The 121,492-nt window shown below is 40.2% G+C and overlaps 5 protein-coding genes across 10 annotated transcripts; 2 read left to right on the top strand and 3 right to left on the bottom strand.

The window, feature by feature from the left end:
• Window positions 1-60,153: 60,153 nt before the first annotated feature.
• On the top strand, window positions 60,154-91,509 carry cdhr1a (cadherin-related family member 1a). 5 transcript variants are annotated; one of them, XM_086093441.1, is made up of 21 exons: window positions 60,154-60,183; window positions 60,269-60,391; window positions 61,755-62,477; window positions 77,127-77,165; window positions 77,473-77,787; window positions 78,799-78,894; window positions 79,278-79,423; window positions 79,509-79,559; window positions 79,911-80,000; window positions 80,808-80,894; window positions 81,487-81,603; window positions 82,407-82,550; window positions 82,641-82,719; window positions 82,816-82,916; window positions 83,121-83,324; window positions 84,176-84,328; window positions 84,871-85,035; window positions 86,075-86,142; window positions 87,204-87,432; window positions 87,723-87,980; window positions 89,167-91,509. In XM_086093441.1, exons 5-21 carry the CDS (start codon window positions 77,727-77,729, stop codon window positions 89,734-89,736), a joined length of 2,619 nt encoding a protein of 872 aa, XP_085949567.1. In that variant the 5' UTR covers window positions 60,154-60,183; window positions 60,269-60,391; window positions 61,755-62,477; window positions 77,127-77,165; window positions 77,473-77,726; the 3' UTR covers window positions 89,737-91,509. The 5 variants fall into 5 exon arrangements, with proteins under 5 accessions (XP_085949567.1, XP_085949565.1, XP_085949569.1 ...); XM_086093439.1 differs by having other exon boundaries at window positions 77,127-77,787; XM_086093443.1 differs by having other exon boundaries at window positions 77,127-77,787; window positions 88,537-89,314.
• On the bottom strand, window positions 63,426-73,320 carry chst3a (carbohydrate (chondroitin 6) sulfotransferase 3a). The gene is made up of 4 exons (XM_086093200.1): window positions 73,000-73,320; window positions 68,201-68,362; window positions 67,601-68,119; window positions 63,426-67,037 (listed from the first exon to the last, which is right to left on the bottom strand). The coding sequence occupies exons 2-4, from the start codon at window positions 68,359-68,361 to the stop codon at window positions 66,344-66,346; spliced, it is 1,374 nt and encodes a 457-aa protein (XP_085949326.1). The 5' UTR covers window position 68,362; window positions 73,000-73,320; the 3' UTR covers window positions 63,426-66,343.
• A 2,491-nt stretch (window positions 91,510-94,000) lies between the features above and the next one.
• lrit2 (leucine-rich repeat, immunoglobulin-like and transmembrane domains 2) lies at window positions 94,001-97,988 on the bottom strand. Of its 2 annotated transcripts, XM_086093760.1 has the most exons (4): window positions 97,782-97,987; window positions 96,770-97,560; window positions 95,509-96,242; window positions 94,001-95,330 (listed from the first exon to the last, which is right to left on the bottom strand). In XM_086093760.1, the coding sequence occupies exons 1-4, from the start codon at window positions 97,898-97,900 to the stop codon at window positions 95,304-95,306; spliced, it is 1,671 nt and encodes a 556-aa protein (XP_085949886.1). In that variant the 5' UTR covers window positions 97,901-97,987; the 3' UTR covers window positions 94,001-95,303. The 2 variants fall into 2 exon arrangements, with proteins under 2 accessions (XP_085949886.1, XP_085949885.1); XM_086093759.1 differs by lacking the exon at window positions 94,001-95,330 and having other exon boundaries at window positions 95,338-96,242; window positions 97,782-97,988.
• Window positions 97,989-98,234: 246 nt separating this feature from the next.
• lrit1a (leucine-rich repeat, immunoglobulin-like and transmembrane domains 1a) lies at window positions 98,235-106,586 on the bottom strand. The gene is made up of 4 exons (XM_086093750.1): window positions 106,280-106,586; window positions 103,489-103,949; window positions 100,693-100,998; window positions 98,235-100,116 (listed from the first exon to the last, which is right to left on the bottom strand). Exons 1-4 carry the CDS (start codon window positions 106,474-106,476, stop codon window positions 99,062-99,064), a joined length of 2,019 nt encoding a protein of 672 aa, XP_085949876.1. The 5' UTR covers window positions 106,477-106,586; the 3' UTR covers window positions 98,235-99,061.
• A 5,591-nt stretch (window positions 106,587-112,177) lies between these two features.
• rgra (retinal G protein coupled receptor a) lies at window positions 112,178-118,707 on the top strand. The gene is made up of 7 exons (XM_086093726.1): window positions 112,178-112,622; window positions 112,872-113,028; window positions 114,703-114,824; window positions 116,145-116,298; window positions 116,367-116,484; window positions 118,313-118,426; window positions 118,536-118,707. Exons 1-7 carry the CDS (start codon window positions 112,544-112,546, stop codon window positions 118,677-118,679), a joined length of 888 nt encoding a protein of 295 aa, XP_085949852.1. The 5' UTR covers window positions 112,178-112,543; the 3' UTR covers window positions 118,680-118,707.
• Window positions 118,708-121,492: the final 2,785 nt, after the last annotated feature.

Genomic DNA, 121,492 nt, shown 5'->3' with positions numbered 1-121,492 from the left:
GAAGCACTTTTTTATTAAAACAAGCTATTTTCTTTACTTGGAGCCATCATTGTGTTTTAATCCACTAAGGGACGGATTTGACTCGAATTGAATAAGTTCATAAGCCTCGTGATTTGATCTGAGGCTTCCTTTTCCTCTGATGCATGTCTGAATAAATATATTCCGCAAACATAACCCAAAAGGATTCATACCCTCACCAAATTATTTGAAGAATGGGCTGGAAATGATACAAGAAATGAAAAAATATGATCTTATCATTTTGTATATTTTGAAGGCGCTGATATTACAATAGAGCATTCAGAAGGATCCAGGCATAATCTAGAAATGTCTAAAACATTCTTAAAACATGCTTCATATTTAATATTATTGCATCATCGTAACATTATCAGTCTGACCATCAACACTGGCGTGTATATCCTGCAGCTGAGTTAGATGTGAAACTCTTCTTCATGTGCATCGCCAAATATGTATTATGCTGCCCCCAGGTGGCCAAGGTATGCGCACCAGGAGCACCGCAATGTCCAACGAATAAAAAACAAAACAAAACACACACACATCAAGAAAAACTGTTTATTTCTTTGGGAGGAGGCTAGAACACATTAATGGCATTTTTATTTTATTTATTTATTATTATTATTATTTTATTTTTATTTTGTTATTATTAATTTAGTTATTCATCCACCCATCCAAGTTCCGCAAAAAAAGCAACGCCTCTAACAACTCCCTTGACTAATTATTGGCTTTATTTCAAAAGTTCATTATTATATGCAAATTCGCAACCACCCTGAAAAATGCTAACTCAGCATATAGCGTATGCGCTATTTTATTCGAACGCTCGTCTCCCCGCAGACAGATCATGCGATACCTCCCCGTCCCCCCCCCCCCCCCCCCTTCTCCGAGGCCCTCCTCCGCCTCGCCAGAGTTCTCGAGTTCCCCCCGCTGTCGGAGCTCTCTCACCGTGTTTGCATGACTGTCACATCGGCCCCGGCGTTAATGGAGAAATTAATTACCGCCGGTGTCATCTCTGGTGACACGGGAGTCAATTTGATCATGTTAACCAAATGAAAGGACCACTTGATATACCCGTCCTTTGTAATCATGCTTCCATGCAGAGGGGGCTTGAAATGCATTTAAGCTGTTTAACAGTATTCATTAGATACGACTGCCACGGTGCGAAATGAACTATTCATTTAGCCAAGAGGTCGCACTCGCACTCTTTAACCTTGATGGACCAAATGAGATGTTGCATACATGAAATTTAATAGGAATGCCTAAATCAGTGCAAGAGGAACCTTTTTTCGACCATGGGCCGTTGATACAGCTAATAAATAAATATTGTTAGCCTAATAGCAAGTCTTTTTTTTAAACATACTTACTACATTAATCAAAAATATGAACTGGCTAAAAAAAATATTCTTGTTTATAAACATCATAAATATCATCACCACGTCACAGCTTTTAGAATTCACTTGCTCTTCCAAAAAAGCTTTGAATATTTAATTTTCTTCACAGGATTTTTTTATTTTTTATTATTATTTACAGCGCCAAATTTGCCTTAATTCAAGTTATTTTATAAAGACATAAAAATATCATCGTATCAGTGCTATTGGACAATTTTTGAATTTGCACATTCCTATTTTATATTTTGTTGACATTTACGCTTTGTTTAAAAAATATGTCAGAAATTACTCACCAGTTACTCAGTACTTGAGGTTTTTTTTTCTTTTCTTTTTTTGCTCAGTGCTTCCTTACTCATGTAATTGGAGGACTGATATTTCTCAAAAATAACAGTCCTCTTACGTGAGTCCAATTTCTGGCTACTCTACCCACCTGTGCTCACCATTGTGATTTCCTAGGAATGTTACAGAAGTGATGAAATGAAAATGTAAACACTTGCAGAGAATAGTGTTTCTTGTTAAATCATTATGTTTTTGTGAGTACTCTAGCACATGATCAGTGTTCTTCATATAGATTCATATAATTCCTTACTAATAATATAGAAATAAACATCATTTAAGCAAATTATTTCAGAAGTGCATCTCAAAGTGGTAGCCTTCGCATTAATCAGTACCCAAGAAGTAGCTCTGCGTGACCTCTGTTCTCGCCTTCTCCAAAATGTGTCACATTGAAATCTTTAGTTGGTGTCATCTTGTAACTTCTCGTAAATGGGCCTCCCCTGCCCTCCACTTGAAAACACACAGCGGATCTGTCAAAGAACGTCTTTGTTGGCCTCGTTATTCATTTGGTTTTCTCTCCAAATGTTCCGCCGCTAAGCCTACCCTGGCCTTTCCCCCTTTTACGAGCGCCGCGTGAATGTGGCTTTGTCGCTCCTCGCAGGTTCCTCATAGAGCTCAGGCCAAGCTTAACTAATCACTCATAAATGTTGCTGAGTGGACAGACACCGCACACAGCAAAACAAATCACTCGCCGTGAACGCTCCTAATTGGCTTGGAGGTCAGCGGCCAGCAAGAGACGCATGCAGGGACAATGCACCTGTCATTGGAGGGGAAAACCGCATCTTTCTTGGAATACAGTCAACCCTTATTTATCGCGGGAGATATGTTCCATACTGTGTAAAATTATTATTATTATTTTATTAAATATATCTATATACCTCCGACACACTTTGAAAACATTTAAATTGAGCAAAATATATATTTTTTAAAGAATTTTAAAGCCATCTTAATTTAATTAGCTTACTTCAAACATTAGGTTTCGAAAAGATGTACAGCTAAAATGAACCAAATCAATAAACAGACAAACAAACAAATCAATAGACATAGGCTACAGTGAGGATGTAAAATAATAAGTAAAAAAAAAAAAAAAAACATTTAACAGTGATTCCAGTTGTAAAAAAGAGGCTTCAAGCTCATTAATGTAATAAATTTAAGTAACCAAACATAAAATAAAGGATTTCACGTTGTATATTTATATCAACCACATTAACTTGCCTTAAAGTGTGCTAGCCTAATACTAACATATGGGAAATATTATTGAGGGGCTAACTATTAGCATCTACGTGGCAGTGTTTCAATGCTTTAAGCAACGGATATTTGAACACAAATGTTTTACAACTTAAAATGTATGCTAATTTACGCTACCGCATCTATGACGTTTCACACATGTTAGTATTTAACCTAAAATAATTTCTATTTTTATTTTAGGTAAAATGCTAACATACTGTAGGTGACGGAAATTAATATGAATGTCAAGGAAATTGTAACACCACCACATTCTAATACTGTAGTTAGCCCCTCCTACAATCTTCAATGTGTTAGCATTAAGCTAGTGGTCTATAAGGCAAAGTTATTTGGGTGATATAAATATAAAACACATAATGCTTCATTTTATGTTTGGTTTCATAGTAAACTTCAACTTGGAGTAGCATTAATCAGCTTGAAGCCTCTTTTATTTTAGGTAAAATGCTAACAGTCATTCTTTACTGTCAAGTCATTCAAACATTCTGTATGAGATGGAAAAGAGCATGAATGTCAAGGTCATTGTAAACTATTTGTGTTCAAATATCTGTTGCTGAAAACATTATAACAAAACACACAGATGCTAATGTAGTTAGCCCCTCAATAGTATTTCCCATGTGTTAGCTTTACGATAGCAGATTTTAAGACAAATTTCTGTGGCTGTTTTATAATATTCAATGTGTAATTCTTTGTTTTAGGCCTCGGATTGAGTCAACTTAAACCGTTTAAAAAAAAAATTACTCGCAAAATAACAAACCCGTGAACGATGAACCGCGATATAGTGAGGGCTTCACCATACAGCTCGCTTGTGTACGCCCCACACTGGCCCCAAGGCGGTCTCCCCTCCACCTTAGCGAATTGTTAAGGAGTAACAAAGCTGTTTTTTTGTGGCCGCCAGATACAAGGCAACAGCGAGGTCGGGCCACTCTATATAAATATGTTGGCTCTTCGTATTACAAGCTGTGTCCGTGACAAAAGGACAAACAGCTGGGGAGAGAGAAATGCTACATGGCAGCAGCGGACAAGGGCCATTTTCAGCCTGGCTGGTCAGACGGCGGACCCTGAGCTGTCCCCACCGAGGCTGTTTACTTGACCCGCAGGAGAGAGACACACACAGCTAAGCCCTCCGCTCACTTTACCCTCTTCGTCTTCCTCCATTCCCTCTCTCTCTCTCTCTCTCTCTCTCTCTCTCTTCCTCTCTCTGATGACAAAGATTAAGCCTCACAACAACATCCCCAATGAGGAGGAAGGGTCATCAATTACCCCGCTGATACTCTTCATTACCTTCCACCTGTTCCACCCACCACCACCTCCCCCTCCCCAATGACACCACGTCACGCTTCACGGGTCGATCTACATACCTTGCTATTTGTCAACTGTACATAAACAGGATCGCTTTTGTATTGGGGGGCGAATTAGGCAGTGCCCCACCAAATCCTGCAGATGGCAGTGTGGTGAAAAACGCTTGTTTTGTTTGATATAGCAATAATGTTGTCCATTGTGAGTCTTGCTGATCTCCAATGCAGAGGAAGGGTCATCAGTTACCTTGCCAATACTTATCACGATGATTTACACTCGCCATTTTTAGTCAATTTAGCTAGTTTAAGCTATTTCGCTAGTCAATCTAGCTAGCTAGCTACGAGCTTCCGAGCAGGTAAACGAGCACCATGGGAGCTAGCTAGGGAGCTAGCTAACTGAGGCTAAAGCCAAACTGTGGCAGGGTTTTTACTTTCTGGACCTGGATTTGCCACCTCTGTCAATTAATTGTACATAAACATGCTCACTTTAGCATGAGGGGCAAACTTGGCAGTGCCCCACCAGTTGGGCAGATGGCACTGTGGTGGCGGGGGTGGGGGGGGGGGTGGGGGGGGTACAAAGCCATCTCGTAATCTTGGTTTGCTGTTTTTGGAGTCATTTCTTCAACTTTGTTCGTGTCTACTCTCGTTGTACTTGTGCTGCTAAGTGGGGCAGCAGAGCGCTCTGCCCCGTGTCGCAGAGAAAGCACTGTAGTGACCCTGACCGTTGCATGTCATTTTTTGGGCCCGGGCATTCTGCGACGCAACAAGTGACCAATATGAGCGATTCTGTCAACTCCGTCTACTTGCAGAGAATAGGCACCAAGTGGCCGCGTGAATATAAAAAAAATTGTGTACAATTGTTGGCCATTTAAATGCAGTTGGGGAAAAATGTATGCACCCCCAAAATTATTTTGTCTTCGTATCATTTTTGGGATTGGATATACATTATCTTTATTTATATTTATTTTAGTTTTAGATATAACACAATGGGCATTTTTTGTTCCAGGCTGTGAAAAAAGATGGAAATCAGGGTCCCATTATTAGTTCTTAATGTATTTTACACAGGGAATCACATATAATTTAGTTCTTTAACATCCGTCATCTTTATACATTTTGTTATTTTTATTATTATATGTATACAATGACACACATATATATATATATATACATAAATATATATGTGTGTTATTTTTCTCTTGTTATCAACTTGAAGGTTTGTAAAAAGTAAACAAATGAGTGACTGTGAGCTACATGTTGAAATGCGAAGACTTTTTAGGATCATGAGAGGACTGATTTGAAAAGAAAAAAAACAGAGTAGCACTTTTCGCACTTTCCTTCTTTAACAGCTTGCCGTCGCAGATAACTCTGTTTTACAACTTTGTTAATTAACACCCAAGCAAATGTCATGTTTGGCCAGTTCATTACCTCCTGCTATTCATCTCACATACTTTGATTGCCCAAATCTGGAGGATCAGCTTGAACGAAAGTTATATTTTTTCCTTCCTTTTTTTTTTACATTTTTTTTTTTTTATCCCTTTTAATATCTGTACTTATCCTGATGGGCTTTTTAATTAAGTCTTACTACCGACAGACGTCGTCCACATAAAAACCATCTAGCAGCACCAAAGCGATGCATCTTCGCTTTTAATGGCGTGGTATTAAATGGCTGCTAATTACAGACAGTAGCATAAACATCCGAGAGTGTTTTTGGGGGTAAAACACTGCTAAAATAGATTCCGTTTGTCGTGTTGAAGGACCGCTTGCTCCTGTTATTTATGTATGTAAACAAGATTCTTTATCTGGCAAAGAGGCTGTGTGCTCGCTGCGTGTCAGACGGAGAATTTGTTAGTTCAGTCGGTTCTGGTTGCCGTGCTTCTCATTTTGTGCTTTGTGCTCTTTGGGGAATTGCGCTGCTGCGGACGCTGCTCCTCCTCTCTCAGCATAATTAATATTTAGAAGATGTTTGCTACCTTTAAATATTCAACACATGTTAATTAATTGCTCAGTTAGGGCTCGGGAGTGATTGTGGTTTGTTTTCATAATGTTTTCTTCGGGTTTGGATTGCAATGATTGCATTTGGATTGGAAAAGACGCTTAGCTGTATGTTTTCAATGAGTTCAAATTGTTTTGCAGTCTTTTAATGATAGTTTCTCTCATTGCTCGTTTCGAAAGCGCCAATGAATAAAGGCAACCTAATTCCTAAGGGAGGAGGATTTGTCGAGGTGTATTTAAGAAGCAGGGCTTGTAATTCATCAGCTCCTTACTTTTTTTTCCCCCCTTAGTAATTAAATACCACCTGAATATTTAACATCATTGTCGGGCAATGTCTGCGGCGAAATGGGAGCATTGTCGTTTGGCCTATCAAGTAACTATTGTCTTACAAAATGAGATATGAACTGAATTGAAACCCATCCACTGTCGCATTTGATCATTTATTTGCATAATTAGGTCTTAATTTTAATTCACTATGCAAATATATGCCCCCACCCATGTAATCCCCCCGTTTGAAATTGCATTTAAATCTGAACCAGCTCTACTGTCAGGGCTTAATATGACTGCATTTAATTGTACTATCTGGAAAGTGTGAACAATTGTTCGAGGCGAAATAAGGGGCAACTGCAGAGTTAAATATTTGAAATTAAAAAGGGTAAGAAAAACAGCAACAAATCCTGCAGTCTATTATAATTTAAACTTCCTTTAAAAAAAATTCTAGTAAAATTACAAGGTACTTGGACTTGTTTCTGATTCATGACAAGTGATGGTAAAGTAATCATGGTCCCAAAAACATATTTATACGTTTTTTATGTTGTTTTGGCTTTGATGCATCCTCTGACTTGAAGAGATCGTTTAAATAATGGTAGTTATTACAAAAATGGCCAGCAGGTGGCAGCAGAGTATAAGAGATCAATCAGGGCCATGTTGCAAAAAAGCTCTTTTCCTCAGTGTTTTCAAAAGGTTTGTGAATAATGATGAAATGTAGCTATATTCTAATGCTAATTGCTGCAAAGCGGAAACAGATACAAATATCGTTTTTTTTCCTGATGAAAGAAGAGACTCTAATCTTTCTTTTGGTAGGTTCCATATTTTGTAGAAATAGAACACAATATTCTGTGGACCTGGCAAAATCACTCAAAATCCAGTAAAACACCCGGGAGCGAAGGGGGTTGCTTCAGTGAAAATGGCTGGGAGTGAATGAGTTAATAATAGTGATTTTAATATTGATTTAAATAATCTTGATTGTTATTTTGACCATAACAATGGACTTCCCCCTTTGTATCAAATTAGCTCAACTGAATAATTATACAAACAAATGGGGTTACGTTCTAAGTGGATCAAATGTTCACTGAGGGTTAAAATACCATAAAATTAGTTTATTAGTTTAGATCCTATTTCTAAGGTAGGACTTTTTGTGTTAGCATTGGTTGCTCTGAGTCACACATCTGCCCCACTGTCAAAAGGTGTTCCACAGGGTTCAATTATGGGTCCCCTGCTGTTTTCATTGTATTTTCTCCCCCTGGGTTCCATCTTAAGAAAGCATGGTATTTCTTTTCACTGCTATGCGGATGACAGTCAGATCTATGTCCTGCTAAGCAAAAAGGCCACTTTCTCCTTAAGGCCACTTTCATCATGTCTGGAGGAAACCAAAGCCTGGATGGCGCTAAACTTACAGAGCTCCAACGGAAAGAAAATGTAAATTATTGTGTTTTCTGCCAGTGGCCTTTGTCTCTTCTCACCCTGTTGACTTGGGCCCTTTGGTGGCTTATCAAAAGTAAATTTGGGTTTTAAATGGAACATACCGGTAATTAAGCCTTCAAGGACTCAAAGCAGCATCTTAAATTTCCTGAGCACAGATCAAAATAATGACAATATTTTCATAGCATCGCATTGCAAATTTGTGTTGAAACCAGAATGAACGAGCTGGTGTCCCTTTCTATTTGGATGTCCCCGCGTCTGAGGGGAGTGTTGTCTCTCGTTTCACGTTTTCAAGAGGATTTGTGTGTTGAGGAGGCATGTTTTGTACATCTATTATTGTGTGAATCAAACACCAGGGGCAGGCTGAGAGAGGAGAGTCGGCCTCCGGTGCGGTCCAATGGTGGCCTTTGTGGGCCAAGATGGGACAAAGTCAGAGGAAATTGACCTGCTTGATCCTTTTCCCCGGGTGGGAGGCATCTTCTCTATCCTTTCATCTTCTCCCAAAGGGCCACGCTTAACAAACAAAATACTGTCCGCTAGTAACTCAGGTTGTCTTGGCGAGCGGGGATGGTGGGCTGCTAAGGAGGAGGTGGGTGGGGGGGGGCAACCCGAGACTGACAAGACCGTGGGTGAGGAAGTAGCCAAAAGGGACAAATTAGCTTTAGACAATAGGGGACCTTCTCCACCATGGGGATAATTAAACGTTTCTTCATCAAAGCCAAGACAGTTTGCAAGCTGCTCATTTTGTAATTCTATCATGTTTGCCCCCGAGATGTCTTTTCTGTATGGATTCGGACCACCCCCACCACTCGGAGGCCTTCCTTAATACACCGCCATTGCCATTAATTTAGATTCTGTTTGATTACCCTCTTAGGGGTGTTAATTATACAGAGTTAGCGCTGGGCTAATTGAGCTCAGTGGAAACAGAGGGTCTATTGGGGTGATGGCTTCTATATGCGCCCCAGTAGACAGCACAAAGGCCTTTGTTTTATTGCAAACACTTGCTCAATGTGAAAATCATTTTAGTGCAAATACTCATCGTGATGTAGGAGGACATTTGAAAGACTACAGTGGAACCTTTAAAGTCGAATACAACTTCAAGACACGACTGCGTCCATTTGTTTGCTTTTTTAAATTGTTCCCATAAGAAATAATGTACAGTGAACTCATGTTTATTGCAGGAAAATGCATTCCAGTTGGTGAAATTCGTAATATTAGACCATATATTAAACAGTTTTGTCAGCTTACTAGCATAGATGTGAGTAAGTAGAGTGTTCATCTACGCCATACAATTTCATCTTACGAACATCAGCTAGCTTGATACTAGCTGACGAAAATTAGCATACGCTGAGTGGACAACACTGAATGAATGTGTGTGGCTCTAAATTCTGACGTGAATGTAAAAAAAAACTGTGTTTGTATATTCGAAATGTTTCTAAGGTGAATGAATGTTCATAGTACAGTGTCTTGAGATACAAGTCCCTTGGCTTGTGATCGACGTGGCAAATGTCTATACTGTGTTATGTGTAAAAAAAAAAAAAATTATATGAAAAAGCAAGTGTTGGTGATTTTGGCCAGAGTGGAACGGATTAATGGTATTATCATTCATTTCAATGGCGAAAGATGATTCGAGTTTTAATAGATGGATAGATAGACAAATAGATGGATGGATAGCTAGCTGGCTAGCTACAGCAGAAGACGCTAACCCTCAAATAAGTGGCAAATTCCAAGCATTGAACTTCTCCTGGTTCCAGTGTAATAGGAAAAAAAACTGACTTTTGTGAAAACCAATCAATAATGCTGATGAAAAGTTGCCCAAATAGACGCCACATGCCCCATGAATGCACGTATGGATAAAAGTCATTGTGAGACGGCTCTTTCTCCCTGGCCACTGAGCTGTGGGACCACAAGGTTTGTTGTGTGCCGCGGATCACACGAAGGAAGCTGAATGATGTTGGCCCAGCTCTCTGAAGCAAGGCCACGCTTGGCCGGCCCCACAACAGCCTTAACAGGATATCACACAAGAACCGGTGGCTTTTGTGCCCGCTCTTCCCTCACCAAAAACTGTGTCAAAAGGGAGCGGGGCAGGGTGTTTTTCTTTTCGCAGCAGATGTTAGGACAGTGTGCCGCGGGGCTCTGTGAAGCCCGTACCCAACAATGGCGCCTATCTAAAACTTGTGACATCGTCCGGGATCGCACAGTGTGGCGCTAGCCGCTCGCAGTGTCGGATTTGAGACGTTTATAAAAAGCAGCGACGTGTCTCTCAAGGCGTCGGTGAGCATCGCTGAGCTCCAGTGAAGCCACGCTGGAGAGTTTCCTAATACACTGCTGCGACAAGGTAACGCGAGTCAGAGTTTACCTTTTCGTTCACTCCCAAAAGGATGTCGATGCTGTCGTTTGCCAGTACGGAGTCCCCCGGCTTGATCGTGTTTTTATGCGGTTTTACCAGTGGCGTGCAGTCAGGGCCTTCAAGGCCTTCTCTGCTGGCTCAAACACTACAATAAACAAAAACAAAATTATTGTCGAAGATTTATTTTTATTTTTTTTATTTTATGTGCTAAATCCAAATGTCACATTGGTTTTGCTCAAGCAGGTCAGTTTTTTTTTTTTACGTTTTCATTTACATGAGCAGGTTTTCACATTATCGTACTTGTATATTTTTACTTTTACTTTATTTATTATATTTAATGAAGCTGCTTATGTCACTTCAACAAGCTCTCTTCTACTCACTTTAACGTTGTTCCATGGCATCTATACGAACATGAATTGCACTTTATAAAACGAATCTATTTCTTTACATTCTGTTTTATTATATTTCAACAATGGTTTTTTTCCACATATGTTTTTAAAACGTAATGAAAAAAACTGAAGCTGAGCTGAAATGGATTAATGCCATTTAAATTCATTTCAATTGGAAAAACTGATTTGTCATAGGCCTCAAACTAAACGGAGTTAAGCTAAGCTAGTTCGTGAATAAATTAAATTTGTCAAGGTATCACAGTTTAAAAAAAAAAAGAAGAAGAGACTTTCCATGTATAACCAAGTCTAAAATGTAACAAAATGGCTTCCCCAGTGTGACTTCAAATGTAATTTCTCAAGTAGTCAGTCATTATGTGCCTTTGTGTGGCACAGACAATACAGTATGACACTCATTCACATAGGGAGCATTAGCATGTTGTTGTCAGCTTCTATCCATGCTGCGAGCAGCACATCGCTGTGAAAGCCGCAGCCTCGGGGCTATAAACAGACCCCTGGGAGCCGGCAGCACTCAAGGGCCTATTTGTTCAACACAATGTGTTATTCTATCATAGCCAGCCTGTCACAGCGGCAATCATTCAAACAGACATCCGTTTCTCCCAGGAACGCCGAGACCTGTTTGTTTAGGTTTGGAGCGCTTTAGTTCCTTGATTGTCTCTGATTGTCGGCACATGGAGAGTATTTTGGTTTCCTAAGCTTTCCTCAGCCAACGTACAAATGTTGTATGCTAGCAGTGAACTCAACTCACTTTACAACAAACAGCAGTTTGGCAAAAAATAATTAGCAAGCAACTATTTAAAAAAAAAAAAAAGAGCTTCAATAATGTTTCAGTGGAAGTTTACTAAACATAAAATTAAGAGAATTAAAGGTGTGATTTTCAAACTAACACATAACTTAGCCTTTAGGTGTGCTAGCTACGTGCTAATGCTAACACATGATGGGAAACGCTACAGGCTAACAAATAGCTTCTATGTGGCAGTGGTTTTTTGTTTGTTTTTTTACCACTCCCAGTTGAGGTTTACTAAATATAAAATCAAGAGAATTACATGGTGTGTATTTCAAACTAACACATAGCTTAGCCTTTAGGTCTGCGAGCTCAGTACTAATGCTAACACATAATGGGAAACACTACAGGCTAACAAATAGCCTCTATGTGGCAGTGTTTTTATTTATTTATTATTATTTTTTTACCACTCACAGTTGAAGTTTACGCAACATAAAATCAAGAGAATGTCATGGTGCGTATTTCAAATTAACTCATACCTTAATGCTAATGGCAAACTCTACAGGCTAACAAATAGCCTCTATGTGGCAGTGTTTTTTTTAACCACTCCCAGTTCAAGTTTACTAAACATAAAATCAAGAGAATGACATGGTGTGTATTTGAAAATAACTCATAGCTTAGTGTTAATGCTAACACATAATGGCAAACGCTACAGGCTAACAAATTGTAATATAACCTTTAATGACAGATATTTGAAAACAAACATAGAAACAGATTATAAAACAATAGTGTTATTTTCCTTCATTAAAATACACATAAGTAAAAAAAAAAATGTTTTGAGAGGGCTAGAACCGATTAATGACATTACCATTTATTTCAATGGGGAACAACGGTTTGCTAACAGCTAAACAGCAATCCGCTGTAGCCGAACATATATATATTTTAATCATTTATAGCCTGCTGCCATTTCAAATCCGCCTTCACCCCCAGCTCATGAATGCGTCTGCTCATTGAAAGCAATATCTTAGCGCACACCGGTCAGTGCCCTGTGAAGACGGGCCGCCACAATAGACCTGTCAGGCTTGATGGATTTCCAACACAGCTGGGATATGGCTCCCCAGACCGGAGCGGAGGAGAGCGGGGCTACGTAAAACAGCGGCTCAGGGTCGTCCGTCCTCACACACAAACAAACCCACGTGTGTGAAAGTGAGCCTGATCAATAGCATATTCTGCTGAAGAAGAGGGAGAGCAGGCTGAAATATACGAGCATGATTAGAATGAGTGATAATGCGGAGAAGTGAAGGGGGCAGTGCTGATAGTTTCTCATAATCCGATTTTTTTTTTTTTTAAGTTAAATCAATGAGAACGCCTATTTGGGCTTGGCTGCTTGATGATAGCCAGTCATTACAGATTAACCCCAGTTACTAATGAGAGCCATAGAGGAATGGTTCTCAAACTGGGGTCCACAAGCCGTAGCTTGGTCGTACGCTAAATAATTTGTAATTAATTATGTTAAAGAAGTTCATATGAGGACTGGAAGGTTAAAAAAAAAAAAGAAATGTACCCTAACCCCAGAAACACATTAAACCACTTCAGAATCACACTTGAATGCGGATGTGTATCCCCCGTTGCTTAATACATACATTCCCCCCCCCCCCCATTCCCACCCGCCCCGCCGTTGTGAATATTTCAGTCTTAATCTGCAGATGACTTTACACCACTTGAGAAACAAAACAAGGCACCCCTCCGATGCCAATTAATTAGGAGCTTATGAATATTTCAGTGTGCTACGATACAGTGGTGGCTTGCTCGCATGCTACGGTTACATACTACAACAGCTCCTGATGGATTATTAATAATGTAGTCACTTGATGTTGTTGTCGTTGTTTTTTCAGTGAGTGTGTACATGTGGTGGAGGGTTCACACACTGGTCACACTCCTGTATGTATGTTTGATCGATTAGATGCTTTATGTATGCTTCATTCCGATTGTTCTTCAATAATTGAATGTGTAGTTGGCCACACTGACTTGTCAATCATTTTTGCTGTTGTAAAAAAAAAAGAAAAAAAGAAGCTTAAATCTACCATAACGTTTTCAAATAAATATCAGAATTTGATGAATTTGTAATTAGCCTGCAATCGGGACGAACATGTTGAGAGCAGGGTTATAATAATGTTTTTTCTATTTATTTTTTTATTATAGTTAATTAGATTTTCACTTTTCATTTTAATTCAGTTAGTTTTAATTAGTTTTTAGTAGGCTTTATATGATCAGGATTTTCCGGCAGATCACCGATCAGCTATTGATTTATATTATTGTACAGTCGTGTAAATGACGCCAATTGAAAAGTTTTTTTGTTTTTTTTAATTGTTAGAAAAAGACTGATAAACATTAAATGTAACATGTAATATCTTATTTTGCGGAGCCCGTTAATAACGTAATTGATCAATCAGACAAATATTTTAGAGAAACGATCACCAATTTGGCATAAAATATGAAATATCGTCCGATCCAGCCGATCAGATCGAAGTTGTTCATTTGTATTTTTCATTTTTTTTTTTATGCTTCGTTTTGGCTCACTTTTTTAGTTTCAGTTTTAGTTTGTTTTATTTTTCGTTTTAATATGGATTACTTTTGGAGTGGAAGAAAAATATGTTTGTGTTCAAATATCAGCTGCATAAAGGGATAAAACCACTAAATAGATGCAAATCATTGGTGATGTTAGCATTAGCCTCAAGCTAACGGACTAAAAGCTCAACTATGCCGTTGTTTGAAAGACACAATGTTTGTTTTATGTTTAGTTTGGGAGTACATTTAAATATATTGAATATGGCTTGTAAATTATGAAGCATTTTAAAAATGTTTATTTTAAAAAGACGAAACAGCAAAGCAAGCAGAACATTTTTAACAAATAGAGTATTTTTCAGAGGAAATTGCAAACGCCCCTTTACCAAGTCTTTATCTCTTTAAAGAATCATAACCGCATGATTAATAAGGTCTTTATCTTTATGATCCCCCTCACGCATACAAACTGTGGCCCACTCTTAATAGAGAGAAAAAGAAACTGCAGCTATTCAAAATCCACGTGTGACCTGCACGCCAAGAATATGCAATATTCACATTAGTTTCCCATTTGCCAAATAATTCCCTCATGTAGCTCTGCATCGTTTTCTTAATACCAACTAAGATTTGCATAAAGGTGATCACATTTACCACCAGGGAAATAAACGGGACACACACACACACACACGCACACACACGCGCGGGCACACATTTCCGTGCCAACAAAACATTTTGAAGCTGTTGTTTTACATTTTGGATGTAATTATTTTCCTATATTCATGCCAAAGCCGTAATTATTTGCACATTAACACCTGCTGCATCTCCCGCGAGTGTGTACGTTTGTTTTAATCTGATTAATCTTCCTCGTTTTGCCGCGCACTCGTGTCTGTTAGCTTGTTGGACAGCCCGAGTGAGCAGCGGGAAGATTTTGCAGGTGCAAGTTTTTTTTTTTTTTTTTTTTTCACTCTCGGGCTAAAGGAGCTGACGTTATTCATGGGGCACGTTCATTTCCTGCAGCAGCTCCAGCACGCTTCAATAGTGAAGCTGTAAAACAGTTTCGGCTAGCCATAAACACATTTTATGAAAACAAATTAGAAAGCAGAAATATAACTGACGGAAAACATAACAGCCGGCAATGGAATCACATTAGGGCCGCCGCAAATAAATGTACGATTAATAAATGGATAAATACAACACATAAAGCCCGCCGTTGCCAAAAGTCATTCGTCATTTAAATGTCGCCCTCTTTTTTCTCCATTAAAGCTCTTATTAAAACACCTTTCAAATAAATGGGAGGCTTTAACAACCTGACAGTTGGCAGTAACCTGTTGACACGCGTGTCCTAAAACATCGCTTTGGGGGGGACCTCCACGCCTTTCACATGAAATCACTAATGGTTATAATCCTTTGACAACACGATATGAAATTCTGCCTGATTTGTTGCCGCCATGCAGGACTATTCGTGTTAATGAATTTTTAATATCCTTAATGACAGGAGAGGAACGATGTAATTAAAAGAGCAAGTTAAGAAAAACGCTGAGTCCAACTCTTTATGGCGACCGTTTTAATGTTAGTTTAATTGGAACTAACACATTATCTTAATGAGCAGATTGCCTTCAAGGAGACCATTTCCTCTTCCCCTGCAGCCCACTCAATGTCGCTGCTATATGCATACAAATATATTTTGTCGGAAATCGGCCAAATATAGTGGAAACTCAAAAGATAGGACACATTCAGATCAAACATTCAAAAGTTTAGATCTGGAAACAAAATAACAATGGCGACACAATGTTTTAGCAAAACAAAATTCTATCTTTGTTAAGTTTACGATTATATTTTCTTGGATTTTTTTTTAATGTGTGTTATTGACGCTAATGTGCTGAAAGTCAAGTCAATTAATCGATTAATCAATGATGTCATGGGCATTGTTTCATGTAAAGACATATTTTGATGGGACCAGTATAGTTTTGTAATAATTCTAGAGTTCTAGGTCATCTTTGAAAAACTACTGGAAATGGCAAAAGTTATCACTTAAGAATTGGTTATTCTACCAATTATATTATTATGAATTAATCAGGAAAAAAAAAAGAAATTTTGCATTATTAGACTACAAAATGTGCATAAAATCAAGTCCAGGGTCGCCGTTTTAATGCTTCACACAATAATGTGCAATTTTGTGTCTGTGTGACTTTAAAAGGCGGGGCCTGACTTGGTGAGTGACATGTGCGAGATCAGAGTTGGCTGTTGTTGACTCAGATTAGCTCCTGGCAGCTAACTGGCTAACTGTTAGCCAGTCTGTGTGTTAATGCTGCATTCGAAGAAGGTCGGAAGTCTTTTCCCAGTTCCGACCTGAAATGGTTCGAGGCTCCTCTAGTTGTGTCTGGCAACAGCAAGCAAAGTGGCTTCCTAATTAGAGCTAGCTTACCGTTCGTCAGAATATAAGATATGCTAACTGCTAGCTTGCCAGCTAACTATATTGTGGTTCCAAACTCTTGTCCTTTTTTTACTGCGGTGACTTGTGAGACATGTTATTGAAACAACACAACTAGCGAGCAAAGTGGCTCCTTATTTAGAGCTAGCTTAGCGTTTTATGTCACAATCACGAAATCACATGAGGATTTGCCATCGTAAATATTGAATAGGTTTAACATTTACAATCGTCATCCCTACTGTTCACTTGTACTACACCACCTGATAATCAGGCCTTTGCTGACTTTGATAGCAAAGTGAGGAATAATGCTCAAATTTGACCCGATTATCGGTACGCGTGTTCCCGGCTTACAATGTTGAAGCACGCCGACTATTTTCAAAGCTGTTGGAGTGCCACCCACGTTCTCCCATTTTTCATTTACCTGCCAGAAAATCAGATGCGACAGTTAAATTGTGACAGCGGCGCAAATCTACTCGTTGCCATTAGAGCTAATGTCATGTTTCTGCGCTAATCCCTCATCATTTTAGGGCCTCATTGCCTATTTTTCTCCATGATATTAAGTATTCAAAGCTCATTTACATTCTTATTTTTCAATTTGCTGCTGCAGTAGTTTAATTTATTCCATATAATTTCTTTTTCTGAGAGGGACATTAATCATTGGCTCTGCATTTTAGCGCCTCTGGGACTTTTTTTTTTTTTAATCAATAAAATGAAGGGATAGCGCTTTAGCAAAGGCTCGCGTTACAAAGCGACTGGATCTGTGTGTGGTAATTGAATTATCTTATTCATTTGGACTTGTTTGTGGATGTGTTTCATTTCCCGTCACTTTTTATACGCAGAACTTTCTGAAACTTATTCCTGTTTGTCATGGGTGTTGTTAACAAAAGCACGTGGGGGGGAATAACAGTCCTATCAATGAGGGGCTCCCTGTAATGCTTCTGCTTGTTCTATGTTTCCGCTCTGTTGGGCTGGAGGCCTAACCACTTCCATCCGCTTTCTTCCTCGCTTTTCTTGTTGTTTCTTCATCCTTTCACATTCATTTTATGCTTGGCTATTCCGTAGGCTATCAGTGTATTAATGCGCCGGCTTAAGCCAAACACCCTCGGCTTCGAGATAAGCCCGCAGGGTCGTCACGAGGCAACGCTTTCCCTCCCTTTTCCAAATTATGTTTTTTTTTTTTTTTTTTTGGGTGCCTACATTCGTACTTTTTTGAATTGTAAATTTTCTCCTGGCAAACTTTGCCGAGGCATCACACGTCTTCATTAGCTATCTACTCGTCTGAGAGGCTTGACCTTCCGAAGGTGTGACCGAGGGCGGGGGCGTGATGGTTGCTTGATGGAGAGGGGTCTGCGGAGATAAAGTGGGGGGGGGGCTTTTAACTCTGATACATAATGCTGTGGGCTATAATACTTTGCGCATGGCCGCTCGCAGGCCTACTAATCACGAGGAAAAAGACCCCACTGTCTCACTCCATAAACTCGGGCCCCGGCTAGGAAGACGGCCACGGGTGCGCGATGTCACTTGTAAATCCCAAATTAAACTCAACTGCCCAAAGCTGGCCGGCGTAAAAAACACCCTCAACTTAATCCCGCCTCCCCGCGTCTTGCCGTCAGCCGCGCAGGCGGGAACGAGCGGGCGCGGTGTCGACAGGCGGCCGCGTGTCAGCCGTGTCAAGGTTGCGTAGTGGTCAATTTACGCGCTTGTTGGTCACGTTGGGCTTTATGCATGCATTTGGCCCCCGTTGTGGTGAAACGGTAATCCTTTGCTTCGTGAAACAGATCAGGCCAAAAATACGGTGTTACCTTGATTTTTGTTCCGTGACTGTGTATATCAAATAAATTGAACGCATTTAAATAAATTTAGATTGTGTTTCTTGTATTCCAGATGACATGGGATTTTTTTTCTCAGGTTAATTTTCACTCAACAAAAAAAAAACACTTAAGAGGTTAAAACTAGAAATAGACAGATATGTTTTTTCCAAGGCCGATTAGTAGTGAAGGAGGCCGATGACTGATATTTGGAGCCGATATTCATTTTCAGTAAAAGGTAAGCAAATATTGGCATGACATTTTTTTTTAATACAAATGCCAGTTTTTAACTTTTCAGATTTGCAAAATGTTAATTTTTTTTTATTCTTTAATTTCAAAATACACGTATTTGTTTTAAAATTCTAACAAAAAGTTCTGGGAGTTCGTAGGATCATCAGCACATCTTTAAAAACTTAAATGAAAACTGAAATAAATAGCTCTGTATTAATTTCTCCAGGAAATAAAGTTTTCAAAAATATTTAAATATCTGAAATGTAAATTTTGTACTTATCTTTGTTATAATTTCAAACAAAAAGTGCAAAGCACTCCCACGGACTGAAAACTGAAAATTTAGCACAGTTTTAAATAGATCTTTTATCGGACGTCAATTTTTAAAAAAAAAGCTGATATCGATATTTGTCAAAATGCTGAATATCGGCACCGATAGTCGGTTCTGTCTCTCGATAAAACTGTCAGCCTGTTTGGAGGTCCGCTCTCTACTAAGTGCCATTCTACAGGGAGGGTAAGCATTCAAAATTGGTTATGGAATTTTTTAGGAATGGCGGAGTACCAAAACCAGGTATCGGTATCAGGACAATATCAGTCCTAGCTTAAGCTATCGGGTACTGCACTGAAAAAATGGGGAGTGATATTTATTTGAAAAAGCCGAGTAAAGGTTGATGCACTCAGAAATTCTAAGTACATATTGCAAGGCGTTTAACTCGAATTTCTGATGTGAAAAAACTTTACAATTTTTTTCAAGTAATTATGGTGGAGGCTGCCGATACCAGCAACAGATACGTAAGGCAAGAAAAAAAAGACATAGAGTAAGTCTTCCTCGGCATTACAAGGTTTCAAACAGGAAGTGGCCACCGAGCTTAGAGCAGGGGTGTCCAGACTTTTCCTTTTTCTTCTTTGCATACAGAAAAATATAATTTTTTGGAATTCTTCACCTTTAATTTACTAAAAATGGTAAGACAAGTCTTCCCAAGCATTTTCATATTGTTTATAAATTGTAGTTATTAATATCGTTGATAGACGCTGTTTAACTTTTTGATTTCCTGAAAATGTAATTTTGGAGATGTGCGTAGTCAGACGATGACATTATCTAGCTTGTTGTTGCGCTGTGTGTTGTTTTTTTTTTCGCTGTTTCGTAAGGTTGGACTATCAAATACATGAATAAAAAAATATATGCACATTTAAAATATAACCAAGTTTTGACAAGTTTAGTCCTCCTAAAGCAACAGAGGTGATCGTATATATGACATGAGGGGCGTCACATACAATGGATGGCAGTAGCTGTTTTAACAAAAACATTGTCTGCAAATGTTTTCCTAGCAATGCTCGCTTCCCCAGCAGCTCCCTCCCCGTTATCCTGCAGCACAAGATGGAAAGTGTGAGCTGCATCGAGCGGGGTTCTCTCACTCGGAACCTTTAATTATAACTTCCCAGTATCAGTTACAGCAAGCCTGCACAGATGCTAAAACCCTCGGAGGCTTGGCTACTCTACCTTGCTTAATCTGAGGCGGGAGGCGTCCCATCAACCAATTCAATCTGCGCCGACGAGGCCCCCCTAACCCCCGCCCCCCGCCGCCCCATCCGGCCAATCCAGGCGCGAGTTACCATCACGTGACCTCACGGCTTCTTAGCATCCTTCATCAACACTTGTTTTCGCACCCGCGTTGTTATTTACCTCCTCCTGGACGCCTCACGCGGGCGCTCTGCTTGCGGAGGATATAGTGAGGTCTGCGCGTGCACGGCTAAAGACGCTATAAAAATTGCTGAGGTATAAAATCGAAAGTGCTCAAGCTGTCTGCGGACGGAATTGCTGGCTGGCTAGCTGGCTGGCTGGGGCCTGTTGGAGGTGGTGAAGGATCCCCCAGCCAAGTCCACCTGCTCGCCTTGTAAATCAGAAGGGGGAAGAAAAAAAAAAAGTTTGGGCTTGTTTGTTTACATATTACTGGCTTTACAGTGGCTCTGCTGCGGTACACAAGGAGCTGTGCTTGGCTCAGGCTTGATGCATGGCCCATAAAACTAAAGCACCCGCGCCCCGTTCCCATTGGAATTGACTGGCCTGCTGTTGAGGACAGAAACTTGTGGGGAAACGCAGTATTTATAAAAATAACAGATGGGCCAATTATTTCTCACGAAGGTTAGACATATGAGAAATTAATTTCAATAAATGTATTTAATTTAATTTAAATTAATTAAAATAATTGTATTTAACTTGTATTTATCAGAAAATATGTATGTGTATTAACAGATGCTAACAACCCAAAACATTTCAAATCTCAAATCATCTTTCCTCATTAAAATGAATGGAAATGACATTAATCCGCTGCAGCCCCACCCCAAAAAAAAATCCAATTTTTTTTTGTAATAGCTCTCTACAATATTGTACTCCATAAAAACAGTAATAATAGCAAAGAAGCATTTAGAGAATTCCAGTGAACCTTCGCTATAAAAAAAAAATCCCCCCAAATTCTTTTAAAAATATATACATTTAGAAATAAATAAATACTACCATATGCATTTTCCATGAAAAATGGGGGTTGCCCCCACCACCACCATCAAAATAAAATAAAAACATTTTGAAGAAGAGTTTCACTTGACTATTAATTGTTTTATCACATGGGATAAACAATAAATGTCATTTAGTATTATTAAACTGTCTGTCTACATTTTTGTTCAAAAATCCATTCCTTAAACCAGTGGTTCTCAACCCTGATCCTCGAGTTCCCCTATACAGCCTTTTTTCCATGTCTCCCACAAGCAACACATGTGTTTCAAACGATCGGCTAATCAGCAAGCTCTGGATGAAGCCTGATAACGATCTTCGGCTGTGTTGGCTGGGGAGACATTGAAAAGAAGCTGGACACGGGTACTCGAGCATACTGCTACAAAGATGCTATTCATTAGCGTATGTATGACATTTCCCATTATGTGGGAGCATTAAGCTAGCGGATTCAAAGGCAAAGTCATATCGATTTGAAATGCACAATGTGCCATTTCTCTTTGTTTTGTGTTTAGTTTGACAGTAACTGCTACTCGTGTTGAGTTCAATGCCACCATGTAACGTTCAAATCTCATTCAAAAAACTCAGTAATCTCTATGGCTGGTGTAAATACGGTACACTCTACAGTTTCGAGAGTACTTTGTGGTGTAATCCTTAGCTGCTGCTGATATGTATACTTTTTAAAGAGAATTTTGCGAACACCCACAGGGGTGTTACCGCCTCTTCGCAGGCGAACTGGGAGTCAAAACACTTTATCCCGAAGAGAGATCAAGCCTGCACGCTGTATCTTATCTGCGCTTACAGTGTTGCACTTGTACACACTCACTTGTGCGCCCTCCTCCTACTCCCTCGACGTACACTCGCTATAATCCACACCAGTGGCGCTCTCTTTCTCTGTGCGCGTGCAAGAGAGGTAAAAGCGGAGGAAGGGAAGCCAAGCAAGTTTTCCCGCATGTGTCACCAGCGGTGGTCCGTTTGAGTGTGGTCATGTGGTCACAGCTGACTTTGCCTTAGCGATAAGGAGAGATTTGGATTCCCGAGCATCACAGAGGCCAAAAAGGACCCAATGAGGGGGCATCGTTGTTGCGTAGCAGCCCGCTACAGTGGAATCTCCCAAGTCGAACTCCCCCGAAGTGGTACTATTTGGAATTTGACAAATAGGCCTCTGAGATCAAAAGCATTGTACAGTGAATTGTGAGGTAGCGATACCATATAGGCCTACGTATAAGAAAATATTTAGTTTTACTAATTCCACTTATTAAAACTCATCCAACCTTATTAAAACTCACTGTTTCAAGTGTTTATTGGCGCCTGTTCTCACTCTCTCACTTGTACAGTTCTCCAAATAAGAAGAAAAGTGTACTTGCTTTACGCTGTTTGTCACTCCAAGCTGAAGGTTATTGTAAAACTGACACAAAACAACAAGTTGACCATCAGAGGTGGCAAATCCAGGTCCAGAAAGTAAAAATCCTGCCACAGTTTGGCTTGAGCCTCAGTTGCTAGCTAGCTAGCTTGGTCCGTAGCTAGCTCCCATGATGCTTGTTTACCTGCTAGGACGCTATCTAGCTAGCTAGCACCAGGGGCTAAAGCCAAACTGTGGCAGGGTATTTACTTTCTGGACCTGGATTTGCCACCTCTGTTGACCATTGTATATCTAAATACCAAAATGTTTAATAAATTTAATTTAATCTAACAAAAGACTATCTTAATGCTAACATATAGTGTAAAACACCATAGACTGGCTAACTGGAATTAGCTTTGATGTTAAGGTAGTTATGAATCTTTAAATAACATGACAATTATGGACGTATAAAAATATATGTTGTTGTCAATAAAAGGGGAATTAGCCGTTTTAAAACACAAAACACTTTTTTGTCATATATTGTCTGCATAACCAGTGGATTATTATCTCATGCCTCTAATTTTATGTTAAACATTACCTGCTTTGTGGCTTGACAGTGTTAGCCTATTATAAACTATAGACACAGAAAGTGTGACGGAGGCGTGATGTCAAGCCTTTGATTGACACATGCGAGCATCCGCCACAGCCTCGCTGACATGAATGCGTCACGCTAGCTACGTAGCAGCCATGGCTAAGAGTCATGCTAGCTATGTAGCAGCCGCTTGCTGATGACTGAAAATGACATCACAGTACCAATCACGGCTCACCTGTTTACTGGGTTTGCTCGTGATGTTTGCTTCTTCTTTTTTTTTATATATAACACCAAGTGTTTTATTCTTTTAACATTTCATTAATAGCAATGCTTAAATGGTGGTTCAAAAATTAGGACGACCTGAGTCTTAACCTGGAACAAAATTGTTTCCAAAATCCCCCCCCCAAAAAAACACTCCAAAGATGTTGCTTGAGGCCCCAAGTTGTGTCTCAATTTCGGTGAATCTTCTCTTTCCCCCACTAGTGTGTTTTACAAGTGAACAACCTTCACCACTCGCTATACCCAACATGACAAAGGGGGGAAGGTTTAAAAAAAAAAAAAAACTATGAAGGATGGCAGGAGGTGACAGGTAAACAAATTTCGTGTCATATCCTCCCGCTGTCTCCACTCTTGCCACTTGGCATTTTAATGGAAGGGAATGCGATGTAACATATAGTGGTAAGTACAGCGGCAGCCTCGTAGCAAAAGGGGGAGAAAACTTAACTCCTCAGACCTATGCATTAAACATATTGTAGAATAGAGTGTAACATTTATCACTGTCATTCCTGGAGAGTTTGTGTAAATTTAAATGCGCTCAAGCGTGCTGAGCGCACCCCCGCCACTCCCCCCCTCCAGCCAACCCCCCCTCAACAATGTATGCGCACAATGCCACCCCAAAGCCCATTTTCCTGGAATCCTTCTCATTGTTCTGCACGAGCTTACCACCAAACAGCTATTCATCTTTGGGGAATATGCTGTACAGAAATGTCTTTGTATGTGAGGCCTGTTTCATATCGCTTCGTGACTATCAGCCTATTTTTCATACTTTCCAATAGTCAGGGGGGGAAAAAAACACACATAAGGTCATATATAGTCGGCAATATTGCATATTTATTTTCATCCTGATTTCAGCATGTATGAATATATAAAATGGCTTTCCAGCATTCGCTTTTATTTAAAAAAAATATTACAATAATCAATTACAGGTTCCCACACAAATGGCTCTAAAGCGGAGAAGACGATTAAATAAAGTCTTTGTGGATTATTCATGACAAGCACTTTTCCGCGGGGGGCGAATTGGAACAATCGCGCCTTTAAACGTGGACCATGTCGGCAATCGCCGCTGACACATTAAACATTAGAATAAATTACCTAACCTTTACAACTTGCAGTGCCAATAACAGGATAAATGACAGATCATGGCTTATTATTCACTCCTACATCCTGAACATAATAATGATGTCATCAATAATGGCCGCTATGTTACAGTTTAAAAAACACTCAAGGCAGTTAATTTCGTCCTTCTTTCTTTCTTTTTTTTTCTTTTTTTTTAAATCAACCATCTGGAAAGAAGGACTGAAAATATTGTGCGGGACACAAAGAAAATGTGCTGCGTTATGTTCCTTTTAGCAAACTGCACTTACGAGTCAATTTGCCAAACAATGTGAGGCCAACTTGAGTGAGGAGGCACATCAGTGGCGCTGACACGGAAGCTTGTCAGTGACCAGCCGACAACAAATGGATCTCATCTGACAAATATCCTGCAGGGCTAAACCCCCCCCCCCCCCCCTTCTTTTTACGCCCGTTGCTGGTCTTTCATTTTAGCCGAAGCTGCCGCGTCGTCTGCGGTCCTCAAGTAGAAGTCATCTTGATGGACACCCGCACATTAAGCTGGTAAGTGCGTATGTACGGCACACATGGTGTCTTAATGCTTGTCACACTCCACTGTCCTTGTCTTTGCCGAGGGAAAGGCTGCCGAGTTGCACACTAGTGAGGAAAACGGGCACATTTTGCACAGTCAATGGGCTTTTCAAAGAGTTTGCGCTTGATTGGGGGCGCGTGCACATATGTGATCTGTTTATCTTTACTTTCCAAATGGTACCGCGTCCTTCTTGTCACATTGCAAGATTTGCTCCGATTCGACATTGGAAACTTTTGAACGGAAGTTCACACGGGATGGAATACATTTTTTTCCCCAAATTTTGGTGGTTCCAACTTTACATATATATATACAGTATATCCTTTAAAGAAAATGTATGGGTCAGCTTTCCAATGTTAAGCCCGTATCATATTGAGGGGAGAATGTTTGTGAGTGTTGGTGAATAATACGAGCTCCTGTGAGGGTTCGTTCAAGTTTGCAAACATTGCGACGGGAAAAAACATAAACTAACTTGCTCCCAAAAACGTATAAATACGTTTTATTTTAAATATTTTTAGTGTCCCAAAGACACATTTATACGTGTTTTATGTTTTTTTATGCTAGCTCTCAACTGCAACAAAATGGTTGAAGCAATTGTAGTTATTACAAAAACGGCCAATAGGTGGCAGCAGAGTATCAATCAGGGCTATGTTGCAACAAGCGGTTTTCCCTACAGTTTCAAACAGATTTGTAAATAATAAAGAAACTAAGCAATATTTTAATGCTAATTGCTAATTGCATAAACTTGGGTCAAATTCACCCATAAATTGAATCGGTCCATTATTGGGTTACTTTTGACCCAACTATTTTTACAGTGTGGGAAAAGGGAAGCAATCCAGGGACCTTCTTGCTCAATACCCCAACTCAGGATAGTTCGTTTTTGTGCGGGTTGTACTTCCTGGTCTGACAATAATGACCTCAGGAAGCTTTTTATTTGCGTTTTTTTTGTGTTAGTAATAACAAGAAAAAAAGGCATAACAAAAAATTCGACCAAATTAAAGAATCTTTTCACCTGGGAAAAAATGTTTCATTCTACCTTTTTCAAGTGATTTAAAAGACGCTCCCTCACCCATCCCTGCTTAAAAAAAAAAACTTCATTGACAAATACATTTGTCAATGGCAGTGAATGTTAAGCAGACTGATCAATCAGTTTTGATCAATCTCAAAGTGCTACCATTTTGTCCCGTACTGCCCTCTGCTGGGGACTGAAATTGACGTCAAAGTGCCCTCGGGCTCGCATGGTGAATGTCATGTTTGCAATGCGAGCCCGAGGGTACTTTGACAGCAGCGGGCATGTACGTAAAAATATGTGACAAACTTTTCTTTCTTTTTTTATTAATGGTCTGGAACTGATTAATGGCATTTTAATTCATTTCAATGTGGAAAATTGATTCAATATCCAAGAGTTGACAAGGTTGGGAACGGTAACAAATGTAAATGGTAAGGCAAGGTACGCATGTTGCGGCTGCTCTCCGCTTGTTTCTCATTGTTTCCGGAGATCATTTGCAATGCGCAATAGATGCTGAACACCAGACGCGGCTCCTCACTTTGAGATGATAGCTCGTGATTGATGCCGTCTGTTCCCGCTGATCGTCCATTATGGGACACGTCGCATGTGGCGCGTGGCATTGAGGGTCATTTCCAGACAGCCTCGGCTGAAAATCTTAAATAAATTTAATTGCCTGCATCCGCCATCAGAAATGACTTTATGGATTTTGCTTCATAATTAAGAGCTTCCACATCCATAAACTTAAATCACTGCGCACAGATGTTGAGGTGTAATTAAAGCATTAAAATGTGCGAACAATCAACTGCCGCTAAAAAACATCAACAGTAACAGCCACGGCGACGTCGCCAGCACTTTTGTTCAAAAGAAAGGACCTCCAGTGTTTCTCCCTTTGCTCTGTTTTCCAACGCCCGGGAAGTCATTGCCATAAATCTCGCCGCCTCGCTTCGCCATTCGTAGCTCAAGTGATGCTAACACCATTAGCTGATGATTTAATGACGTGCTTTTTTTTTCCCCTCTCATTCCCCTCCTGCTGTCTGCGGATGGCGGGAACGTGTGTGTTTTTGAGGACGAGGCGGCTGCAGACGCTCATATGTCATCCACCTCCATTATGCCAAGGTCACTCCATTGCTTTTCTTAATGTGATCAGGCAAAGTGTCACTTTTGCACTTTGTAGCAGTAAATAAGAAGTGGCTCTAATTTGAATGTAGCGCACCAAAGGCCCTTTATGGGTTGTTAATTTAGTGTTTAAATACATTTAACAGTTGAGAGGGGGTACTGATTAGGCAGTGAGGGCTGTTTTTTCCCCCCCCTCCCCCATTACTTGACTACACTGACAGTATTTGTAAATGTGTGTGCATCTTATGTGATCGTAGTATTTAAGTTCAAAATGTCTCTTTAATCGTAGCTTGAAGGTTGGACAATTTAATTGTGACATTATTTTCTTTAACCCTTTAAATACTACTATTATAGCAGTCCGCCTATTTTTGTTTGGTTTTCTCTCAACGTAAAGCTCTTCTCTTTCAGAATCCGTTGGAATTACATTGCTAGCGCTAAGGGTGCTAGCGCTAATTGTTTTCGGAGTTACGGTGACTTGAAAAACTCTACCACTATTCCACTGAGCTTGTCGTAAAATGTCTTTAATATGCCTTGCAGCTGTACAAAAATTTGATTTTTGTCCAAAAAAAAGTCAAATAACAAAAAACAGGATCAAATAGAACAAAACTAATGAGATATTTGGATTCTACATCAGAAACTGCCCTAGAAAATGTTGTAGGCTACTTTTTTTAATGCATTTTTTTTTTTAATATTCGGACTAGTGTAGTCTCAGAAAAACTGACATTTGCAAACATCTGCTTTTACTCTGGAAAACTGACAGTCCTCCAATAAATATGACCACATAGCTCGTTTTAAAAAGGAGTGATACGTATTTTAGTTTAGTGACCTCTATCGGCCATGGTAAATAGTTAGACCCGGGTTCGAGTCTCACTTTTGGATTTAACATGGCCGATAGAGGTCGCTAAACTACAATATGTAACACTTGGTCGCATTTATATGGTCGTCATTATTGGAGGACTTGTTGGAGGGGTAAAACTACGATCACCATTTTTGATCAATTTTCTGACAGTTTACAGACCAAACCTGCAATCAAATCATGCTTAAATGAGCTTTTTTGCATTTTGTAGAATGTATAGCTTGCATAAGAAAAAAAAATATTGATGATATCTTGTAGTCATCTATGACCAAACATTTCTCGTAAGTGAGTAAGTAAACAAGCAAATAAATGCATTTATTGTATTTATTCTGGACTCACAGAGAGGGCTCACAAAATGTTTCACAATTGTAGAATAATCATACTGTACATATATATATATATATATATATATATATTATTTATTTATTTAAATCATTCAAGAATTTCAGTGCATTCCATAATTTGGGGGCAATAGACTACAGAATGGAGGGACGTTATTGATGAATGTGCTTTGTGAAGAATAACAAAATCCATATCTGGTACCATCTTGTGCCTTTAGTTTTATTGACCCCAGGACAAGCAACCAATCAGAGATTTGCAAATGTACTACTGTCAGATTATAGCAAAAGTCAAAAAGTAACTTTCTTGAAAATGGTTAGCAAATTGCAGTGGCTTATCCTAAAATGCCACCAAGTAGGCCTGTATATGATCCTAACCACTGAGGGCTGTGAGAAAAAAAGAAAAAGAACGAATCCCCAGCCTACCTTGGCGTATTATTGCTCTTTAAGCCAACTCTTCCAGCCACTTCCTCACGCAAGCTGCGAGCGGAAAGTGGCTGGTGAAAAGCCAATAGCAGCTCCCGACACTGCAGATTCCTCCTGACATCTAATGCCGCTTATGAAATTGGGGGATAAGTTAATGTGTCACAGTAACATTGATTTTTCATTTGCCTCCCTCTGCCCCGCGTCCCGCGGCCGGCCGGGTCCTTTCCTTCAGGCGTCAGGATGGATTACTGGGGACCGCTGTTGAGACCGAGCATCACGCTGTGACCGGGAGGAGCAAGAAGAGGGGGCGGGAGATGATGCGGGGTCTGCGTGAGAGCTGCCACACCTGATTACAGGTGACGTCATCGCCAGTGTCAGGTAAGGTCTTACATGGATTTGTTCAATCTGATACTGAAACTGTAAAGATTTTTAAGTGGTGGATTTGAAGGGTTTTTACAATATGCACGGCAGGCGTGAATCATGCCACAACACGAACTAACGAAAAGAAAAGGCAGAGAAGGTCCCCAACTGAGCTCCAGTAATAGTCGCCGTTCCCATAGAGCAAAGCAATATGTCTCTTGAGTAGTGTTGCATTCTCCGTATGTGTTAAAATAGCCTTTGTTTGAAGGTTTTATAATTACCCTAAGATCTATGCCAGTTTCCATTAGCCTGTTTTCACAGTATGTTAGCATCTAACTAGCAGTAGCTTGGTTGATCATTTCTGCGTTTAAATATACAAATTTTAATTTGTGTTTGTTTTAAGTGTTATTTTGAGATGAAAAGCACTTCTGAAAGTGTGATATAATGTGTTTATATGTTATAAATTCAGAGATGAACATGAAAAAAATGTCTTCACTATTTCAATTTAATATGCAATTATTCTTCCAAGCTCAAACACAACTAACATGTATTACACCATCCCAAAAAATAAATGATTTATTATACATAAAGATAAAAGTTATTTATTTATCTACTTCAGTTGGAATTATTTAATTTGTAAAAAATTTGACCTGCAGTCTTTTAAGGTTTCACTAAATTCACAAAATTCTATCAAACAACTGTATCAATAAACATAAGTATTATACATATATATATATATAATTTAATTATTTAATTATTTATTTATTTCATTATTTTACAAAAGAATGAAATAAATGATCAAAATGGGAAAAAAAGAAATATGACATTTATTTTGTTCCACTTTAAAATAAGATAACAACAATGATGAATCAAAAAATTATCATCTTCTGTCAAATTCAACCAATGTTCATTCAATGCAGCCAAAACCGCATCAAAAAATAAATAAATAAAAAAGAACAGCATGAAATGTCCCTGAAATCTCATAAGACTTCACATGAGAGCACTCTGTATAATATTCATTAACAATTTGAACATTTTCTTCCTGCTTTGCAACTGACAATTAGCAATTGGGCCTAAAACGAGAAGGTTATGAAATCTACCTGCTTCCAGTGAGAGAGAGAGAGAGAGAGAGAGAGAGAGAGAGAGAGAGAGAGAGAGAGAGAGAGAGAGAGAGAGAGAGAGAGAGAGAGAGAGAGAGAGAGAGAGAGAGAGAGAGAGAGAGAGAGAGAGAGAGAGAGAGAGAGAGAGAGAAGGCGGGGAAAGCGCTCCCGTAACAACTACGCGCTGCTCAATGAGCTATGTCGTCAGTTCCATATGAGATTGGTTAATACAAAAGCTTGCCGGTGAAAAACATTGTCCTGCTGCCAGTGACAAAGACAAAGTGCCTGCGTTTGGCGTACGCGCGAGTCAAAGGGACAGGTGACGACAGGGAGGGAGAGCAGGGGAGCCAATTTGAATTTCACATCTTGGAGGAGGCAGCGTGTCATTAAAAAAGCCTAATTTCAGTGTCAGGTAGGCTTACGGGTGATCCATCATCTTGTCACAAGAATTTTATTTTATTTTCAAAGGAGTTCAAAGCCAGCCTTCCTGACTTTTGCGCTTCACTTTCGATTAGATTTAAAGGCAATTAAGGGGAAAAGTCTTCGCCTGTCCTCTCATGCACATCTTGGGGGGAGGTAAAAATTTTTTCGTAAAACCAAACATTCTGTAGCTTCTAAATCACGATTATTCAACTCAAGAGTGACCCAACTTACGAGTTTCAAAATAAGAACTGTCACTTGAGCGCTAAAGCATACAGCAGATAGTGATCAAGTGATTACTTCTTATAATAAAACGAAACAAGAAAAAACTGTATTAAACCAAACTAGATAACGGTGACGAAAGTCCACTAGCTTAATGCTAACACATGTGCTAACTAAACTACAGTAGCCTCAATATTGCGGTGGTTATAAACTTTTAAATAACGTTTCTTTGAACACAAACTTAAACAACATATACAGAGTATTCAACAATAAAGAAATATATATGTGAAGAATGAATTACGTCTTCTTCTGTGTTTCATCACCAAATCTACATGTAGTAGATCTGTAATATACGCAGACCAGAAGGGGCACAATGTCAGCGGGCATTAAAGCATGAAAATGATGATACACAAATTTAAATTCTTCATATTATACATATTATACAAATTTTCTTATTAAAAACCCATAAAAAAATTACACTGGTCAACTTTTTTTTTTTTATTCTGAGATGCACGTAAACTTTTCTAGATAATTTTTTTTAAATGTAGCACATCAGTTTTTCATAATAATAATAATAATAATATGTAAGATAGTAAGATACCATGAATTCAGAGTCATACGTATAAATTACGCATGGTAAAATCCGTACATTAAAATATCTAAAAAATTTGAATTGCAAGAAAAAAAACAAAAGTCTTTTTTTATTATTATTATTAGTGTCAAGAATACATTTAGTGACTTATAAAGTTATCTCTGATTTAAAAAATTTAGTTGATCAGTGTTTTGTTGATATCCTTTTAGGATGCTGGAACGGATTCATGGCATTTCCATTCATTTGAATGGAGAACGATGATTTGAGATACATCCAAGGCACCGCTGTACTGTGTTGCACACATTTGCTCGTCAGATCACCCCAGCAAAGTGCACATCAGCACCCAGAGAATGCCATTTATTGCTACATTTCTGAACCTAAACGCCTGTCAGCTCCAATCTGTCCACAGGAAGGCGTCCTGGTAATAAAATACATCTGAGGGAGGCGCTGGATGGTGGGGTGAAGGTGCGGGGGGGGGGGGGGTGGATTGGACACGCGTTTTCCCAGATAGGCTGTGACAAAACAACATTACCATGTCCGCTTCACATAGCGACACGTACAGGACAGATGGTTGTCTCCGCCGTCTACCCGAGTCTCAGACACATGCATGCAGGGAAATCTCTCAACAACAGACTGTGGGGATTTTTGACTGAGAAATTGTGAGGTTTATTTTTTATTTAACAAAAAAAGTTTCTCCTTTCGCTCCTGGCTGTTTTACTGGATTTTGACTAATTCTGCAAGGCCCACAGAATATTGTGTTCTGTTAGGGATGTAACGATAACGGCAATATCGCGATATTAAAACTGCCACAATATCATCGCCGTCATGTCACAATATTAAAAGCAGCACATCTGTTAAAAAAATCTATTTGTGCAGTTCTACCATCCTATGGTGGCCAAGTTTTTAGTGCAGTTAATTTTCATAAGGGATGTTTTGGCCCTTCTATGTTTAAAATCCACGCTAATGGTCAGATGAAGGGGAACGTAATAAGCTTGTGAACCGAGTCAATATGTGTAGAAACTCAATGTATATTAGCAAGTAAGTGCCTCTATATTAAATGTTATTAGAGATTGTAGGTGGTTTATATATATTGCTGTTATTTACAAAACAAAATATTGTGCTTTTTTTGGTATGAGCTAATTTTTTTACAATATTAAGACCTTTTTTTTAATAACACCAACCTCCCCACAATATCGTGATAATTATCGTAATGTGAGCTTCATATCGTGATAATATCGTATCGTGATGTTTGGATATCGTTACATTCCTTTGTTCTATTGCTATAAAAACATGGAACCCACCAAAAGAGAAAGATCAGTTTCTTCTTTCATCAGGAAAAAATATATATTTCTCTCGTTTTGCAGCAATTAGCATTAGAATATAGCTAAGTTTCTTCATTATTCACAAATCAGTTTTAAATAGTGAGGGAAGAACTTTTTGCAACATGGCCATGGTTGATCTCTTATACTCTGCTGCCACCTGCTGGCCGTTTTGTAATAACTACCATTGCTTCAGGCATTCTCTTCAGTTCAGAGGCTACAGCAAAGCCTTCTGTATGGTCTAGCATTAAAAAAAAAACATTAAAATGTATACATACGTTTTTGGGACACTGGTAATATTTAGAATAGAACGAGTTTATACGTTTTTGAGAGCAGCAGTCTCAATGGGTACCCAATATCTTAAATTAAGGCTGCATCGGTACTCGCCCAAGGACTTTACTTAACAAATAGTATTAGTAGTATTATACTGAACTGAAAAAAACAGTTTATGCCAATTGGAACATTTACTGTCATTCAGTTATTCTTGTTTGTACTACTAGTGATATGCATATCCCATTTTGAAAAACACAAAAATTTATAATCATCAATGCTTTGGAAAGGATTAGAAGCTGTACATGATTTCTTTTTTTTTTTTTTATTAAACAAGACAAAAATGTCCAAAACACTCAAAATGTTCAAGTTATGTTGGGCTGAATTTCTTCTGCCGCAAATTTGCAATTGTGTCAAGTATACGGTATTTTGACTCCATTAAATTCATCACTTGCATTGTTCAAGCATCCAAAGTTCCTCGTGACTTTGCTCACTCAAAGAGAAGCGAGAGAGGGGGGGGGGGGGGGTGTCCATACGTGCAGGGAGCGCATACGAGCACGATGTTGGCAGAGCTCCGAGGGACGCGGCGTCGTTACATGGACATGTGCGCACCGTCGTCGGACGCATCACGCCGCCTAAGTGGACAAAAACGCCAGGGCAGCAAAAAGTGGCGAGCGAACGCGCGGATTCATTAGGCGAGCCCTTCCCGGCATGCTTTGCAATGACAAATGATTGACTTGGAACAATATCTAAAGTGATCAGGATAAAGTAGCAGCCATTTCAAGGCTCAGCAAAATTCAAATTCTAATTAGACCTTGCACCACATTCCAAATAAAAACGGCTCCCTGGGTGCTTTAGCCTATCAGGTGTCTCTCCCAGGCCACTGGAACAAAACGAATAAAGAAAATGATTAAAGCGATAACAAAGGCATAAAATTCAAATTATAGTGGCATCACATCTGGGATCTGTATGTCACCGCACTGCCGTTTCTGCCAACCACACACACACACACACACACACATGCTCAATTTGCGCGTGAGGACAAGAAAGTGAGAAGGAAAGATGTGAAAAAGAGGAGAATTAAAAGGTGGAGAGCGAGAAGGCAAATAGGCTCTCAGCTTTAAGGTTATTAATGACTCCTCCAAAAATGTGCGAGCTTTCCAATCTCTGCGAGAAGCGCTTGAAGGAGCCGGCAGATGAAGCTGACCTTCACAATGTTCTTTGGTCTTTAGTTAAGAAATTCACTCACCATTATGGCATCATTAGGGAAACAAGGATAAAATTACTCCATGCTTAATGACCTATAGGATCTCCACCAAAATTTGTTTCAGATCTAATAAAAGTGAGCCTAACACACTCCAATGAATTATGAGGACTGCTACGCCGGGTATTAAAATGTGCGGGAAATAGATTTTCTCAAGCTAGGAGGACTGGACTTTTCAAATCAGATAGTAGAATGGAATTTTATGGGCAATAAATTCCACCATGTCTCAATTTCATTTTTTTTTTTCTTGCCCTCACAGAATTTTTCAGCCTGTGATGGAATCTGTGAGTGGGATGGCCTCTAAAAATTCATTGCCAATTGCCGTCTCCTCCTCTTTCCCCTTAAGGTAGATAGATTGATGGATGAATGGCTAAATGGGCGAATAAGTGCAGAAAAAGTAGGAGCCAAGGAAAACTCCATGTATGATGGAAATAAATGATTAGATACACATATGGCTACTTCAGGGGGGGGAAATGTCCCAGAAGGGGCCTTAAGGAGTAAAAGATTTCTAAAATAGACAACACATATATGTGTGGTATAATTCTCTTACAAATTTAGGCTCCTTTGAACTAAAAAGCATGTTAGGCTGCATTTCAGAGACTTATGTGAGTAAGTCACATCACAACAGTATGATTAATGCTAAATGCAGCCTCTCAACTGCAGAGAAGGTTGAATCAATTGTAGTTATTACAAAAAACGGCCAGCAGGTGGCAGCAGAGTATAAGAGATCAACCATGGCCGTGTTGCAACAAGCTCTTTTTGCCAGTGTTTTCAACAGGTTTACGAATAATGATGAAACTTAGCTATATTCTGATGCTAATTGCTGCAAAACGGAAACAAATAGAAATAAACTTTTTGTTTCTGGTAAAAATTTAACATTGTATATATAAACACCAAAATGTCATTTCGTCTAACAAAAATCTGCTAGCTAAATGCTAACATATAGTGTAAAATATCATAGATGGGCTAATGGAAATTAGAATAGATGTTGCAAACCTTCAAACACACACAAACAATAACATACAATAATACTCAAAGGCTTAGCGAGCAGGGGTGAGAAAAATGAATGCTTATCTTATCGTCGTATTCAGCAAATTTACATATCTGAACATGATTAAAACCTGAACCATGAAATATATGAGAGAAAATTTTGATTATTTGTATATATAGTATTTATTGGTCCTTTTAAACAAACAGAATATATTTTTTTTAAATCAACTTCCACATATGACGTTTGATTTGTGTCATATTTGATACATCCGGTCACAATGCTTTACATTTGTACATTTATAACTGTCAAAAATATCATAATAAACAGACATATCAAACATTAGTATTTCCAAAAATCAGAAAGAATATTTCCCACGATTAATAACTATTGGTGTCTCTCCTTTCTCAATTGGGGCGATCTTGCAAGTTCGGGGGTAAAGCCATCAGTTAGGTGATACTGCCCTCTAATGGATTATCCGTGCAATGCATGTGTCAGATCATATACGTCAGGGTTTTAATGGGGGGGGGGGGGGGGTGACTACACATAAAATAGAGGGCGCAAATTGTCTTGTAATTAATATGATACTTATGGTTTTATAGGGTTAAAAACAAAGACAACTCAACAAATAGTCACAAAAACATCATGTTAGCGCGTAGCTACCAAGCCATTAGCATATCGCATGGTAGTAGAGGACGCCCAAAAAGTCAGAATCTAAACCACCTCTGTGGAATTTGAAGAAAACGGTCGTCATTTTTTAAGCGCCACTTTAAAAGCTGGTTGGATTATGGCTGCCGGGATGCAGCCCCCCCAAGAAGGAGCTTGCGAGCTAATGGCATTTGCTCTCTTTAAACTTTAATCTTTCCTATTAATTCCCTGCAACTGGAGAATGTGCGAGAGTTAATGTTCCATGAACGTGTTTCTCACTCTGCACTCTCCTCAAGCTAATTACCCTCAGGTGCTAAATGGGGGGAAATTGCAATCCATTTGGAAGGGAGAAATTTCACCTCCCCTTCATCCCACCCTCCCACACCCACCGCCCCCTTGTGTGCGGCGGGTGCAGTGAAAAAGAGAAAATCAAACATTGAGTATGTTGAATCCAAAATGGACAATCAGCGCTAATGTGTGATGGGCTCGCCCTTCTCCAAGGTGGCTTCGGCGAGCGTAAACGGCTCGCCCCCGTTTCCCCGCCTCACCGCTTATCGCGCGGGTCACGCCGAGGTCAGCCGGCGCAGCCATGAACGACCCGATGCCGAACAGATGTTTGATTGACGTGAATGCCGCAGATTGGCCATCAAAGTTTGGGGGGGGGGGGGGGTTGACGGCGAAGGAGAGGCGGCGTCGAGGGCGAACGGCGAGGAGGAGACACCCGAGGAAGTCAAAATCCAAATTAAAAGCGGCTTACGCGGCAACTGACGGATTGGCGGTTGCCGTCACGGGACATTAAACGGCGGAGAGTGACGGCGTATCCGTCAATGACAGAATCGAGTTGCCACTATACAAATGCTTCCCGAGTCCATCGCTAATCAGTAACGCGGGATCAACGGCTGTCGTTGCAGACAAATAGCTTTGATAAGTTTTCACTTTTAAAGGGAGGACAGGAAGGAAAGGGAAATGAAGTCTGGTTGGGTGGGGCAGCTCGGGGGGGGGGGGGTTCTGCTCTCTCCTCTGAGGAGTGTCACTTTGTCCTCCGTTTGATCTTTGTCTTCACACGGCACGACAGGAAATTAAAGATGAGAGGAGGTGCTGACTACCGTCTCATAAACACCGAGGCCTCCTTTCCAGTCACGCACAGGACAGCAAAAGTCACCGTCAGATTTGTTCTCTTAGCAATAGCAAAGATACAGAGATACATTCGATACAGTGGTGCCTTGAGACACAAGTGACCCGACTTACAAGTTTTTCAAGCTAACACTTGATACGCAAACTTGAGATATGTATGGCCACTGAACTCACTTCACAACGAGCAGCAAGTTAGCAAGAGGCTGCAAGCTATTTATTGACGCTCTCAGCTGAAGGTTACCGTCAAAACTAAACATGAAAGACAATTATACTCCATGTATTTAAAACAATCACATAGCCTGTGCTAGCTTAATGCTAGCATACAATGGAAAACTGCATAGCATAGCAACATGAGCTAACAGGATTGTCCCCCTTTAAGCAATGGAAATCTGAACTGAAAGGGTGGAGCAACAAATGCAGAAATGTATAGGACTACGCACAGACCTATTCTTTATCCTCTGTGAAGAACGACTGATTTTACTGCCATACTGAGAAGCGGAGAGAGGAGTTGTGTCAAATGGAAGTGCATTAACGACTGTGGCTGTCCTTGCCCAGAAGTAAAATGGAGAGAGAGAGAGAGAGAGAGAGAGAGAGAGAGAGAGAGAGAGAGAGAGAGAGAGAGAGAGAAGAGAGAGAGAGAGAGAGAGAGAGAGAGAGAGAGAGAGAGAGAGAGAGAGAGAGAGAGAGAGAGAGAGATCCCCATTTATTCCCAGTGACACATTCATCATAACAGATTCACATCATTCCCATTCGAAATTCCAAATGTTCAACTCATCCAATTCACATATAGGAAGAATTTTCAACTTTCCTGAAATTCCCACATTTTTCACCAAGAAATTACAGACTTTTCACATCATTCAATTTCTATCAATATCATTCCCTGTCATTCCACATCTTTCATTTTCATTCTATATTTCCCATCAACATATTGCACTTTTTTTTTTACCAGTATCATTCCATATTAGTCCACCTCCTTCCCCATCATTTTTTTTCATTCCATATCATTCCACATCATTCCATATTTTTTCTTTCGTCATTCCAGCATCCACATGCAATCTCCCCAATAAGTGCATTTTCTAATTAGAAAACGTTTGATTTTGAGGTTTATTATTCATTTTGTATTTTAATTATTGTATTTATTTATTGTTTTGCACATTTGCAACATTTGTGGTTGTTAAACTACTCTGGAAATAAAGTTGAGTTTAAGTGAGAACCCAAAAAGTTAATAAATACCGTCCATTTTGCTGACCGTAGAACAGCCTAAAAAGTCCAAATTCCATCACTTTTAAATTAAAAGGAAAGAAAGGACAAACGAACAACAGACATTTCCGCCCCAGCATATTTCTTGTGTGCAATAATAAATGAATTAGTGGCAGGGAGTAGTGAAAACAGACCCGTATCTTGGACAAACAATCATAGTACCAGCCCTGTGCTCCCACTGTGCGGAGGAATCACTCCCTTCCATTTATCTCCATGGCAAAGAGCAACCACACATCAAAAGACCAGATAAGTCGAGTTCCTTGAGGGAGGGGGAAGAAGAAGAAAAAAAAACTTCCACACCGGTAACTAAAACCCAAAAAAGACAGATAAGTTACTCCATTTCACCCTCATTTCGTACCATTTGCTTGAAGGCATAAGTAAACTCCGAATGTCTGTTGATACCCCCCCTCCTCCCCCCCAACCCCACCTCCCCGAATCTCATCCTGTAAAATGTCAAAGCTATTTGGTTAAATCATTAGAGGCGTGTGGCGTCTCTGCGAAAGGTTATTTTCTTCATGAACACTTGAGGGTCCGCTGAGCCCCTCGTAAGCGTCTGTTGGAAAATGCATTGACATTTTACATGAATGGGGAAAAGACCCGTCCTCAATAGACTCTCTGTCACCGCTCTCCACATTTCAGGTCATTATAAGAGCAATGGAGGACCACTCAACCCATGTTGCCATTACCTTGGAGGAAAGCCCGATACTACTTGGAGGGCTACGTTATGAAAGTGAGAAGCGTTAACCTTTGACCTCAACATGTTTTACATGACTGTGTCACTCTTGTTTACATTTTTAAACCGTTATATATATTTTTATAGGGCTTCAAAATAGCCCAAAAAATTATCAACTATTTTATTTTTATTTATTTTTTGTAATGTTAGCGAAAAATTCTGCAACTCAAAAAAATACTTGACTCTCAAAGTAGTGACCAACTTTAAAATACAGTAACTCATTCAAACCCAAAAAACGTATAAATATGTTTTTTAATACTTTGTCCTTCAATCCAAAACATATTTATATGTTTCTAATAGCCATAGAACAAAATATTCTGTGGACCAAATCAGTCAAATCCAGTAAAACAGCCGAGAGCGAAGAGGGCTGCTTCAGTGAAAATGGCTGGGAGTGAATGATAATAGGCCTATGTGTTATTAAATATTTTATCGAGATAAATATTTGAAAACAACCAGTTCTAAAAATATATATATATATATATATATATATATATATTTTTTTTTTAATGCAAGTGTAACTGTATAAACTACAACTGAACTGTACTTCATGTGCTTACTGGATAATTAAAAAAAATGTGTGTTTTTTTCCAGTGTCACTTACTACCAGTAGTTTGATGCCACCAACCCGACACTGAGTCAAATTCAAGCTGATGTTGGCAATACGTGTTGGTGTATGTTCGTGTGTCGGCGTCTGTGTGTGTGCGTGTTGAGAGGAGGTGTCCGGGCTGTCCAGTCAGGCTGAGTCGCATGTGGCTGATAACGTAGGTAATGGCGTTTCTGGAAGAGTGAGGCCAGATGAAAGCAGCACATGGACAGATACCGCAAGCGTACTGGCCTCTTCTGTCGGAAAATTCCATTTTTGCCGGCAGGGAGGCATGAATGCCGAGGCTGAATCCAAATCCGGTTTTCCGCACTTTATCAGCATGTGGCCCACCAAGTGGTGAGATTGTGTGGAGGGGTGGGGGGGAGTCTGTGGGGTTGACGGTGCGGAGGTTGGCAGGGCGGGTGTACGGGGAGGGGGGGGTGAGCCACTCATGCGAAACCCTCCACTTTAATCCAATTTACAGCCTCCCCCAGCAAAAGATAATTACAAGCCTTAAACCAGCTTGGAAAAGGGTAGGAAGAAAAGACCTCACTCGAACCCAAACGGTGCATCTGGACCCCCGAAGTCTCCAAGTAGACAACAAGGGGTAGGGGGGGACGGAGGGGGTTGTTAGCAGGACTCATGCTAAGGCTTTGTGACCAACTTTGAGTGTGCGTGATTTTCCCCTCTCAACTTCTCCGCTGAATTAGGCTTGTATCTGTGTCATGAAGTCACTTTGACCAACTTACATTTATTGCTACATTAATTTAAAAAAAAGTTTTTAATAAAGAAAAATAGGTTATTTTATAAAAACAGAGTGATACAATTTAAAGAAATAAACTAGTATATGAAGCATAATTGCCGTACATATTGTAGTATTAGGGTGTTGGAACTTAATATTTTATGAACAAAAAAAACTCCCTTTTGCCTTAAAAATGGTTTCATCCACAAATTCAATTTCGTAAATTCTACCACTCAATATCAACACATTGTCATTATTACCAGGCCTAATTTTTGTGACTGTTTATATTGTTAGGTAGGAGTTAGCTGACATTTGTTTTCTGGCTAGGAACGATACAGCTAGCCAATATTAATTTTCAATATTAAAAAAAAAGAAAATAAATATTGCTGTAAAAAAAATTCAAACTCCAACTCTTAACTGTGTTGAAATGCCTTTAATCATATTGTAATTGAGCATTTCAGATTTGTAAACTGTTAAAGACTTTTTTTAATAGACTATAGACTTTGTTTGAAAAAAAAAAAAAGCGTCATCATCATTTCCTAAAAAAAATGTATGAAAACCGTAAATAAAGTTTTTCAAATTTTCAAAATAACTGAAATGTTAAACTTCCTCTTACTGTATCCATTTCAAACAAAAACAAAAAGTGCAGAGAGTTCCCAGTGTCAGCAGAAAAAGTTAACAAAAATTTTCAACAAAGAGTTCCCTGAACACATTTTTAAATTGATCTGCCAATATTCGTCAAAATGTCAAAATATCTGCGTCAATAATTGGCCTATGTTGTGCTCATAAAATCATAAAACCTGGCAGAATGTATCAAATATTGTCATCTCTTTTTTTTTTTTAAATATGGCTGATGACTGAACAAAGACCATCTCATTATTTGCATTATTGTCTTGTTTTGTTTATTTATTGTAATCTAATGAAAGTTAGCTACTTTAATGCTAACATAGAATACAAAACACCATTAACTCATTTACTGCCATTGACGGCGATAGACGTCAAAAATTCATTTGAACTATTTCTTAGTTTAACATTTTTTTCCACTTTTGTTAACAAGAGTATGAAAATCTAGATTTTTTTTTATTTTACATTTAAAACAGATACAAAATAAATAAATAATCGTGAGTTAACTATTGAAGTCATGCGATTAATTACAATAAAAAAAATGTAATCGCCTGTCGCCCCTAATTATTAATAATCTTTTATTTTTATGAATTGATGGCAGTGAATGAGTTTTAATGGAAATTAGCATCAATGTTACGGTCATGATAAATCTTCAACTTCTACTTAAACACACACCGAGCAGCAACGCAGCCAAACACAGCATACACCAAATCTGCAGGACGGCGCCGCAGTGAATGATGAGCCTTGATATCAAAATACATCAAATAGGGTAAGAACCGACCAAATGAGACTTTGGCTGTTTTCCTCCTTTAATACACCTTCCACTCACAAAACGTCGTCCCAAATATGCCGACACATTGGAGGTTTCCTTTCGAGGGGGGGTGGGGGGGGGGGGGGCATTTGCTGCGAGTCTTTGATGTGAGCGCGGAGAAACGGGGGTTAATGCTGGCAAAAGAATGCGAGGAAATAATGAAGGGCGACTCGTAGGGGAGCGGAAAGGCCGGCCGCTCGCTCCTAATTAATAGAAGGAGAGACACTCCCAATTTCTCCCATTCACAAGCTCACAATGAGCTCCAGCAAGCAGAACCTGGAATGGACCAAGGGAGTGCTGAATGGGGGGAGGGGGGGGGGGGGCGGCGTAAGTTTTTCGTTGTGTTTAATAGCTTCATGTATTCAATGAAAATGTCTTGTAAGGGATGGTCAATTCAGGCAGTCCGCCGCCTTCTTTTTCGGGACCTTTCCGCTCTAACACTGACCAGGGTCAAGAGCATCCAGCCCCTACGCGGTGGGGGCATCAAGGGGACTTATTTTGCCACAAGTCAAAAAGCAAGGGTGGGGGAGGGGGGGGGGACAATAATAGGAGAATTTTGGGCCCACCTGCCACTGATTATCCCCCACACACAAGTTAGTCGCTTTAGTCTTGACCTTCGAACTTCAGAGCAGCCCCACACCACTAATCTGTTAATTAACTGAGCAATCGCCTGCAAAAACTTTGAAAAATCCATTGTGTACATAAGAGAGCAAGAGAGTGTGTACATGTGTGCAAGCAAGTGTTTAAGGGGAAGTGACAACAAGAGCAACAGAGTGAGAGAGGATAGTCATTGTTGTTCTGTTCATGGCTTGAACCACGAAATCCCCCAGCAGGGTTTGAATTTTTCAATATAGGTTGTTATTATTAGTTTTTAAAAATTCGTTTATGGTTTTTATTTTTTCAAATATGCTTCGTTTTAGTTGAACTTTTAGTCATTTTAGTACTAGATGTATTTTTTTTATATTTAACTCATTCACTCCCAGCCATTTTCACTGAAGCAACACCCTTCGCTCCCGGCTGTTTTATTGGATTTTGACTGATGTTGCAAGGCCCACAGAATATTGTAAAAAAACATGGAACCTACCAAAAAGATTAGAAAGATTAGAGTCTCTTCTTTCATCAGGAAAAATAAGTATATTTCTATCTGTTTCCGTTCTGCAGCAATTAGCATTAGAATATAGCTAAGTTTCATCATTTGAAAACACTAGGAAAAATAGATTTTTTTGCAACCTGGCCCTAGTTGATCTCTTATACTCTGTTGCCACCTGCTGGCCGTTTTTGTAATAACTATCATTGCTTCAAGCATTCTCTTCAGTTCAGATGTTCGGGATGTTACGACATCCAAACATCACGATACAATAATTATCACGATATTATGGGTGGGTTGGCGATACAAAAAATACAATCGCAATATTGTGCTTTTGTACATTAGCAATGAAAAATATTATAAACTGTATATATAAATATAATATATATATTGAGGCACACATTGAGTTTCTACACATATTGACTCTGTTCACAAGCATATTGCGTTCCCCTTCATTTGACCATTAGCGGGGATTTTAAACATAGAAGGGCCAAAACATGCCTTGTGAAAATTAAACTGCACTAAAAAACTAGCCATCAGAGGGTCCTAGAACTGTACAAATTGAAATCAACCTGACTTTTTTAAGGGATGCGCTGCTTTTAATATCATGACACGACGACGACGATATGTTGTGGCAGTTTTAATATCACGATATTGCCGTTATCGTTACATCCCTAATAAATATGACTTTGGGAGCATGGTTGGTAATATTTAAAATAGAACGTATTGATACGTTTTTGGAAGCAAATAAGTTAAGTGCAGTCATCTTCTGTGCAGTTATACTGAAATAAATGCATTTAAAATACGGAGGACATTTTTGCTAAAATGAGTTAGTTTTATAAACGTAAGATATACAAACCCAGTTCCAATGAAGTTGGGATGTTTTTTTTATTAAATTTACATCCCAATTACTAAAGTAACTCAAGGTTGTTAAACATACATAAAAACTGAATACAATCATTTGCTAGGATTATTCAAAAATATGCATCTGAGTTTCCTACAAAAACATGAGTCAAAAATGAGAAAGATCCCTCGTGAAAGGGCACGTCTTCTGAATGTCGTCTCGGGTTCCGCCCCCCGCAAGAGCGAAATAACGAGCTCCACTTGGAGATGAGGCTCACCTTGCCGTAAACAAACATCTCGCCGCCTGCGCTGCCTGCTGAGGCGGCTGATAAGTGGGGCACCAAAGTCAATTAGTTGTGTGATTATTAGTATGTGACAGGCGCTGGGGTCCCGCAGATTAACTCGCAAGCCTTGAAGGGATGGGACAACAATAATGGTGAAACATGTCCGTCCGAGCAGAAAAGTAAAGGTAGCAAAAAAAGAACAACAGCCTGTTCAATTAATTATGTTGAATTAATGAAGTTCTGCTTGATTAAATGGCCACGCCGTTGAAAACGCTTGCTTTTTCCTGCCATAATGGCCACTTTTACATAAATTACGCAAGCATTTAATGTTACAGAAAGCAGCGCGTTATCTCGCGTTGTCACACTTGCTTTGGGAAAAGTAGTGATTACTTGATATTAAAAGTATTGTCGTTACTTTACTGATTACTTGATATGAAATTCAATTACTTTACTGGTTACTTGATATTGCAAGTAATTTAGTTACTTTATTGATTAGTTTATTTAAAATTAATTTATTATTTTGTTTTTTTATACATAGTTATTTTACTGATTGCTTGATATTAAAAGTAATTCGGTTTGATTACTTGATATTAAAAGTCATTCAGTTCGATTACAAGTTACAGGCTCAACATATGAGAAAATGCGCGGTAAAAAAAAATTATGTTTGTAGTCTATATCTTTACATCTTGTTTCTAGTGATTGTCTTTCATTATTTTTGCATTTGTTTAGTTTTTACTCATTCGTCAATTCAAACCCAAAAAAAGTGCCACTAACATTGAAATGCAGGAGCGTAATTACCCGAAATGTTTATCAAATACCCGACAGAGATTTTATTCCCAAAATGGTAATATTATAAAATATATATATATATATATATAATTTTCCAAAAATAATGTCCAAATTTTACTTGAAAACGTCAAAACATACATTAAGTAAGAATTTTAGAAAAGAGCGAAACAAACAAATTATAGGACAAATTTATGATATTACGGTGAAAGCAACAGGAATACAGATGAAATTTTCAGAGAAAAAGAAAAAACAAAAAAATAAATGTAAAAAAATAAATGTAAAAAAATAAACAAATTAAACAACAGCAAATGTTTGATGTATTACTTGAAAAAAAAGTGTCACAATATATATATATATATATATATATATATATATATATATTTATTTATTTATTGTCGCATGATTAGCTTGTGAGTCTTACGGGGGGTGAACCATTTTACATTATTGCAAGGGAGATCTGTATAGTATCCATTTGAATTTGATTAATTTTCACAGAAGAATCTGTTTCATATAAACATTTATGACATTAGTTTTTAAAACTGTCATATTTATATAAAAGGAAAATATCTTCAAAACTTAACAAAAGGCCACAAGGTGGAAAAAGAAAACATGTGATTATATTTTGACTTAAGAATATTACATAAATAGTAACATTAATCTAATTACTGGAAATAGTACTTAGATTACTAGTAACCAAAAAAGTCATCATTTTGTAGTAACACGTTACTTGGCGTCGCTGGTTTTTAAATCATGTATCCCCTTGAACTTTCAATCAATTAATTAAGGCTATTGGCCTCCATTAACCAATCAGCTCTCACGCAGTGTGACCTCCAGCCTTCACCCTTGCCTTGACGGACCCGTATTGATTGAAGGCAATGTTTTATTTTCAGCCGCAGCCTGTAAAAGGACTAGCTGATGAAGTGTCTTCTGATGGGCCCCAGAGAGCCGTAACTATTGTTTCTGTACACTTCAGCGTGAGCGAGTGCCTCACATGGCGCTATTGTGACCATTTAGACGGCTATTATATGAAATAATTGTCGCGCAGGATCGATAATACATGTCCTCTGAAAGTCACCCATGCAAAAAGTTACCATTTCACACACAATAATGCGTCTTTTTTTTTTTTTTTTTTTTATATCACGTGTAGCAAATGAATTATTTCTCGCAAACGATTCGGTGTCATTGACAGAATTGTTAGTTTCCACCTCGGTCATTAATCAGAAATGCGTTTCTTCTTCTCTGTAATGATGGAACGTCTTCCACTCTTTTGTGACAAATTACACATGCAATGTTTGCACTTGCAATTACAACTTAACAGCTGTTTGGGTAAATAAACAATGCATCAACGCACGTGCGGCAGCCAAGGCTTCACGCCGTTTTGACCTGAAGTTGTTTACGTAAAAAAAAACACAATAATGTTGTGGAACAAAATAAAAAGATGTATAAAAATAATTTGGGGAATGCTGAAGCTGAAACTATTTTTGTAGTTTGTAACTATTTTGTCATTTGTTAATTTATTTTGGGAGTAATTTCAATGTTGAGCACTAGATGACAGCGCACAATTATTACAATTAAAAGAAGAATAAAAACCGTAAGTATTTCAGCTCAGCCTAATTTTTGCTCACGACTGTTCAATGTGAAATCCTCTTTAATCCTGCTTTTTACGCTTACAGAAAGCGACAGCTTTAGGTTCAATTTATATTGCACATCCTTGCCCATGATTATTGATCAATTAAGTTTATTAGTTTGTAAAAACAAAAAGAGAACTGCACATTGTGTATTTCACCAAAACACATCCATTTCCCCAAAAGTCTGCTAGTTTAATTTTAACACATAATGGAAAAGGCCGTCGATGGTAGAAATGCATGTAGACAATCTAACAATACTCACAGGCATACCGTACATTATTTATCATCTGCAAAGAGCTAATGTCTATCGAAGGCACACACATGAGAATGAGTTAACTCTTTGTGTTTGTGATGTAGGAACACACCTCAGTCACCTTTATCAGCCATTTACAGGTACACTATACAGTTCTGCACCATTAAAAAGAGTTAATTTCACACATCTGATAGTGTCAACACAAACAGAGCGTTTTGTAATGACAGAATTGTTGTATTGGTCTTTGCCTGACACTTAAAAAAAAAGCTCTCTGTGTGAATGCATCCCCTCCCCCACAGTGCCATCCGTCCTTGTCATCGCCAAGGCATCCGACTGTACACTTCATTAAGAGTTTGCTAATATTTAAACAGGCAAAGGAAAGCAACGCAGCTCCAATCTGACCTCCGAATGGACGCTTTGGGTTAACGGTTAACAAAAGGGCACGTTAGTCTTTGATACTCGCTGAAAGATCGTTAAGTGTGATCTTTCATGGGTTTCAATGCCGTTAGCAGGAAATGGCACATATGCTGCACATGCTTACTTGTTTGGCATTGGTGGGAAGTACAAAAGCGCAAATACTGTACTTCATGACTTCATTTTTTTTATGTAGCTTTACCTGAATTTAATATGTATTTATTTATTTGACTTCTTACTTTTTTTGTGGGGATAGGAATGTGAATATGTGAAATGTGTTTGTAATTTTGTATGGATGCCACAAGATGCCGACAAAGCACTTAAAACATTCATGCCATGCATCTGGACACGATCATGAAGCCACGTTACCGCCTTATTTGTATTGTATATGCGTATGAGCTAGCATACTAGCATGTAGGCTAATTGTAACAAGTAAACTAAACTGGCTTTTTTTTTTTTTTGTCGCTGCATTGGGAGAGAAGCGGAAAAAAAGTAAACACAAAGTGAAAAAACATACATAAATAATGTGGGGGTGGCGGTCAATCACTGTGGTGAGCTAGTTTAGCATTGTTTTGTGATGTATTGAATGGTTAGCGTCAAGCTGCATTGCTTTACCTGTTTAAATATTAGCAAACTCTTAATGAAGTGTACCGTCGGATGCCTCGGTGATGACGAGGTCGGATGTCATTGTGGGTGCGAGGGTATGCTAATCGAGATAAAGTAAGCGCTATTTTTTTTTATCAGTTTAGTCCTGATTATGCTTTTTGTCCATAGATTTTTTTTCTTCTTTCCAGTATGATTTGTTTTCATATACTGTACTGCCTAATAAAATGATTTAAAAAATGCATTATATATATATATTTTTTTTAAGTCATATGACTGAACTGTACCGGAAAAAAAGTACTGTGGTTGAGTATACTTTTTTTTTTAATTACTTTTTTCACTTTTAATTTAGTGCTTCCTTCACATACCACTAGAGGGAGTCTGCGTGCCACTGGTGGTTCTCATACCACACTTTGAAAAACCATTGCATTCGAAGATTCGACAACATTGCCCAGAGAAATGCAAAATCAACTCCACCCACGCCGTTTAGTGCTCATTCATGACTTTTAAATCTGCGGAACAAGCGTTACATTGGGGTTTTGTTTCCCACCTGTTGCATAAATGAGCCGGTCCCGCTGAGAAGGACAGAGCTTTAATGAGTAGGGTTTAAGCCTCTCTCTCCTTTGACTCCTGCAGCCTCAGCTTGGTCTCCTAATGAGCCATCATCATGCAAAACTGCCAGCTTGATACACATTAATTGGATTTTCACTTTTTCACCAATTAATTGAGCAGCATTGTCATGTTGGCAACCCCCTCCTTTCTTCCTTCTTTTTTTTTTTTTTTTTTTTGTACTCATTGGCTCAAATAGCCACTGTCTGGACAGGGGAAGCTTTTTATTCCCGCTCTTTTCTTCTCCGGTACAGATCAGCTATCTCATTAAAGGCTTATGACATTTGGTGGAGCCAATCCCTTTGTGGAGAGAAAACAGTTTGTGTGCTGCTCAGTTGAAGCCTTTACATTGTGTTGAGCTTCCTCCCCCAGCACCCGGCGGGATGGAGCGGAGGGGCTGGGGAGTCGGACCACTTGCACCCTGGAGGAGAGACCACAGGGTGAGGGAGAGCAATCCCACGCCGCCCTTGTCCGACAAGCACCCAAACAGCGACATGTTGACACACACGACACGGACTGTAATGTGGGACTGTTTCCAATTATGCTTGTGGCGTTTGGAACCTGTGAAAAATGACACTGGATCGGAGCTGGCAAAAGGTACAGATACTTAGTACAGCGACTTGTGTACAAAAAGACACTCTGGGAAATGTAGTACAGATTCAAGTACTTGACGCGAAAAAGTGGAAATAGATATCTTGTGAATGTGTCACACCAACGGGAAGAGGGTTAACAGCAATGCCAAATTGTAATGATTAAAAGCAAAAATCGGCAAGAATATAAAATGAGGCTTCAAAATCATGAAAAATCCAGTGAATGCACTGAAACCACTGGCCGCTCAACTGACAATCAAAATTCAGAAAAATGAATTTAACTCAGTCTAGCATCTTTCTTATGCCTACACATTACACATTTGAGCCGGGAAAATGTAATCAGCTCCGGTTGGCTGCAATATATCCCACCACGTCGTTACAACGAGGCGCTCTAATGCAGCCACAACAGTTTGAAACCTTTGTCCAAGAATTGGCAGTTAAGTCAGGTTTTGTTTTTATTTTTCCCCTTGCTCTTCCACCTTTTCTCCATGACATGCAAGCACTCATGGCTGACTACGAGGCACTGTACAGTGGCCACACCAACCCAAAGCCTTGATCTACACACTGGCTGTCAAATTAGATTTTTTTTTCTTTTTTAATGTTCTTCCATCTTTTTGTTCCATCTTTCTCTGCATGCTTTTCCACACCATGACAACGAGGCACTCTAAATTGGCCATGCCAGCTTGAAATGCCACACACAGGTGGTCAATTCAAACTCTCTTTTTAATTCCCCCCCCCCCCCCTCACTCTTCCCCTTTATATGATGTGCACACACTTACGGCTGACAACAAGCCACTCTAAAGCAGCCATGCGAGCCCAAAGCGCTGATCCACACACTGGCTGTCAAATTGGATGCAAAAAAAATTACAACGTTTTTCCTTCTTACTCTTCCGTCTTTCTCTTTATGCTTTTCCATACCGTGACAACGAGGCGCTCTAAAGCAGCTTCGCCAACTTGAAATCCTCTCCAGTCAAGTCAGGCTTTTGTTTTATTTTTGCCCTTGCCCTTTTCTCGATGACATACATACACTTATGGCTGACAACGAGGCGTTCAAAAGCCACCAAGCCAGCTGGAAACCATGGCTCCCCATTTGTTTTTATTTTTCACTCACTCTCTTTGACATCTGTGCACTCGCAGCCAACAATGAGGCACTCTATTGGTACTTTTTTAAAGTGTAACCATTTGGAATTAGATCGTGCTTGTGTATCTAACTTTTAATACTTCCATTTCTTCAAACAAGTCAAAATGGCTGCATGTAAAGGCATTTTCCACCAAGAGATGATTGCACTCTCACGTCCACTAGTTAACTCCAGCAGTGACAAAATAAAAAATGTGCAGCCGGCTCGTTGTTTGTCTGGCCTCCGCCTCTGTGATGTCTAAGATTAATACTCTTGCCACACTCTCATAGAATAATGTCACTTTAATCTTGTTTGGGGCAAAAATCCGAGGTGGAGTGTGTCTACTTGTTTCCCGAGATGACTTCATCTTTCTTTCGGCGCTGGCGTGTGACTCTGCCGCCTGCTGTCCCCTGGCGCTGGATGTCCCATTACCCTTCACACGCCGCAACTTTCTGCTGTTTGCACAAACGCTGGCCACAGGAGCCGAAAGCGCCCGTGCTGCTATTGATGTGTTTTGGGTATTGTTGAGCTCGTTCTGGGCTTCTATCAAGGAGGATTGGCCGAGGGGGGGGTGCCATGCGAGTATCTGCGCATGTCGACGTGTTTCGTCTCGTTCGATTAAGATAAAAGACTTACAAAATACGCATTAATTACATCATAGAATATAAATAAGTAAAGTTCCAATGGACATTTTGCTGCTGATTCTGGTGTGTACGCTTTGCATTCATATTATTCGTTCTTCGCAGAGGATAAATAATATATGTCTGTGCGTATTGTTGTATTCTTAAAGGCTTTACACTACAACATCAATGCCATTCATTAGCCTCTCAATGGAATTTTCCATTATGTGTTAGCATTACGCTCACACATTTGAAGGAAAAATCGACCATTTCATGCTTGCAAGTTGCTGTTTTTGTGAGTTTAAAAAGTTCCGAATGTGTTTAAAAATGTAATATGTGTGTGAGAGGGAGGGAAAAAAATATATTGTTGTGGTCTCTCTATATCATGGATTTTTACATATTGCAAGTGGCCCTAGAACGTATCCCTGCCATGGCTAAATTTTTTGTTTGTAGATTTGACAAAAAAAAAAGTAACATTTTCAAATTTGAGTTTTTACGTTTTGCTAACACAATACAACCAACTGGGGGAAAATGCCCAAAATATTAGACTTGTGAAACTTCACCTCAGGATCATGTTAGTGTTTATCTTCTCTTTGGCTTTTTGTAACAGTGAAGAGGAACATTTCACGTTAACCGAAAAAATAAAAAATGTACAGTTGTAAAGCACTTTAATTTACTGTAAAACCGACAAATATATTTCTATAAGCTGTTCTCCATCAAGATTAAACACTGATATAATGACCAAAATGTTCAAAAGTCCCCTAGCTTCTTGCTAACATACAGCTAACAGAAATTAGCATAGAGGTTAGAGTAATTTTAAACCTTCAAACAACTGCTTTTTTAAAACACAAGACGCAGCAACGCATACAACAATACCCATGGGGACATATATCAAGTTAAAAATGTTAAATATACAAGCAAATGAGCAAATACTAGTAGCTAATAAATCTTTTTTTTTTACCCATCAAACAACAACACGCGCGTTATATGAGCCCTTTGGGCGGCTTATATTTGTTTTGTCTGTCACCGGGTCGTTGACAGCGCCGCGTTAGCGCCTCTTTTCCACCATGTTGACCTCATGAACGCGCCGCAGCGAGCAAGCGAGCAGTAAATCTCTAATGAAGCTTGATGTAAATACCACATCGCACAAAACCGCATCAATTCCCCCTGTATAACAACTCATCATGTGCACCTCGCACACAAGAAGGGGGGAAAAAAAAGCAACTCGACCTTGCGCTCAATAGCCACAACTCACTCCTTTTCGTTAGTGCTCATTGTCCTTTTTTTTAATTGCATTGTAAATTATTGAACTTGACTAGCATGTGGAGCTACGCTGATTTGGCTAATTGTATTGTTTATCGCGCTTGTTAGCGGAGATGATTTACTTTTTATGGCCACTGATGTCGACTTGTGCAGCTTCTTTAATGTATTTTGTGGTAAGACTAATAAACATAAAACATACCTACTAAACATTTTGAAACCCTTTGTACTAACTCATTAATAATGCTAATGTTTAGAGCGGAGGTTAGCGCGGGTAAACAACCACGAACAACATTTGAAAAACGTTCGTACGATTTATTAAAAGTTCTGGTATTGGACATCTTTTACAAAACGTGTGTACCTACTGAATGACTTTTACAAAGTACATTAAGAAAAGAAGTGATTATTTTTATATTGCTTCTGTATGGCTATATACTGTATCATGATGCGTATGTGCATATGCATTCATACCGTATATTAGTTACCGTAGATTTTGCTTAGGTTTATTTAAATTTTATTTGATTTGATTATGGATACATTTTTATTTTGACCATGCATAATAATTATTATAATAATAATAATAATAATGAAAATAAAAATGTTGAAGCCAAAACTTGTAAGCAAAATAAATAAATAAAATTGTTGTTGCTGTAAAATTAGTGTGTTGTGGTTACACTGTAAATAATTTGTGCAATTTAAACCAATAATATATTGTTTGAAAATGTAATAAATGTGTGTATCCCTAAGTATCACAGAAATTTAAACGCTGCTTATTTTTCAGGAAAAAAATAAGTCGTAAAAAAAGTTGCGCTGTTATGAAAATAAAGTTGTATTTTAGTTGCACTATTTAGAAAAGATGTATACTGTTGAGGTAAAATTGTCTTTTTTTTCCCACGGCAAGGTCATACAAAATTCAATTTAATGCAAAATTCAATTTAACGAAGGAAGAAAGTCACTTTTAACCAAGTAAATTTTAACAAAATGTATCCATGTAAGGTGTAAATAAATAAATACATAAATAAATAAATAATAACACCCTTGTTCTAGCATGGACATAAAGTGTTTTGTTTTTAATTTGTAAAACAAAAAAACAAAAAAGACACCTGTCATAAAACATAATATTTTTTGTCAAATGTATAATAGTGTGTTGTAATTACGAGACAGCAATGCTAAAGTCAATTTAAATCAACTGTAGCTATCTTAAAGACTATCCTCAGAATTTTGTTTACCTTTAAAATACAAATTTTATTCTCATAAATTTTTAATTTACTTACTGAATTTGCTCATTATCGCATAAAAAAAATGGAATGATAATTAGTTCATTACAAAATGTGAACTGGGAAGTAAAAAAAATAATAATAATAATCTTTGGATACTAAGTGATATTTTACCCACTTCCATAGATTGTCATCACAGTAGCAAAAGGCAGCCACAATGTTTCACCCTCAAGAATGCCTTGTAAGAAGGAAATCATAATCAAGTCTGAGCAGTTCAAGCCAAGAAATGGAAGAACACATGCAGGGCAGGAGACATGTTGGTGTGTGTGTGTGGGGGGTGTCTGTTGACTGTGCCAGTGTCGGTGCTTTGGGTGGGGAGTCCGGAGGGGGAGAGGAGGAAGTGAAGTTCAGTTGAAATAAACAGCCTCATTAATGCGCTGTCACAGCCTTCATTGGACTCCCCCAACAAGTGACTGCAATATGAATCACAACTAAAGAAGCATAATGGTAAAAGACTTGAAAGTCTACTAATAGACATGTTAAGGGGGAATGAACTGTTGTGGGTTTTACTGTAAAGTGACGGCGAACAAGTTAGCGAGGTTAAAATTCGTAACATTTTACAAGTGTGACTGTCGCGGGAGAATTTTGCAAACCACATTTAATATATTTATGGAATCACTTGATATAACTTTTGGAGTTTCTCATACTAGAGGCTTATTCTCTGTTTCTTGCATTTTGAAAGCCTTTGCATCTTTTACCTTACGCTGGGTAAATACTTAATGCTGGAAACATTTGTCAATGTATGCAGCTGGCTGAACAGAATAGATTATTAGGAAGTGGAGGGTGCGTGTTGTGGGCTGCACAAACACTCATACACGCACACACAAGCACATGGATTCCCTTTCCAGCGGTTCTCAAACTGAAGTCCGGGGTACCGCCAGAGGTCCACAAGTTCAAAGTTCATACTTAAATATGATGACCAGTGTAAATATATATATATTTTTTTTATATAGTGGAACTACATACTGTATTACCCTTTGTAGCTATAATGGTTCTGAATAGTTCATTAAAAAACGGTTCCTAATATACAGCCATAGGGTTGTGGGGGGGATAAATAAAAGTAATGTTTAATTGTGTCCGAGCTCCTTCCCAATTACCTGAAGTATGACTCAGGAATAAAAGAATGTGTTGTGGGGATTAATGGATAACTCCAGTGAGAGACGTCTCTCTGTTCTTGGCAAAATGTCCACAGGCAGCCCAGGAATGCGACGAGCGTTAACACTGGTAGCCCGTTCCCATACATATATTGTTATGGCCACGGCGGCCGTGATTGAATTTCTGACCTTTTGCCGGAATGAGAACACGAAGGGGTGGGATGGAGGGAGGGAGGGAGGGATGGAGGGTGCGTTTCCATTTTTTTTTTTGTTGTGTCATTGACGTCCTCAAATAACTACAGGCGAGGAAAGATCACGGCTGCGTTCAATTACTCTGCTTTGTAAAGGCTAAAGATGACTTGTTTTGGGACAAGGGACCTACAACGATGGACGTCGCTTCTTGTATAATAAGTTCGAGCAAGCAAAAGAGGCCAGCGCAAAACATTTGGACGACAGTGTTGTGTTTAAAATAAATAAATAAATAAATGAATACAAGTTACATGAATTAACACGAGCTTCCAAGATCAAGCCGCACCGCAATGAAGTCATAGCTCGCAGTCACATTACAAATCACATTAAAAAGTGCTGACAGCCGAAGGGGAGCGTTCCCGCTTTCATGTGGTTCTTCAAACTCTCCCTCACTGTCGCTATTCTTTATTAGTCACATTTGAATCCCGCAGTCTGGCCCCCAGACCAGACAGAACCGCCCCCCCCCCCCACCCCGCTTCCCTCCTCCATTTTCTTTTATTTCTTAATTTGACTCCCTATCTATATGAAAGAACACTTCACTGGGAAGCCTTGAAGCGATATGGACTAAGCAGCCCACCCAGTAACACTGGCTCCACTGATAACACATTTGTGTGCGAGTGCAAATCTCAATATATTACTATTGAGCTCATCAACAGGAGGGCTTTTTATTTATTTATTTATTTATTTATTTATTTATATCTTATATTTTCTTTATCATAATTATAGCAAATGTAACGGATCCATTTGAAGTTGTCTGTTGAACTTTGATGCTTTTGTTCCCAACAGACTTCACTTTTGCTTTCTATTGTGGACCTCTGCTGCCCCTTAGAGGTCAAATACTAGAATTGGAAGATCAGCGCTACAGGAAATAAGGTGGTAAGTTACTACTACTACAATAAAAGTGATGATAGTAAAATATATTTTTGCTATGTTGTAAATAGTGTTGTGTTTGTACTTTTATTTTTTGAATGAAAAAATGAAAACTTCTAAACAATTATAAAAGAAACCCCCTGCAAACTGTAGTATACTAGTAGACAGAAAAATAATAAACAAATCAAAACAATCTAGTCTGCCTTAAGTGTGTCTTCCAATCCCTTTAGTTCTGCTGCTGATTGAGAGCAGTTGTGTCTCAAACCTTCTTTGCATATTGATTTTTTTTTTTTAACTAAACTGAATGCTACCGTCCGTTGTTCATCAAACCTGCCGTATATGAAATCTTGTTTTTTTGCAAACATGACTATAGTTCAGGACTATGGTTCCACCTTTTATCTAAAAGCCTCTTATGCGACAATTATTTGACTTCTGTAATTAGTCCTGGAAGAAGCAGATTTGCCAATTACAGGAAATATTATAAGAATATGTTGTTCATGCCATCATGATAAGTAATTGAGCTCCAGGTCATATTCATGCAATGCTGCCCTCTAGTGATTAGAGGTTGTCTTACAATACATATTGTATTGATGAAATATATCCTTATTATATATCCTTTAAATATATATATATATATATATATATATATATATATATATATATATATATATATATATATATATAAAGCCAATAATCATAAGGCCAATTAACCTGTGAAGAAAAAATAATAATATTGTACATTGGCAAATCTAATTTGCGATCAATGTTAGATGTATTTTGTAGTAAAATATGTCATAGGAAACACTATATATACGGCATTATAAAGAAATTAGACTCGCAAAAATTTGAATTCATGTTTCATGATGGGAAATCATGCAAAAACCTTTTGTGTTCTTAGATTAGTTATGGTTGCGTCTGTACTTGAATTGCCACGTATATTATATACTGAGAGATGGGCGAGTACCAATACCAGGTATCACCATCGGGTTGATATCGGCCTTATTTTAAGGTATTGGGTACTTATGGAGTCTGACGATAACAGCCACCGATACTTAAGGCAAAAAAAAACTGAAATAGATGAAGTCCTTCTCGGCAGTAGTTGACGCTGTACTGCACCAGTTTGACACATTGGCAAATTTACCTTTGTTAAATATAAATTTATATATCAAAAGTACTGTCGGTATTGGTAGAGAGTGAATACTCGGATGATATTACTACAGAGAATGGAAAGATATATAGACACAACAGTACAAACCTTTAAAAGCAGACATGGTGCTAACCATAAATTAAAATTAACTATCATTTCATTACGCATACTAGTTGTTCGGTGATACAATTCTGGGAAGCTTTGGATGCGTCCTGGTGACACGTTGCCAAGACTTGTTACTTTTCTTTCAAGTTGGAAATCCCACGGTGTCGTTTGAGACGAGGCGAGTGGTGGGCAGGTGGTGTGGGTTCAAGTATCCTGGGGCATAATTTATGAGAGAGGTTAAAAGTCAAATGAAGACAATGCCCAGCAATTAGATGTTGGTGAATACTGCAGTGTGTGACATGAGCCGGCGCTCATTTCTCTCAAGGCTGGTTTACCTCCTTTCTTTCTCACTGTTTAACTCGTTCAGATTCCTCGCGCAAGAACTTTGGTCTTCTGTATGTGATTTTGAGCATTTGATCGTGATGTAAGATAGGAAGTGCATTTTCAGATCGCAAATTCACATGTCCATTTTGAGGGCATCTATCCACCATTATTGGCTGAAAAATACACTTAGTCACATTTATGTGCTCAAATGCAAATGAGGGCTTTGCTGACATCTTGTGGAATCTATATGCAAATATACACATTTTTCAATTAAGATAGATCGATAAGATATGATTATAGTAATCTCCTTTCCATCGCGGATTGTGTCCCAATGTTTTGTGGATGTTTTGTACAGTTAGTAACTATTTTGCTCTGCCACCTGTTTATTAAGTGTATAGTTCCATTGTTGACCACTAGTTGACAGCACTGTTTTGTTTTACACTGTAAATAATAAAGAAGAAGAAAATAATACAGGAAGTAGTTCAGCTCAGCTCAGGTGTTGCCAACTTGGTGACTTTCCAAAGCCTCTTGGCAAGTATTTTTTATTTTTTTGTCAAAAGCGACTAGCAACAAATCTAGCGACTTTTTCTGGTACAAAATCAAAAAAATCATGAAGTTATTTTGAGGACTGATGGCCTATTTCAATGTAAAAAAGAAAAAAGAAAAAAAACATAAGCATGTTAATTTGTAGGTCTAAACATATTTAAGGTGTTTTTTTACTCACTTTTTCCCTCTCTCGTGACAATATTCCTCTCTTCTGCAGCATCCATTACAAATTACATGCAAATTGTCAATTATGCAAATTAGGCAATAGCTACTTCACTTTCCGAGGAGTTGGCAACACTCGCTCATCTTAGTTTTTGCTGAAGACTATTCAGCCTCAACTCAAACCTTTTCAAACCTGCTTTTTACGCCTACAGATCGACGGCCGCAGGTTCATTTTATAATGATCATGATTATCGACTTCTGGTTAGAATTCATATACAGAAACATCCAAACAACACATTTCAAGAAACTTAACTTTGGCCCTTTCAAGGGAAGTCCAAATAAAGTGCCCGAGAGGAAGTGTATGGAATATCATCATATCCTGAGGTGTTAAGTTGCTTTTTGTGAGTATTAGTACATGCACTTAACCTTCAGTCCCCGGCTGCAGCACACCCTTGGGCTTGTTAGCTCAGAAATACATCTGCCCTTTTCTCTCCTCTGCCCAGGTCCCTTCTGAAACACGTCAAGGAAACAATGTAGAAGGAAGTGAGAGATAAAGTTGCTAGGGTCCTGTGTTTATTTGCTGTGTCAACGATTGAGAGATGACACTGTTTCTATGCGGTAGAGGTGGAGGAATCTGGCCTCGCGTTACCTCGGGCCAAACACTTGAAGAGGCCGAGGAGGATTACTGACACTTGCGTTAAGGGCTGAATATCCCGACTTGACGTTCATTTACTGAGAGCGGAGTCGTCGTTATTTATTTATTTTAAATGGGACAAAGCATATTATTTGTCACATTCAAAGTTGTTTTTAAAACGTCTTCAGTTTAGCCTCTTTCAACCTGCCCATCTGAAGAGGAGGTGTTTGTTCGTCAAAAAGACTTTCCAAGACTTAACATTTCATTACTAAAGTGTGGAGGGAAAATGTAAACTATTTTTGGACAACAATGATTTGAAACACAATGTCTGTTACAATAGAGGCCTCTATTTGAGTAAATGGAGTATAGAAAAATCCCAATCATTCCAATCAAACCTCTTCTTGCTCATCCTTTAATCCCTACTCTCAGTTTGCGGCAGTAACTCTAACCTGCAAGCTGTCGGCAACGTGATTGATCACCCGCAGATAAACATCAGATAGAACAGGACAGACATTGATCCCCAAGAGGAAGAGAGGACTTGTCACACACACACACACACACACACACACACGGCGACATTAACACAAACCTCATCTGTCAAAATAGCACAACACCGAACTGTATATGTGTGACTAACGTGCAGACAGCTGTCAGCTCTTTGGGATGCTGCTTGATGAACACGGGGTCGTTCCTACTGCTTAGCTTAAAATTATATGGAAAAATTAATTTACCGTCTTTGCTTTTTTTTAATATATATATATATATGTACAAGCTTTGCCTTGTATTGTATATGATTTTGATTGAAACTGGAAATCATTGTGATATTACCATAGCCTAATATTGCAATATCATACAATTATTTATTATATGTTTTATCTTCCATCCATCCCCGAGGCCAACCCTGTCATGTGACCAAGCAAACTTCTCCAATAACAAACCTTGTCATGTCTCGGCAGCGTAACGCAATGTGAACAAAAGCTTTGGCGGGCCCATGGGATCTCTGCTCTGTATCTTTGTCATATTTGCTCTCTGGACCTGATCCCCCTGCCCTGATGACCTACAATCAACTCCTCATCTATTCTAAAGCAACCACTGTAGTCTAATTAAAAATGCAACTTTATTATTTTTTCGAGCCTCAGGGTTTTGTTTGGGGCAGGCTCGGGAGTTACCTCTCGGGTTCTCTCTGAAGGGGAAAGTCTTCAAAAGAATAAGCGGACACTTGAATTATGCAAAGCAAGATTCATAATGGGAGAAATTGCCGGCCGTAGCAACTTGAGAAGGTCGTATTTGCGGCCTGATTGACAGAGGGTGCCCCGGGAGGACGGCTGGAGGTTAGATGACGCACACTAGAACTTTCTATGTGTTTGCATTAATGAAAGTATCCCTAAAAATAAATTAAATCCCACTTTTGTCTCAAATAATCTCATTAAAATGAATAGAAAAGCCATAAATCTGTTCCAGTCTCCTCCCCCAAAAATCAATTGTGTATTTTAATGATGAAAACCATACAGTAAATATTACTTAGCGCTATAGCATTAAGCTAGCGGACTGAACAGCTAAACTATGTGGTTGTTTTATATACAATCATTTTTCTTTTTTCTTTCTTTTATTTAAAGTTTTTTTTTCTTTTTTTTTGTGAAAAGCATCCCGTAACAATTATTATAATTTCTCAGTCGCAATGAGTCACGTTAACAAAGGTCATTTTAGGGTTTATTATACAAGGCTTTGGCGCCATCTTGTGGATTCTAAGGACTATTGGCCACAGTTTAGGCAGCATTTTAGGGCATTTCACAAAACCCAAAAGCAGAGAACAGGTGATATTGAATAGAAATAGTGTGAATTGGTAAGACTCGCACCTTAAGGCGTCACTCTACTTAGTTTATTTATGGTGTCTTTGTCTTTTATTGCTACTCTCCAGTCTCTCTGTCACAATGACAGAATGAGAATGTTGCAGGTGCTGTTATGTCCAGCCCCCTCCATTGTATTGAACCAACACAGGAAGTAGTGAGGACACAAATGATACAGGTGAGTGTGGAAGAATTTACCCTGGGGCAGCTGCTGCCCACCTGACAGCTAACAATGCTTATGCCTGTGTTCGTGTGACCGTCAGGCTCGGCCCGGGAGGTGTGATGACCCCCCCTGGTGGTCAGTGATGCAAACAGGCCAAAGTGGGAGCTACTTTTTTTGTAGCAAAGTTGCACTCTGAAGCAGATGTGATTAGCATGAAGCACTGGTAAGTCCTGAACCCATGCACACACTGATCTGTGTTATGCTATGCTAAGCTTGGGGTTAGCAAGTCTTCTTCGCACGATTCAGAGTTGAGATTTGCGTGGGTTTTCTCAAAAATACTCCAGCTTCTTCCCATATTCCAAAAACATGCATGTTAGGTTCATTGACTAAATTGTCTATACGCGTCCCGCGTTGAACCCAGCCTGGCTGTCATTATTTGCGGATTAGTGCTACTAGCCTGCACCCGCTTCGATTTGGACATCTTTGCCACTTCCGTCCCATTGAGCTCTGGAGGAAGCAGAAACGCATCGTGCTGTTAATTAAGCCTGCACATGTGTGCAGTCACCCAAAGACGTCGCAAACACGTGGTAGCATAAAAAACACATCATGTACAGACATTTCTGCACTGAACACACATTGATATGTGAACATTTGAGCAGGCCCAAAAAAATAAGATAACACACCTGCTGAGGGCCCCCTGCATCTTTTCCAAACAATAACTTTTCTGCCAAATACATGTCAATTTACAGATAGAATGTTTCTTATGGCTTATTCAGAGTCGTGCATTTCTTAGTCATTCAAGTTCACACCCCTTACTGACAATCTTTTGCCCCTCGGGGGGGGGGGGGGGGCAAATTTTGCTTATGGCCCCATGGAGGCTTGTGACGGCTCTGCATCAATCCACGTGTTGACAAAGCGAAAGCAAATCAGTACAAGAGGGGAAACTGAAAAATAGCATTTATCGTCATGCTGTGGTGTCTGCTTCCCTCTGCAGGACCAACAAGCACGAGCAAGTCAGCATTAACTATCGTCAGTCACTTTATCACAGAACTGTATACATAGACTCTGCTTTTTATGACTATTGTTGTATTTTCCCCCAAAACGCATTTTACAGATTTACTGGTTGAGAAACAAACAAACATAAAAGACATTGAAGTTTTCAACCTATTTTAGGGGAAATGTTTCCTTAAAAGGAAGCTGGGATAATACATTTCAGCCCGACCACAGGTTATAATTCTATTCAAATGAAAAATTAAGTGAAACCAAAATGAAATCAAGTTTAATCTCACAACCAAAATAAAGTTAGACAATAGAGAAAGTCAACAATGGGGGTAAAAATCCTTTAAGGCCCAGATGTAAGCAAAGCCGGCTTCGTTTTACAAACAAATTTCGTGCACACAGAAGCATTTTAAGACTTGCCTGTGTCCAAAATAAGACGCTTAGGACGTTTAACGGCTGTAATGTATATGCCAAGTTTGGAGTGGCGCTGTAGCGCAGCCACAGGGAGTTAACAGAAAGCGTAGAAGAAGAAGAAGAAGCGAAGAAGACGAACACTTTTTTTTTTCTAACTTTATTGCAATCTACAGAACAAACATGGCTCTGCATGTATCGAAACAACATGAAAAAGACAAACACAGGAGAAGTGACAATGGCGGGTGATTCAAGTACAACACCGCTTGTTGTGGCGATAAAGAAGCAAAATATTGAGGCTGCTTATGTACGACAATGCGTCGTCATCGAGCTGCAACCATTACGTCATCACTGGAGGAGTATCCTGCAAATGTTGTCCAGACGGAAGCGTACGGGGCTCGTTTTGAAATCTTTCCACCCTGGAGCCCGGTTTCAAAAGTGATCGGTTTCAAACTCCGAAAACCGCGCCATCGTGTGGACAAACGGCGTAAACGGTAAGAAACGTGAGAATACATTGAAACTGGCTTTCGTGTGGACGGGGGTCTTACACAGCAAGTCAAATTGTCAACAGGTGTGTGGGTTGGACCCAGGTGCACTCAATATCTCCTGATTAGCTGGCTACACAAGCTAGCACGCAAAAAAAAAGGAAGAATTATAGTATTAACATGTTTCTTTTCGCAAAGGACCTTTGTCACCTTGAATTAATAATTGATGATTTACTCATTTCTGTTTCAACCCCCCCCCAAAAAAAATCTGGATGGAGCCAAATACAAGGCCTCTGTCAGCCAGGGCCAGCTGGGGAAGCATGTGAGGCCACTCAGTGTTCCTGCTCAACCTCAGCATTTATTTACCTTGCAAGTGGGGGCGGCCAAGATGATGGAGTATACGCTCAAAGGAAGGTAGGCCTACAGTGTGTATGTGTGTGTTTGCCAGAGGTGGAGAACTGAACACGGGTTGTCCGGTCCCTATGTGACACCGAAAATATATGCTCCTCACAAAAAGTGAGGGATACAGTACTCAACTTGAATGAATGGATCGTCGCCTTTACAAGTCAACTTAATTTGATTGGAAGGTTATGTAGAGAGCAGCACTTAAAGCCTCTTGGGGCTGAAATATAGCCCACCTCCAGAGGTGCTAGCCAACAGCTAGCTTGCAAGATAAAAGGCTTGCGAGACTTTTATCAACCATCAGACTGGCGGCGGGCTCGTCCACAGCACCACCTCCTTGCTGAGGAATTTAAATTTAAACACCAAGCAGTTCTGTAAATTGTGGCATAAATGGAAGTTATAGTTGGAGGTAAAGCTAGCTAGCTAGCTAGCTAACTGCATGATGTAGTTGTAGAAATGGGCCTTGTGATAAAACTGGCTGAATAACAACGGAATTATCTTCAAACATTTATGATGTATAAAGAATCAAATCCCTGCTTCACTTAGCAGGGTGTTAAATGACTTGAGAAGATTTGTGTGGTGTTTAGGAGACATGGAATATAGATGGGACTCAGATGAGGCCTATTTGTGAGTTGGGAGCCACTGCATCCTGTTTCCTTTGCCGCTCTCCCTTCCCGTCAATTGCACAAGTCCGCTCATTGAATGTGCAAGTGCATAAAAAGAACACTGTGTCTATCTGTTGGTACAGTGAAGGTATTTTCGTTTTAGTGTCTCCTCCTGAGTAAGCAGGGCCAAAACAAACACTAATCTCAATCCGCATGTTATTTTGGCAAAAATAACAAATCAAAAATAGTCAAACATAGGTTTCACCATCTTAATCACAACCTTCACATTGAAGCAGGCATAGCACAATTTTATTATGAAGGATGTAAAATATGCAATACAAAAATACATAATAAACTATGCTAAAAAAAAAAAAAAGAATTAAGATTTGGGTTTGTAAATTATGAATTTACATTGGAAGTCTATTTTCAAGTATTTCGTTCACTTTTTTTTTTTTTTGTTGTATCCTTCCACAAAAACTCAAATATCGTATGCATATAGGCAGGCACAGATCACATATAAATGATATAAATATCTACCATATTATGTCTACATCATTACTTTAGCAATATTATATTTGATTATTGTTGTTTGGTCATTTCTACAGTTTCACTGAAAATGTTTGATGTCGTTTTAACCAGTAGCATCGTATCTGTGAGACTTTTGTACACAATTCCCATAACTCCAAAATTAGTTGTACGACTGTATTTTTCAATTCAAAGCAAGCGTGACATTCATACGCTTATTGACATTTATTATTTATTTATTTTTTTTAATCATTATGCATTCAAACCAAGACTTGTTTCCCCTCTTCGACACGATGGACACATCTGCTGCTTGGCTGGGTGATTCTTCAACCTTTAGAGTGATTATCTAAGCGGCGTGGGGGTGGGATAAGGGGGCATCTTGATCAACAGCTGTGGGTTCGAAAGTGCTTTCACTCCACTGGGCAATTGGACAGGCAGAAAGTATGCAGACTTGAATGAGCTCCCTGTTTCCCTCTGGTGATCCGCCCCGCTGCCTTTTTTGGGGATCCATGGCAATTCCTGTGCATTCGGTGAAGTCTTTTCCATGCACATATTTTGCCAATGTCAAAAATAAAAGTCCTAGCCTACATGAAGAGAGGGTTAGTCAAGCCTTTGAGTCACACTTGACCTTTTAAGGCTTGAACAACAAGCTCACTCATACTTAAAACGTAATAGCCAAACTTAAATGAGTCGACTGACTGTATGACTTGTTTCCGGCTCCCTTGTGACTTCACTGTACCCGTTTTTGTCTTTCAATGCTTCCACACCAGCTGCGATGCTTTCATGTTCCCATTTTAAATCAAGGAAAGCTTAGGCTCTCGCATATAGGCACGTCCGACGCATGTGCCTTTTCACTCGCGTAAAAAAAGAGCAATTTCAGCAGAGTCGGAGGGAACACAATGCGCCCATTGACGTTGAGTCACAGTGGATACCTTCATACACCGGCAAAAAAGGGACAGTTAACGGAAACAGCACCTGGGTTTCCCTTAAAGACGTATAGGCCACGTTTGTACACTCAAATCGTCTCCTAAAGCTATCCAGAAATGTGCAGCTCATAAAAGCAGAAAGCTAATTATCAGACTGATTAGCTTTCAAGTGAAAATAAAAGTCTTAGCCACGTGTTTAAGGCACTAAAATATAACTAATTAAAGCCTTCGGTGGCTGGGATATATTGAAACCGCCCCACGCACTCCCCCCACACTTGCTAGTCAGCGTTTTTCTCTGGCTATCTTAGCTAGCTAGTTAACTGCACACGCCGGGCAGCCGCTAATGTGAATGAAGTCGCTCACGTTTGTATATAGTGGGGTAGATGCCCTGTTTTAGCCACAAACAAAACATTCTGGCAAACTGAAATGATGAAAAAAAAAGTTATATATTCCGCAGCTTAATATTACATAGGTATAACTATACCTACATGCATGTTTTCAGCAGTTATCTTCAAACATCTATAGCATATTTACTAATCTACGAATTCACTTTGCAAGGTCTTAAAACTTTCCAGGTCTTAACGTAATTACAAAACCCATTTGTATCCACATTGTGGACAGACAGCAGTTTATTAGTAGGAATGCTACAACAGCGAAAAGATACTTTGTAGGAGGTAGAAACACTAAACTGTTTTGCTACCGGAATGACTCCAACTTTCTACACACAATTTAATCCCTTTACAATTATAAAGCGGTACTTTGAAAATATTCATATTCCGTCGCACATAGACTGTATATCACATGAGAATTTCTCATTTTGGTTGAGTTCAGCTCTCACTTTACCTGAGTCAAAAAAAAATTAAAGCACATTTTGTTTTCTTGGCCACCACATCTATCACAGCATTATTATAAATTTTCAACACACAACACACATCCCTGAACGTCTAGATATAATCCATATAAATCACACAAAAAATACACTTTTTGTTCATGCACTAGCTTCCGAGTGGGCACAGTACGCATAATATTTCTCTTTGCCATACAGCTCTTTAACGTTGCACAGAACCAAATGTGGGCAAATACATTTTGGTCTGTGAAATACAATACTCCTGCATTTTTACTTTTGATGCCACAAGAAGCCAACACCATTGATAAATTCCTCCCATTTTTTTTTTTTTTCCGCATTTCGCAGCAGTGTTCAGTACCAAGCCCCCACAAGTAGCGGGAATAACAGTAAGGCACGGGGTGTCCAAAATACAGCCCGGGGTTATTTGGGGTCTGTCGTCCATTTTTAGCGGCCCATATCAACTTACTTTCTACACTACATGGCAAGGAAGCAGAAGAGAAGGGGAAAAAAATCATTCTCATCTCTCACCAAACACACAATACTAAAACTGTAACAACATTTCTATTCATGCTCAGTGTTGAGGTGAATTTAGTACAGACTGCTCGTTTTTGTTTTGAATGTGCCTATTACAGAGGCGGTACAATTCTGGTTTACCACCCAAAAACTCCAGGAAAACACATCAAATCACCAGACTGCTTATAAATAAATATATTTCTATCTAAATATACAGTTGCCTCAATTCAACCTCTGCGGATTACCATGATTTGGATTAATGACAATTCCCACAAAATAAAGTAGAATGTGATTTTTAAACAAGCACATATTACATTGGTGTTTCGTTATTAAGTTAAAAAATGACTTTGGCAGTTATGCTATTAAGCTAACGGTAGCTTTACCTACGCTGACGCATTAGTTGTAGCGTGTCAAATAGATTTGAGGTTTCTTTACGGCTCTTGGGAGAGAGAGTGAACAAATTTAACGAAACGTCCTGTCCTCACTCAAGCTGATGGACTTATTGACGAGCATCTCTGCGTTGTCCACAAACTTGTAACCAAACAACTTCATGTTCTGTCCGCACAGTCGCTGCACCGCCTGAGCCAGTGGGAAAGGAATACTGTATCTCCATTTCTCCGCCTGCTCCGACGAGTTCTTTCGCGTGGAGTAGACGTCATTGGCGCCCTGCGCGGTTTGGGTGTTCGTCAGTATCCACTCGCGGGCTTGAGGGCTAAACGGGATCCCCGTGAACTTGTACATTTCCTCGGCTTTCTGCATTGGGTTGCGAGCGACGTCCTCGTAGCGCACCAACATGTAGCGTCCCCTCAGCCAGCGAGGTTGTCTCAGGCCCAATTCTGCGAGCCACCTTATGTGGTCACAGTTTCTCTGCAGCCTCTTCCCCTCCTCGTCATTCTCAGGCAACTGACCGTCCCACGTCAAGGAGTTCCACGTTTGGTAGCGTGAGAAGGCCACCATGCGTGACGCTACTATGGCACGTGGATCTCGGACTAGTTGGATTATTTTGATGTTCAGGCGAGGGTCCTCCACCAGAGGCTGCAGGGTTTCCCAATGATCTACGCGGACCGTCTTCATGACTTGGTATCGTTTCGAAAGGCACGACTGCGAAGCGAGGGTCAGGTTGAGTGGACCACACTTCCGGTTCTTACAGTGGTACCTAAAGCAAGAGCACAAATTTTAGACCATTTTTAAAGAGAGCTCTTTTCCAAAAAGCTGTAAACGATTGCTCTTGCCATGTCATTCGGGTTAGAAGCACTGACCTATAGATAGTATGGACCAAGTGTCTAAGTGGGGAAAAAAGAGATTTCCTACATCAAGAGCAAACGGTTTTCTAGTTCCTAGTTTTAGGCCCAATCCCAATACCCCTCGTCTCATTCCTCCCCCCCCCCCCCCTTAAGAATGCTCGTTCACACGGACAAAGGAGTTTCCCAATTGTACGTAAACTGTTGGGGTAGCATTACAGACAAGGGCAGCAGGTCCCTTTTCACGAAGATAAGACGCCCTTACTACGGTCACGCTCCCTCTGCAACACAGGCGGGCACAATGGCAAAAGTACTGTAATGGCGGAAGTACTGTAATGGCAACACCAGGAAATTAAAAAAAAAGCAGGAAACCCCAAAAGAAGTAGAAAAGAGAGAGGAGAGATTAACGTGACAAAGGGTGCAGGGTGAAGAGGAAGTAATGGGATGGGCCTTTATAATTTTACAAAATCAACAATACCTCTCAAAATCCTCCTTGACGACGGGGGAACAGACGCGCTCTTCACACAGCGACAAACTGGAATATCTGCGGAACAGCCACGAGGCCACGTGGTCCTGGGGCGGGGGAGAGAGGAACTTCTCCAGAGGGGCGAAGTCGCACAGAAAGAGACTCTGGAGTACATCCCGATAAATTCCCTGCAACAAAGTGCTGTCCTTTGTCTTATTGGGCATTTGCTCGACGTGCCACAGTGGCTCAAAGAGGTAGAACATGTCCTCTCCGTGCTGGTTGAACATTTCACCCAAGAACGAAGAACCTGTTCTCGTGGCGGCCATGAGCAATATGTTCTTACGACCATTTGGAAGTTCTTGCTGTTGTTCCTGCTCCTCCGTTTGATTGGTGCGACGCTCTTCTGTAGAATTGACTTTGGAGAGCAGCATGTTGAGCGCGGTCGGGTTGTTTTGTGTTGTGTTGCTGTAATCCAGTGAAGACTGCGTTGTCTGCTGCGGAGTTTGCCTCTGCATCATTTTATCCGACACCCTGATGAGAAACCAAACAATTAGCAAGCAAGTGTTAAGAGGCGTAAAAAGTTTGAGATGCAAAATTGCACGTAAATCTTACCTTGATATGATATTACTTTCCTTTTCAATGATGACCAACGCCACGATAAAGATGAAGACAACAGCATATTTGATCTTCATTTTTTTTTGAAAGTCCTGGTGTGCCAACTCTGATTCTCGAGAGTCGATGTGGGGCTTCACATGCACGGGTTGCAGGTTCATTCTGCACCCAAAAAAAAAAACGAAACAAGAATAGTATGATAAACATTTATTATTAGCTAACGTCCATCCATCTTGTATAGCATCGACATTGCACCGTCAAAAGCTGGCTGTGATTTCAACACAATTATCCCCATATTTGGATGTGCGCGCATTAATTAATTAAAAGTGGTTGCGCTGCATGATGATATTATATGTGAGTTAGTATTTTTTGCATCAGCAATTTTAAGTTGCATTGTCCACCCCCCCCCCCCCCCCCCCAATTGAACTTTTTCTTTTTGAGCATCTGATAGACTATATTCCCATATCCCATCATGCGATTTGGACCCGTCACGAGAATGATTAATTTTCGCATTTCAAGTATATAATTAAACAAAAATTTCAGGCCCTTGTTGGGCGCTTGTGTGCTCTGTAAGTAAACATCACCCAATTATCTCAGTTTTAATACGTCACGACCGTCAAAGACTGAGGCACTGGAGCTTGCGCACTTTTACATATTCAGGAGTTGCTGGAGCGTTTGGCAACTCGGACTATTTGCTCAAGCAGAAACACACATCAGTCTGTTTATCATCTCGCTACAAATTGCATTAATGGCTGCCTTCACAAGTGGAAATACTGAGAGGTGAATTCCCACTAGAGGCTTGGCTGTTTTGTTTTTTTCTGGGATGGTACCGTAAATCAACTGTCACTGGATAAACAAGAAATTCATTCAAATTAATTGAAGCTGCAAGCACTGATTAATTGGCCCCCGCGTGTGTGCTGAAAGAGGACTCGAAGTGATTTTGATTTGATGATTGATAAGTTGAGTGCCCTTTTATACTCATATTTAGTGTTCAAAAAGGTTTTCATTTGTAGTTTAAACTAACTTTCTTTAACCTCCAGCATCCCTTGAGATACCTTGGTCAACAGCAGAACGCGGGGTGTATTTTTTTTGTTATTGTTTGTTTGTTGGCTCCTATCTTAAATCCATCCAGTTGTGTTGTACTAGCATCGTTCAAGCTAGCTAGAACTAAGCTAACCTGCTTTCGGTCCAAACTCCCTTTGTATGCGACTTTTATGACATTTGACCAGACTGGGCGTAATTGGTGGCCTGCATAACAGTTTGATGCTCATTGGCTGTCCAAATATTCGCTTCTGAGCGTTGTGCTCGAACGTAGCATTTGCATGCATGTACACCACTCGCTTCAGTGGGTGTGAACGCCACGCGAACCGGCTCGACAGTGACGTCATTGATCGGGCGTGTTCTCCGATTAGAATTTGATTAAAGTGTGCTTGACTCATTTAGCCATTTTCAGCAATAAAAAGTTAATATTTTGTCTAGAAGTACTTTGATAACTTCATTAGTTTCCACGTATCATTAAAAACACATTTTGCCACTCCCTGTCGACTGAAAATGGCATCCCAGGTGCTCGGGAACCAGGTAATGACCAATCACGGCTCACCCGTCTGAGCTTGGTCATGGGACGTTCGCAAGCTCAGCCACGATTGGTCGTTACCCTGACTTATGCTTGTTAACCTTTAAACAAAAAAAGAAATATAGATGACCTCACGACGGAGAATAACATTTGTTTTAGTCTCTCTGCACCTTTCTTTTCATCAATGGTAAATATTTCCCATGTAGGTTTGTTTGGACTCAGGAACCCTGGTCCTCGAGAGCCACTGTCCAGCTTGTTTTCCATGTCTCTTTACTCCAACACAGCTGACTCAAATGATCAGCGAAGCCTGATAACGATCTTGTTCATGAATCAGGTGTGTTGGTGGAGGGAGACGTGGAAAACAGGCAGGACGGTGGCTCTCGAGGACCAGGGTTCCCTACCACTGCTCTCGTGTTCTCAACCCCGGTCCTGGGGTACCCCTATCCAGCCTGTTTTCCATGTCTCCCACAGCCAACGCAGCTGAGGATCGTTATCAAGCTTCATGCAGAGCTTGCCAATTAGCTGAGCGTTTGAAACACCTGTGTTGGCTGTGGGAGACATGGAAAACAGGCTGGATAGAAGTACTCCAAGACCGGGGTTGAGAACCACTGCTCTAGTGGAACGCAACACTTTCCAATTCACTGATCTGAATGTATGACTGGAGAGCCGATAGCCCATACACGCCTGTGCAAGCCGTTGAAGCCACAGGGCGGCCATCTTGCTCCTCCCATCTCGTGAGCAGACTACTGTATAAACTATACGGTATACGTACAGATTAGACAGATACAGGTCTTAGTGTAGGGCTGGGGGAGGGCTGGTCTTTTTTTTTTTTTTTAACAAGTGGACGGTATGTGCTGCTTTGAAGAGCCCCTTTTTATTTTATTGCTGTCATTCGACCCCAATATTAGATTTGGCAGAATCATCTTTTGTTGAAATACAGGTATAATTCTTTAATTTAAAAATAAAAATAATTCCTCCTGTAAACATCATTAAGCATATAATTTATACATGTATTTAAGGCAAGTGTCTTAAAATGTCTGAAGTCCTCTTGCTTAACAAATTGAAGACATGAAATGATGCCTTTTCTACTAAGTACGGTCTCAAATGTTCTCCAATGGGCTAGATGCCACGGACTTCTGACTTCCGGGTTTTACACGTCGTCAGCGCCGTTTCCGGCGCTCCCGCTCGTCTCGGCTATCTCAAATGCTTCGGGCACTGAGACGGACACTACACACTCGCAGCCTCGCACCCGTCGACGGGAACGCGCAATTGCGGGGCACAAGGCCCACACGTCACAAACCGGAAACAAAGTTGATAGGTGAAAACCCGGAAGTCCCGCCTCCTCCGTGGCATATAGCCCATTTGGATACTGTAAACTTATAGGACGGTATGCCGCTAAAACGTTTCTCGGGAGGAGCAATGGCGGCCTGTCGGCTATCCAGTCATATGTTCAAATCAGTAACAACACCGTTAGCTACTTTTTGCTAAAATAGGGATTTTTTTAATAGGTTTTTGGTGAACTAACGAATACACGCACGCACGCACACGCACATACACATACTCACCCACATACAAAAAAAATTACAAAATTAAAAAAAAGAGAGCAATGATGATGACATTACCGAATGAACAATACTGAGCTCTTCAAAAAACAACAACAACAACAAAAAACATGACCATGACTAGCGATTGAATTTGTTATAAAGACTTAGCCATACAATCCAGCCACATTTGAGGAACGTGAGTTTGAAGCTCCACAAGTAACAGTATCGTAGCCTATGAGGTTTATCCGAGGCGCGATTATTGCTAGTTGAAACGGATCGTCCAGCTCTTCGGGCCACAAGCTCGGCTACTGACCCAAGTTGTTGCCAGCAGGTCTCCAGTGTGAGGCCAAAGTGAAATCAAGTGTGCTAAACACGATTCCATTCATTTGCAACATTGGCATGACTCTCCCCAAAATATTCCCAGTGAAACATTACTCCGATCAGATTACACATTGCTGGATTTTGGGCCTGGTGCTTAATCTGTTGGGTGAATAGCTCGGCGGACTTGCGTTGTGCCTGTGCTGCTGCACAGTCCACTTCACTCTATTTTCAAACGATGCTTGTAGCAGACGTGTGTGTGACGTCAAAACTGTTGAAAGGACGTCTATATTTTTTGGGTTTGTTGGTTCTATTTTTGTTTTATGTTATACTGTATGTTCTATAAGACTGCGGCTTTTTGGAAGCGCTATATAACTAAAGATGACTTGATTTGACTTCTGTGAGCCACAATACTTGGACAGTAAACAGCTAACGCCATACCTCGAATAAAGGCTTGAAAACGGATTAAAGCAGTGTTGTTGTTTTTTTTAGAACGTGAGTATGCCGTATGTGTTAACATACAGTAGCAGTTGTTGGAAGGTTCATAATTGTTGTAGCATTTATGCTAATATTCTATTGATGGCATTTGACATTATGGATTAGCATTAGCATTAAGCTAGCAGACATTTTTTGGACAAAATTCTCTGGTAGGAAAATGGCTGCCTCATTCAGCTCTATAGAATGTCTCACAGACAAGGCCACATATGGGACAGCATTGAGTCTGTATGGAAATGTGACAGCTGAAGCAACGGGGAGCTCATTCAGATGCAGATGCTTTTGTCACATTTTGCTGCTTAATTCATATTTTACAAAGGCAATATTAATCAGAATGCCGTGTTTAGACTGGTGGGGGCGCATGTAGCATATTTGAGTAAATTTGGGGGATCTTGTGGCTTCCCCTTTAAATATACATGCAAATGATGGTGACAACATGGTGGGGGAGCATGAGTGTGGTACTGGTACCCATTTCATTCAAGCATATAGGGGGAGGGGGTACTTACTGAATAGAAGCATTTCACACATTTCCACACATGCAGTGAATGCACACTCATGAATATTGCTGAATGCCATAAAGTGTACAGCAGCAAATGTAAAAAAAAACAAAAAAACATGAGTTACATTACACACCTGTCAACGAGATGAAGAAACATCGTTCTGATGAGCATGCGCTATACCTCCACATTTTCACGACTGTCACACCCTCGTTACATTTTACCACTGTACGTATATTGTGAATAAGGTGACAATTATGGTTAATGTTATGGTACCTTTTCGTACGTTTTAAAAGGGCCCGTTCGATCGGCCTATACAGCGTGTTAATGGCGTACGCATTTCGGTTATGTTTATAATTGATATTAACCGACCTTTACGTTGTTCTTCTGTCTGTGGTCGAGGGAGAACCTTCATCCACGCAGCATCTTGCTGCATTGTCCCCGGCAAGGACGCACACTGCCTCATTGTATCCACGAGCCACACACGAGCAAACCCCAGAAATATCCACGGGTCCGGAGAAAACAATTATTAGTTAAAAAATAACAAATACAATTTAAAAACTCCAATTGTGACCAAGACTCACGAAATGTTATCCTAAAAGTCCCCTAGTCAAAAAGAAAGAAACTTAGCTATCTCCGGTCCTTCGAACTTTTTTCTTCTGTCACGCATCTCTTTCTGTGTATTGAATGGAGCGCGTGAGAATCGTGAAATGTCCCGTTGGCCAAAGTCACGTGACACGCCCCAAAACTTTCCACGCGCAGACACATAAACAGGTTGGGTTTAACAACATATACTGTACAGTACAGTCGACCACATAGCCCATTAATTTTTTTCCTTCAATTAAATATATATATATATATATATATATATATATATATATATATATTTTGTGGGTGGGTTGTTGTTGATGTTGTTTTCATTTATCGTGGAAAAGGTCCACATTACAACGGTCCTGAAATCTAAACCAAATGACGACGTATCAATATTCAAGAACTTTTAGTTCTATATGACATTTGCAGACCACTCAGGTTGGCGAATAAATATAATATTTTCCTTTTTAACGATTTGTTTTTATTCTGGAATTTGACAATGGAATGTAATTTGCCCTGTTATTTTTTGTTTCATATTTAAAATTTTCTTGCTGATATTTTTAGCATTTCATCCTGTTTTTTTCCCCCCGTGATTTCTTTGCCTCTGTAAAATACAGTAGCATATGGATTTGCCTGATATGTGTGAAATACAAATAAAGCTGCCTTGCCTTTACTTTCTACTTTATTATTACTACAATTATACTCGTAATTGATTGTGGACCTGTTGCATTGAAGTCAAACCCAATTTTGAAGTTAATTCAATACAGTATCTAAACGCAAAAGATACGGTAACCATTTCTAACCACTAGGGAGCAGCAGTGTACAAGAATTTGAGTCAAGAGCATAGTCAGCAAATTGTGCTTTTCTTGTCAACATTGAATTAGAAAAAAAACATTTTGCTTATGTATTAACGTTTTGTTGCATTAAGTTTGAATGTCACATAACAGCATTAAATATTTCTGTATGAACATTTTGGTTATTAGGTTTTTAATACAGCATTTGTCCTCCAACTTGTCCATATTATTTTTCGTGCTTGAATCTTTTTATTTGTCCCATCGTTGACTACATTTGCAGTGTGGCCTCCCTCACGGTTGAGATGCAATCTGATCACATACATATTCATAACAATAACATACATTTAGCCCTCATCACTTGAGTTTCTAACTTTTACTGCAGTGTTTCATATATTTTGGGCTTATGAGTTATGATGACTGTGTGTAGTCACTGTGCACACACACTCTCTGCGGTTTATTAAATGAAGGGGGGGTCTGTGTGACCCCACAGTCCACTCTGCATGGACAGATTAAAGGAGTGACCTAGTTTTATTGGAGTGGACCGGGACTAAAAGCAAACCTCTGCCCTTGGCCAACCACACTGGAGATTATGAATAATAATCCAAAATGGGCAAAGCTGAATTGGGTATCTTGACGACAGGTGCTCGGGCAGACAGTGTGATCCTGTGCTCACACAAGTGAGGTAAAAACTTTGACCGAGTAGTGTAATTTTTACTTCTTAAAATGGACCTGTCAAAAAGTAGTGCTTTGCCGCCATCTTGCAAGCATTTTTGTTCCTAGGAACAATGTTGAAGTGGGTTGAAGAGCTTTATTTAGACAAAAGCAGTGCTTTGCCACCATTTTGGTGCTAAGGAACTATGTTGACGTGAGTTGAGGTGCTTCATTTGGACAACAGTAGTGATTTGCTGCCACATTGTTGGCATCTCCGTACCAAGGAACTATATTCAAGTGAGTGGAGGAGCTTCATTATCATAAATGTAGTGCTTTGCTGCCATCTTGTGGCATCATGACGCCAAGGAACTATGTTGAAGTGAGTTGAGTAACTTCATTTGGACAAATGAGGCTTTTTTCTTTCGTCCTCCCTTGCCCTTGATGTCATCAACTTCGAGTACCAGTAATATGTTGATATTATTACATTAAAAAATCTGTATTTTTACTGAGTATGGTGTATTTAATTAACTTTTTTTTTTTTAATATTTTTGTCATGTCATTAGATAGATTTTGATTCTCATTTGCTCCCCATGAAGTATATGACACAGCGTTACACATTTTTGTATCGTATTGACGGTTTGTATCATTTCAATGTGATAGTGGTGGAATTAAAAGATGGATTAAATCCCCAATGGAGGCCCAGGTAGCAAATAGACGGTCCGCCACTGTGTACATTTGGTGCACTTTGGATTTCAGTAATCTGAAATGTTCCTGGCATGTGTTCTCTGCGCGCTACATGTTCTCCCGACACTTTTACGCTGCATTCCAGTCGTGCAGCCGAACCAAGAGCCAAACTCATTCTCTGTCGACATCGCTTCTTGACCGCGGGCCAAAAAACATGCGTGATGACACGCTCGCCTCAACATGTTTTCTCATGTAATACCGCCATGTCGTAAAATGTTTCATTTTGATCAACTGATTTACAAAATCCGGTTGCAATATACGTAGTTTGCTTTCCTCTTCTTAGTTAACAAGTGAACTGCTTCATTAATAGTGACCATAGTCCGGACTTTGACTAGGTCACTCCAAAACCTTCATTCTGTTTTTGTTTTGTTTTGTTTACGAGGTTTTCTGATAAAGTCGTCCAGGCCCTGAAATGGCAAAGCAGCCCCAGAGTATCACACGACCACCACCGTGTTTGACTGTTGGTATGATGTTGTTTTTTCAGAAATGCTGTTAAATCATTTGAACAGAGATGTGCAGACTTTTTATATCAAAATTATCAAAATGGTCGTGTTTATTGATGATGACGAGCAATCCACATCAGAAGATGGCTACGCTTGCAGCGACGGGCTCAAGTCATAAGCGCGTGGCAGAATTTCCCAGCATGCACCTCGGTCAGCTATTTTCTTATTTTTAAAAAACAAATACAAATTTTGGTTATGGTTTTCTTCGATGTGCGTCGTGTAAAGTAGAGATTTTCATCAAACACGCACACAAATCACAAACACGAAACATGCTTGTAAACATGAACTCTTATTGACCATTTGCATGATCCGCATTGTCGGCGGCCATTGTGATTTACAGTGAAGTCCGACGTCTGCACAGACAGAGGCTGTGCATTACAAGATGAGGCTGGATTAGACCGCAGTGGGTTGGTTAATCTTTTCGGCCTGCCATCTGCCAGCGCCATGAGAATTAAACCTCAAGCCGTAGCCTTCGCCATACATCCAATGCACAAGGTAGCCCATCTTTTCCGATTCACTTCAATGACAGATGATCCTGCTGGAAAATGGCCCAACACGCCTATTGCTGCCTTTGTTCTTGTGTGTTTGCATCTTTAAGCCGCGTGTACTTGTATGTAAAGTACTTAACTACGTGTTCTCTGCAACAAAGCAGCAAGCGGCTGCTGAGCTCATGTTGTTTACATTCATCCGCCGCTACTCAGATTAGAAAGTCGATTGTACTTCAGCACGAGAATGGACAGTGAAAGGTTTAGTCATGCTTCTTAATCCTTTGGCGTGCAATGAGTTTTAATAAGTATGAAGTGAACAATATGTGGCCTCTTTTTGTTTGGATGCAAGTTAGATTTTTATGTTATTTATATATATATATATATATATATATATATATATATATATATATATATATATATATACGTACATACACACACACACTCATGCAGCTTCTGCATAAGTGTGGCTCTCCTTTCCCAAATGTGAGGGCATTGCAGTAAATATACTGGGGAAAAAAGTATTTAAAAAATATATTGGGGGGTCATTAGTATTGGCCCCCATTTTAGAATTGACATAGTGGAGGTCACTGTCTCTGCCACAACACTCCAACCAGAGCGATGTAATCCCATCAGATCATTCGCTGCTTTCATCTGCATCATCCTCTGTTTTATGATTCGACTAATTGGAGCAAATAGTGACTTTTTTTTTTCTTTTCTTCGTCCAACAGATGGTTGTGGAGTGCACAGCAGATGGTGCACAACATCAAGTAACCTCTGGCACAGAATAGATGCTGCCTGCTTTTTAAATCCCTCTTTTGTCCACTGCAGTGGACCAAGCATTTCACTTTAATTTCACTTGTCAATTGTTAGGTTTGAAGACTTATTAATCATTACGCAGGATATGTTAGGAATGTCATTCATTTAAGTATGCATTAGGGCTGAACTACTTTAGAAAATTGTCTTATTGCAATTTTACCTCCTCAATATTGCGATTGTGATTTAATATATGATAATTTTTTGAAGGTCCTCTTTCATTGCATTGTACACCTTTTTATTTATTTTTTGCTGTTATAGGCTAGGCTTACGCTAAAATCAAATCAAATGAACCGTGAACGTATATGAAAGCAAGACGAACGATCTCCAGGCCGAGTCTGCGATGTTTTGCGAAGAAGCCCATTTGGACTTGAGCAGCACCAGGAGGGACTCTTAAGAAGTGTCATTGGATTAGCCGGGGAGCATCTGCCTTCAGTCGGATAGCAAACACCTTGAAAGGTGCACCTCATGCGCTCGCCTTCATGGTGCCACTTCATCGCTTTATGTTTTAAAGGATGAAGCATGTGAAGATTACACATTTGCCACTACTCTTTGCTTTTTTGCGAGTCTGCTTGGGTAAGTTTATTGTGATTTATAAGTGTGTGTGTACTGTTGGTTCAGGAAGGGAGGATCTGCGGTTAAAATATATTTATGTGGTTGATATATGGATTCAGGCTCATGTTGTGAAATTGCAATCTGAAGATATTAATACACACCAAAAAAAGCATTAGCGTCAGAGATCTATATAAAGAAAAGGTTTGTAGGGAGGCTGACGTAACTCACTTTTAATCCAGAAGGGACCAAGAAAGGGAATGTTTGCACCATCCTATCTTGTATTGATGATAAGTGATAGGGTAATAAAAGTACAGTTTTGCTAGCCCTTGTAGAATACTACTTTAAAAATGTTTAAAAGTATTTGGCTTTTCTGTACTTGACTTTCTTACAATAAAGCATTATAATAAGGGGGGAAACACACACACACACACACAAAAAGGCTTCAGATATATTTTCAATTTAAATTAATTAAGTTTACTTCAGCAGTGTGGTTGAAGATCTCCATTTTGGCTAATGATTGAAGTTAGCTAACACATGCTAGCTTGGCCTTCATGTTAGCCTTAAGGCTAAACAAGCTCATGATACTTAAAAGAACCTTGACATTTTGGCTTCACTTGAATTAATATAAATTATTTTAACTTGCCTCAGTGTACTTCTTCAGGGTGGAAGGGGAGTTTTTTGGATGTCAATATTTCTGTTTTCGTTAGGTTTTCATAAGAGGAATGTAGTCTTTAACTCAAAACTTTGAAAAATGATTATTGAGAGGACATGACTATACTACTAACTACTACACTACTATACTATACTCCAAGTTTCAAGAGTCAACAAGCGTTTATTTCGTAAATGTAGTGGAGTCAAAAGTGAAAGTGAAGTACATGGCCTATGATACGTAAAACTGAAAAGTAGTACAGTAAGTATTTGTACTCCATTATTACATTAAAAGACTGGCACCATGTTGACAACCTTCTTCATATTACCATTGGCTTATCAGTGACTAATCCATCATATCCTTTTTCCTTTTATGTCCTTCAGCTCAAGCAGACTTTGCCCCGCATTTCTTTGACAATGGACCGTACAGCCGCAACGGCAACATGGGTCTGTTCAGCCTCTCGGAGGACACGCCCGTTGGTGAGCTTGTTCTCGTGACCACCAGCGTGCTATGATGCTCATGTGTCAATGTCAAACGCACAGCAGCTGTTGTGTTGTGTGACATGTGTAGAGTACATGCTCATGCCATGACACTTTCCATCTGCTGGTTGGTGGGCAACCTGTTTAATTGAGGGGTCTCCCCGTCATACCTTTAGTTGCGCGAAACAAAAGAGGTGGGGACTCGATTGTCACATGACTTGACTATAGTCCGACTTAAGTCGCCCCTATAAACCCACAAAGGCGTGTAAGCAACATTAAGTTACAGCGTTGGTTATGTATTAATATAATGAGACAATAACCTGTTTTGTTGAGAAAGTAATTTTGTTTAACACAGGATTTAAAATGATTGCATTTCTTTTTAGGTACACAGATTTACTGTCTTAATGGCACTGACCCTGAGGGCCAGGAGGTGAGCTACGGCCTTTCGTTTGATCCAGGTTCCAAGCAGTACTTTAGGGTCAACCCCAAAACTGGAAATATTACCTTAGTGCAAAGTCTGGACCGAGAGGTGAACATTAAGGACGCTAAAATTTAAGAGTTTATAAATACAACGTATTTGAAGAAATATAAACTTGTGTTCTTTCTCTGCTCAGAAACAAGATTCATTCGATGTTATGGTCAGCATTTCAGATGGCAAAAGCAAGGTAACACTCTTCTGATTGCTATCAGTACTCACTGTAGAGTAAGCCTAAGGCCACCGTGTTGTTTTAGCAGAAAAAAAATTGAACTCTACCAAGGCCGAACTGTTAACAAAAATGGCACAAAAAAAGGCAGAATGTGAAATGGTTGATGGCTAAGGTTATCTGCTAGTGCCTAGCTTGCAATTAGCTTGCCAGAAATTAGCAGGTTGCTACTGTCATTTGTTACCTAAGGAAGGATAGCTTATTGGTTTCACATTTTACAGCAATGTGTTGTATGATGTTACGCATGCCAGACTAAATATACAATATAGCAAAAGTTGTTGTTTTTTAATCAGTGGGGTTCTTCCTTTTCAGGTTGTAGAAAGAGTGACAATATTTGTGATGGACACAAATGACGAGAAACCCGAATTCCAAAACATGCCTGCCATCATTGACGTCCTTGAAGTATGTGGGTTTTACAAACCAACCTCATAGCTAGCTAGCAGCTACCTAGCTAGGTAGGTAGGTAGGTAGCTTATAGATAGATAGTGTTGGATTATTAACATTGTTTTTCTGTTTCAATATATATTCTTCAAAGTGTTTTTGATTTTAGTTAGATAAATACAACTGTTCCCCATATGTTAGTTTATCTGTGGTCTTGGTTCTCTTCCCTGTCAATAGTGAGGTGTCTGATTTAATCTAAACAACCAGAGGTGTTGGAACAAAAGGTCGGTCCATAAACAACCCTGGAGCCAGGACGTGGTGGGGGCCGGGTGTTTTACCCACGTCCTTTGAGTTGATCAAGACACCTCCTGAAGGGGGATAAAACTGGGGGATGTGTAGACTTTAAGACACTTGTTTTGACAGGATGTGCCACATGGGTTGGGCTATGCCTGGAAGGGCAAAATGTACTTCTTATCAATAAAGGGGGTGGGAACTGTTAGGTATATATGGGTGAGTGTTGTTTGAGAGTGTTACACTTCTGGGACCAGGGCTATTTGAGCCGGGTTCTAGAGATGCCTTTCAGACTCTGAAATAAAGCTAGCAAAACTTCTCCACGAGACTTCAACTTTGAATTTTATTTGAACACGCAGAAATCAGAGGAATGATTTCCAACAATAGATATATGGATAGATAGATAGCACCATTAGTTAGCGCGCTATTAGCAAGCAGATAGATAGATAGATAGATAGATAGATAGATAGATAGATAGACCCTTCACATTCCTGCAAACATCACATTTTATATCCTGTATGTGTGTGCTCATTGTAGACCACAGAGTCCGGATACAGCATCTTCAAAGCACAGGCGGTGGACAAAGACACGGGTTCGGGGGGATCGGTCAACTACTACCTACTGGTAATTGGCAGCAATGCACCCACCCCACACACAAACACACAGACGCACATTTTGATAACCCCACTACACGTTTACACCCTCGTTTAATTATTTTCTACCATCAAATGATGCATGTGACAACCGGTCCAGATGCAGTGACAATGATTTGCTCCGTTTCATAGTGAGCGTTCATGCATTAGTCGTGAGGATTAACATAACAATTTCATTTGCGCACGTGCGGCTGATTTGGCGACGGAATGGCCATCAACGTTAGTGTGCACTTTGGGGCTTTTAAGAGCATCTGGCCCGTGGTGGCGAGGACCAGCGAGACGGCGCACATCTGGACAGGGGCAGCTTTCACCTGCATATATGGAGCATATGGGCTCCTTACATCCAGATGGACAAAGAGAAATGCACTACGTGGCCTAGTTCAAGCGGCCCCTTAGTGTTTTCATGCATGTTTCCATCTGAGCACTCTGGGTGCTCGCTCACGTGACAGCTCGTAATGGAGGTTCAACTGATGGGCTTTCACTCATGTGACCTTGTTTGAGTCAATTTGCTCTTTTCATTTATTTATTTTTTAATCCTGCTTTTATTGTGCTCTCCGTTGCAGAATGCGCAGTCCAGTTTGTTTGCCATTGACAGACATAGCGGAGTCATTCGCGTCAAGGTTGAGGAAACGCTGGACTATGAGAAAACAAAAACACATTTTGTCGTTGTCATTGCAAAGGTATGCAGTAGATCACAGCACATTTTAATGTTCAGAGATAAAGTTGCGTAAATTTCCTCCAGGTAGGGGCTATGTATACATATATATTAGGGGTGTAATTAAAACCGATTTGAATTGTAAAATTGTTTATGATTAGACCAAATTGAATCAATATGTTTTAAAAGGTTTCTTTGAATCGTATCGCACCTCATTTATTGACATTTTTTATCAAATTGTGTTTTGTGAAAAACCCATGCCTCATATAAATGTATTTGAATTTAATTAACTTGAATAGTTTGTGCTTTCGAGAGCTTTTACATGATGCCAATTCATAAAGTGATAAAGTCAACCCCAAACATTTGCTTTGACAATAACATTTCTATGCAGCCCCATTAGTCTAAAAATGGTATTCTGGTTAATATTGCGTTAGTGGAATATGAATTAAGCAGCAACATCTAGCCGTTTTTATCCATCTCACGGACGACGGCCATTTTGTCACTTGCTGTTGACTGAAGATGACATCAATGTTGCACAGGTCTCAGTAACAACCAATCACAGCGCAGCTTCAGAAAACAGGTGAACTGTGATTCGGCATTGCCTGAGCCCTGAGCAATATTGATGTCATCTTCAGTCAACAGCAAGTGACAAAATGGCCGCCCCCTGAGATGGTTGGATTTTGCCGCATAACTGGATTTCCACAAATGTAATATTAATCAGAATGTCATGTTTAGACTAGTGAGGTGACATATAACATGTTATTGTCAAGATATGTTTAAGGTTGACTTCCACTTTAATAAACCTGATTTTCCATGACTTTTTTGCAGGATGGTGGAGGCACTTTCAATGACAAAGAGCAATTTTTGTCATCCTCGGCAACCTTGACAATTAACGTGATAGATGCGCAAGACACGCCGCCTACTTTTCTCGGGACGCCATACTTTGGCTACGTTTATGAAGTGTCCCTGCCTGTGAGTATATACTTTGAATTGCTTGCCATTTACAGCTTGTGTTCGTATTTTAATTTAAATAACTGTGATATTCTGTGTTTCGTTTCCCAGGGATCTGAAATTTTCACTATTGTGGCCAAAGATGGGGACGTGGGAAATCCAAATCCAATTCGTTATTCTTTTGAAGAAGGTAAGTTCAGAAAGTAATTATTGTGAAATATACCCTCAAAAAAATGTGTCACACGTATGCTGCCACTCTGGTCGACATATGTTTATTTGTTTATAGGTGATGATGGCGTTTTCAGCATCAATGAGACCACTGGCCGGATCACCTTGCTAAAAAGTCCCATGTTTCTAAAGAGAGAAATCTTTAACATTAAAGTCAAAGTAAGTACTCAGAAATGTGTGCTTTGATATATTTGTGATGAAATTGATCATATTTAGACGTATAAGGTTTAGACGATTTGCACTTATATTAGGAATCAGTTAAGATATCATGTCTGACTTAAACCAAATCTTTTCTTAGGATACATACATACACAATTTCGAAAATCTTTTCATATGGGCCTAATTTGGACCCCCCCATTCCAGGCATCTGAAATAAGTCCCACGGGTCGTCTACTAGACTACGGCGAGACCACGGTGGTGATCCGCGTGGTTGACTTGAACAACAACCCGCCGACTTTCTATGGCGAAAACGGCACCCAAAGCACTTTTGAGCTGACCATGTACGAGCATCCCCCAGAAGGGGAGATACTACGGGGGCTTAAAATCACAGTCAACGACTCTGATCAGGTGAGCACACCAAAGCGAAGGAACACTGGTGTTGCGTAACATTCCACACGTTCGCATTTCACCATTTAACTAATGAGAAGTGGTTTGAACCGACGTGGTGACCTTTGTGGCTATGAGACGCCTTTGAGCCGCCGTTATCGCTCGCAATCCTGTTCAAGGGCGCAAATTAAAAGCTAAATGTGGCATTTGTCAGCTTACGCAAGGCTCGTTTTGATTCCAGGTATAAAAATGTGATTGTGATGACTGCTATTGATTGTTTCTTGGAATGCCATTCATAGTTCTATACAATTATTTTCGTGTGATTGAAATAGCTGGTTGCTGCATGGATTATGTTGTCTATATAGCACAGTGCAAAGAGTGGATAGGGCTATATAGAATAGTACGAGGTGTGTCTGGAAAGTTCCAGGACTGGTGTCACAAAGTGATGCCGTTAAACCGCCATTTTGAAGTCCTACATGTCTTCAAAATGGGTCCCCTTGATTACCCCTTCAAGTCAGAAAACTGGCAGGGGGCCAGGTCATGTGAGTAGGGGACAAGGAACTGACTAAAAGTGTGGTATGAATATAGTATTGTAACACAAACAAAATTATTACTGGTATCGATTATCCGACTCAACTATATTGATAGGCAGCGGCAAAATCTTTTAATTCATTTGTGGTAACCCGCCACAGGTAAATGAGTAGCAGCTGTAATGTTTTATTTTGCTGAGCCAACCAGTCAGTCATTGATGATCGACAAATTACAGACGTCACAGCCAGTCATAAAAATTAGCATAAAATGCAAAATATTGGCCGATCCGATCCAGCTGATCAGATTTGTGTACACTAGCATGCAATGTTGTGTACTTTTAGGGCGCCAATGCAAAATTCAACCTGAGGCTCATTGGACCTGGAAGAATGCTACGGGTGGTCCCACAGACGGTACTGAACGAGGCCCAAGTCACAATCCTGGTGGAAGACTCGGCAGCCATGGATTATGAGAAGTATCACTTCCTCACGTACAAGGTGTGTGCGTTGTTAAGGGAAAACCATAATTTTCATAGTTTTTTTTGGGGGGGGGGGTTGTCTGCGTGTGTGTGAGTTTGTGCTCTTTAATTTACCTGAAACCTGTTATAAGTCCAAGACCCTTCACCTTAACCGGATAGTCCAGAGTCCCAAAGTTATCAGGTGGTCAGAGGAAGGATCAAAGGAAGCAAAGATGAAGCAAAGTGAAATCCAACACCAACACTCCACCCACAGAGTTACAAATCCAGAATCTTTCACCAACCCCAGATATATCTGAATTCCAACAGGATTAGGGCGGCATCAAGAGACCAGAGGAAAGACTATAGGAAGGAAGGAAGGATAGATGAAGCAGTGTGAGATCCACAAACGCCAACCTCCACTGATTCAGCGACCAGTGGGAGAAGCAAATTATTTTCGAGTTTCAGTAGATGCTGGTGTGGTGGATCTGGCATGCCTGAAAAGCTCCACCAAAGAGGGGAGCCGTCGACCTCGGCCCGACAAAGCAAGCATCATTTTCATTTTAAGAAATTTGTCTCTTTCAGCTACTCGCTGTCGAGATCGACACACCCGAGAGGTTCAGCTCCACGGCCGACATCATCATCCATCTGCTGGACACCAACGACAACGCGCCTAAATTCTCCTCGGACTACTACATCGCCAGAATCCCGGAGAATTCACCTGGCGGCTCCAATGTTGTGTCCGTCCTGGTGAGCCAGTCGCCCATCATCCCGTCTAAAAATACACCCGCATCAGCGTACGTCACTGAATGCTCGATTTGAACAAAATGCCAGAAAGAGGCTTTAATTCTCTAAATGTAGACTTTTGGTGCTGAGGTAGGGATAATATGTGAAAACATGTAGATAAAAGCTAGGCGAGGGAAGCTGCCAGATGGCTATCACTTTCATTTTGTTGTGTAACACCAAATTCCCAGTTTTTCCTCTCTCTTTTTTTTTAAGCTGGACAAAATATGTGCAGACATACTGTGTTCTGAACAATTTGAAGGTCAAGTTAGTTATTTGGGAATGTTACTGAAACACTGCCCGGCTGATTGATCCAAGCCGCAGAAAAGAACCCATTTTTGTACTTTGGTCATCCAGTCGTCCTTCACATGAGCGCCGCTTGAGTTCAGAGGTGGCACAGGGGGCGCCCTGCCTGGTAAATCCTCCCGTTGCGTGAACACCAGCAAAGGCTCGCTGCCTTGATCCCAGGCAATTTCAATCAGATAAAAGAACAGCCGACAAGTGACCTTGCACACGCGGCGACAGCGAACAGGCCTCACTGATGCAACAGATTAGCTGATGACATTATGATGTGATGATGACATCAAACAAGCGTTCTTGTTTATAACCGCAACATCGTGCTTCATTTTCCGATCATTCTGCAGAAACAAAATACAGCAGCGCCTTGACTTTAATTCGTTCCGTGACCAAACTCAAGTTATTTGTTTATCAAACTATTTCCCCCTATTAAAATGAAATAAAATGCCTTTAATCAGTTCCATCCCCATAAAAATACGACAATTTTCGCTCTCTTCTATGAGGTCGGCTTGTCGGGCTTATTTGGAGTTGAAAGGCCGAAGCATCATATATAGAGACCACTATAGCAAGTGATCCCATGCCACCATGATAATGACAGCAACACCATTTTCTTGATTCTAAACCAGTGTAGCACTAAAATGTTTATTTTAAGATAAAACCATTACATATTATTTTCAACGTTTTTTGTTTTTTTTTCTCTGTTGTAAAGGCAATAGACCCAGACTCAGGACCATGGGGTGATGTGAAGTACTCTATCTATGGATCTGGGGCTGACTTGTGAGTATTTTAAGACATCTTGGAATGAGTGTAAATAAAACGTTTTACTTTGTAAAGCTTACAGTTAATATTGTATATTTGTTATCTGCCAATGATCGCTGCAGATTTGTTTTAATATCAGAACTCATCTCTGTGAAGATTTCCTGGTATTGTCCCTCGTCTCAACTTTTATGAATAGATTTCCTGCACACACAAATATATATAATTCCAGAGAATCCAGGCTCAGGTGGGGTCACTTTTCCTTCTGGTTGCCAGAGTGTTATCCCAGCTTCTCGTACCTTAATCTCGCAGAGACAATAACAATATTTGAAATGTTTACTTTAACGGCATTTCAATGTTACTACTAAGTCATGCCACGAGAAAGAATGCACTACAATCAAAAAACAGTCAGAGCTTTACTGTAAATGTCTTGTGGTAGACTTGAGCATTGAAGAGATCATGAAATCTTTGCTACCCTGTCGCTTGCCCCTTGTTAATCCTATAATGGGATAGGGGGTGAAAATAGACTGTTGTTTACTTCTAACCACCGCACATTCTGCCAAAGTCACCCGAGAGAAACGTACACATCCATCTCAATCAAAATCAGGAGGGTTACTGATCCATGTCAAGATTAGGAAGTTTTTGAAAAACAAGATCAATCAACTCCTGGTGCAATGTAATCTTGTAATTAAAATGTGAAATAAGACAATGTGAAGGATGATGTAAGATGTTTCATTTTCTATTCTAGGGGAGCAGGAATGATTTCATCACAACTCAAATAGCAAAAAGAGAAAATAGAAGCGTCATATTTGTGAGTTAGCAAGCTAGCTTTGTGTTCATTGGGGCTAATGGACTGGACAGTATCTATCTATCGCGCTATCTCGCTATCTAGCTCTCTAGCTAGCTAGCTGTTTAGCTGCTAGCTAGCTAGTTTAATAACCAGGTAACTAGCTATATAGTTGATAAGATATCGTTAACTAACTAACTATCTAGCTAGTTAGATATCTATCTAAACCAGATAGCCATAAATTAGATAGATAGCTAATTAGCTAGCTAGCTATGGTAACATGGTCCATTTTCAGATTCTTGATCCAGCCTTCCACTGGGATTATCTACACGCAGCCGTGGGCCAGCCTGGATGCGGAGGTGAGGTCCAAGTACAACTTCTACGTCAAGGCGGAGGACTCGGAGGGCAAGTACAGCCTGGCTGAGGTGTTCGTCACTGTATTGGACCTGAACGACCACTCGCCTGCTTTCAATAATAACTTCCTGGAGAAGACCATGGTGATTGGAGCACCAGTCAAAATTGAGGTGATGCTTGCATCATATCTGTCAGTGCCAACAACAGGGGTGTCCAAAGTCTAAAAGGTGGGACAGTGTGAAACCAAACCAAGTTGGACTGCTGATTCCTAAAAACTGAACCAAAAAGTATATTCTTCCTTTTTGAAATGGCTGGCTGTCTATTTTAGTGGGATATCCTGAATATATCCAAAATTATTTGCCTCGTTACTTCCTCTCAGGAAAAACAAATTTGGACACCCTTAACCTAAAAGCTGCCTTTAGATGTTATATTATAACTTCTGAAGCCGTTCTGATTCCAGGCTGTGGACGACGATGCCGAGATTCCCAACAACGTGATCGAGTACGCCATCATGAAAGCCGAGCCGGACAACAACATCTTTGACATCGACGCCGACACTGGCGAGATCAACCTCAAGTCGTACATCAAGTCCATGGCCATCATTCACAACATCACCAAGCAGAGGGACTTGACCTGGTCGCTGGTGGTGCAGGCCCGCGACCTGGGCCAGCCGTCCTTCAGCACCACCGCCGTGGTCAAGATCGACATCACCGAAGCGGTGAGTCGCCGCATTTTCTACAGTCGTGTTGGAAATGCCAATGCGAACATAGAGAGGTGCAAAAAGGTTGGAAACATTCTATCACAATGGTTCTTAAACGACAAAGTCTCTAAATATCCACCATTAACAGTGACATTAAAATACGTAGTGCGTTAGGACAGAATACCAAAAATGAGTTGAATTAAATGAAGTTCCTTTCATACTAGTCTCATCATCAAGCAACCAAATCTGCCTGTCCGGTTTTTCCCTGAATGCAGTTTATTTGTGTGGGTGATTCCTTTTTGTGGCAGCATGTTTGTCTGGTTGGAAATGCATGTTGAGAGCCACAAGAAAGCGCCTAAATGAGCAGTTTGCAGTCATTTTTTTCACTGCACATCATCTCCATCTATAATCAACATGTAATTTACAGAGCATAGAGCATTTTAACTGCTTTTCCACCAAGTTAATTTAAGATTTCAAGACTTGAATTTCACGTTTGGATTTAACCGCGTCCACCAGACCAATTTGATTGCGGCGGTGTCTTACAAGATCTCTTGTGTCCACGTCATGTTTTCAGGTCAAATCCAGATTTGTGTCGTACTTCCTGGGACTAAGGAAACGGCCGGGGGCCGTGTTTGGGATTTTTATGACCGCTGTCACCTTCGCCATTTCCCTCACAATCGTCATTTCCACTCTCATATACTGGAACTCTGTGAAAAAGTCCCGTGTCAAACCTCAGGGCAAGATCAGAAAGATTATCAGGAGGCCATGAGTGACGCTTGCCTTGAGATCATCAGCACAAACGTAAAAAGCTTTCGGAGCTATTTTGTTGTTTGGTTCCTTCTGGAGTGAGCTGTGTCTGTAAAGGAGTAAAGGAGCACAATATGACTCATTATGTTCCCTTTTTGAAAGTAGGCCACCCGAATTATGTTAAATGTCATCGTGAATTGCTGATTGGTCTCAGCAATGGTTTCCTGGACAACCTCTCTGATCTTGTCTTGAAATACCAAAACAAATATCATTATAATATAGCGTGTTTTTATTTCAAGTGTATGCAGTATATTTTTATACCTACGCTACTATGGCAGCTTATTTAGTTCCTAGATGTTTTAAACACCTTTGCCAAAATAGTACGTGCAAATAGAGGGAACACTAAAACATTACACGTGTGACAATGGATGCCCGTTCTCCTTGTGCTCTTTTACAGACCAAACTCAAAGAGGGGACTTTGGAATCATTTTTAACGCACAATAAAAACAAGCCCTTCCAAATCGTAGGCGTACTCGCGGGCGTCATTAGCTTAATGGTGACGGTCACGGTCATCATCTCCACTGTCACCTTTGTACGCAACAAAAAGTCCAACCGGGTGGTGCCCAACCGCCGTGTCAGGAGGCGGCCCCGCAACCAGCACACGTGGACCTTCAAGAACCTTTTCAGGAAAGCGGAGAACCCCGACGCGAAGTTCCAGGTCGAGGAGGAGGAGGAGGAGGAGCAGGACGCTGCGAATGTGGCGGAAAACGTCAACCACAACAATAACGTGGGCAACGTGGTCAGGCACTGGCCTCCGCCGCCGCCGCCGCCGCCCCGCGCCCCCTTGCTTCCGCCTCCCCCGCTGCCCAACCTCCCCGGGGAGAGGAAGTGGGCGGTGCCCACCGTCTCGGCCACCGTGGCGGCACGGCCCAAGAAGAAGTCGTTAGCGCAGAACGCGGTCAACAAGGCGCTGGTGTCAGAACTGAAAATGAGACTGGAGCAGAAGAGGATGCTCAATCATTTATAGTGCTCTGTGTGTGTGTGTGTGTGTGTGTGTGTGCGTGGATGTTTGTGAGTGGCTGTGTGAATGTAAAAGTGCAAAAGTCTTAGGCCACCACAAGCTTTGGATACTATGGATAAAACCAGTTCCGAGGTCTCATGTTTCAAGCAAAGGAAGTCAAGTCCTACTACACATTTCATTAGAACGCTATTAAAATAAAATATTATACAGTTCTGGCATCATTCAAGCAGACGTGAGCCCATCAGCATTTGACGACCTTGACTTTGCAGCGCCTGCTAAGAAGGTTTTCGGTCTCAGGCTGCAGTTCAGTGCTACTTTGAGAAGCTCGTCACACTGATCTAATTGACGTCCGACATACGCAAGTTTGTTGAAACAGGATCTATTTTTTTGTCAAACCATGCAGCGGAAGGCGTGCTACTATCACAACACAGAACTCCTAGAGCAGGTGTTTCTGCAAAGACAATGTAGACTCTATATTAGGGTTCACGCATTCTGGTCCTCAAGGTCCGGATTCCTGCAGATTTTAGATCTTTCCGCCCGCTAGCATACCTGATTCATATAATCAGCTCATCAGCATGCTTGATAACGATCCTGATCTTCAGTATCGGGTGTGTTGGTAGGCGGAAACATCTCAAACCTGCAGGACTAAGGACCTTGCGGACCAGAATTGGTGAACCCTGCTCTAGATCCTCTCTGCCTTTCTTTGCCGCAGATTAGAGACTCTTCCTCTTCCATTCAGTGACTCCTTCAGAGAGTGATTAAGTGTACCAAATTTAGGTTGATGAGTGTCATAGTCTTTCACGTGAACACAGCTTTTGTTGATCATGAGTTCTAGTGCAGCCCTTTGGGTAGACTTTCCGTGACGAATGCCAATTCCAGAAGTTTAATGTTGTCATCTGTGACGGCTTTCCATTGCGTATTTGGTCAAAAACAGATCCTCAATAGAGAAATTTGCCATGGATAGCATCAATTCTACCAAGCCCTGGAGCTGTGTGATGACCATAAAACTTCTCAAACTAGCTTTGAACTGCAGTCAAGGGCAGAAAAACTTCTCACCAGGTCAATTGGCAAAACCACGAGCAAGGGAATAAGATGTCAATTGCTAATATCCTCGTGTCTGTCAGTATGATACTGAAACAAAATAGACAAAGATGAAGCCTTTGAGTAGTAAAGTACAAATTAGTCTTCTGTTAATCTAACATTGCAGGTTTTTGTAATTAAACCAATGCAAACATGATGATGAGTTGCTGCAAACTCTGAATCTTTAAATCCCGAACTCCAGAACCGTGAGTACCTTTTATATCTATTTCTCTACACAACCGTGAAATCGACAACTCTTAGTAGCCTAATGGGCTAAGACTTTGCACGGTTTGCCCTGTTGCCCTTTTTTTTTTTTACGTAGCAAGCATGTTATTCTGCCTCCAGCCTCAAAACATTTGCTGCTTGTACATTTTGTGTGTAAAAGTCTCTTGTCAAGGATTGAAGGCACTTTGAGATAAGTCTGTATATTTGGTTTCCAAGCAATCTCCTTACGGGGAGATTTCACTGACACTGGCGCTGGCTAAAGGGATCAGCCTGAGCTGGTCCAAAGGAAGGAAACCACAGTGATCCGGTTAAGACCGCTTTTAATCCCAACTGCTCACAGGTGCACAACACCGTCCTGAAAACGGTCTGTTTCTCCTCATGTAAACAATATGTTCAAAATTTACAGTATTGGCTGTGTTGTATCTGTTTTTTTTGGTTGTATTTTTGCAAATAAAGTTGTCCTTTAAAAGTCCAGTCTGTGTTTATTTCATCATTTCCAATGAATTATGTTTCAACACTTGGTACACCATCTTAACACTTACGCTAATTAGTTTGTTTATCAGCTCTAGCGCCGCCTTCTGGAAGTATAGAAGAAATTTCAGTTTGCAAAACCTGAAACCAGACAAATGGAAGAGGTGGGCCCATGTTAATTTGTGTTTGGGAAACATCCTAAAACTAGTTCAAGATGGGTTAGCGTTAGCATGTGCTAAGTTGCTAACTGGTTTAAACCTATTCAAAGATGACAGTATTACTATGACATTTATTTTTGTATAACATCTTGTAACATTCAAATTTACTCTATACTTTAAAATAAAATAAAAAATTCTAGCAAACCAGCAAAAAAATTAGATAAATTAATTGCATCCATTTGCCTGGTCAAAAAAAGTAAACAAGGGGAGGATTTTATCAGGACAATAGAAATCAGTTGGCGGTGAAGTTATGCAACAGTATTTGATGATGTCTTTTTTTTGTGTGTGCAAAAATCTGAGCAGATGTTCTGCAAATAAGTCACATTTGACTCCCAATGTGTACAATCCCCAGCGTGAGCACTACCAATTACCAAGTTACACTCAAAGCGCCCTTTGAGCATTTTGGAGCCAAACATGCAGCAGCAGCGTATTTTCAAAATTACATAAAACACGGAATGTGCAGATTACCCTCGCTAATCCAAGGGCCAAGTTGTTCATCTTTCAGCAATATTGCACCGTTGGCTGCAAACCAAAAGGTGCATAGGACCTCATCTGAAGTGAGTAATCAACTTTTTGGTGCGTTTTAAAACCAGCGCTGACAATAAATACAAGGCAAAATCAAATCCTTCCATGAATTATTATTTTTTTAAACAAGAGGAATCCGTGACACACTTTCAATGGCTATTAAAAGAGAAATGGACAGGGAATAATACGCGAAGCAGCCCAAATGACCGTGCATTATGCCATGTAAGAGGCAGCCAGGATTACTGCTGCACAGAGGATTACACAGTGGGAAGTTGCAAAAAGCACTGATGCTGGACGGACATAAACTATGGGCTACTACATCGTGTTTTCAGAATGGGGCCTTGAGATACTGATGACCCAGCCTCGAGAGTTATTTTTTTCTTAGGATATTTTTGCATTGACTTGAAATGCATGCCCTTTTCTGTGGCAGTAAACTCATTTCAACTCACTTGACGATACGCAGCGTTTTGGCAAGTAATGAATAATTCATCAAAAAAAGAGTCTGAATTACACATTGTTTAAAAGAACCACATAGCTTTGGCTAAACAGCCCCTACAATCTTCATGCTAACCTATAAATGAAAGTGTCAGTGACATGCTAATGGTTAGCATTGATTTTTATTAAATTTTTTACATCCCTTTTGAGCAATAGATATTTGAATGGAATGGTGAAACAACACGTGGACAGATAACATAAAATTATATGACATTACTCACAGACATATATTCGAAAACTAACTAATATTTCAGCAACCTACTGATTCACAATCATAGATATAAACACAAGATGTGTCGTCCACGCTTTTAGCCAATTGGAAGAAATGCTCTTCTAGTATTAAAAAAATAATAATAAAAAGAAGACACATGTTTAAGGTGTGGAAATATAGTCGCTGGAATATATACAGCCGCGACAAGATGCGTTAGCCTCCAGCTAGCTGGCAAGCTAACAGGCTCCGGGGCTTCTCTTGACCGGCGGGCGGATGGCAGGCTCATCTGTGGTGTCACTTTCTCACTCAGAAATTTAAAGAACAACACTGAGCTGTTGTGTAAATTGTGGGCATCCACGTAAGATACATTTTCAAGGTGTGAGGCATAGCTAGCTACGAAATGGTGAAAAACAATTTAACGCTATGTCTCCACAAATGAGTACTACGACATATGTCTCAGTTTTTCACATATTTTATCAATTATCATCACACATAAATAATGTATTTAGAAACACATCTCTGAATTTCACAGAGTTCTTAACGACAAAGTATTTCTACCACTGGTACATGTGTACCTAATGAAGTGTCCATGCAAAGGATTACAAAGCCTTCCCTTGTCATCTTGGCGAGGAGATGTGATGCAAGTGTGAAAACAACTGGAAATCTTAGCGAATCACAAAGTCAGAACAGAAGAAATGATGTGAATGTGCTGGTTTTGGGGCTCTAACGTCAAATGAACAATGGCCGAGGACGGCCGCGTACATATGCCGCGTGCCATCTGTCTGACTTTCCTCGGCACAGATCATGTCCGGCGCATGCCCGCGGCTGCTGTGCTTTGTTTGTTTGCAGAAATCCGACCCGTGACGTATTATAGGAGTGCAGTGACGCAGGCAGGGATTAAAGATCAACTGATGAAACTTTGGAGCGCACACACACTGTCCAGTTTGGTCACTTAGGACATAAATGTGATTATCTCACAAAGCGCAGTAAATGGACGTTGTAGCATTTCCTTCAGCGATTATGTAAAAAATAAAAATCACACACATACAGGCAGTACTTTTTATTCATACATCTCTCTAAATAATGATTTTTACAAGTTATTTTTGTAAGAATTAAATATGGGAAAAATGTGTACTACGCATTTTTCCCATATCACAAGATTTTAGCCATGCTTGTGGCAAGACACATCATTTTTGGGTGATTTATGAATATTATACAATGGTGCCTTGAGATATTAATATAAATTTGCATCCACAATGAGCATGCTATCCCAAATCATCTGTACCCATTGAAATGAGTAGAAACACTACTAATCTGTTCCAAAAAAACAACAAAAATTGTTGTGATGCGTATTTCAATGTGGGAAAACAGCACTTCAAATGCTGTATAAAACATACATTAAAGAGAGTTAAATAGAATTGAACAGAACAGTTTTTTACTTACTCAAAGTAAAAAAAATAAAAATCTTCCAAACATGTGTCTTGAAAAGCTTGCAAGTCGAGTTCCTGTACATGAGTTCCTGGGAAAGCAAGTCTTGTATGCACCGTGTGAGGGAAAAAATAACTAAAATTAAGTAATTATCGATGACAATTATTGCAAAATAACACTGAATTGGCAAAGTGCCAGTTACGAATAATTCTGGTTTAAGACATTTTTCACGTTTGAATTCGATATCATGTGACGTTCATATAATATAATGGGGGGGAAATTAATTGTATGGTTTCTTTTAACTTTTAGATATAAATGAAAAAACGGAAGATTTGTAAATGTTTTTTGTTGTTGCGCAACAAATATATACAGAGAAGTAAAATAAAATAAAAATTGCCTATACAAAGTTGAATGACGTTTTTTGCAGTTGCATAAGTTAAAAAAAATCCCCGTGATAAATAAGGATTCCCTGTACCTTTAAAGTGCTAACACAAATTTGTGTACACTAACTCAGTCCATGGCCCGGTACCGGTCCACGGGCTATTTGGTACAAAGCCGCATAGATATATTAACGGGAAAAAAAAAAAATTCTGCTGGTGCATATACATCCCAATCAGGAATGTACGTTATCACTCCCACATAGTTATTACATCCATTCTAACTGTGCATGTACGTCAGCCCACACCCTCTGACATGACCTACCGTGAACCGGTTCCTGGCGTAGAAAAGGTTGTGAACAGTCAACTGCACTAACCATTGTAGAAACCGCAAATATGCCATCAAGCCCAATTCAGTCACAAAGGCAGCAGAGTAATAAACATACTGAATAATAACAGAATGAATTCAGAAAGAGAGAGATTGAAAAATAACGAAGTACATCTCTACACTGGTGCAATCCCTTGAATAACAATCTTGACCAATCACACCTTCTCAACAAACCTCCCGCCCTAGAACAGAGGAGAGAGTAGAGAGTATCAGCAGGATATCACACGACGTCATCACACTCACAAACTGCTTCAATGTGATTGCTTGCAAAGTGTTTGGTGCTGTTTAGTATAGTTCTGCAGTGATTCTGCTGTGGTCGGCCTTGCTCTTAAGCGGCCTGTCATCTGACCTCCGCCTCACCTTCCTGTCCTCACTGGACTCTTTCCGGACCAGGCCCTCGTCGCTGGCCGCCTGCAGGCTGTCGAAGGTGCCTTGCCTCTCGCGCTCCAACCCGGCCGATCCCCTCTCGCTGCGCCGCTTCTTCCAAAACGCCATCAGGCCCTCCAGGCAGGTGAACTTGGTGTCAGTGGTGCAGGCGTACATGCCGATGGGCACGGCAAGCACCATGGCGAGGACGATCACCACGATGTGAATCAGCTTCTCCCGCTGCTCCATTTCGGTGATGTCGCTTCCCGTGACGAACACTATGCATTGGCCGGGCCGCGGCGTCTGGTTTTTGAGCGTCACACAGATTTCGTATTTGGTGGCAGGCATCAGGTCAGAGACGGAGTAGGAACGGATGCCAGGACCGATGTAGATAGTCTCTTTCTTATCAGCGTTGGCTCGGCCCAAATGGATGGTGAACCACGTCTGACGCGGCTGGTCCAAGACTGCGAACCACTCAATGGAGATACCACGCACTGTCTGTTTGGCGATACGGATGTCGATGTAGACGTTCTCGTCCTCCGCAGGGAAGCCGGGAAGAGACGGCGACTGGGAGCCGTCAGGAGAGAGGACGTCCAGCTGGATGTTTGCCGAGGAGTTTCCGATGAAGTTGACGGCACTGCATGTGTAGACGCCGCGGTCGGCCATGTGGAGCGAAGGGATCACCAAGAGGGATCTGATGGTGTCTTCCTCCACTCTCTCCTGAGACTCTGAGAGGAAGATAATAAGATTATCAAATATGATTTCAGTACTAAAGAACCAGAATCAAGAAATGAGAAGCACATTATCAGTGTACAGTGAGCCCCCGCTCTAATGCAGTTCATCGTTCGCGCCACCGCTCTATGGCAGAGTTTTTACTGTAGAAAGGCAATTCAGAATTTAGTGTTGCAAGCTTTTCGGGTGCTATCTCAAAATGCCGGGCCACATTGAAAAGTTTGCGTATACCATTGTACGCTGAGGATTCTTACACTTAATTGCAATTTCCCTGCAAAATGTTGAAATGCAAGCAGGTTTAGTCGTGTGGTCTCAATAGGGCTGCTAACACCGGCCGTCCAAGCCTATGCGGCACACGATAATCTGCAACACCGATGGTGTGCAGCTTCATCCAGATTGACTCCTCTTAAAGGAAGCTTTATAGAAGTCTGTGATTAAAATGTGTGCATAAGTATCTAATTTAGCACAAGATATCAGGCGATCCGCCTGCCTGAACGTCACACTGCGGATGTCACACTCTTACCATGAAATCCTCTGATTATCTTCAGACCATATGTCCACCACACCGCAGGGTCCGGCCTGGCCTTGGCGAGGCAGCGCAGAGTGACGTTGGCGCCCAGCGGTAAGCTAACGTTGGTTGACGGGGTGGTGACCACGGGCTTTACGCAGGTCTGCAGCTCGACCTCGTGGAAGAACTTGCCCGCCCTAAAGTCCGGCCCGGAGCAGGTCAAATAGGAGTTCATCAGAATAATCGGAGGGCTGAGGGAGCGGATGAACTCCACGAATCCCTTGAGGCGGCAGTCGCACAGCCAGGCGTTGTCGTGGAGCGCCAGGACAACGTTCGACCCGGAGGAGCTCGCCTCCTGCTCCTCTGTGCTCTGCAGTTTTTGGTATAGAGGCCAGTTTTGGAAGACCTCCTTGGATATGACTGTAAGCCGATTGAAGGATAAGTCTAAGTAAGTCAGGTCGGGCAAATGTTTTAACGCATGCTCCGGCAGCACATCCAGCTGGTTGTGCTTCAGGTCCAGGATCTTTAGACCCGTTGTGTCCTCGAACGCCGTCCATGGCACGGAGCGCAGCTTGTTCCCTTGCAGGCGGAGCTCGGTCAGGTTGCGCAAACCTTCCAGAGCCTTCGAGTTGATCAGGGTAATGTCGTTGAAGTTCAACCACAGGTTCTCCAAGGCAGGCGTTCTGGAGAATGCCCCGCGCTTGATTTCGGTGAAGTGGGATTTTTCTATTCGGATTTTGGTCATATCATGGGGAATATTCTCTGGTATGGCCCCAAACGCGTTCTCCTCCATGCATATGAGAGACCTATGAGTTAATTCAAACATTAATTCAGATCTAGATTCACCACAGCATTAAAAAAAATGCCAAAATACCATTGAAGGGTCTGTGTTTTTGGGGGGTTGTTTAATTTTTTGCATAGCTGTGTAAGGACATCAACTAAAGATTATAACGTGGGCTAAACTCTATGTTTTCATTGCCTCACTGACACAGAAACAAAATCGACCTCGGTGGAGATTAAATCTTACCTTCCATGACGGTCTTCTATACAGCTGCACCCTCGCAAACACTGAGAAAAACTTTCATACCCTCGGACGTGAAACAAAACTATAACTAGCAGGTAACCAATCCTGTCCATAGTCTGCATACAATTGCCCAAAAGGCGGATGGCATTCGTGCTCAAGACATGTCGAGTGAGGCAGACGAGGGAAGCTGATTAGGACTAATCCTCGAGTGCACAACACCTAATTCTTGACCGAGTCAGCAGGTCTGACCCACTATTCGTTTAAGTAGGTGACGCCCACTGATAAGAAACCTTTTAGTAAGGGATTGAAAGGTACTGCTGGATGATGACGTGACCTGATCTGCTGTTTTGGCCTTGATGTTAGGCAGGTACTGAACTACTAAAATGTAAACTCCAACCAAAAGCAGATTATTATCTCACACAGTCACGTAGTATAAGAACAGACACATAGCACATATTTGCATATTGATATAGAAAAGTTTATTTAACCCTATTTAAATCCTCAGTGGAATCAATAAATACAGTTACTGGGGTAGTGGTGCCTCTAAGTGGCGCAAAAACGAATACATGGAGAAAGTGCTGGGGAATAGAAATAGTTCCACGTCTTATTTACACGGCGTCATAGTTCAGTCCTTTCTGCACTTGTCTCCAGCTCCAGCTTGTCTGCGTTCATCCATGCCTGCGTATGTATGTAAAGATACAGTATATATCTCCTCTGTGAACATATGACAGATATATACAGAGGCACAGACTTGACCGTATATGTAAGTGTACACTGTCCATAAAAGTATTTACAAATCATACACATACATATTGACAATGGAGTGTTTAATGTTGTTTTTCCCTTTGGGTTGGATCAGACTGTTTCTTCACTGCGCCATGCAAGGTGATATAAACCATGGCATTCTTTGGAAATATCCAGAAGAGAATAAGTTGAGTGATAAATATCCGCTATACGGATATTTCCATGATGGTGCAGCGTGCAAAGGTCCTTTGATAGAAATTGGCTCGGGGTGGAGGCGGAGTCGGAGGCGTGACCCAGCGAGGAGGAACAGTAGGGGGGGAATCCCAGGGCGTGTGTGGAGGGTGGTCCGCGAGGGGGCTCACTTCAGGATGTGGTCGGGCGTGAGGATACGGGCGGTGCTGGGGATAAGGATGTGGGTGGAAGTGAGGATGCGGGTGAGGATGAAAGTGGTGATTAGGACTGGAAGGTGGTGGAGGAGGAGGAAGAGGGTAAGCGCGAGGAAGGTGACGCGGCGGAGGAGCCGGAGCTGGAGCATGACGTCAGCAGAAGTACTCATTAGGCTGTCCTTCGATTTTAGCCGTGGCCTCGGAGTCCAGGCTGGAACGGGCCGACAGCAGCCTGTTGGACTCTTCTGGGTTTAGTCTGTTCAAGTATTCCCCTTCCAGTCCTTTGGCTTTGGTCCCGGGTGACAATGTCTCAAAGGTCACATAGGAATCTTGGATGTCCTTGGACTTTTTCCCCCAGTACTTCTGGATGCGTCTCTTCAAGGCCCCGCAACACACGATGACGGTGAGGGGCACGGCGATGATGCAGGCCACCGTGATCACGATCACGTTAATCAGCTTCTGTGTGCCGGTCGCGCTGGCAGCCTCATCCGTGGAGAAGATGACGCATTGTTCCTTCTTGGGGATGAGGCCCCTCACGCATACGCAGGCGATGTACTTGGTCCTGGGCACCAGGCCTTCGATGGTCACTCTGTTCTGACCCGCCCCCACGTTGATCTTCCTCATGTCTCTCTCCCCGAACACGGCATACAACACGCTGAAGGCTGTCGTGTTCTTGGCCTTGGGAGCTCGCCAGTTGAGGGAGATCGTATTGTCCGTGTCCCCCACTACCTTAACTGAGCGGACCACCCGGTCCGGGTCCTGCTGCAGAGATGAGGTGTTTGCAGCCAGGTTGCTGAGGTTGGTCTTCTCCAGATCCAGAAGTGTGTCCGCGTTGGACGATGCGGCCGGGTCGGGGGAAGAACTGGAACTGTCCGAACCGGGGTCAGGAATTTCAGGTGGAAGGCCAGGATCCATGACAGATGGTAAGGATGCAGGGGTGGAGGTTGGCACCACGTATCGGGCCACCAGTTTCTCCTGGTAGGCTGCTTTTCCAACCGGGTTGGATTTTTTTACTTTGGCCTTTTTCTCGTTGCTGGTTTGATTGCCTTCCGGTTTTGGAGAATTAGATACCACTAAGGAAATGACAGCTTCGGCATTCCCAGCGTAGTTTGTTGCCTTGCACATGTATTTCCCAGAATCGCGATAGGACACGGCTGGGACACTGAGGATGGACCAGGTGATTCCATCTTTGGACGTTTCTTGCTGGACTGTGAAAAATAAATGAGAAGATCTGACATTAGTTTAGGACCTGTTGTGGCAAAATGTTCTTCTTTGCACTAATGCACACAAGACAGCATGGTGGATTAGTGGTTAGCACATATGCTTCACAGTCTTGAGGATTAGATGTCCGTGTGAATTTTCTACTCCGGCTTCCTCCCACCTTCTACACACAGTCCCCAACCTCTGGTCTGCAGCTTGGTTCTCGTCCACAGATCATTTCTTTGTCACGTGCCCCAAAAATGGTTGGACCTTACTGCCTTTATTTGCCACAAGATAAAGGTAAAGGACTATGTTTGTCTAAACAAAGCTCCTCAACTCATTTCAACGGTTCATTGACACCCAGCTGCCACCAGATGGCGCCAGTGAAAAACAGAAGATAGATTTTAGGTGGGGGGCAATCACCAAACTGGTGAATGCCCACCCCAAAGACGTGGAGGTTCAATGCACTTGGAACAAGGTGCGCAAGATAACTTTTGTTGAAGAGCCACATGGTGCTTCATCGTGTCTTTATCTAATCTGATGACACTCGTTAGCTTATGTAATCGAAAGATCCGCAGACTCACCCGTTCCATTCAGGACTCGCTTATCCGCCCTCCGCCACGTCAGGTCTGGAATGGGCACCCCGATCGTCCCACACCTGAGCAGCACGTTATTCCCAACGGCGCTTCGGACCCGCGCCACGGCCGTGTGGATTCGCGGGGGCTGGCAGCGGCGTAGCTCGGCGTCGCTAAACAGAACGCCCGACACGCTCTCGGGGGCCGAGCAGCGCAGCCTGGTGTCGATGAACGCCACGGCCAAAGTGGGAGACTTTTGAAACTGGACCAAGTCGTACAGGCGACAGTCGCACGCCCATGGGTTGTCATGGAGACCTGAGAGGGGGTGGAGAGGTTCACAGGTGAGGAAGGTCGTCGCGACGGTGGCGCGGCCTGCAGATGGCCAATGTGGAGGATATTAATCTTGTAAGAGGATTATTGTTTAATTCATAAACTACATCATGAGCATGACTACGGCAATGATGATGATGATGATTATGAGGATTGTGATCAAGGTCAGGTTCAAACTCGTGCCCTTGACCACCGGCTTTTACACGGGAAACGCAAACAGCTGTTCTGGGTATTGAGTTCAATTTGATCATTGTACTTTAACATGCTACACATGAAACATAAAACTTTACATGCAAGCCCAGTCTGCGTTTTTCGGCTCTACGTAGCATTCAGTTACTAATATGTTTTATAAGACCTTATGGTAATAGTTCTGAATGGGTATAACTTAGTTTTTTGGACAGCCCTGCGGACCACTTGAGTAGCCTTGCAGGCCTGTTCTAAAAAAAAAAAAGCTCACCAGTGACCAGTTTTTTTTTTACTATTCTAAAAAATAAAATACAAAATCGCCACTTGCCAGTAAGCTGCATCAAATCTTGCTATTCGTTTTAAGTCACACAAACACACAAAAATATTAAAGGTCAAAGGTCGACGTTGTAGCATGTGACCAAATCATAGTATTAGTGGAGAAAAGCTCCCGAGCAAAACAACAATGAGAAGATGATTTCCCCTCAAAGAATTTGAGCAAATTTGTTAACTTAAGAAGTGCGTATCAAACTGGTAGACATGAATCACTTTTGCTTGTGATTTGATGCATACTTGAGGTTCGGATTCACCTATTAGTGTATTTTTTTGCTGTTTAAAAAAAAAAAGTTAGTTTTTTTGGTGGGGCACCTCCAGTTTTTCATGGAAAATGCTTATTTTCAGGATTTTTCTTTAAGTAAATGTAAATAAAATGTATGTTTATAATGGCCATCCATTATATGCAGATTTTCACTATTCGCGGACTAGACCAATCCCTAACCACCCTTGAATAGTGTCAGTCCACCGTATGTTCCTTTTGGCAGGAATTTATCAAATGACATTTAATTTATGTGAAAAAGATGGTTTGTTTACTGCAAATAATGTATCTTTGTTCATCTATCTATGCCAGTGATGTATAGTGACGGGCAGAACAATTAAGTACGCTTTCACTAGATGTCACAATATGTACAATACATCATTAATTTTTGGTGGCATTTTTGTTGTCTATCTTTGTTTGGTGTTTTGGTGGTTTATAATTGACAGCAGAAAATTAAAATGTTCCTCCACTAGATGGCAGATTGTACAATAAAGCAGTGTTTCCACCTGTTGCCATTCAGAAAATTGAATAAAATAGCTTGGTGCTATAAACGGGTCCAGATTTTACACAAAGTAGGTCAAGTTTTGTGAGTACATTCAGACAATGTCGTCATTCTTTCAGGAGCGCCTTTAGAGCAGTGAAATTCACAACAATAGGCAACTATCAGTTTACATGGTTACCTGACAGTGAAAGTATAAGCATCTATTGTACTTTGTGCTTATTCTTTGTGTGGGAAATTTTATTTTTTTACATAGGAAGGTGAATGCTAACAAAAATTGGTAAAATAAAAAAATAGATAAAAAATATGAGCAATTGTGATGAAAAAAGCAACCCAAAAAAACGAAAAACTTGGGTTATGTTTAGTGCTGTCAAAGTAAAAGCGTTAACTGATTAATTAATCACAAAAAATGATCGCATAAATCATGAATTAACGCAGATTAATCGCACTATTAATTTAGATTATCCTTTAGCGTGACAGCGGATGCTACGTTTAAGGTAGCACAGGTTGTGTTTGAGGAATAAACATAATTAAATGTATTAACGTAAAGCATTTAATAAATGTTTGCGTATCACATTTACAATATTTGTTCATGTCGAAATGTTGGGGTAATTTTTTTCCATTTTAAATTATGCAAGTAATGAACTGATGGTTGAGCGTGTGCAGTGGATGAAAAAATGTTGAAGACGTCCTTAAATGTCAAAAGAATTAACACATAACCTGGTGCTCTTCAAATTTGGCGGGATTTTTATTTATTTATAAAAAACTTTTTTTTATTAAGCGATTAATCATGATTAATCAAAATTCTAAAATGTGATTAATCTGATTTAAAAAATTCATCATTTGACAGCTGTAGTTATGTCCAATTAATGGGTTGTTTGGGTTGGGTTAAATGTCTTGGTAATTGTTCTGAGAGCAACCAAATTGTTGGGTCAAATTAATGGCCAACATGGTAACCTACTTCCTGTGTTGTTTGTGTTGGGTAAAACTTGGGGGTCAAATTGAGCGAGTAATTGAGATAAAATTGGGTTATTTTTTTTACCCAACTGTTTTTAGAATCTAAATTGAGTGAAAGTTACAGTACATTGTTAGATGAATAATATCTTCTTTTTTTTTTCATTCTTCTTTTTCAGCTATTGCATTGAAGTGGTGCCATCAAGAAGAAGAGCTGCTGCAAGGTTGTGTATGCCACCCTTACCCAGGATCATTTTGGAGCTCTCGGGTCCTTGGCCGGGTTTGGCCGCCAGCCAGTTTGTCAGCACGGCGCCGGGCAGCGTGAGCAAACTGTTGCTGGACAGGTCCAGGTAGGTGAGATTCCTGATGTGCGCGGTGGCCTCCGCGGGAAGCGAGGTGAGCTGGTTGTTGTGCAAGTCCAGAAGTCTCAGACTGGGCATGTCGCTGAGCGACTCCCAGGGGAAGGCGGCCAGCGCGTTGCCGTCCAGGCGCAACTCCTCCAGGCTGAGCAGCCCGCGGAAGCTGCCGGCGGCCAGCGCGGACAGCGCGTTGAAGGACATCCACAGGAACTCCAGACCCGAAAGGTAGTTGAAGGCTTCGCTCGGTATCCGCTGGATGGCCGTCTTCTCGATGCGCAGCTTGGACGTGTCCGCGGGGAACCCCACAGGCACCAGCGAGATCTCGGGGTCGTTGCAAATCACACTCCTGAGCAAGATAAAAACACATCATACGCAATGATTTGATATCGGCCTAATACGATAAGGGACAGTTATATACGGTATGCTGGAATATGATTATATAAGAGGAGAGGCGATACATTGAGATGGAATTAGATATGATGAGATTTCTATACGGTAAGACACGATATGCTATGATACGATATGCTACGCTACGCCATACGATATAAGATACGATACACTGAAATATGATTAAATATGATGAGATGCGATACAATATGCTAAGATACAATATGATACCAGATAGCATATGCTAAGATATAATTATACACTATAACCTATGGTACAATACCATAAAAAAAATGATATGTATATGATTAGGGGCGGAGCTACATGGTGGCCATGGCCACCCCTTGTCACTCTCGGGCCACCTCCATACCAAAGGTAAAATGTTGGTAACCGTGATTTTTTTTTCATATGATTCATTATTATTACTCATCATCATTATTATTATTAGTTTTAATGTCATAGTTGTTTATATTTTTATTGTATATTATATATTATATTTATTTTATTTATTTATTATAAAATCGTCCTGGCCACCCCACTGAAAATGTTCTGACTACGCTCCTGTATATGACAGGAGTCAGCCAGATAAAATACGATGCAATACGACAACGCTATGCATATTGTTATACACTGTGACTTTTAGAACAGTGCGTATACAAATAACTATTTTTTTGTTGTTGTCATTTTAAAGTGCAGAAGTGACAAGAGAAAATGTATAACTTTCAGACAAATAGTGGTCTTAATCAAGGTTAAAATTCATTTAAAATTTAAAATATAGAGAGCAGTCCAAAATGGCTGTTGTACTAGATTGACTTATTAAAAAAAAGTATATTTTTGCTAGACACTGTTAAAGAGATACAATAGTAATTTAATATTGTGATAATATGGTTCTCATTCCAGTTTTATGGATTAATACTTGCTCTACATGGGCTATTTATTTTTAAATAATCCAATTAAATTCAAGAGGATATGACGCAATGTATTTTTTTGTCGTCAAGAACTTATCACTTTTAAAAAATGTGGAATTTTCTTCTAAGATATATCTCGGCAATAAAAAATGATTCGATACGTATCTCGATGTTTTTCAAAATGGATTTTGCAGCTCAAATTGTTTTTGTTGCACCTCGAGTATAGCCTATTTGTTTTCTTATATGGCGGAAAATCAGAAATTGCAATTTTGCTTCACTTTTTACGGGTAAGACTTGAATATACTTTTAACCAAATCATCTTAACATAAATTAAGCAAACCTTAAATATATAAACAAATATATAAATGCATCCATAATTATCCATGATTTGTGATTTAATTTTTTTTTTTTTTTTTACCATATCCACTTCCAGGCAAAAGTTTTAGAGAACCACAATCTCCATTAGAAAAAAAATATATCTTTCCAAACACATTCTACAGGTGCCACCTTATGCAGACCTAACGGCTCTACACTCTCGTGGCTTTCTTTCTTAGAGTGGAAATCGAATCAGAAAGTTAGCACATCCTCACAGTTCAGAGGTTAAAGGTTCAAATCTGGGCTTTGGCTATTCTATGTATGTTCCAACTTCATGGGGTTGAAAAAGTCTGAAGACTTTTCCTTTTTTGTATATTTCTGAAATGGACATTATTTTCAGTTTTGGGTCAACTTTACCTGTTTTTTTGTTTTTGTTTTATTCTGGCAGTTCACCACTTAACTTAGTTGTTGCCATTTCAGGCTGTTTATTGAACTTGTACTTTCTAAATTCCCATTAAAAAAAAAAGTTGTTTTTTATTTTAAAAAAAAAAGGCAAATCAAGGCGTTCTAAAAAAAAATTGACCAGTAGTGTGTTTAACAAGCAATTTAAGAGGCAATTGTTTCTTTGTAACGGTAAGAAGGGGTGACTTGACATTTATATGTTTTTTCCTCTCTTTTTTAATGGAAAATAAGGAAAGGTATTTCGAAATTTTGTGTTATAGTCTCCTCCTCCCAAAAAAAAAAAACATTTCTTGTTGCTGAAGTCCCTTATTTGTGGTGATGCTTTCCAAGACTGCGTGCTGGAAAGTTGAGGGAGAAAAACAAGCAAAGTGAGCTAAAACTCACTGATGAAAGATAATCCTGCATTAAATAAAATTGGACCAACATGCACTCACTGATTTATCTTTGGCGCACATGTCGACCTCATGCAAACCTTAAATGTCACACACACACACACACACACACACCAAAAAAAAAAAAAAAAAAAAAAGACTTGTGCATGTGCGTAAAAGCGCACAGAATGACCTCGGAACTCGAAAGTCCATTATGCGACGCTCGCCCTTACCTGGCCTTGGAGCCGTCACTCAGGTTGTGGTAAAAACAGCTGCACTGCGACGGGCAGCTGCTCACCGGGGAGAAAAGTCCACCCGTGGCCGCGTAGAGCCCCACGACCAGGACGAGGAACATTTTGGGCCCACTTTTACGCAGCGCGCCGAACATGCATGTGCACACTTTGCATCCAACTTTTTGCCCCCCGCTCATCTACGGGAATATCATCTGCATGGCTTCTCTCCACCACTCCGCTGTCCCATAAGTGATCAGACTGCCCATGAGTCCCCAGATAAAAAGGATAGACAAGGATTAGCGCGGGGGACTGGCGTTCTTTTCATTTGGATGCGTATACTGCATCCCGGGAATCCGATAGGCTGCGCAGAGACGTCCCCTGTTTATTATCACATCACAGAGGGGGGAGAAACACACACACACACACACGCACACTTCCGAGATGGTCATAATCCTCTGTGATGTTTGGATGATTTTTTTTTCCCCCTTCTTCTTTTCCTCTCAAATGTAGTTTGTTCATTTGAGCCGTGCCGTGACTGTTAAGCCTGCAAGTGGACGTCGCCGTGTTTGACCACAAGGTGGCCCCTGCACGGCGACATTTCACAGACCAGTGGAACCCGTGCAGATGTTCAGTTTCACTGTGCATTTTTTTTTATCAAGGTGCCCTTCATCTGCCGTTGGGGACCGTGGAAGCCCGTTTCTGAGTTTAAATAAATAAATAAATAAATAAAACAGTCATAATAATGAGTTTCTAAATCATAATTACAAGGTACTAAGTCATACTTATGAGATACTAATGTGATACCAAAAAGTCTTAATTGTGAGATAAACTGGGGGGGGGGGAGAGGAAAATTTAGATAAAATTGAATCCATGTAAATTAATTTCTGAAAGTGAAGCAAACCAATTTTTTTTAAGTGGACCTCATTTTGAAGTATTAATGAAATAAACCTTCAAACTACTAAACTATACAAACACATTTTCAAAATTCATCTCAAATAAAAATTCAAAGTGGTCATAATTTCATCATAAATTAGAACATTTTAATTCACGCTAAATAAGAAAACTTAATTATGACGTCAAAGCTTTGTGTTGGACCAATTTCTGCTGTATGACATGAGAGAAGCGGGAAAAGCCGCCAGTGGGTGAAAGGCAACTTTGGCTATCAACTCAATAACCTATTTGGCGACCGTCCCGGGCTACTTGTGCAAAGAAATTCCGACTATAAAGCTTTTCTTTCATTCTGAGAACTTTGTGTATTTGTAGCACCCGGCCGGACTTTGTACTCCTAAGACCTCCAAGATCATGAATCAATGCTCTGAAAAGTGTGCCTGCTCTAAAACCGTCTATGACCAAATAAATGGTCAAAGGTGGGAAGGCCCGAGTAGGTCTCGAATAGGGTAGGCAAAGTCTAGCATTGGAAAGGATGGGCTCAATTAGACTCGGAATGTATACTTTAGGACAGGAAAGTCTGAGAGTAAGGCTGGGATATTGTTAAATACATTAGATTTGACTTGAGCTGACCTTTTTATGTGCTAAGACCTTGAATTTGCTATTGATTCATTGTACACCGGTTAAAACCAGTTAAGACCAAATTTGGTTCACATACTGAGATTTGTATCCACTATGTCATCCTATGTGCGGATGTGACGAAAACAGCATATGAACAGGGAATCATTTTGTACATGCTAGACCTTCTTCCGGATCTATGTGGTGGATAAAGCTCCACAGCCGTGTACTCGAGCTTCCTGGCAACAGTCTTTACTAAAAACATGCAGTTAATGTTAGTATCGGGAGCATTAAAGACAAAGAAGCAGCTGTAGTGAGGAACTTTTCAGTATGTTGGGCTAAGATTAGGCTAGGCTAAAATGGGATAGGATAGGACAGGACAGGTCTATGATCAGATAGATGGGGTAGGTTAGGTAAGGACAAGAAGGCACAGGATAGGATAAGATCTGATATGCAAAAAAAAAGGATTATGCTACATGGTTATTGGATTGGGCAGGACAGAATAGGATAGGTAAAGACCAAGATCATATGGAATACTGAGAGATTGAGAGTCAAACATGACAACCTGAGGATCAGAATCATGCTGAGATTGAACAAGATGGGACAGGTAAACAATAAAATGGATTAAGATAAGCAAAGGATCCGAAGAATGTGGCAGGACAGGATAGGCACACACACAAAAAAAAGGTATTGGGGCTTGGGTAGAATACGCTAGGCTAGATAGGATCAAATGGGACACGCTAATGCTGAGATAGAATATGATAAGATCATTAGGCTCAGGATCAGATGGACTAAAATAGGATATTGTAGGACAGGCTAGGTCAGGAAAGGGTGCTATATGATAGCTCAGGACAGCATATGATAGGCAAAGGGTATAATATGACGAGTTATAGATTAGATTAAAAAAAACAGGTCCGTATAGGGTAGATTAAGATAGATCAGGACAGGATTGAATAGGAATATAATAGAAAAGGATTTGGATGTGATAGGTTTGGTTAGGACAGGTCAGCACACGATAAGAAAACATAAAATAGGATATCAGGACAGGATGGAACAAAATAGGCAAAGGATAAGGTGGGCGTGGATAGGATAGGCTATAATACAGGTCAGAGTTTGACAAAAAAAAATTGAACAGGACAAGATAGATTGAAAGGATAGGGTTGAACAATCAACATTGAATTAAACTGAGAGATCTCCACATCGTGTCACACTCAAAAAACGTAACATTCTCATGTTGCAGAATCATATTAATGCATAATCTACATTTGGATTAAAGTTTTATTTCACCTTTTTTTGTATGGTAAATCCCTGTGAGTAAGTATGCGTAGTGATTGCGAAGGCCTGCAGTGAGCCTCTTAAACTCTTGGCCAATCGATTGTTGAAAGAAACTCAAACATTCCATATAGCGCAAGACCGTAATCTCTTAGCGGGATTGTAGTAGATTTCATTCTTACGGTGGGGGTGGGGGGGGGGGGGATTTTGCTATCGTAGTTTTTAAAAATAATATAAAATTGAATAAATGGCTTTGGGTTGGTTGTGCCACAATTTCTCTCATTGCAATGTGAGTGTCCCTGTTGGGCTACCAGTGGATGGAACAACATAAAAAAAAAAAAACTTTAACAACTCTTTTACTGCCAAGAACGTTTAATGACGTTTACTAAAATCCCAAATGAATTCCGCCAAAAACGTTAATTGACGTTTACTATGTTTTTGTTTTGTTTTTCTCAATGGGCAGTGCAACGTCTTGTGCAGCGCTCCTTTTGTGAATCGGTGTAAAAATCATAAAACAGCAACTAACTATGGCCAGCAGATGGCAGCATTGTATCTCTTTTCAATGTTCTGCCGGTGTATGCAATTGTAGTGAAACATGGCGGATCTAAGGAAGTAGAACGTTTTCAAGGATGACGTGAATGATCAAAGCCTTTGTCACATTACATTTAATTCACAGAGCGTCACTAAACAAAAAATATTAGTCTCAAAGTATCTTTTCACAAAAAGCTTCTTTTCAATTTTCAATTTTCAATTTTCGCTCAATGTCACTCAAATTACCTATTTTCAAATGGTGATTACTAAAGAACGGAATAAGGTAGAAACATACTCTTTTTTTTCTAATGAAGGAATGGAACGCGTAGTCAAAGTACACAATATTCTGTTTGCCTTGAAAGATTAATTAAAATGCTCGAAATCGGCTGGCACTGTCGAGGTTGTTTTTGGGATAATGTGTGGCAGTAAATTTTTCAAGTATTCAAAAAAGCTATACAGTCATACTAAAAAGAATGAGTTTCTTTTGGAGGAGGGTGACTATAGCTTGGGGAAGAATGCATCGCAGTGTTATAGGATGAATGATAAAACATTGCTGTAAATCAATGTCAGGTAGCACAAGGTTTTATGTAAAAATGTAGTGTTTATTTATGAGTTCTTTCCAAGTTTAGTGGGAACTCATGGGGGAAAAAAACTCAGAACTGAATGTTCCACTAATATATTGACATACCGCAGAGGACAATCATTCATCTGGTAAGTGCATTTTGAGTACAAACATTTTGAGCGGTTAATGAAGTAAAGTTGACAAATGTAAACAAAAATTGAGGATGTGTTAAAAGTGGCCTTTCACACGATTAGGCACTTTCTCACCTACATTTCACAACATTTCTGATCTTATAATCCCAAAACCGAACACACACAATGTCAGGTTTGTTCACCCCGCAAGCGCGGGGCACCAAAAGCTGCGAATGATGACGTTGTCGTTACACCAACCATGACAAATCCACACTGAAGGTCTGGATTGGATGGCAGTTTTTGCACATTTGGCGTGATCATCTTAACGTTCATTAGGATGAACGTTTGACCTTGGAATCGACTCCGCAGACTAGTAAATACTAACACGTGTTCACGTATGTGCATGGTTCATTTTGTTGAGGGCAGAGCGTTTGTTTTACACCTACAGCAGGGTTATAAAGGGTTTTGGATTCTTCATTATAGTTAGTTTTTATTTGGTTTTGACTTTTTTTTTATTCCGTTAGTTTTAATTCGTTCTTATAGAGGATTTTTTTTATAGCGACTTTAAAAAAAAAATCATTGTTTCTTTTTTATTTGTTTTAGTGTAAGTTTTAGTTTTGTTGTTGTTGTTTTCTGTATATGCACTATTTGTCAAGAACAATATTTTTTAATAAAAAGGCATTGTAAAAGTATTGTGTAATAAACCACAATTCCCAAACAACGACCTTCCTTGCGTCTATAGAGCTGTAAAATAATCCCCAAAATAAATATTTAAAATAAATCCCCAAATCTCATGTACAAAATTAATTGCCAAAGACAAAAAAAATAATAAATAAATGGACGTTCTCATTCATTAGTTAGTTTTGTAAATGTAAAATGTAGTTTCGGTTACTTGTTTTTTTCTTTTTAATACACTCTTGTTTTGATTTGATTATGTTAATGAAAATGTTTTTTGTTTGGTTAATTTTGAGTTATTTTGTTCTTGTTCTCTCAGTTTTGTAGTAAACTTAGGAAAAAAATTATTGTACATTTAGAACAGATATAAAATTTATGATTAATCGTGAGTTAACTAGTGAAGTCATGCGATTCATTCCGGAAAAAAAAATTAATCGCCTGACGCTTCTAATTCTTAATAATGTTTTCTTCTTTCTTTTTTTAAATTTTTTAACAATCTTTTTTTTTTTTTAAAGATTATAAAAAATTAGGGGCATCAGGCAATATTTTTTTTAATCATAATTAATCGCATGACTTTTCATACTCTTGTTAACAAAAGTTAAAAAAATGTTCAACTAATAGAAATAGTTCAAATGAATTTTTGACGTCTATAGCCATCAATGGCAGTGAATGAGTTAATAGGCGCCTTTAAAAACACTTAAATGAAGTAAAGAAAAGTAGGTTTCTAAAATTACTAAAACTTAAAAATTATTATTAAAAAAAAACAACTTAATGGTATTTGAACATTTAAACGTGGATTTAAAAGCACTTACACTCGGGGCTGACATCACTTCTGTTGGTAGCTTATTCCATTTGTGTGCAGCGTACCAGCTAAATGCTGCTTCACCGTGTTTGCTTTGAACTCTTTAGAACTAGTCACGACTCGACTAGCTAGTATATTAGTAACTTTTACTTGATGAAGGGAAAGAGTGTCATCCATTTGTGCCTTCAAAAATATTGTCAAGCCCCATCTGGAATGCATGACTCCTGAACGGGGAGGGCGGGGAAGATTTATTGGCTATACTGATGTTGCTGGCGGATGAGAGGAAAATTCTCGACATCTTGCCGCCTTTCTCACTGTTTTTTTTATAGCTAAATATACGGGAATGCCTGCCTGCTTGCGGACACCTGTTGTGTGCATGACGATTTAGAGGGCTCGCCGTTTGACATCATCATCATCCTCCGCATCCTCTCCGCCACACACATGCGCACGCACGCACGCATGCACGCACGCACGTCCACAAAAGGCTCGTTGTGTAACTAATTGAGGGGGCTTTGCCGTGCACGGCAGAGGGCAAATACGCTTTAGCCGTGAGGGTTGCGCGGTTTTAAGACATTCCTGCGCGGATTGGGGCGACACAACGCGACGTGGGTGGTGGCTTTACATAATGAGCGGCGTGCTTTTCACGTGAAATGGCCCTTTAAAAAGCCAGCGCCCTCCAATCAGGCCGAGGCACTGCGTAAACAGGCGGACGGAGAGGAGCGTGTGCGTGCGTGCGTGTTTTGGTTTTGTGCGTGTAACAAGCTGCTGTCAAATCGGCTCCGAGGATGGTGTCGTCGTACCCTTTACCGGAGGGCTTCTCCGACTTTGATGTCTTCTCCCTGGGATCGTGTCTGCTGGTCGAGGGTGAGTCTTTTTTTGCGCGTGGAATGCGGCCACGAAATTAGAAAGCCCGCATCTGCTCGCCCTCAGTGGGCGTGGGTGCGCGCACGCGCCTGTGCGCGTCCGCGTCGCCCATTCCTTCATACTCCGCAATTACCACTGGAGTCTTTTTTTTTTTTATCGTTTATTGCCATCCGACGACGCGCAAATGTTTGTGCGCGCGGTCGCTGAGTGACAGCTGTCATCATGTGTGCCCCCCCCCCCCCCTCCCAGGTCTGATAGGCTTCTTCTTAAACGCGGTCACCATCGCCGCTTTCCTCAAAGTGAGGGAGCTGAGGACCCCCAGCAATTTCCTCGTCTTCAGTTTAGCCATGGCCGACATGGGCATCTGCATGAACGCCACAATTGCGGCTTTCTCCAGCTTCCTCAGGTGAGTGACGTCACACAGGCGCTTCTGGCAGACACTTCTCAGCACCCGTTTGGACAAAAAAATGTACCTTTTACTCGTTTTTATCATGAGTAGCCTACTTCCGCCAAAGAAATACTTCACCATAATCACAAATAGCTTGTACAGGGGCGACTCTAGGGTCAGAGTTTAGGGGTGCCAGGCTCCCAGCCTGGAAACATATATTGAACTATTTTGCACATTTTAACACAACTTTCATCTTTTATTTTATCAACAAGAAGCATAACACTTTTTGGTCATTGCCTTCCAATCCGTTGCCTTGTTAGTAGCAGTAAAACAGTAAGATTTCAAATTGATAATATAAATAATAATTTAATATTTATGTTGTCAATGACAACAAGTTTAAAGCAAAATCACCCGTCATCACCTGTTTCTTTTCACAAATGACTTCTTCCAATTTCATGTGTCTAATCATGATTGACATGCCCAACAAACTTCCTGGCAATTGGTAAAAAAACGTTGGACGGTTTAATGTTTGCAATCTTGCCAGGGGACACCACTTGAGAGCCTTTTTGCTACGGCAAGACCCCAAAAACGTGAACTTTTCACCAGGATTTACAATCCTGCAAAATTGGATGATATTTCACAGATTCTAAAAACACCCAAATGATTTCTTAATCATGCATGCTAATAATGAAAAGTCAACAACAAGGAAAATTTGAGAGATGTATGCAACATTGATGCATAGATCGATAAATAATAATCAACACAGCAATGTTGCTAATGAACGTAACAAAACACGCATACAAATTGGCATAAAGATTTTCATGAAATTCGGGATATCTGTTTGTAATAAGGACAGCAACAGCACAGAAATCCACAAAAATACATTTCTATTTTACACCAAAAGAAAAAAACGCATATAAAAAAAATATATATATATATGTATTTTACAATTTTATTATTATTCAGATATTTACTTTCATGAGGCCTGTTTAAAAAATACATTTAGATTATCCTTTGTTTTATCCTTAGGAAATATTGCATAAAACTGTTACATACGTATGTATTTTTATTCAATTCATTTATTGTTTTCATTATCTTTTAAACAATGATGTGTGCTTCTGTAAAAAAAAAAAAAAAAAGTGAATTTCCCATCTGTGGCTCATGAAAGGATTGCAGTGTCTTATTTGGATACAAGGGGGGAAATACAGCCAAAATATGGATATGTACTGTTTATATAACAAGAAATGCTTGGCTTCTCCAAAATGACTTATTCATTACACTTAACAAATGTTCTTTTGTCTTTGGATAAAAAGTAAAAACTCACAATTTTTTTCATGTGGAACGACCTCAATGGGTGATGAAGAACTATTCGTAACCTTGTAACTTCAGATCTCCAGAGGTACAGCGTCAAATTGTTAGCAATCATGGCTGTGGGGTAAAGGTGGCTGCTAATACTCCATTAATGGGAAAGGGCCCAGGATTTGCATGCTGTAATCAGGAGATGGTCACCATTATTATGATTAAGTTACGTCCTGACTTTCTCTTTCATCAGCGCAGTGCAGGTATTCTCCTCCGTTGATGGTTTCGCTCAGTGCGTCGGTCAGAACACTGAGGCCGATATCTTTCGTAAAAATATGGCTCCTCTTTCTTTGTGTTGTTTGCTCAACGCAAATGCCAACCCCCTCTTCCCAGGTACTGGCCGTATGGCTCGGAGGGATGTCAGACTCACGGCTTCCAGGGTTTCGTGACGGCTCTGGCCAGCATCCACTTCATCGCCGCCATCGCTTGGGACAGATACCATCAGTACTGCACACGTGAGTCCCATTCCAGTAGAACACAGACAGGAAATCCTTGTTAGAAGGCCGAAAATACAAGTTGGCTCTAATGTTAAGGAAAGTAGTACATTTAAGCCAGAGGTTCTCCCAACTTTTTACATCAAGTACTGTACCACATCAAAAAATAGTTGACTCTCCTATAGTACCACCATTTTTTTTTAAATATGTCTAAATATTTTTTTTTGTATTGTAGTTAAAAGCTAAATATATTTGAACTGGATTTGAGGATGGAGACATTTGGTCCAAAATGCTGTTGCTTTTGTTGTGTTTGAGAGAGGGGCTGGCTGACTCCAAAGTCCTGTTAATAAAATTTATCATTAAAAAAAAAAACGATAAAAGATTAAATTGATCAATTATACTCGTTGTGCTTGCCTTTTTTGTGTGCAAAATAGACACTTGTTTGGTAAAGAAAAATATGTCTTCTGGGAAAATTGCTAAAAATGTTCGAGGTCTTCAGCCGCACACAGAAAAAAATCTGAGCAAAAATATATTGTCCAAACGGTGTTCTGAATAATATTTTCTTCATAAAATAAAAACTTTATTGGCATTTACCGTTTAACTCATTTGCTCATAAAAATGTATAAATACGTTCTATTTTAAATATTACCATGGTCCCAAAAATTGATTTATATGTTTTTTTATGCTAGAGCATACAGAAGGATTTGATGCAACCTCTGAACTGAAGAATGGTAGTTATTACAAAAACGGCCAGCAGGTGGCAGCAGACTATAAGAGATCAACTAGGGCCATGTTGCAAAAAGTTATTTTCCCCACTGTTTTAAACAGATTTGTGAATAATGATGAAACTTAGCTTTATTCTAATGCTAATTGCTGCAAAACGGAAACAGATCAAAAAAAGAATACTTTTTTCTGACGAAAGAAGAGACTCTAATCTTTCTTTCGATATGTTCCATGTTTTTATAGCAAATAGAACACAATAGTCTGTGGTCCTTGCAAAATCAGTCATAATTCAGTAAAACAACCGGGAGCGAAGGGGGTTGCTTCAGTGAAAACGGCTGGGAGTGAATGAGTTAACGTCAAAGTGCATTTGGGCTGGCATTGCTAAGCCATGACACTCAATGTGAGCCTGAGGGCACTTTGTCATCAAATTTATGGACAGCAGAGGGCGGTTATAGGACAAAATGGCTCTCAGAGATGGACATAAAGGATTAATCGTAATTCTCTTTCCACGAAAGAGACTCATGAGGGCACATAGAAAGAACATCAATATGAAGAAAGTAGTCGATCCCGCACCCAAAGGACAGAATACTGACCCATCAAGAAACGGTTTCTCTTCAGGGACAAAGCTGCAGTGGAGCAGCGCCATCACTCTGGTCATCTTCGTTTGGCTTTTCACCGCCTTCTGGTCCGCCATGCCTCTCATCGGCTGGGGCGAGTACGACTACGAGCCTCTCAGGACTTGCTGCACTCTGGACTACAGCAAGGGTGACAGGTATTGACGCATAGCTTAAAACACTTCCTCATGCGTTTGAGGTACTGACTTCCTGTGTGTCCGCGTAGGAACTACGTCTCCTACTTGATCCCCATGAGCGTCTTCAACATGGCCATCCAGGTGTTTGTTGTCATGTCGTCCTACCAGTCCATCGCACAGAAATTCAAGAAGACTGGAAATACCAAGGTTGGTACAAATCAAGTGTTGTTGCTACAGTGACGGTAATGTGTACAATCTTACTTGCGGAGTACCTCAAGGATCAATGATGGGTCCACAATTATTTCGACCTCACGTGAACAGGATTTGCAGGGATACAGATTTCATTTTTGCTGATGGCACAAATTAGTTTTGTTCTGATTAAGAAAAATAAAATGCATCGCTTCCACCTCAGTGCTGCCCCGCATGTTGTGGTGGCACAATGTGGTACTACACTAAAAGTGCGCAACTCAAATGTTTTACTTGACTTAGATTGTTTTTGTTTTTTTTATCCATAAATAAAAATCGCTTTAAAATCTACGGAAGAGGATTTAGGGCAAGTGAAGAGAAAAAAAGGTTGGCAGGATTCTGACTTTATTCTCAGAACTTTAACGTCACTTTATTAGTGCTACTATTATTCTCACTTTAAAGTCAAAATTTGGAGATTAAAGTCAGAATTCTCACTTTAGTCAGGTTTCTGACTTTAAAGTAAGAATTTTGAGAATAAAGTGAGAATCCTGCCCAAAAATCTCTCTCTTCACTGGTCCTAATCCTCTTCCGTAAAAAATCTGCGATACAGTGGGGATTCAAACGATGAACTTCAATTTAACTGTAAACACAAAGTCCATCTTTAAAAGTGATCAAATGTGATCCTATCGCAATTTGAAGCACGGTAGCCAACAGAAAGCGGAACTCCCAAAGCCCGACTCCATCAAACGCGCTTTGAAAGAACTCGACGGGAGAAAACCACAGGAATTCTCCCATCACACACACGCGTGCACACGCATTCCTCATGCGCTCCTCTTTGAGAGCAACACAACACATTATGTAGGTCATCGTCAACACACGACCCACCGCTTCTGTTAGCAATGAGGACGGGAGCTGATGGTCCAACAATGCGCTGTGGAGAACGCCACGGCATGTGCGGCGAATGATGGCCGTTGCAATGTTGTTAGTTGCCGCAAGCAATGAGGTCATTACTTGCAGATACACAACTGCCTTGGTGGAAACTAAAACACCTGCACGGCAACATGATTATAATAATAATATAATATTATATATATATATATATATATATATATATATATATATTAGGGGTGTTTGTCTCTTCAATAAATAATGATTCAACAAATATCACAATACATGAGGTACGATCCGATTCAAGAATGTAAAAGCTGACACTATCCAAAAAAACAACAAATCATCAGCAACATCAAGGTTGAAGTCACGACATGATGGATTACATGTGACTGAGTGAAGCTAATGAAGTGGCAGGAGGATTTATGGAGTAGCATAAAGAGATGTATTCTCTGGGGTTAATCCTGTACTCGCCGCTTCTCGGTAATATCTTGGATTACTCGCCGGCTGACTGCGATGTCGGTACCACTTTTCAATAAGGTTGCCCTTATGATGTAGTTGTTAACGGTTTATAATAAATAGTGAATCCCCTGAGTATAAACTCATAATAGATCAGAGAGTCACAAAAACATTGTGCAAATTTCTGGTTTAATAGTGAACACCAGATTTATAACAGTTTATAAAGGCTTTATAATGCTGTTATTAACCTTTTTTTTTTTTTGCAATTTAAAAATATGAATCAGTACCAGGAAGGTAACAGAAACATTAAGCAATACACCACTTGTCAAATAGTGAATTTCGATTAATAATGATTAATCATGATTTATAACTGTGTATTAATGCTTTATAAAGCCTTTATAACACCATTATAAACCTTTTACTTGCACTATATTCAGTAAGGGCACAATGTGTTGTCAAAGACCCCTGGTCTGGTTCTGACTCGTGCCCTCACTCTCTGCAGTTCAACCCAAATACTCCCCTTAAGACCATGCTGCTGTGCTGGGGCCCCTACGGCCTCCTGGCCTTCTACGCTGCAGTGGAGAACGCAAACCTGGTCTCACCCAAGCTCAGGATGGTAAGAACATCCACCAGTACGAGTATTGATTCCCGCTAAAGCCGGCGTCCTCCCTCCTGGTCTTTGGATGTGTAACCCGCTTGTTGTTTCCTGCACACGTGTGCCGCAGATGGCCCCCATCCTGGCCAAGACCTCCCCGACCTTTAATGTCTTCCTGTACGCTTTGGGGAACGAGAACTACCGAGGAGGCATCTGGCAGTTCCTCACCGGCGAGAAGATCGAAATGCCTCAAGTTGATAACAAATCCAAATAAACTTCTGATTGCAAATGTTGCACAGCCATTTCGCTTCTGGTGCTTTTCTCGCACAGGTAGACAAATAGATGCGCTTTGTCTTATGTTGTGTCTCTGTAACCTATCCATAGTCATTCATTAGTTTTAATTACAAGATTAAAATTGTGATATTACGTGAATAGTTTTATGCTTAAAAAAAATGGTCTCCTTGTGGTACAACTACTTCATTCTTCTAATTTCATACAAAGTGTACCTTAACTCTTTGACTGCCATAAACGTTATAAAACGTTTAGCATAAACCTAGGGAAGGGCGCCGAGGACGTTAAAAGACGTCCCCTATGTTTTTTTTTTTTTTTTTCAAAAACGGGTGCAGGAAAGCCTTGGGCAGCTGTGCTGAAAGAATCAGGCTGATCTGATTAGTCAAAGACTCGTTTTGGCCCCTAGAGGGCAGCGATGACTCTCTTTGCACAAGGTTGGATGGGCCGCCCACCGTGGGCGTCAGTAGAAGACGTGAGGCGGAGCTAGAGTGTTGAGGAGACAATGGCTGATCCAAGCCACAATGGCTTGACCAAGCAACCGGTTACAAGCAGCTCACGCTTGAGCATTTTTTTCAAAGACGGAAAGCATCAATCAATACTAAAAAGCGCATTGATGTCAACGATGATGATGACAACGAGCTCTACGCCAAAGTTGGAAGCTTTGATGTGACTGTTATGAACACGTAGTAAGCCTCACGGCTAAGCGCGGCTAGCGCGGCTAGCGCTGCTAAGGCCGGAAAACGCGCACAATAGCCGGCCGGGTACTTCTACACAATCGGACATTCGATCGGGCGATGGAGAGTTGGCATCGACCAATGCAGATTGATGATGATGATGAAGATGACTCTACGCCAACGTGACTGTTATGAACACGTAGTAAGCCCCACCGGCAAAGCGCGGCTAGCGCGGCTAGCGCGGCTAGCGCTGCTAAGGCCGGAAAACGCGGAGCTGCACAAGCGGACATTCGATCGGACAATGAAGAGTACCCCGAGTCCAATGCATATTCATCGGAGGAGCGGGTACAGTCTGATCACGGAGAAGACACTGTTTCTGGACTACGATGCCACCATGAATGGAGTGGATAAAATGGATCAGAGCATCTCCTACCAACCCGGTATAGCAACTGAAGGACACGGGGAAGCGAGACGTAACACCACCGTAACGTAACCGTAGCATGATCCTGATATTAGACTTGATGACACACTGCAGTATATACTTGCTATTCCCCGGAAAAAAACGGCCGGCAAGAAAGTGGCGCACGCGAAGAGGCAATCTTGTGCAAATGCTGTTGCGTCTCCTTGCACGCAGGAGAGTGTTACAAAAAGAAAAACTGTCGTTGAAACATCCACATATTTGTAAATAGCACCACAGTTGCACACATTTGTAAATAGTTTGCCAAATTGTTGTCAAATTGTTACACTGTTGAATGTAAATAAACGTATTTTGCTATCAAAAAACACTTTTTCATTCTTGGTGGTAGTGTTTTATAGAAGTAAAGCACTATTTAGGTGTTTGTGGCATCATTCATGGACAAAAAGAAGTGTCAAATTCACTAGAATGCATGAAATAATATCGTTTCACTAAAAGCTTGATTTCTCCGTATTTTGGTCCAACACGGGCGAAATTGGGTCAAACTAACCATTTTCTATTGTTGATTACTAAAGAACGGAATAAGGTAGAAACAAACTCTTTTTTTCTGATGAAAGATGAAAGTCCAATCTTTCATTTGGTAGTACGTGTGTTTCCATAGTCCAAACAGAACATTTTCTGTGGACCTTGAAAATCAGTCAAAATGCTTAAATCGGCTGGCACTGGCGGCATCCCTTTTCTGAAAACGTCTGGCAGTCAAAGAGTTAAAAAAGTTTTAAAACAAACAATTGTTAACGACACGTGAACTGTATCTATTTCGTTTCGTCATGCCGCTGACAAGTGGTCACGCTCCAAAGGTCAACTTGATCTGTGTGTAGAATTTGCACTAATCCCGGAAAACAAGAAGACTTTTATTCCCTCTGACCCCCCCCCCCCCCCCCCCCCTGACCCCCCACCACAAATCAGAGATTAGTCAGAAACTCCAGATTATGTCCGCGTGCCTCCAGACTGAAGCGCGACAAGTTTCCATATAACCATAAGAATATGTTTTCAATATTTTAATTGATCCTCGTTAATTCCACTTTCATCCCAAATGAATGTGCAAATAATGCCATATATGTTTTGTGTCTCCTATTGAGTCAATATTGATCTGGGTGTTGATCTGTTTACCGTATTGTATTGTTGACATCAGTGCTGCACATTGGTTATCATATAATCATTATCCTGACAGTAGGTTTAAAAAACCAACAAAATGTGTCTCGATTGGCGTACGTGTGCTACAGTGGAACCTCCAAAGAAAAAAATGATTTACAACAAGTCCTTTAAAAAAAATTATGCAATTAAATGAAAATGTAAATTTAAAAAATTTGTTCAAAGAACTTAAAATTTGGGTTCATATTTCTGTCAAAGTTTAAATAACAACAACATGCTCATTAAAAAAGAAACATCGACACTTGATTTCCTACTCCAAAAACAGTTGGGTCAAAAACAACCCAACTATGGGTAAAAAATGCACCGATCCTCTTTGAATCAATAAATGGGTAATTCAGCTTAAAACAACTAATAAATATTGGTCAGATCCTTTACTTGGGTCAAATAATTGGGTCATTGTGTCTAAAACAGGCCAGAAGGTTGGGTCAAATTGACCCATAAATTGGATCGGTCCATTTTTGATCCATAATTGGGTTATTTTTGACCCAACTGTTT

The sequence above is a fragment of the Leptonotus elevatus genome, chromosome 13 (genome assembly GCF_054856555.1).
Source record: "Leptonotus elevatus isolate MCC_2025b chromosome 13, RoL_Lele_1.0, whole genome shotgun sequence".
Taxonomy (NCBI): domain Eukaryota; kingdom Metazoa; phylum Chordata; class Actinopteri; order Syngnathiformes; family Syngnathidae; genus Leptonotus; species Leptonotus elevatus.
This window is presented reverse-complemented; position numbering and strand designations above follow the sequence as displayed.

Excerpts from the sequence above, each read along its gene's own strand:
- chst3a (XM_086093200.1), bottom strand. The coding sequence starts at position 68,361 with ATGAACCTGCAACCCGTGCATGTGAAGCCCCACATCGACTCTCGAGAA. Across the intron at positions 68,120-68,200 it reads GAAAGTAATATCATATCAAG|GGTGTCGGATAAAATGATGC; the intron begins GTAAGATTTACG and ends GTTTCTCATCAG. Across the intron at positions 67,038-67,600 it reads GTCAAGGAGGATTTTGAGAG|GTACCACTGTAAGAACCGGA; the intron begins GTATTGTTGATT and ends CTCTTGCTTTAG.
- cdhr1a (XM_086093441.1), top strand. The coding sequence starts at position 77,727 with ATGAAGCATGTGAAGATTACACATTTGCCACTACTCTTTGCTTTTTTG. Across the intron at positions 79,424-79,508 it reads TGCAAAGTCTGGACCGAGAG|AAACAAGATTCATTCGATGT; the intron begins GTGAACATTAAG and ends TTCTCTGCTCAG. Across the intron at positions 87,433-87,722 it reads GAGCACCAGTCAAAATTGAG|GCTGTGGACGACGATGCCGA; the intron begins GTGATGCTTGCA and ends TTCTGATTCCAG.
- lrit2 (XM_086093759.1), bottom strand. The coding sequence starts at position 97,900 with ATGCAGACTATGGACAGGATTGGTTACCTGCTAGTTATAGTTTTGTTT. Across the intron at positions 97,561-97,781 it reads ATAGAAGACCGTCATGGAAG|GTCTCTCATATGCATGGAGG; the intron begins GTAAGATTTAAT and ends ATTAACTCATAG. Across the intron at positions 96,243-96,769 it reads GATAATCAGAGGATTTCATG|AGTCTCAGGAGAGAGTGGAG; the intron begins GTAAGAGTGTGA and ends TCTTCCTCTCAG.
- lrit1a (XM_086093750.1), bottom strand. The coding sequence starts at position 106,476 with ATGAGCGGGGGGCAAAAAGTTGGATGCAAAGTGTGCACATGCATGTTC. Across the intron at positions 103,950-106,279 it reads AGTGACGGCTCCAAGGCCAG|GAGTGTGATTTGCAACGACC; the intron begins GTAAGGGCGAGC and ends TATCTTGCTCAG. Across the intron at positions 100,117-100,692 it reads GCGAGTCCTGAATGGAACGG|TCCAGCAAGAAACGTCCAAA; the intron begins GTGAGTCTGCGG and ends TATTTTTCACAG.
- rgra (XM_086093726.1), top strand. The coding sequence starts at position 112,544 with ATGGTGTCGTCGTACCCTTTACCGGAGGGCTTCTCCGACTTTGATGTC. Across the intron at positions 114,825-116,144 it reads ATACCATCAGTACTGCACAC|GGACAAAGCTGCAGTGGAGC; the intron begins GTGAGTCCCATT and ends GTTTCTCTTCAG. Across the intron at positions 118,427-118,535 it reads TCTCACCCAAGCTCAGGATG|ATGGCCCCCATCCTGGCCAA; the intron begins GTAAGAACATCC and ends CGTGTGCCGCAG.